This window comes from Xiphophorus couchianus, chromosome 12, assembly GCF_001444195.1.
Source record: "Xiphophorus couchianus chromosome 12, X_couchianus-1.0, whole genome shotgun sequence".
Classification (NCBI taxonomy): domain Eukaryota; kingdom Metazoa; phylum Chordata; class Actinopteri; order Cyprinodontiformes; family Poeciliidae; genus Xiphophorus; species Xiphophorus couchianus.
Window position 1 is genome coordinate 28,323,480 of NC_040239.1, and position 144,179 is coordinate 28,467,658.

A 144,179-nucleotide genomic window follows, 5' to 3' on the forward strand; every position below is an offset into this window, starting at 1 on the left:
CTTCCACCTGCCACCAGATACTGTATCTGATGTCGCGCTGGCAGCTTTAATTAAAGACTCATGAATTATTTTAATATAGGGTGTATTATCTCTGAATATACCTTGATGGACCAGTAGTAGATATTTTGCATAAATTATTTATTTTTCCCATTAAGGGAAAAATAATAAAACAGTGACCAGCAATGGATCAGCAAACTACTCTGCACTGGCAGATAAATAACATGCTCCATCATGTCTACTGTAATAAATACCTGCACACCGCAACATCTGATCAGTCCAGTTAAATAAACATGCTCAGGTTCTACAACACACTGCAGAGAGGAAGTGTGTCTCACTTTGATCTTTAAATACCCTCTAACGTTAACTTTTAAGAGAAAGGCAGACGCTCCCTTGAATCTCTGCTGCATGAGCACCTACCATCTCTCTCTTTTTTTTTCATTCTCCCTCCAACACCACCACCATCTGTCCCTTTCTTCCATTTCATGTGCTCAAACGTTATCCACACCCCTCTCATAGCAACAGCACGTCGCCCCCGCGCCTTGCAGTGGATTTTTCTTCCTCTGGATCTGCGCCTCGCACCATGCAGACGGTCCCTCGGCCCTGCCTGACGGCTCACTGTTCCCCCCTCCCCCAACAGCCGTGCTCCTATTTCACTCAAAGATGGCGTCGGCTCTAGAGCCTCTGGTCCTCTGGCTGCATTTTTAGCCTTGTTGTTGTCTTCGTTCCCCACGGTTCTGGCACCTTCTTCGCAGCGGCTCGACACGAAATTCCGGTGAGTAACAGCGGAAGTCGGATAGGATTTGAGGAGATTTGTGTTTTTTTTTTTTTGTTGTCTTTTTTTTTCTACCACAGTCAGCTTCACCCGGGCTTCCCTCGGAAACCAGAACCGGACCAGCTTTGGCTTTCAGGGGGAACCGCGAGAGGTAGCGGGAGAGAGGGGCACGGAGGGATGGTGCTCGCGGTGGTGGGTGGGTGGCTGAGTGGAGGGGGGCTAAGAGAGGAGGGGAAACCAAAGGCCTAGGCGCTCCGCTGTGGCGGCCTTGTCTCTCCCCCTCACCGCAGGCTTGGAGCGACACAAGACAGCGGCTGGTGAAGGGAGGAAGTCAGCTTAGGTGGAGACCCGCTTTGCAGGGACGGTGTGTTTAGCGGGCAGAGGCTGTTCGCCCGTGCTGTGTGCAGGGAACTAGGCCGCGTAGCAGAATGCTGCAGAGTCCGCCGCTCAGATACCTTCAGTGTTGCACTTGCCCGCTAGCCGAGATGGCCGTCTGCAAGTTGCATTGTGCCTCTTATATAAAGGCCGCAGTCTCACGTTAGTATCATGACATTCAGAAGAGGATTCCTCGTCTTATTTGTGTTGCTGGAAATTGCCACCAAAGCGGGAATGTTGTGTCTTTTTTTGCGCTGGAGTGTTAGCTTTTCTCTTGTTACATGCTGTTTACGTCTCGGGTTAGCGAGTTACGTTAGTAACACCGTGGTAACGCTAGCTCGCGGGCTACAGCGTTAGCTTCCTAAACAGCAGCGGTTAACGGGGGACTCTTGTTTGTAAATGCGTGTCGGACTGGAAGTATGTAATTAAAATTGAATAACACAACGTAATAATAACCCTTTAACAATGCAACAAACTCTGGTTGCTCTTTTACCTAGCCTGTGAGCTAATGTTTGCTAGCTGTGTGCGCGTTTGACTACATGGTGTTTACATTTAGCAACCCAGCTGACCAGGTGGCTGGACCTGGTTGTCCAGGTTTCAGGAGTGTTTCGTTTGTTTTATTTGTCCCTGTCATTCAGCACCTTTTATATAAAGCGACGTTTAGCGTTAGCCACATTAAAACTCAATTATATACTTTGTATTGTCCCGTAATGACGATGTTTTGAGTAATTAGCATGTTCACACGTATCACAGCTCCGCTAGCAGCTTTGAATTGTTTATGTGAAAAGGAAAGCATGGCTTTGTTTACACCGATCTGGCATTACACCTTGACCACTCTCACAGGGGAAGTGAACGGTACTATCTTTCCATCAGGACAACCATTAGTGGATAGGATAGGATATATTAAGCCTATTAGAAGCAGGAAGCTTAGGGATTTGAGTAAGTTTGATGTGGCCAGTGTGGTTTGATCCAACAGACTGTGTTATAGTAGCTCAGACTGCTTAAGAACTTTATTTATTGTTTTTTCTTTTAACCATCTTTAATCATATACTTCGAACACCATTCAGGATATGCATGCTTGTTGTAAAAACATACCTGACAGAAGGTGAATCTTTGCATTTTTGAAAGAAATAGCTAGCAGGTAACAAAATCAGGAGAAGTTGCATGTAGGTCTGTTGCTATATATATAATTATTTATTTTTACCCGTTTCCTGTCTGTTTTCTGACAATTTGTTTCTCTTCAATGTTTTCTACAGTTTTTATCAGCTGTTGAGGCACAGTGGACGTGAAGGTGATCAAAGCTGACTTCTCCCCAGTGGAGAGAAATTTCCTCCACTCCATAGATGAGAATCCCACATCAGTGAAAGAAGAACAAGTGGAGACAAGAGAAGAAGAAAAAGAAAACGTGGATTTGGAGCTATCTATTCTGCTTCCTTCCTCTCTTTACATTGTAACACTAATCTCATGTTCTGGAGACCTGGATCGAATCTGTCAACTCGCACTACGACGTATTTACTTCACCGCTGGCAGAAAACAGACTTTTTTTAACACTTTAACAGAAGAAGGACTTTATTTTTGTGACTGTGAGCGCTACCCCCTAAATTAAGAAATCAGCCTGTTTTTTGTATGTTTTTTTGCTCTGTTGGAGTTTCATTTCTAAAGATCTGTTGCTTTTTCCACTTCCTCCTGCTTCCTGCCAGGCACGCTCACCTGGTTAGCAGCGGGCGGCAGGTGGACCGTATTTTACCAGGCGGCAGGTTGGCTCAGGGGAGATTGTGCTATGATCAACAGCTCCTTTCCGCGTTGCTCATACTCAGCTTCTGAGGGACTCTCTGTGCGGCCCCAGGACAAGGGATAGTAAGCTGGTTGACGACGAAGAAGAGGCGGCGGCGCTACGGCGCAGGCCAGGCATTTACTTGGCTTACGGTTATCAATTTTTTTATTTGTATTTTTGTTATTGTTGTTTTTTGTTTGTGGTCCGTGCAGTAAGGCCTCTGGGCCACTGCATCTGCCCAGGCCGCAGCTATGGTGAAGCTGGCCAACCCGGTTTACACCCAATGGATCCTAGAGGCCATCAAGAAGGTCAAGAAGCAGAAGCAGCGACCGTCGGAGGAGCGCATTTGCAATGCGGTGTCGATGTCCCACAGTTTGGACCGCAAGACAGTTCTGGAGCAGCTGGAGCTCAGCGTCAAGGACGGCACCATCCTTAAGGTCACCAACAAGGGCCTCAACTCCTACAAAGACCCAGACAACCCTGGGCGCTTGTCTCTGCCGAAGCCAAAAGGCAGCGGCAGCGCAGGAGGTGGTGTAGCTGCATCAGCGGGAGGCGGCAGCAATAATGGCGCCGGAGGCACATCTCATTCGCACTCCGGCAAGAAACCCGGACTCGACTGGAACAAGCTGATCAAGCGGGCACTGGAGGGCCTCCATGAACCCGGCGGCTCCAGCTTGAAAAACGTGGAGCGCTTCCTGAAGTGCCAGGCGGACGTGGCGGCCTACCTGTCGAGCAGCGGCTCCATAGGAGCCGGCCTCTTCCACCAGCAGCTGAGGGTGGCTCTGAAGAGAGCCGTGGCGCACGGCCGCGTGGTCAAGCAGGGGCAGACCTTCCAGCTGGTGAGCCGCGGCGGCTGCCAGAACGACGGGACTGGGACGGTGTCTCTGGAAACGTTGCCGCCCGTTCGACTGCTTCCTCATGAGAAGGACAAGGTAATGGCACCAAAGGCATCTCAGTCCAGACGTAAACACCACTGCTTTCAGATTTACACCAGTTAGCATCAGGCCGGCCACCACAACAAATTTTGCTGGACGATAAATTGTTCCAGAAGTTATTGCAATAGACAATAATAATATTGTTTTTTTGAGACCATTATGTAGTAACACAATGGCATAATAATATAAAAACACATTCTCAAAGCTCAACAAACTTTAAATTCGAATGAATATTTAACACTGGAACAGGAAGACATTTGAAATATCCAAAATGAATAAAGAAAACAACAGAAACGACAAATTAAATGAATTATGAAGTCTCTGTAAACCAAATCATCTTTCAAAAAAAGGGATAGTTGAGACCAAATCACCAGACTGAAGACCTTTATCATTCAGATTTTGTTAGAAAGTGAGAGAAAAGAGAAAAAATAAATCATTCAAATGAAATTTATTGAGCTTGTTTTAATTTATCACGCGATTTATTGCTTATTGCGACGTCTATTTAGTGCCTCATATTGTTGCATTTTACAATTTTATCTGTTGAGTCTCTTGAACTTTTTGGGCTTTAAAGGACAGATAAGTATTTCTAATAACTGAAGCAAAGTTTAGTGAAACAAGCTAATTGTAAAGCAATTTTTATTCCTGGTGTCAAACTATCATGATATAAGCATTGAAAACAGTTGGTTTAAACCACTATTTTAGCTCTTAATAATTTTGCTAAAACAGTACAGGACCAACAAATTTAAAAGAAAATAAAAGAAAAAAAAGAAAAATGTAGATTTTGGCAGTTTTATGTATGGAATACAACTTGCATTAAATTTTGACAGCAGCATGACATGACTATTAGTAATATTTAAGTATTTGTTTTATTTTTAGGCATGCACCAATTTGAAAATTTGGGCCAATATTCCCCAATATTGTTGGGGTTATGGCTGATAACTGTTATTTACCGATATATACAGTACAGACCAAAAGTTTGGACACACCTTTCTAATTCAATGGGTTTTCTTTATTTTCATGACTATTTATAAGGCAAGAAATCCCACTTATTAACCTGACAGGGCAGGTTGACCTATGAAGTGAAAACCATTTCAGGTGACGACCTCTTGAAGCTCATCAAGAAAATGCAGAGTGTGTGCAAAGCAGTAATCACAGCAAAAGGTTGCTACTTTGAAGAAACTAGAATATAAGGGCTATTTTCAGTTGTTTTACACTTTTTTGTTTAGTGCATATTTCCACATGTGTTATTCATAGTTTTGATGCCTTCAGTGTGAATCTACAATGTCAATAGTCATGAAAATAAAGGAAACTCATTGAATTAAAAGGTGTGTCCAAACTTTTGGTCGGTACATGTATATATTGTATATATTTCACTACTGCTACTACGACAGCTGGGGAAAAAAACAACTTCACCACTGCTTCACTGCTTCTTTGCTTCAGTAAAATTCCCCACAATCCTTTGCTGCGTCACTATTATGTGACCTCATCCCCTTCCTCACAAAAACAAATGATGGCATGATGGAAGTATGTATCGGTTAATATGTTAATATCGGTTTTATAGCAGTTTTATCTATCAGACCAATACGATATCTTAAAATCCTTGCTAATACCTGCCGATACCAATGCTAATACCGATATATCGGGCATACCATTTTTTTTCTCATCAAAATTAAGAGTTTTTTTTCCCTTTTGTTTCAATCATTTTCCACTAACATCAGCATCTGATAGAAGACAATGTTTCCATCTTTTTTATGAAAGGTTATTTAACATTTGTGGCTCCACACAGGTTTGGTTTAGCCGGACCGAGGGCAAAAACGGCTCGTGTGGTAAAGGTTTCTGGTTTAAACCAAACAGGATGACTCGGTTTGGATACAACTGGGTCAAAAACATGAGCTTGATCTGCAAAACCAACTTTAAAGAGGTCAGGCTTTTAAAACGTATTTGTCGTTTGAAGTCAGGGGATATCGACTTTTAAAAAAAAATTTTTTTTTTGCCAAAAAGTCAACTCCAGTTTCCACATAATAATTTTGAGTAATTTAAAAATCAAGCAGTTTAACTGGGACGTGAATCATCAACACCAAATCGTTTGGTATCAAATCTGTATTTTTAAAGGTTTTATTCCACTGCCATATTGTTGGCTTTTTTTTTACTTTTTCTTTTTTAGACAGGCGCGTGAGTAATGTCTTCACAGGTATGCCTTGTTTGTTTTTCGTCCGCGGCCGGCAGACTTGTTTTCACCCGTTAAAAGAGGAAGATGAGGTCAGGCTTAGAAAGTCATGTGGCTCCCAGCCTCCTGCAGCGAGCGCAGACCAGCTGCAGGGCTGCTCCCTGTCAGCATCTGTCAGGAGATGCGAAGAAGAAAGAAGGGAAGCGAGGGAAAAGGGAAGCAACGCGGACCAGAAAGAGAAAAGAGGAGGTGGCGTGTAGCAGAGCCACAGGGCGAGGCCTGGATGATGCAAGCTTCTGGCCTCTGAAAGGAGAAGGAGGGAGAGGAAAGTGAGGGAGACAGAACAAGAGGGGGGGAGGCAGACATGCAGGCGACAGAGGAGAGAGGGAACACACCCACCTCTGTAACCTGATCAGAGAGAGCAGCCGTCTGCTAACCTCAGCACACCCGTTACCCCGAGATACCGCGTCTTAAATCTACCTGAGCGCTTTCCGCTATCTGCCCGTTACCCAGACGTCGTCGACCTTACCAGTGCTCGCTGCGAGCTTTGTCTAAGATCCGGGGTGCCAAACACGGTTAAGACAGCCGCACGCGCAAACCCAGACGAGAGGATTAGCCCAGAGAGCAGGCCGCGGGTCACGCGGGGTCAGCCCAACATGGTGACTCTCTTAGGGGAAAAACGGAGAGCGACCCGTTTCTCTGGAGCCGGACAGGCAAACATTAGTTTAAGTAATGCGTTTGTACTTTTAATATGCTGGTTTGCAGTTATAAAAAAATAAACTCAACGAATCAACAAGTTGTTACAGGATTTTGCTTTTGGGTGTGAAACTGTGCTGAAAGTGAGCAGATTGGCTCAAAAGTTGTTATGTACACAAGCTGTACGCTTTGGTTCTCACAGAACATACACACTGATATGAGGGGTGCACCGATCAACCGGTTGATTGGTCCCAATTTTCTAAATGTTGGCCTATTGGCCGAGATTTGCATGCAAAACCAATCTCTGCGACAGTAAAGTCTGGGCTGGGAGATAAATCGATTTTTATTGGTTAATTCAGTGAGTCTAAGGCCTGTTGTCTTCTTTGACCAATGTGTTTTAAAGTTTCTATTTATTTCAACTTTATGACTGAATATTAGGAAGAAGCTAATATATACATCTTTAATTACAAGATTAAACTCATATTAAGAGAGCAAAACAGTAACTCCAACACAAAACAACAGTTAAAGTGAAGAATGTCGAGCATGTTGTGAAATTATATTTTGGTGATACTTAATAGAAATACTTCATCTTTTCACACATCAACATCAAATTATCATTAGTAGAAGGACTTTGAAACGATTGTACAAAGCTGTGTATTTCAAAGAAAAAAAAATACTCAAACTGAGCTGGTTTTATTTATTTTTTTAAGTCTACCTGACAGCACAAGTTATAAAAAAACAAAAAAAAATCGGTATCAACCAAACTTAGAATCAGCTGGTCAGGCTTTTTAAAAATCGGCGATCGACCAGAAAATTCCAATCGGTGCGCCTTTAACCAACACTCTTTTTATAAATGGCTCTGAAAGATATTACCCACTAAAATAAAGTTTAAATATCTTCAGGTCCCTGTTAGGATTCATTTACTTATTCACTATCAAACATCCCCAAAATACCAGATACACTCCAGAAGGAAACAAAAGTCAGTCATTCCTCCAGCGCCCTTCAGCCTTCAGAGAAAATCACAAAATTGCCGCAGCGTTCCGGACGTTGGCATTCGAGTCAATCTGGTCGTTTTTCTTGTCGCCGCTCCGTTGTGTTTTCCCAGCATCGCCGTCGACTCGGCGTGGGTTAGCGCCCGCGCCGCCGGCGTGAGCGGCATATGTGTCAAAAAGATTAAACTGTGCACCACAAATAAAGGCAGAGATTGCTGTTGCGTAATCACTCCCTCCTCCCTCCCCCCAACCCGTACACTCTGCTTCGCTGGGCGCTCCACTGGCGCATCATCGCCTCGCATGATCGCTGGCAGATATGATTTCCAGGGGAAAGAAATGAGAGAGGGCGAGTGGAGGGAAATCAAAACAAATGGCTGAGCACTAGCTTTGACCCCATTTGCGGGGAGATTTGTGCCTTCGGTTGCAGCTGATGGTTGCATCGGGGGCGTGCTATTCAAACGGGATCCCAGAGCCTATTTCTGGCTCCCCTAATAGGGTGCCATTGCCAGGTCATGAAGGGGGAGAGAAATGGGTGAGGGAAGTCAACTAGGGGTCATGGATGTATAGGTGGCAAAGCTCATTGCTTCCCTGAGCAGCCATTAGGTGGGACGGGCTTAACGTTCAGCGGTGTGTGTGTGTATGGTTATGTACTTTAGCGTGTGTGTTGTTATTGTTCATCCAATCACAGTAGGTGAAGGCAGCCTTCCTGCCCACCGGTTGCCCTCTCCCTAACAGCTGGAGCGGGGTGAACCAGAGTTCTCCCTGTAGCCAGGCCGTGTCACGGCGAGGACGTGTGAAAAACCCGACGCGTTCGCTGCGCACACCTCCCAAACCGTCCCACTAACCTTCCCCCGATGTAATATTTCTTTCCTTCTCGGTGGCTACCGTATCTCCAGCTCCAGGAGCTGTCGCATCCTCACGGCGAATGCTGATTGGCCGGTACATTTTTACTACTGTGATGTGTTTTCTTTCCCGTCTTCTGCTGCAGTTGCAGCATGTCGTTGGGATTTTGTTCGCATTTGTAAATCCAGTCGTAATGTCTAGAGATTCCTTTCTGAAATGTTTGTTTTTTTAAATTCAGAAACGAGGGGTGCACCGATTGCAGATTTTTGGCTGATCACCGATTTCCCAAAATTAAGGAAATCGGCACTGATAAGTAGACTGGCCTGTAAATCGGTGCTCCCCTGTCAGAGGCTAATTTTCTGCCCGGAGCCTACAGTCGTGTTTTATAGAGGATATTTCTTAGAACTTTTGATTCCATGTCATTTCCCATAAGAGGTGATTGAAATGAAAGCAAGTTTTTCTGATATTTTCTGTCATTTGTAATTTCTTTACTTTTCTTTTTTAAAGAAAGGAAAACATTTATTTTCTTGTTAACATCTCATTGCAGAAGTATCAGAACCTCTCTGCTATTTTCCCCTCGTTCTATTAGCTCGCAACTGCAGACATTAATATTTAGATTTTTATGTGCTAAATACAAAGTATTTAAAAATGAAGCAAAGGATTTTTTATTTAATTTTTTTTGCTTCTTTTATTTAAAAAATACACTCCACCACTAAATGAAAACCTGCAAAAGACTTGGACTAGACCAGAGACTCATCTTCCAGCAGGAAACGGACCCTAAGCATACATCCGGAGCTACGCCGGGGTGGCTTGGAAGAAAACGGTGGCCTAGTCAAAGAAAATCCCATGCGGTGCAGAGACAAATGGAGGTCCTCTAGCATGATCACCCAGCGGGGAGCGTTTACCTTGAGCTCACCAGTCGGTGAGCGGCATCTGGCATTGGCAGCGTGTGTCTGCAGCAGAGCCGCTGTCCAGCTAGCCAATGTGTGGAGCAGCTGTGGAAGTAACGGCTGGAGGCCGGCCAGCCATTTGATGCTGTCGTTAAGATTTCTGCTCCCTGGCTAACCTCTACATAGATATTTATGTATATAGAGTTAATGTTTTTATGGAGAGCTGATGGAAGACAGGGGAGTTTGATATTTCATGAAGTTACACAGTGCCTGGAAGCTGGTTGCCGTAGAGGAATTTGAGATTGTCAATGATTAGGTTTACTCTGCTGTGTGTCCATCTTGACTTTTGTTTTTCTTCTATTATTTCTTTTCCTCATTGTTCTCTCTTTCTTTTCTTGTCTTTTTCTAAGCTTCTGTTTTAGCAGGGAATACTGGAGCTCAGCTTGGTGTTTTCTGTAACTTCTCATCCCAGTTTGTAACATCTATAATAGCGCAACATTTAGCTGCAAATACTCCCAAAATGAAAAACCTTTTAAAACATCATCGCTCATGCAGAGATCATGATGAATCAATTTAGGATGTTTTCTAAATGTAATATGATTTTGTTTTGAACAATTTAACAGAAAACTGGATTCTGGACTCGAAGAAACAACATTTTCTGCTCATCTTGTCATTATTTTGCTAATTTGGATTAAAAAAAAAAGAGAATTCATTACACCTGAAGGTTTTTGGGGCCAAAGTCATTCACCTCAATAAAAATATCTACTTCTATCTGCTCTGCAAAAGCGCAAAATCTTAATTTTGGTTTAATTTCTAGTGCAGATATCTGAAATGAGGCAAAACTAACTTAAAGGTAACTTTTCAACATATGTAATCTTGTTTCAAGTAAATAATTCTAGAATATAGATAAAAAAAATTACACATTTTTTCATGCATTAGAAGTCATTTTCCTCATTTTAAGTTAAAGAAATCTGCCTGTGAACTGGTGCTTTATCTTTTTTTAAAATCTATACTCAAGAATTATTTATTTAAAATAAGTCTCGACTTTTTGCTGAAAAGCTACCTTTGAGATAGTTTGTTTTTTTTTCTTCCAAGTGTAAAACGATTGCTATTAGAAACTACACAATTTTGTGATCTGTGCATTGTGAAGAAAAGTACGGTGGCCCAGGAGGGTCAACAAAGTGACAAAATAAAAAAAATCAAAGTGGAAGTAATGGTAAAACTGAAGTTATGATAAACTTACTAACATAACTTCTATTGTTGTTGCATTGTAACTGACATTGTGTTGACCCTCCTTTTTTCCTTTATTTTCCTGTTGAATTCTAAAATATTAACATCAGATTACCGATGGAAAACATTTGAAAATTACATTTATTTTTTAAAATCCCAAACACCAGACATGCGCACAGGGGCGTAAGCGCTTTCGAGGCACACCGTGGGCGGTTGAGTCAGGCGGGGTCGGACCGGGTCACGCTCACCTGGCGCTTCCACCTGGGCGTGTGTTTCTGAAGAAAAACCAGTTACCTGCCAGACGGGTTTTGAAGTCAGTTAAGGCGCTATTTTTGAAGAACTAGCTAGCTGCTAGCCGTCACCACGAGGCGTGAATTCAGGAGGAATTCGGTTCCTGAAAATCCTTACCTCTGCTTTCACAGTCCTTCATAGAAATGTCGGCCATGAGAAACGGTGACAGTGAGAAATCTGCGGAGTGTCGTCGTGTTGCTAACGGGCGTCTTGGCAGCCAGGGTAGAAAAAGTCTGAAACGAGGAGGAGTAGTTCTCAGGAGGAATGTGTTTTTGTAGCTCCTGTATCCCTGCCACTGAAGCAGGATTAGCTTTTTTTTAATTATTATTGTAAGTATCTGCTGGGGATTAATTTCCAGTAGCAGCCTGTAATCTGAACCCAGTTGTAGCCGAGGTGACGCTCACTTTTGCGACGTTTAAGGGGTTAAATGTCAGGAAGGATCGAGGTGTTGGTCATACCCAGGCTGCCACTGCTGCAGATTTTCTCTGTTTTTTCCCCCTTTTGTGCCCTCTGGATTGTTATTTTTGTCTCCTCTCCGTGTCTCTCTTTATTTTCTCGCTTTTTTTTGCGTTCCCTCTTTCTTTTTTTTCCCATCTTGTGGCTTTGTGTTGCTCCACAGCTTTGTTCTGTTGAGCTCTATAATTATTTTCAGAATGTTTTAAGATCATATGGAGAGTTTTCAGTCTAATTGCGCCCCAGTGCAGGATTGTAGTTTAATATTCTTCACTATTGGGGCTGGAAATTTTTTTTAAAAATACCCGAAACCTTTCACTGTTAAGCTGCTGCTTATCCTCCTCCTTCCTCCTCCGCTGTGTGTTTACCTCTTCCTCCTTTCACCACATCCCTGTCTGTGTTTCTCAGGTGCTGTGCTGCATTAGGTGTAACGGACTGTGTGTGTGTGTGTGTGTTGCAGGCAGCCTGAGTCAGAAGGAAATGAACCTAATAAATCAAGTTCTTGTCCCTGTCTCTTCCCAGCCAAAACAATGTGCCTACCTGCTTCTTTGCTGCTGCACTGTTTGGACAAAGACTATCTTATGACTTAATGAGTTTCTCAGGTATTAATCCACTGTTTGTTTTTTTCCAACAGAATCTATGCGTTGTATGGAATTATGCGCTTTTGGTTACTTTGATTTCTTCATATTTTGACATTTTGAGGTTTTCTGGAAAACTTTGCTTCCGTTTAAATCACCTTTGACTCTAAAGCCTGCTACCTTGCGACGACATCGGAACCCATGTACAGTAGGGCTGAGCGATGTCAGGGGGAACGTGGGTAATAATACTGGTGACTGTGATAATTTTTCCTCTTTATTCTTGCAATAAAAAGTAAACAATGTTGATGTCTTTCTGCTTTGGGTTTATAGCAAACATAGACCACAGATAGGGCTGGACAGTAAATCAATAATATTTATCGCAATAGGCACTTGATCAATATCAATAGATAATGCATCTGATAGAATTTTCAATAACTCCGAGGTAGAACCGCACAGCATTCTGGGGGGTGTAGCCTCTCAACTTGTCACGGCTAGGTGGTACCAACTAACTCGCTCATTAGTTACCTAGCAACAACTTGTTCAGAATCTTCCAGCACAGTGCCTCATAGCTGCTTAAAAATAAAAACAACTATGTTGAGTGAAAACTGGATAAAACGGGAATGTTAAAAATTGGAAGAATTTCCAATATTTAACACAAAAAGCGAATCAATAATTATCCAACGATTTGAAATGAAATGCTTATATTGTGATATGATTTTCAGGCATGTTATCCAGCCCTTGCCCCAGATAACAAGTTGTCTGTCAAACTCACATTTAGTACAGGCCACGCAAGTTTTCTTATATTGTGTACAACGATGTTGCAGTTCTGGTAAATGTGCAGCAGTAATATCTCTTAGTTTTGCAACTGTAAAATTCACAGTAGTTAGATGGACTGACAGAAAATGGAAGTTGAAGTAAACTGGAAGAAAGGAAAGACATTGCCATCAAGAGAAGCTGGATCAGATAATTTAGGGATGGTTGTGAATATGTTTACAGTAGTGGTGCACCGATGGCAATTTTCTGGACGATCACTAAACTTTATAAAGCCCGACCTGCTGATTTCAGTTACAACCGATACCAATTTATTTATTTTTCTGTCTGCAGAGTTGCTAAGGCTATGTTCACACGGCAGGCAAATGTTGATCAAATCTGATTTTTTATTTTTATTTTGAGGTTAGTTACCAGGACAGACGTGTTAGAATGAATGTGTACTCCCAAAACTGATTCTTATTTTTTTTTTTTTTTGAGTCACGTCCATGTGTCCAATCTCTTTTTTTGTTTTGTTACCCCTCCATGGGGTCTTTTGTGGGCTCTAGTGTCCCTTATATGAAAGTAGGCTGACAGGAAAGGGGGAAGGAGAGGATGGAAGACATGCGGCAAAATATTGTCGGGTCCGGGAGTTGAACCCGCGACGGCCGCGTCGAGGACTCAAGGCCTCCAAACATGGGTCGCGCTAACCACTACGCCACCACGGCACGCCCATGTCCAATCTTTTTGAATGCGATTCCAACGGGAACAGCCAAAACGAATTTGATGTGACATTGTCGGCACGTTCCGCCGTCGTTTGCCAAAGTTGTGCCAAAATCTGCCCCCGATGCAGTCCAATGCAACCCAGCACTCCCGCACTTCTGGGTTGCCAATTTTTCTAATTCAATTAATCAGTTAGATTACTACATCATCAGATTAATCAGTGATTAATTGAGTTAATTGATTAATTTAAGTGATCAGATTAATTCATTAATTAATCGCATTAAAAAAAGTTGCCATAGAATAATCTATTACAAAAATAATTGTTAGATGCAGCCCCAAAACTTTCTACCTCACAGTTATCAACACTGATTAGCTCTTATCGCACAAAATGATGCATTAAAAATTGCTTTCAACACGGCAACTACTAGAATTCGGCGAGACATTTCCGTCTTGTCTCAGGCCGTTGCCAACGCTGCTGTCTGCTAGTCGGGCGTTGGGATCGATTGACCGCAGGTTGCTGACGTCTTAACAAACCCATGATAATCTTTTACAGAGTTCAATTTAAAATAAACTTTCTCTTTTATGTAAATCCAGCCGAGCTTTTACTGCCGTCTCCGTTTCCTGTTGCAGATGACAACTGAAACTGTGTGAGATAACAACACGCTTGGTGTCTTGGTTTCATAAGCCTCATAAAGGAGTCTGAGCAAAGGCATTAGCAGCTATTTGTCACAGTCTCAGAAGGATTTTGTTTAAGAGCAAATATGGGAAATGTTTTTGATTTTTGAATAGTTCTATGCAATTTAGGCTTTGTGTTAAATAACTTTAAATGTGTTAAAAGTGGCTAAAGAAGGCTGATTACAAAAATACTTACTAAAAACAGCTCCATTTTATAATTTCTACCGTAACTGTAGCGGTTTTTGAAGCTGCAGGAGTTTTGGGACTCTTGTCGTGTTTTTTTTAATTATTATTTTTTTTAGCTTCTCATAGTCTGAATCCTTTTGCTTTTGTTGGAACAGAAGTGCCTTCCTCCCCTCCAGCGTGAGATGTTTGCAGTCAAACTGTGGGAATCGGACCAACATAAAAGCAAAGCGATCAAAAAGCTTCACTCCACCCTTGCCAGATTGTTGAAGACGTTTCCTTCCCTTTGTTTCTAGCTTTTCCCCCACACGGCTGTTAGCAAGCACTGGCCCAGATGTCATGCAACTTGTTTTCGCCCGGGCCTTTTCTCTCTCTGCTGCTCGGCTACAAAGCTGAGCCTTAGAAAACCAGCTGGTCTCAGACTTGCTTATTTTCTTCTATTTTTTTTTTTTTTTTTTAAACAGTGTTCCCCTTCTTACAAGTAAAGCTGTGTCTCTTTTCCAAGTCTCCATCTTTATTGCTTCTCTTACACGGATGCTCACTGTCTGGCAAGCTGGACAGGAATTTATCAACTCTCTTTTTTTCTTCTTTTTTTTATGATTATTTTTCTACTGGGGTTAATTTTAAACTTTGAAAATAGTTTTTTTTCCCCTTTCCATGACACTTTCAGCTCATAAAGAGTCTTTGTTTTTGAGGTCTGCACACATGGAGCGTATTGGATTAAATGCAGATCTTCACTTGCAGTTTACTGAAAACAGCAAGTAATTGTGTTACATTGCAGGGTATTATGCTTGTGTTTGAAGTTCGGCTCAACAATCTGCTCACATTTAGTCTCTCCGAATATGCAAAAATCTGAATATTATATCTAATTTCCAGGTCTTGTAAAGCGGTAACCTGCCAGTTCTGATTTTTCTTTAGAAGCTGCAAGAACTGTTTGTGTGAACCCTTATATCTGTTATGCCTGAATTTCTTTGCGGGTAGACACCGGGTTATATCAGAGGATGCTAGCATCCATACATCTCCAGCATGGGGCCCCTGAGTCTGATGCCCCACTGATAGTTCCTCATTCTAGACGGAGGCGTTCTTAAGAGGCTCCAAGACTCTGGAACTTTCTTCCATTGTGTTACTATTTTAAAATCAGGACTAAACTAAGGCTGTTGTAAAAGAATATTTTAGTAATCGAATACTCTATAGAATATTTTAACGATTATCCGAGGAATATCTCTCTCTCTTTCTCAGCGCCATTCCTACTGTTCGCTCCAAAACCGTGACAACGTGATTCCGACGCCACAAAAGCTGTCGTAGTCCAACCATCGCGCCGTAAAATTCAACAATCCTTATTTCTCCCCCAAACTCTTGACAACGTGCCGCACAGTTCAACACCATGCTGCTAGTACTTCACAACAACTCATAGGCAGAAGTATGAGTGCTGCCCTCCACAGATAATGATCCGGCAGAACACGGTGCGCTACATAATAAAACGGAATTTAACGACACTTCGAGGCAGATATATTTTCCTCGAGGAATTTTAATAATCGAGGTACTCGAATCATTTGAGGAATCGTTTCAGCCCTAGACTAAACCACTGCAAAGTTGACGAGTCTGCTGTCCCAACTAGCCTGTTCCCTTTCTGTTCTTCCCCTGACTCGATTTGAACATTGCTAACTTCTAGTCGTCGTTCAACAGCTACTCTGCACACGACTCGTTGTTTGCATCAGGTTTCAGATTTTCAGTCGAGCTGAAAAATCAACTGATTCCAATCGCCACACAGTTTCATCCAGACTTCTTCCTTTCTACTTACTACGTGATTAGCGATCATTTGTTTCATTATGATCACTAAAATTATTGCCTTTTTTATTACTGCTGATATGTTTAATCTGATTAATCATGATGCATCAATTATAGAAATAATTGTCAACTAATTTGGTAATCAATTAATCGATTCTACATATGGCCATTTTGCTGAAAGAACAACACACTCTGTGCAGTAATTAAGCCAAAACTGTACAAAAATAGATGCATTTTGCATTTAAGACTAAAAACAAGTCTTTGTCTGTAAATATGTTCTACCCAAAACCTCCTCGAGTGGCATAATTCAAGCCTCACCCGGTTCAAATTATGTAAAACTATCCAGTTATTAATTGGTTAAACCATAATATAGTCAATTGATCAGCCCTGCACTGTATTGATAAGCATTTCACAGGTTGAAGTATTTTTTTTTAGCTACACTCTTTGCTACAAATGCTCAAGCGTGCACTAAAAGAATGCAGTCATTGCACTTTAGGCAATAAAATGTTCATTTTCTTATTCAAAAAAAGAATGCAATAGTTTACTTTAATTTTTAATGCATTTCTAATATTGTATAAAACAGACTTAAATGAAAAATCTGTGCCAACCGTTTTGTACAATTAATCGCCAGAATAATCGATTAATCAATAACTAAAACAATCACTAGTTGCAGTTCTAAAAATGATTATGCAGCGCTAAAATACGTTGAAATAAAACTGGATGAGAAACATAATAAACAGGGTTTTCCCCCAGTGTGTTACAAGCCTGGCGGACCACCAGGCTGAGCATTGCTTATTTACTTAAGTCTGTTTAAAATGTTTGCATTTTTTAAGACTTTATAGTTGGTGTTCAGGTATTAATCTTCCAATCTTTCAGTAAAACATAATATCAAGTGATATTTTCAAATTTCCTGTCAACTTTAAACATTTTAAAGTTTTGCAAGTTTTCTGAGGGAACCTTGCTAAACATAGGCCAGGGCCAATAAAACATGACTATCACCACTGTCAAAGCTGAACAACATGTTAGTAGATCAGTGTGGATTCTCTTTTTATAACATATATAACCCTAAAGTTCAGTTGATTGCACCAAACTGGTTACATTCCTGTATCACATTAAGCTGAACACACACCAGCCTTACCAACTCTCTTTTGATGGTCCTCTATTCTGAGGAAAAAGTACACCTGCAGTTCCTTCCACCATCACTGGTCATACATCATTCTGTTTTTTTCCCCATTGTTTTGTGCTTGCTTGTACATTTTAAAGTTTCGTCATTGTGCCTCCCCAGCTGCGGACGTTCTGCGGTCAGAAACACCCACCTAAACCACTTCAGCTAACAGCGTCGGTCAAGGGCGCGTAACCACCGTCCTGTGATCAGCAGAGACTCCGACACATGGTGGCGCCACATAAATAATACAATCTCTGCCGTCACGGCAGCTCTCACGCTCCTCATCACCCTGAACTAGCTGCTCAAACACAGACACACGCTCTGCGGCGTCTGTGTGATTTTCAGCCCGCCGTTAGCTCGCTAATATATGCGGCGACGCTCGTTGACCGTGGCGGGACGCGAGGCCTCGGTGTTGTTTTCGTTTGAAGCCGTTAATTTGACAGACGGTTGTGTCCTTCCTGCAGCCCGTGGCGGAGCCCATCCCCATCTGCAGCTTCTGTCTGGGGACCAAGGAGCAGAACCGCGACAAGAAGCCGGAGGAGCTCATCTCCTGCGCCGACTGCGGCAACAGCGGTGAGTGCAGGTTCAAACTCCTGATTTTAACGTTGGAAGTAAAGGGTGTCAAATATTTTATTCAGATAAAAGTTTTTAAAACCATCATGGGCTGAAGTATGTATGGACTCTGGGTTGCTTTCTGAAGCTGGACTACACGGCAAAACTCAAGACAGATCCGTTGGGATCTCTGGCTAAGACGTGCATAATGTCACACGGAAACAGTTATTCAGTGGGGGGAACAAACTTTCAACTATGTTTAAAAGTTATCAGGTCATCAGTGAAATAAATGTTGGTCTCAGCAACAGACTTCCCAGGTGGATTTGATGTAGGACTGAAACGATTAATCTGATTAATCGATTAGTGAAACGATTGTCAACTAATTTAGTAATCGATTAATTGTTAACTGACTCAAAAAAAGGCTATTTGCTGAAAGAACAGCATACTCATAGCAGTAATTGCAACAGAACTGTACAAAATACACACGCATTTTGCATTTACGATAAAACGCCTTTGTCTGTAAATATGTTTCAACCAAAATTCCTCAAGTGTAATGTTTTATACTCACCTAATTCAAATTCAATAAATGCTATGTCATTGCATTTTAGGGAATAAAATGTTTATTTTCTTATTTTAAAAAAATCAGTTAAAGTGTTTCTTTATTTGCAAGTATTTCTAATATTTCATAAAAAAAGGCTTACATGGTTAAATAAAAAAATCTAGAGGACATTCAATTTTTATTTTTGATCTGATTATTATAATTGATTGCTAAAATAACCTTTATTTATAGCTCAAGTTTGAAACGAAGGGAAAATGTTTGTAGAAAAGCACCACCTGTTTAGCCAGGTGCAGGAGGTATGATGCTGTGGGACTGTTTCTCTTCCTAAGATCAATAAGCCTCAGAAAAAGCAGTAAAGCAAAAAATCTGATGGAATCTGCAGCTGAAAAAGGTTCATCATTCAACAGAGTAATGATGCAAAACATGGTGAATATGGCTGGCAGGACTCGAAATCTGTCTGCTTCCATAAAACCTTTGAGGTTTTAAACAGCTCTATCCTAACAGTGAAGTTTATTCCCGCCAGTTAAAGAATGTAGAGACATAAAAGCTGCTTTTTCTTTTCCAGTGAGGTGATGCGGATTAATTGACTTTAACACACACCTTCTATCAGGAGTGTAAATGAATCTTTCCATATATTTTTATATTTGGCTTCTCAGCTGTCAGTGGAGCAGTTCTCAGCTTTTCCCTCTGAACTGACGGCGTCAGTAATCTCCACCTCTAGTCGCAGTCGGCCAATCGCAAGCCTCCGAGGGCTTTAATATTTTAATGTGTCGCTAACAGTACTGTTAATTGCACGAACTTCGGCTACCTTTCCATCAGTTTTCTAGTTGAACAATCCGTTTCCCGCAGCAGGAATACGAGTTTCCCGTTTATCTGAAGCGAATCAATCTAGTTTCACTCTTACAGTCCTCACATGATGTAAAAAAAGATTCTCCGCTTCCCTCGGCTCTGACAGATTGTCGTTCAGGTCTGATCACTAACTTTGCAGCTAAGTTTGATCCGCCGACGGCTTTCAAATCCCAGAATTGTCCCACCCCTCTTCATCTTATATGTTTTTACAATCATGCATCTGTGTCGAGAGCTGTCAGTCACAGCAACCAGAAATCAGTGTGTGATGTTGATGCAGTTGTTTCTGTGTCTGTGTGTTTTCCTACAGGCCACCCGTCCTGCCTCAAGTTTTCCCCAGAGCTCACGGCACGAGTCAAAGCTCTGTGGTGGCAGTGCATCGAATGCAAGACCTGCAGCAGCTGTCAGGATCAGGGGAAGAATGCGGTGAGTGGAGGAACAAACATGGCCGACTGGCAGCCAGACAGGCGGCATCCCCTCAGCGCGCTCCTCTTCGCTTTCAGCGTCAGATGGGCTGATCTGCGGCACCGAGCGATTCCTCTCGTTTCTCTCCTCCGTCGTGCGAAGAGGGGCGGCGTTTGATGAAATAATTTATTTTGGATGTCTCAAAGCGTGCGACCAAATTCACAAGTTTTTTTTACATATCAGGGTAGCAGTTTTAATGGGCTCCTCTGTATGAATATTCAGGTATTTTTTTCTGTTATCACATGCACTATTGTGTAGAGTTTAGCTCTAAAGGTGGAACCAGACTGACTTTATGAGCAAAGATTTAGTAGTGAAAGGAGAACTGTATAGCTAATTCTGGGCGATCTGGCTCCAAAACTCCAGGGGCCTCATGCATAAAGCGTGCGGCATGTATAAAAATTAACTTTGCGTCAAAGTTTGTGTAAATATACGCACAATTTTTCGTTGCCATGAAAATGTGCAGCAACCATGTAAACTTTTTCTGTGGACAATATCAAACTGCAAAGCGTCAAAACTCACCTACATGCACTGAAATCTGACCACATTCTGTGATATCTAGACCAAGAAGCATCAAACCTGATGCTTTCATGATTTTAATATTTTATTGTTTAAACGTAAACAATAAAACTGTACCGCATTTATCCTCAGACAATAAGCCAACGCACACAAAATAAAGAAAATAAAAATAAAAGTATGTGAAAACCTCGCTTGAATGTAAATAGTACTTTTCCTCAGTTCTTGTCTCATAAAGATGTAACGCATTGGTCCGTGTGCCGCAGCGCATGGAATGCATCTGTGGGATCATTTCATTCTCACTGAAATTGGATCAGCAGATTAACTCAAAGCTGCTGATTAAAATAATCAACAGGTTTGATTATTTTTAAGGTGACCAAGGTGTGTATGCAATCACACGTATATAAGTAACTGTGTTAAGGTGAGCCACGTAATTGTGGAGCTTTGGCTCTGATGGACAACATCGCCAATGGAAGGATTCAGAGAGAGCGATTGATCATATCGATCAGCAGGGAAATGTTGATAATGGTTTATGAGTGTTTAGATTACTCAGACTGATCATCCTGGAGCTCTGAGCAAAAGAGCCGTGCGGTACCGTTACCGGGTCCAGCTGCTGTCGTCCTTCAGTCGAGTTTGTGAATGCGCCTTATGGACATGAAGCATTATAGTATTTAGAATAAACGTCCACATTCCCCACTCAAAGGATCTTTAAATCCCGGCTGAACGCGCTACGTTCAAACAGGCATTTGCACGATCTCTTTATTTATTTATTTTTTTTATTTTATTTTTCTGTATTTTTATTGTTGTGAGGTGACATTATGTGTCCTCAAAGCACCTTTTAAATAAAATATATAATTATTATTATTATAAATACTTATACTGCGTCGAACAAGGATGTTGTCATGGTTACTGCTTCACGTGGTGGCAGACTTGCGGGTATTTATACTAATTTACATATGTATTTATAAGACAGGGCGGACCAGCAGCTGCGTTCTATTTCCCGCAAATTAGGATTCATAAAGGAGAAAGGTGCGTGCGCACGGCTTTATGCATCCAATTTTTTTGTGCGCCGCACTTTTAGTGTGAAAATTGCGCACTCCTTTATGCATGAGGCCGCAGATCATACCAGAATGATTTCAATTGATTTTATTTATTTATTTGGTTTTTTTTTTGTCCTGGCTTTATTTTCTAAAACAAGAAATGACAGAAAATAAAAATATTTTAATTCCTGTCAGCCCTTCTATGAGTTGTATGGATTATTAGTTCAAGGCTTCGAGAATTTTTGTTTATTTACAAGATTACAGTCATAGTGTCAGGAAAAAAAGAGGCAATTTTACAAAAAAAAAAAAAAACACCTTAAAATGACCAGAAAAAAAGCTGAGTTTGTGCAGATTCATTTCAACCTCCTGCTACTGATAATAATTTGATGCTGATGTGTTAAAAGATTCAGTAACTGTATCAACTATTATCTGTAAAACTTTTACTGAAGTATAACTTCACAAGATGCTCAACGTTAATCATTTACATTTTTTTGTTACTTTTCATATTGGGGTCCCTGTAAAATTACTACTTTCTTCTTTTATTATTCTAACTTTATCCGTGCGATATTATAACTTTATTCTCATAATTAAAAAAATAGTAGTCACAGCCTGGCCCTAATACTCCATCATAGTAGACCTGAAAATTTCAAACACACTTGGCAACGAAGACCGTAGGCCTAATGTGCGGCAAAAAGGGCATTGGTTCAAAAAAAAAAAAAAAATTATAATTTAAAATCCAGATTTTTCAAAAATGTAAACTTGAAAAACCAAAAATTTGATCAAATCAATTTATCAGCCAGTCCTACGTCAAGCGCATCTAACGTGTTAATATTTGTGTTTTTGTCTCTGCAGGATAACATGTTGTTCTGTGATTCTTGTGACCGGGGCTTCCACATGGAGTGCTGCGATCCGCCTCTCACACGGATGCCCAAAGGTAAATCATAAGGATGCAGCAATCGGGCGCTGCAGTTTGACCTCCATGACAGAGAGGGTCGCTTTGAATTCAACAGAAAATTAACAATTATTAGATTATTTCCATTCAGGCATCAAACCTTTGTCTGATCTTTGTCCATGCTGCTGGAGGATGAGATTTGAACATCTCATCCAATGGAGGGATTTTAGTTTTGAGATATTTAATAAGGAGGGGACAAAATGTTGTTCTAATTTTTCTGTATTTGTTTTAGTAGTTGGGTGGCTGATCAACAAAAAAATTGGCTTCTTTGTCCGATTTTAGACCCAGAATCAGACGCATACATGGCTTCGTCACACTGCCAAAGTAACATTTTTAACATTGATTAATCCCGTAATTCATATAATAGTGTCAAATTCATAATTGCTGTGTAAAGTGTTTAAGGTGGTGACCCAAACTGGCTGGAAACGTCACCTTTCAGCATTTTTATGTTTAGCTCTCATGTTTGCAATTAACTCAAATGCAGCTTTGTCATCCTGTGGTGAGCTTGAGAAAATTGAGGAACTAACAAGAATTATAAATTCTTGTTGTAAAGAGAGAGAAAAACAGCCGTAAAAGCTCTGAGGAGTCATTTCCAGTTGACTCTGTTTCTATTTTAATTGGCTATAAACATTCAGTGCCCTAAATTACTAGTTAGTCTCTTTTCCCTTTAAAGAGCGAAACAAGGCTGACCGGAATATGAGCATGAAAAGAGAAAATGAAATTAGACAGGGAGAAGAGAAATGGGGAAGGTTAATGGAGGTTAAAACCATCTCCTGAGTTCCAGCTGCAATCAGTCGTTTCTTTTTGCTTTTCTCTTTCTCAGGCATGTGGATTTGTCAAATCTGCCAACCCAGGAATAAGGGAAAGACGCTTCTGCACGAAAAGGCGGCGCAGATCAAACGGCGATACAACGCGCCGCTGGGGCGGCCCAAGAACAGGTACTGAGGGGAGACTGGCTGCAAAATATGGTGGACAAATCCACAGGGCGGGAAATCACATCTTTTCCACGTTTAATTATATTAAAACTGTTTGATTTAATCAGTTTGTTTCAGGAATTTAACACAACAGAAGCCCGTTCCTGTAAAATAGAAGGAAAATGATTCAACGTAATTCAAAAATATTGATAAATAAAACTTATTGGTTATGAAGCCAACTTTAATTTAATAACACTGAATGAAATCAAGTTGATCCTGGAAGGAAACGATGCGAGCCAGTAACCATAGACCAACATCAAGCGGTGCAAAGAAATAGGTTAGAGCATGTATGTATGTTTGAAAGGCCTAGTCAAAGTCCATATCAGAATCCTATTAAGAATCCTGATATTCACAGAAACACTCCATCAAGTCGGATCTGTTTTTGCAAAGAATAGGCGTAAATTTCAGCTTCTAAGTATGTATATGTGTTCAAACCGCACCAGAGTTCACTTCAACCGAACCGAGACAGAGGCCTGCTTTTGACCAGGCCTAAAATTAAAGCTTAGTATTAAAGCTTAGTCCGCTTTAATACTCGATTAAAGCGGACTAAGCAGTAATGTAGCAAGTCTCAATAAGTTAGTTTAAAGTTTATGGATACAATTAAAGGTTCCCCAGATGCTTTTCCAAAATACCGTATATGCTACCGAAAGCTAACAGCTACGACACATGCTAAGCCAGTGGTTCCCAAAGTGTGGGGTGCGCCCTTAGGGGGGGGGGCCGTGCCATTGCAGGGGGCCGTGCCATACCGCGGGAAGCGGTATGGATGAATGACAACAAAAAAAAAACTGTTAGACAAAAGTATTTCACTGTAAAGATGGTTTGTAGTTTTGTTGCAACCTGAAGTGTGAAATAAACTTCAATGGAGTTTGAAAACAAAATATGTATATAGGGTTATGTCTGGTTGAACGATCTGTGTTCCCAGTTGATTTTTTTTTTCTTTTTTGGGGGGGGGAGTTATTATAATCCATAGAGGGCCCAGAAAATCTTTGGGAACCACTGTGCTAAGCAGAGTGATTATTCTCCTTCAGTCAGACTAACCTCAGCCCCCTCCCATCTTCTCTCCCCACAGACCAGGGCGACCCTTCAAGAAGCTGGGAGGCCGAGGTCGGAGGAAGCGCTCCACCTCGGCCAACTCTTCCTCCAGCTCCTCTTGCGAAGGTTACCCCGGCGATGACCGGCTACTTTTTTCGATGCGCGGGGACGACGAGCAGTCCAACAGCAGCCTGCACTTCAACAGCAAGACCAAGGGCCTCATCGACGCCCTCACCAAGTTCTTCACACCGTCGCCAGCGGGGCGCAAGGCGCGGCAGGAGGTGGTGGACTACTCGCAGCAGTGCCGCATTCGGAAGAAGGCGGGGCGGAAAGGAGAAGGAGATGACGGGGGTGGTGAGGATGAGTTTGTTGTTACCGACGGAGACATCAATGCAATACTCTGAATTAAATGCGTAAACCTTTATATCCCTCTTTTTGAGACGTTGAACCGTTCTGTATTTGTTACTGATTTCGAATCTGTCTCGATCGTTTCAGGGCAATGATTTAAAAGAAAACATCTCCAGTTTTTGTGAAGTTATTTCTAATGATTTAAAGTAAATTTGAAGTTTGAAGTGTAAAACTGCAGAGTAGAAGAAATGCTAAGATTTTAATCAAGAACATTAACCACTTTATTCGTTGTATCCTCAAGAGCTTCAACTATTTGTTTGCCTTTGTGGAGAATGTTGGTAGCTCTCTAGTGTTGTCGGATTTGCATTCATGTCAGCTCATTGTTTCGGTTTGCAGACAATCAGGACGGCAGCGACTGGCGGGAGGACGAAGACAAACTGCCCGGACACGAGAACCTGACAGAAAAAGACATTGAACTGTTCAAACATATCCAGGAGCTGGCGCTTCAGGTACGCATCCCTTAGTATCTCAGAGGGGAATACGCGAATGCACAACATGCAGAAAGTCAAACTAGGACAACACGCTGTGCTACAAACTGATTACACTAGGTTGTTGTCCTCCTTTCTTCTTTCTCCTTGTACACATCCACTCCCACTTGTCAGTTAGGCTCATAAACTTTACTGTCAGTGCCCTGACAGGTTAGACAGTAGATACAGAGACAAAGCATAAATTCTGCTCCTTTATATCCCGGGTTTATGTGTCACAGTAAACCTATGAGACGGTGGGTGTTTGGCCGGCATAGCAGAGGCCTTAATAGAAACCTGGATTCTGACTGGAATAGCCACGCTGAAGTGTTCGGTGCTGACAGAGCAGTTATTTGACTGTAAAAAGTGTGATTAATCTGGATGAGTAGCAGTGGAAAAGACTTCATGATTGCCATAAAGTGCGGGCAGGGCTCATCACACTGGTCTGTAAAGATTTAATGGATTAAAGCTACAGGGTAGTGTTAGGACAAGGCCTGTTCCCCCTGGGTATCTTAAACCTGCATGTGTGTGTTTCTGCATGTCTTAATATGTGTCCTTTTAGGAATATCCCAGTGAAATACATCTGTTAGACAGCCGTAGACACAGCTAGCTGAAAACTTAATTCAGCTGACACCACAGTGCCAATCTTAAACATTAGTTCTGAAAAAGAGCTAATTTTAATCAAAATCCCATTCCTTTTTAAACATCTGTCTGAAGTTGGAAGTATCTAACTTAATTCTCTTTATTTGGTAACCGCTGTTAATCATGACCAGTCACTTCATGGTCTACCTCTAATGCCTATCTTGCCAATAATGAGCTATTTGTGACCCATTTCCTCGTCTGTCGTTGATCCAAACAGAAAGTCGGCGTGACTGGTCCACCAGACCCACAGATGCGCTGTCCGTCAGTCATTGAATTTGGCAAGTTTGAAATCCAGACCTGGTACTCGTCTCCTTACCCCCAGGAGTACAGCAGGTAAGCTAACACAACAAAAAATATTAGCACAAAATGTACATGACTTACAGTCGGCGCTCATAGGTGTAGCAGTTACCTTCAATAACCAAAGCACCACAAGTTGTCACTTGCTGTCGTCTGTAGTCTGAATGGACTTGTTCCACGTTTAACCATCTTCTCGTCCGTCTTCATAGGCTCCCCAAACTGTACCTGTGTGAGTTCTGCCTGCGCTACATGAAGAGCCGCAGTATCCTCTACCAGCACATGAAGAAGTGCAGCTGGTTCCACCCTCCGGCCAACGAGATCTACAGGAAGGACAAGGTTTCTGTTTTTGAGGTGAGCAATGTGTTCAGGGAACACGACCGGGTGTCAAAAGACGAGACCAAAAGTCCTAATCATTGGCGTCTTACCCTTTCGTCTCGCCACAGGTCGATGGAAATGTTAGCACAATCTACTGTCAGAACCTGTGTCTGCTGGCCAAGCTGTTCCTGGACCACAAGACCCTTTACTATGACGTCGAGCCCTTCCTTTTCTACGTCCTCACGCTGAACGACAACAAAGGTTGCCATCTGGTCGGCTACTTCTCCAAGGTACGCAGGACTCGGAACGTGCCGAAGCTCTGTTTTCATGAGATAAATACATTTACACCATTAAAAAGGAACCAGTGCGCAGACAACCTTTTCATATTTTCTTATAGCCACAAACTTCCGTTTTTATTCTAAAAGTTGTTGCAGAAGCTTAGCCACAAGTGGCTCTTTGGGCCTTAAACAATGTCTCTTAATAACTTTAGGTAAAGGAATTAAAGAAGCAGCTAATGTTTCAAATGTAGATATAACAACAAATTACGGTTTTAAACCGTTTTTAATATTGTTCTTATATTTGCACTGAAATGCCACAAAGAAAGTTGCAGTAATATTCTTTTAGATCTGTTTTTCTTTTCATTATGTTGGAATTTATGTGCTTTTTTTATAGCACATAATTTTCCATCTTACAGGGAAAAAAACTACCCATCCTCCTTTTGCTAAATTTTGTTTATCTTTATTTTGAATCGTAAAGAGAGGTTACTTTTGTTTTCGTTTTTTATATGACAGATATTCATCTAAATTTACACAATTTTTTCCCCCAAAATGTTATGGGACATTATGAAACATGGCAGCATCATGATTATTAGAGAAAGGTAATCTTATCAAAGCGAATGAATTAGAGAAATCAGTGAAGCTAAATACGGAGAAATAGTTAAAAATTTGAGACTGCAGAAGATTTGAGTTGTACCTGCAGGATAGCAGTCCTGTTGCTGATTTAGAATGGACCAGTCAGACGCTAGCCATACTTCTCAAATATTCTTTGGGGGAAAAAAATCGTTTCTTACAATTATGCATTACCTTATCTATCCCATAAAATGGCATTAAAATAAACGGAAGTGTGTGGTTGGGACATGAGTTCAAAGGGACTGAATACTTCTGCAAGTGCAGTAAAAATCTAATCGGATTAAATGAAATAAAAAAACGCTGCAGGCACACCCTACAATCCTATATTGAAGAATCATTCATCAACTTTTTTCCCTCTGCAAGAATGAAAACAGAATAAAAAACCCTATGTCCATTCACTCAAAGAAAAAAAATTGCTAATATTTTTTATTCTGTTCTTCTGCAGGAGAAGCACTGTCAACAGAAATACAATGTATCATGCATCATGATTCTTCCACAATACCAGCGCAAGGGCTACGGACGCTTTCTCATCGACTTTAGTAAGGACTCCCGCCCACCCAAAACGCCTGAAAACGTCGCCCGTCGTCTTACAACGCATAAAACCGTTTTTGTTTCTTTCTAGGCTACCTGCTGTCAAAACGGGAAGGGCAACCCGGCTCCCCGGAAAAGCCTCTGTCGGACCTGGGCCGGCTGTCCTACATGGCGTACTGGCGCAGCGTGGTGCTGGAGTGTCTCCACGAGGTCCGCGACCGGCAGCTCACCATACGGCAGCTCAGCAAGAAGACGGGCATCTGCCCGCAGGACATCACCACCACCCTGCACAGCCTCAACATGCTGGAGCAGCGAGGAGACAGGTCAGGAGCGACAGCTTAAAGCCGCACGGCTTCACACGTCCAGAGCGGTTCCGGGCTCCGCTCAGGTTTCCTAAAGTTGTCGCACGTCGTGATGAAGCATAGAAGTAAAGCAGGGATGCACGATATATTGCCGCTAACGTTGGCTGATATTAGTCACTTTTTAAGATGTCAGTATCGGTTCCGATAAATAAAACCGAGCCGATACGAACAACCGATATTTATAATTATGTCGTTGCAGTCTGTTTCTGATCATTTTATTTTTCCCCAAACGTGTTGAAACGGTATTACAATATATATCTCGTCAGCCATAACAGCAGCATTAATTGTGAATACTTATATCGACCCAAATTTTCATATTGGTGTATCTCTGAAGTAAAGTGTAGAAATCCGATAATAATATCTGTATCGGTCCTGATGCTGCAAGAAATTCTAGATCGCATTAGATTCTAGATCCCACTTTCTGAACCATTAGAAAGAAGGTTTGTTGCAGTTTATTTTTTACGTTTGACCAAGTTAGTCAACCTATTGTTTTTGTCAGTTCCAGTTTCATTATTTATTTTACATTGGCTATTCTGTTAATTATTGCACTGACCGAACAAATTAACGTTGTTTTTCGATGTTTACCAAACTTGTGAAGCTACTGGAGCAGATAAATGTTGTACCGGTGCAGAGTTATCAAACAAATTTGTGATTTGGTACATTTTAGTCTCTGTTTAAAAAAAAGAAACATTTCATGTCAGTCTAATACTGTTTAAGTTGAAACAACTGTAACGATCCTTTTTTCTTTTTTTTTTTACCCCTCCAGGGGGTCTTTTGTGGGCTCTAGTGTCCCTTAAATGATAGTAGGCTGACAGGAAACAGGGAAGGAGAGGGGGGAAGACATGCGGCAAATGAGTCCTCGACGGCCGCGTCGAGGACTCAAGGCCTCCAAATACGGGTCGCGCTAACCCCTACGCCACCACGGCACGCCCCAGTCTAGTACTGTTTAAGTTGAAACAACTGTAACGATCCTTTTTTTTTTTTTTGCAGGCTTGTGTTGGTGCGAAGGGAAAAAGTGGTGGCCAATCACATGGCTCGCCTCAAGGCTCGGCCGCGGCAGCTGGATGTTGACCCCGAGTGTCTCCGCTGGACACCGGTCATTGTCACAAACACAGTCGTCTCAGAAACGGATGGAGAGGAGGAAGAGGAGGACGACGAAGGACCAGACGATGGCATTCATAAGGAGGTAGGCACCACGAAATTGGGGGGTTTATTTGACTTAAATTGATACATTTTTTGAGATATTTCTATGATCTGAGCAGATGAAACCAAGCCACAAGGTTCCAACAACACCCTGGCAGATGCAGCAGAGAGTGGAGGATGAAGAAACGAAGGGCTTCCTGGGGTTTCCCATCAACCAAAGCACCCCAGCTTCCCCATCCGCCCATGGCCCGCCGTCTGTCCCAGACCCGGCGCACCCTCCTCTGCCGACGAACGGCGAGCGTCGGCCGCGGGGTCGTCCACCCAAAAACTGCCCCTGGGGCAAGATAAAGAACAGCACGCGCGTCGGACGGCCACCCAAGATCCGCCCCATGGAAGACGAGGACGATGAAGACGATGAGATTCTGGAGGAGGGCCGGACGGCTGGCTCTTCGAGCAGCCCACCGTCCCTTTTCTCCATGGATAGACAAGGAGACTCCTCAGCTTTTCACTCTCTGGACTTGGCGAGGCACCCTTCCATAACCCCTACGACGCGAAGAGGGCGACCGCCGAGAAAGAAGAGGGGCCCGAAGCCTAGGCTTCCAGACGGGACCGGGGAGGGGCTGACACAGTCGGTCCTGTTCAGGTTAAACGAAGCGGCGTCCGTCAACAAGAGCTGCTTCAGCGAGAGCAGCGATGACGAGGAGGAGGATGATGACGAAGATGACGAGGAGGAGAGGGGATGCTCCCCGCCCATCCTCACCAAGCCAGCAATAGGGCTCAAATGCAAGGTAAGCTGAAGCTGTCCAAATTATACATACACCAAGAAGGCCACTCAGAAAGTCAAAAATCCAATCTCACCAGCTTCGCTGTAGATGGTGTTACGGAGGGAAGTATACTCTGAAGATAACTTTTTTCAATGTCGTTGAGGTGTAAAAAATTTAATTCAGAGGAAAACAATGAAAGAAGCTATTCAAAAGAAATGTATGTGATTCGTTGAGCATCTAGGAGAGAGAAATGCTTTGACTAGATAACAGGAAGGCAAATGGAGTCTGTTGAGATTTCAAAGAGAGTGTTAACATTTTCAAATCAAGCATACTTCCACGCTTTGAGGGGATGACGTCGTCACATAGCGCTACATTGTTCAGTAGCACTATGTGCACTAACCGAAGTGTTCGTCAATGTAATGTGCTAAAGCCAACTTAATCTGCTTTCTTACCAGACCTGTTTGGTCTAGTCTAAATGGACCAGAGTTCATTTGGGCCGGTTTTATCGCCTCACAGTGCAGCGATTCAAAGAGACAGAAGTGACGTCCCTAAACGTATAGTTTTCCATCGCATATGTGATCTGTGTGAACACAACAAAACTTTGTACTGTCTTACACACCATCTGTTTTCAGTACTGCTGCATAAAGCAAATATGGTATTTTAACATTTAATAACCAGAAAGGATTTTTAAACTATAAATCAATTCTTGATATAAAAAAATGTATGTTTCGGATATCTGGAATCTGCTTAAGCAGAAGGCAGCTGGGCTTCTGAAGTGAAAAGAACTCCAGTTCTAGATTGTCTGGGTGTAAAAGCATCCTAAAATGTGCACTTTTCAATAATTCTTAACGCTTCATAAAATAGTAAATTCTGATCTTAAACCAACGGCTCTCTTTCACACATGGCACTAAGTTGCCTATAATTAGTTACTTTCTGGCAGGAAAGCAAGAAAAAAAATAGTCTGAATTTTTTTGGCATGTTGGCTTATTAAATCATAGATCTTAAAGAAAATTCTGAATCAGCCACTAGCTGTATTGGCAAAAAAAAACAACAACAAAAAACTGAAGATCAGAACTCCAAAAATTCTGACTGGTGCATCTCCAGTGTGAATCCTCTACAAATTGCAGCTCCAACTTTAGACAGAGATTGTGATGTCTAAATAAATTGCATTGTTCCTTCCTAGAAGCCCCTAAAGAGGCCTCGTTTTCGTCGGAGCAGTCACCCACAGAGCAGCGTGGTGACAGAGACCATTTCCGAGACGACGGAGGTGTTGGATGAGCCCTTTGTAGACTCAGACTCCGAGAGGCCTATGCCCAGACTTGTAGAGGAAACGTCCCTGGGCCACCCACTGCGTCGCTACCCCCCAGCGAGATCTGCTCTGAGATTGTCTGAGCCAACACCCAAGAGAGCTCGCCACTCCAACCTCTCTGATTCAGAGGAAGATGGTAACCAAATTGTTTTTGTTTTTTGTGAAAGACATGAAGAGTTTAGTGTAGATATCTCTACATACACTGGTGTATGTTTTTCATAATTCTTGCTTTTCTTCTTGCTTTTCCAGATCTAACATCTGTGCTGAGTGTATCCGCTCTGGCAGCGAGGCCATCAGAGTTACCTATGGTCAACCCCGAGGTCCCTGTCAAGAAGAAGAAGGGTTGGCCAAAAGGAAAGAGCCGCAAACCGCAGTGGGCGAAATGCGATCCCGGGAAACCCCCCGGTGGTGGGCCTAACCAAGAAGGCGGCCAGATCCAAAGCAGAGATTTGCACACCCCTAAAATCAAAATGAAGCCTGGCCGCAAGCCGCGGGGCTGGTACCTTCAACGGGAGGAGGCTGAGAAGCAGGAGAAGGAAAGACAGCGGCTGGACAAAGACTCCCAGCTGCTCCAGGGAGAGGATCACACTACCGCAAGTCTGCGACTCGGCGAAACTGACAAACAAAAAGACTCGGATGATGACGACTACTTCCCTAAGCCTACCGAACAAAAAGTGCCCAAAAGGCGAGGGAGGCCGCCAAAGAACCGTTCCATCCACCAGCCACCGCAGCCTGCCCCCAAGCCTCCTCCCACCTCCGAGCCGGACGAAGAGGATGAAGAAGACGACGATGAGGACACTGAAACCGCATGGGTGGACGACAAGCCCAGCCGTCCACCATCCCGTCCCTTACTGTCCCCCTCGTCTTCCTCGTCTGCGTCAGGGCCACGGGCCCAACATTCCCAACCCCACGACACAGAGGTAGCTGACGGGCAGGACGATGACGACAACGAAGACAGGGAAGAAGAGGAAAGTGGCAGCATGGGCAGCGGAGGCAGCAGCGTCACCAGGCGAATGGCCGTCACACCGGGTTCCGGCAGCAGGCGGAGCGAAGAGCACGACGCGGATGACGAAGGTGACGGGCATTTAGAAGACAAGACCAACAGCTGCAAGCCGAGAAAAAGACAAGATTCGGACGACGAAGAAGACGAAGAGGATGAGGAGGACGAGGACGAGCCCACTTCTCGGCCAAACTCTCCTCCGGTCAAAGAAGAACCCCAAGGTGGCGAGGCTTTTTTAGACATGGACAACAGCGTGGTGCCAAGCTATGTCAGCAAGCAGGAGGAAGACGAGGAGGAGGAGGAGGCTGAGAAGGAGGTGCAGGAAGCCAAGTCTCCGCCTCCTTCCGCCGACCCCGTGCAGGAGGAGAGGCGGCGCAGGGAGCAAGAGGAGTCGGCCGCAGCGGCTGCAGCCGTGGAAACAGTCACCGCTATGGCCGTCCCTTCTGAGAACATGCAGCTGGAGTCGCTACACCCGGACGACAAAGACGTCACGCTGTTGATGGAACCCCAACACGCACACTCCCACCCACACCAGCACGCCGAGTATAAGGAGGAGCTGGGCCAACACCATCCGCACCACCAGCATCAGCATTCCAACGAGCTGGACCTGGAGACGATGCAGGCCGTGCAGTCGCTGACGCAAGGAGAGGTCCAGGAGGAAGAGGCAGAGCCGCAGCCCCACCATGGCGCTTACCAAGACTGCGAGGAGACACTAGCTGCCTGCCGGACTCTGCAGAGTTACAGCCACACGGGGGAGAACGAAGAGGAGGGTCTGCCTTTAGTGGAGGAGTGTGGAGCTTCACAACATAGCAGCCCACTCCCAAACCCTCCAGTGCCTCCTTTGCCCAACCAGTCTGTTCGCTCGGTCAACAGCCCAGGGATGTCTTCAGGTGTCGTGGAGAGCACACCAGCCGGACAGAGGGGCGGTACGCCGGGCCCCGCCGGATCCACAGGCAGCAGCACCGGCAGCGGCTACACCCAAATCACTCCAGAACACCCGAGCTCACTGTCTGCTCCATCCCAGCAGAACATGGAGACTTCTCCGATGATGGACGTGCCGTCGGTGTCGGACCACTCGCAGCAGGTTGTGGACAGTGGCTTCAGCGACCTGGGCAGCATCGAGAGCACGACAGAGAATTATGACAACCCCAGCAGCTACGACTCCACTATGGGCGGCGGAGGGGGCAACGGAACAGGAAATGGGGGTAATGGAGGGGCGATGTCGGGCGCCGTTGTGGCAGGACCCTCCGCCACAACGTCATCTTCCTCCTCCTCCACCTCTGCCACTCCATCGTCCTCGTCTACGCAATCCAACAGTTGCTCCTTTGTGCAGACTCCCAGCCTCACACCCTCCACAGCCAATGGGGGGTCCCAGTTGGGAATGGGCAGCTGTAGCCTCATCCAGCAAACTGGACCAGGAGCTAGTAACACCGTGCCGCAGCCTCCGCCACCCCCACCTCCTTCCAACACCCCCAGCTGCGGTATCAAGTCCCCTCAAAGCTGCGGAGTAATCGAGAGGCCCCCCAGCACCAACCAGCAGCAACAGCAACCTCAGTCGCAGAAAAAGGTTCCCCAGCAACCGCCGCAGCAAACCCCCAATCCTCAATCCCAACCTTCAGCGCCGCCACCACCACAGCAACAGGCATTGTCCCAGTGCAGCATGGGCAACGGTTTCGCCTCCACACCCATGATCATGGAGATCCCAGAAAGCGGAGGGGGCGGAGGAGGAGGCCGTGCCATATACGAGCGGATGAGCCAGGACTTCGGCACAGGGAGCTACCCTCAGTCCACGGCCACTTTCAGCCTGGCGAAGCTCCAACAGCTCACCAACACTATCATGGACCCACACGCCATGCCCTACTCGCACTCTGCCTCCGTCACGTCGTATGCCACCAGCGTCTCCCTGTCCAACCCAGGCCTGGCCCCCTCGCCCCACGCCCTTCCTCAAGGCCAGCCCACCATGACCTCACCGGCCAACCTCAGCTCCGGCTCCATGAACCTGGGCTCGCTGCAGCTGCAGTGCAACATGCCGGCCACCAACATCAGCCTGGGTCCTCCGCAGTCGCACAGGTTGCAGGGGCAGATGGCCACGGTCAAAGGCCACATCTCCATCCGCTCCAAAGCCACGCAGCAGCTGGCGCCAGCCTCGCATCAGCAGCAGCTCTACGGCCGCAGTTCGGCCATGCAGGGCACCACCCGGACGCTGACGGTGCAGCGCGGCATGATGCCCAACCTCATGCCCACTCCGGCGCCGTACAACTCCATGAACATGACGCCCCTGAACGCCATGTCGGCCGGTTACAGAATGCCGCAGAGTATGATGAACAGCGGTTACCACAGCAACCCCCCCTACATGAACCAGCCAGCGCAGTACCCCATGCAGATGCAGATGGGCATGATGGGAGGGCAGGGTTACCCCCAGCAGCCTATGCAGCCCAATCACCATAGCAACATGATGTACACGGGCCCTTCCCACCACAGCTATGCTGGCGTCCCGAAACAGTCGCCGTACATGAGCAGATGAGCAGGGCGACGGAGATGCGGGACCAGAGTTGACGCTCATAATGATTTTAAAATGCCCCTCGCTCCCCTCCGCCTGGTCCGGCGCCTCTGCTGGCAGCGAGGGGGGCGGGGTTAGGTTGATCGGAGGCGGAGTGTGCTTGGATTTCCTGTTCCTCTGCGCAGTCATTTTTGTCCAGGTTTTTTAATCTTTTGGGGGGCTTGGTTCTCCCTTCAGCTGGCTGTGTTCGGGGATTCGGGACGCGTACCGCAGGGCTCTCTGACGTTCAAAGAGCCAAAATGGGGTACAGCGTTTGAAGGGGCCCTGGAGCGGGAGGTCAAGAACGACCAAAAAAACTAAAACAAAAAAAACAACCATGAATGACCCAGAGAGACAATACAGGAATTCCTTCCTCCAACAGACTTCGAATGAGATTTAAAAATGGTTAACTGAGTATATCCAACCATGCACACAATCTTTTAATTGATATAGCAAGCCTTATCTAAAAAAAAAAAGACCATGAAAGCTTGTAGGTGGACTGTTTTGTTAAACATAATGTTAAATATTATTTTTCTTGTCGTTTTTTTTCTGTTTGTTTTTATTTTTTTGGAATGCTCGTGTGCAGTCCGACCTCTTATTTGCTTTTGTCTTTATATGTGTGGCATTCCGAAACGGTGACACACACACACACACACACACACCCGCTAGGCCTCTCTGAAAAGGTCGAGCGTCTCTCCGAGGCAGCTCGGGTCAGACGACGGTTCCTCTGAAACAATTAAAAAATAAAATAAAAAGCGGAAGGCTCGGGCACCTGAGGCGGCGTCCGGGCCGTTTTCCGGAGTCTCCGTCTTCCCAGATGGACAGTGTTGTACCAAAAAACACGGCAAAGACAGAGGAGCTGAGCGTGTTACTGTCTTATTAATGATATATCCATAAAAAGAAACAAGTAGCATTATTTTCCAGTTTGCTGCCACTTGGAAACAATTTTAGATGTAAATATTCTGGTACTTCCCTTACACACGTATATATGTAACATCCACACACGCTGACTAGCCGTCGCCAATCGGCGGCTAGCTCAGGAACGTCCAACATTCAGCTCCTTCTTTTTGTCCACACTCCACTGACCGACGGTGTACAGCGTCAGTTCTTGTTGTTTTTAGCAGCTTGGGGGGGGGGGAAGCAGAGTTGACCTGCTCAAAGTCAAGGGTTCTTTATTTTTATTTTTTTAAATTTTTAGTTAAAACTGTAGTGTTTCTTTCTGCACTCCCACTGACTAGACGTTTGGCAGCAGACATCCAGCCTTTCTGAAAGGTGTGCCTAAAACGCCCGATCTAGTGCTCGGGTCGGAACCTCGGACGGAGGCGCACTTAAGCTAAAGCAGGGTGAGAGACGGGTGAGCGCTCCTACTTTCCCCGTGGGGGACGGCGTTCAGATGACAGGTGTAAACAGGTCGCTCCATGTACCAGTATTTAAAGTCAAAAGAGGAGGGGATTTTTTTATTTTTTTGTTCTCGTTTGTGTTTTTTTTTTTTTTTTCTACATGCATACTTTCTTTTGAGTGTATCGCTCTGTTCTGTCCTCGTTTCTTTCGTCATTTGGTTTCTGAATTTTATCAGACTGGGCAGCTTTCTTTTATGACACAAAAGCTGACTCTTTTTGTCTTTAGAAAACGATTGTAGAGATTTTTTTTTTCTATAATATAAAAAGGAAATTCTGACATTGATATTGGTACTGTCATTCTTTTTGTCCCGCCACCCCCACCAACCCCCCCGTAACTTCTCTCTTCTGTTTCAGGAAACGACGACAAAAACAAACTTTTTTTTTTAGCTCGCCTCGTGGATAATTACTAAGAAATTCAAAATGTAAAAAAAAAAAATGACCACTCACTTTTAGTGACTTTAAGATGCCTTTAACCTCCCCATTCCATCTCATCTCTAGAGTTTTTCTATCTTTGTGTAGTATATTAATGCTATTTTAAACAAAAAGACTACAAATATCTAAAGGTCACTTGGCATTCTTTTCGTTTTGTTTATTGCTTTTCTTTTTTACTCGTGTGCGTGTGTGTGTGGGCGTGTATGTGTGTGTGTATAGGATGACTTCCTTACATTTAAGAGGCATGTACAAATGAGCTCGGTATATTTGTCTGTTTATATTGCTTCCCTTTTTGTATCCTTTGTAATTGTACATGTCACGTTGTATGCTAAGAGAGAGCGCAAAATAAAGAGACGCGGCTGACAGCGGAGCACACAGTGAAGGTTGAGTCCTGCTCAGCCGCCTCAGCTCTCTACTCTGTCCCTGTATGTATTTCAATTTATTCATTTTGTTTTTATTATTATTTTTTTTTCCTTTCTTAGCAAGAACTCTGTACATTTTAACATAAAATGGAAATAAATTATGTTGAGCCACTCACGTTTCTTTCCTGATGAAGGCGCTCGTCGCCTGGGAGGATTTTTAGGCTCGGTTTGTTCCACGTAAAGTGAACTCACAACGAGCTTTCTTATGCTTTAGGTCGGTTCGAATAACCAAAATGATTTCTTTTTGCTAAATACCTCTGTTGTGATGTCAGAGATGAATTCATTAATGTCTTCATAATCGGAAGTGTCCGTACAGATTGATTACCGTCTCTTTAAGCAATGAGGGGAAATCCCAGACGATGGTGATATGGCTTTGGAAACCTGATAAACGACATATTTGAGTTAATTGGAGGAACACTAAATAAATAACTTTTCTTTGTTGAAAATTCGGCCAAGATATCAGAGAGTTGTGCAGCAGCACAAGCTTGATTCACCCTTTTGATCAATTTACCAATGCTTGAAGGTGCCTTGCTCATCTTCTCAATTTTATGCCAGTACAGACATGACGTAAATGTCCAGTCATCGTACCGCTCTGGAAGGAGACGGATGTCCCAAAGATAAACGTGTTTTGGTCAGAATTTTGCAAATTGACCCCAGAACAAAAAAAACCCAAAGACCTTGTGAAGACGCCGGCTGAAGCTGGTAAGACCGAATCATTGTCCACAGTGAAATGTGTCCAGATTGCAGTTTGCCAGTGTACACGAGGACAAAGACCTTCACCAGTGGTCCGATGAAACTAAACTGTTACGACCATCATTACATTTGGGAGGAAGTGGCAGAAAAACCATCCCAAAGTGAAGCATGGTGGTAGCGTCATCTTTGTGGGGCTGTTTTGCTGCAGGAGGAGCTGGTGCACTTTGTAAAATAGACGGCGTCATTCCTAATGATGTTATGAAGCAACATCTACAGACATAAGCCAGGAAGTCAAAGTCCAGGTGCAAGTGGCTTCCAGACAACAAAGTCAATTTTTGGTTTGTCCAACCAAGTCCCTGATTTCAGTCCTGTAGAGAATTTGTGGGTAGAATGTGTGGGCAGGGCAGCCTACAAATCTGACTGATCCACTGGTTCTGTTAGGAGTAATGGACCAGAACTCCTGCAAACTATTGTGACAAGGCTGTGGCCCAAAACATTTGACCCAAGTCACACAGTTCAAATTCTGAGGAAATGCATGTAGACCTCTGCTTTTGGAACTGCAGCCAGAAAAGACCTAACTACTTAACACAAGTATAAAAAGAACTAACTACTTAACAAGTTTAAAATGACCTAACTACTTAACAAGTTTTAAATGACCTAACTACTTAACAAGTTTAAAATGACCTAACTACTAACTAAGTATAAAAAGAACTAACTACTTAACACAAGTTTAAAATGAACTAACTACTAACTAAGTATAAAAGACCTAATTATTAAGTATAAAAAGACCTAATTATTTAACACAAACAAGTTTAAAAAGACCTATCTAGTAACTAAGTATGAAAAGACCTAACTATTAAGTTTAAATTGAACTAAGTATAAAAAGAACTACCTTTACTAATTTTTTCTCGGTTTTTGGCTTTTCAAAAGGCTGCCATTCATTTAGATCCAAATATAAAGCCTGTGCTGGTTTTCTCTCAGGTTTTCTGTTGCTTCTTTAAAAGCCTCTTTAATCAAACTCAGCGAATTCCACCGAGTCTGAAGACGGTTTCTGATAGTCGAGACGATATTTTTCTCAAATATCAGCGTCTGTGACTCCAGGAGGAGCAGGATGTTCTCTGCTTTGCTGCACTCCCTTATCAGGTCCTTGAAAATGGCCTTGCCCTGTCTTGCGATCCTTTCTGGGCTCATGCTGAGGACTTTGGCTTCAGTCTCAATCCAGAGTTTCTCAAACAGACAATCAACGATGGTATTACGTTTTTCTGGAGGGTAACCGCTCCGTCCCGATTTCTCGATAATCCTCTGGATCAGATCGCTGACTAAGCTTCTCATGGCCATTTTTCTGATGCTTACCTCCTCGGTCTCGCTCTGGTTTTCCTCCGGTTCGCTGATGGCCTCTGGTTCCAATTCCTGCACCTGAGAATCTTCAGTTATCTGGATCTGTGGGTCAAAGTTGTCCAGATCTGCGTTGTCTGACGGATCTTCAAGAGGAACAAAGGCCTCAACAGGCGACGCTTCGTCAACCTGGACGCTCAGCGTCGGCTTACCTTCATCTGGAGAGGTTTCCGGTAGGTTCGCTGGAGTAACCTTAGAGGAATGTTTGCGAGCAAACTTGCTGAAAAACCTCTTCATCTTCCCTGTCAACAGATCTGGGCTCTGCGGACAAGTGCAAAGTGACGACAGAGAAAAAGAAGGAGCAAATAAAGACCCTGCCTATGACGTCCGTCCACACGTCATAGGCATCAAACAGTCTGATGTCAGTCTGACGTCCTCACGTTGCGTCAGCAGCCACTCTACTGCGCATGTCGCCTTCAGACTATCTACCTATTTCTATGTACAGTTGGGCTGCGGCGTCTGCAGCCATCAGGTTTCAGCTCAAACCTGCTGCTTGTTCATTTCTGACGGCTTATAGTTTGTCTTCATGGATGCAGCTGCATCTTCATTTTCCCCTGGTTGTGACCAAAACAGGAAGAAATTATTTTTATTTGTCCTTTGCACAACAAACTACGAGTTGCGGTTTATTGATTTTCGTGAAAACGGACATTTTAGGAAAATCCCGTTCTGGTGTCCTTATTGTTCACCATGTTCGTCTCAGAGAGCTGATGATTTTACCGGGAATAAAATCGCCTTATTGTTGCTAGTTAGTAATATCGATGTTTCGGGGATTTTTCTCTCACCTGCATTTAATCCTTTCGGCTCATCAAGGCGGTGAGAGACGCGAGTTAGAATCACTTATTTTATCAGGCTGTAAACTGATTGACGTCATGCTAGCTAATGCTAACCTGGTTCGTTTTTTTTTGTTTTGTTTTTTTTTAAAACTTTATTTACAGATAAAGAATATACAATTACAGACAGCAGTATGCTCGAGGTGCTGGGGTAACAAATCCATAGGATTCCATGAGGAAAAAAGGAAAAAAAAAAAAAAAAAAAAAACATTTTACAAATCAAATTCATCGCTTAAGGTTATAAGTTTTGTAGCTTTAGAGTTGGTGCACAATCTTAAAGAGTCCAAAAAACCAATCTTACATGAGCTCTAGAAACAGTGAGGTTGGGTTTGTTTTTAGCAAATTTACAGGCATGTATGTGGAACTGAGCCAACAGAATAAGAAAGTTCAGAATATATTGTTTCCCAGACATACTGTTATTGGGAATACCAAGGAAAACATGTTTGACATTCAAAGGAATAAGTATATCACATTTCTGACTGAAGAAAATATTGAAGTCACACCAAAACATTTTGCTGAAAGAGCATTCCCAAAAAAGGTGGGTTAATGTTTCCTGTTTGATGTGACAAAAGGAACAAAGAGGATCAATATTTGGAATATATTTAGTCAGAGCTGAATTTACAGGGTAACACCTGTGTAGAATTTTAAGAGACGCCTCTCGTACTTTATTTGAGACAAAAGACTTTCTTGGCAATAACCATGTTTGTTCCCAATCAATATCTGTATAGATCTATAGAGATTGTTCCAAAAAAAGATTGAAGCAGGTTTGCTAATAGTATTCTTCTGGATTATTTCTCTAATATGTTTATTTCCAGTTTTAATACTACGGAAAGGATCTGAATTACCAATAAATAACTCTGGAAATCTGGGATATTGGACATGGGCTGTACCTGAGGTTGATGTGAGAAATTTCAAACCTGCTGGAATAGCATCGAAAACAACAGCAAATTCTTTAGGGGTCACAGGGAATTTATATTTACAAAGAAATTCACCATAATTAAATAACCAATTGTTCGTTCAACATTGACCCCATTAATACAAACCTGTGTGTGTGTGTGTGTTTTGGCTTGGCAAGGCAAGGCAACTTTATTTATGTAGCACCTTTCAGAAAAAGACAATTCAAAGTGCTTGTACAAGAAAATTAAAAACAGAAGAAAAAAAAAAATCAAGCAGATTAGAAATAAAATAAACATTACAATTTTGAATATAAGGAATGAATAGAATAAAAAAAATTAAACAAAATTTAAGAGTAGGCAATGTCTAATAAGAAGGTTTTTAACCTTGTTTTAAATAAACTCACGGTGGGGGCAGCCTTACAGAGAGCAGGAAGATTATTTCAGAGTGTTGGAGCATAAAAACTAAAAGCTGTTTAGTTCTGATTCTCGGAATAGTTAGTAGGTTTGATTCTGATGATCTTAAAGGTCTGAGTGGTATACAGGGTTGAAGAAGATCCGAAATGTAGTCTGGGTTTCTATTATGAAGTGCTCTGTAAACCATTAAGGAGATTTTAAATTCTAGGCAGCCAGTGCAGGGATCTTAGAACTGGACTGATGTGCTGATCTCTTTTTGTTTTAGTTAGGACTCTTGCAGCAGCATTCTGGAGAAGCTGGAGCTGTCTTATTGCTTTTTTTGGATAATCCAGTAAAAATGCCATTGCAGTAATCGAGCCTACTAAAAACAAAGGCATGAACTAATTTTTCAGAATCTTGTGGAGACACGAGTCGTGTAATTTTAGCAATATTTTTTAGATGGTATTATGATGTTTTTATGATAAATTTGATGTGGTTATTAAAGTTCAGCATCCATGATCACCCCCAGATTCTTGGCTTCATCAGAGCATTTTAAACCAACAGACTGAATGTGGGTGATTATATTTAATCTATGCTCTGTTGGTCCAAACACTAATATTTCAGTTTTGTTTTTATTTAGTTGGAGAAAATTTTGGCCCATCCAGACATTAATCTGCTCAATACATTTAGTGAGTATTTGAACCTGACTGTAATCTCCTGGTGAAAGACTGATGTGTAGCTGTGTGTCATCGCCATAATTGTGGTATTCTATCGTATTATTTCGTACAATTTGAATTAATGGAAGCATATAGATATTGAAAAGAAGCGGGCCCAGGATGGAACCTTGGGGAACTCCATAGGTAATTTTGTTCAGTTTGGATTTAATCATGTTGACTCTAATCAGGATTTGCCTATGGCCTCTGAAAAGCTTAATACCAAGTAAATGCTTAATATATAAAGCATATTAAGCATTTACTTGGTGAGAACTGATTAGAAAATTCTAGATTCAAAGTCGCCTTAGCAACGTCTCTGTTGCAGAGAGACGGCATATTCATGCATATTCATTTTGTGCTTCAGCATTAAGAGGTGCTACATTTCAGAGGAGCTTTTTAAATCAGCAAAGTGATGACATTTGGAATATGGACCATACTGGAAACTCAAAACCAATAATTAAAACTACTGTACACTACCATCCCTCCCGTGTGTTATTTTTCTGGGTGACAGGCAGCACTTTAATAGACTCCAGATGACCTTGTTGGCGTGAACGATGTCCTAAGTTGGTCCACGGAGTGTTTTCTCACTTGTAGCCCAGTCCTCTTCGCCTGAAGTGGCAGAACAGAGGGATGGTGACGCTCAGGCACACGAACTGGAAACAAAGACGACGAGGACGCTGATGAAGCTGCACCCAATCACGGCTCGCATCATTTCAAAGCATGAGGTGAAAAATAGACAGCAATTTCTAGAAATTCATTTAGCTAAACCGTATAATTAATACAAGGTGCGCTTTCTTTCTAGCAACAGCAAAAGACGACAACCAAGGTCAGCGAACAGGATCTTCTAACTCAACACCTGGGTGTGTCTTTGTGATGTTCATCACAACTTTGGTGCCATAAACAAGGACTTCTCTGACCTCATGGTTACTTTAGACACCTGGTGACTGAAGTTAGCTAGGATCGAGTGGAGGCTGAGAAATAGAAAGTTGCATTTCCTCATAGATATGGTAAGGGCTGTTGTAGAGTTTCTGCACATTGCAGGTTGCATGTGGACAGTTGGGATTGATTGTTTGCTTTTCCCTTGATTAAACTGAGAAAAACACACCCTGCACATATTGGGTTAGCATAACAACCCCCTTCAAACAAACTATAATTGCTACATTCAAGGCATCCGACAGGGATGCGTATATTTTGATTAGTCCATGTGGTTTTCACGGTTACAAACAGGACCAGTGACCTGGACACTGGCATCAATACGCTTCTATGTGCATTCATAAAGCCAAAGCACGATTATGGAAACGGGAACGCTGAATGAACCGTACCTGAATCATGAACATGGCGACCACTCCTGACGCAGTGCTGAGGTAGTTTGTAGCAAACCAGTTCCTGAGTTTCACCAGGCAGCCCTGCAGGTCCAAGCACACAGGAGGCTTTATTCCTGCAGACCTGCAGCTTTACCAGTGAAACGGAGGGAGCTGCCTCTGAAAGCTACACAAAGTCACTAGATACACCAAACAAAGTTAGTTGTGTTTTTTTTTTTTCCTATATGATCTTAGGATCAGGTTTTAAGCTCCTACAAGTTTCAAGGTTTCTCTTTTTTTTTTTTTTTCCCTCCAGTTTTGTCTGCAGGGATACTTTAGTGAACACAGTTCCTGATTCGAACACTGCAGCTCACTTTGCTTTTATTTACTTCTGCTGTGACTTTCATCCCGCTACGTTCACATCCAAATACAGAACTGAAAGGTTTCAGGCTTTTGTGTTTTTGATTTGAGTTAAAATGCTACAGAGCTTTAGATGATAAACACATTTTTCACATCATAGATAGAGAAAAAAAAAAAATTGGACCAAATACAAAAAGCAGCTTTAAACTAATTATCCATTCCCTCCTGCCTGGCAGCTCTTTATTGAGCACATCTGGACCAAAATACCCCAACCCTTCCTCTGTCAATCAGAACTACCCTCACCCATAGACATACGCCTGTTGTCTGCAATAAATCTGCTTAGTGACAACCTACGCTGCTTTACAAAAAGCATAAAGACCTCCTGAACTTTTCCCTTCGTCTCATTTCATCCACAAACGTCAGAGGAGTTTATTGTGGTCTGTGTGGAAAAACCAACACAGAGCAAAACCTGATGATGAAGCGGGAAAAAAAAAAAAAAGACAAAAATGTTTGGCAAATAAACATTTGAAAATGATTTTGTGCATTTGTATTTTCTTCTTCTCTTTTTGCTCGCCACAGTGACTCATCCGTCTCTGTTTGTAAAAAAAAAATAATTAAACAGTATGTACACTTTTTTAGCCGTTGTGCATTATGCATAATAGCAGTGTGGTTTCTTCTTTTTTTTGACTACTCTCATGTTTTTCCTACCCTGCTTGGTTTCTCCAATTGCTTTGTTAAATAACAATCTTTAAAATGTTTTTTTTTAAAAACCAAACAGTGGTGAACTGGAGCTGGGCCTCGCTAGCATTGTCCTCGTCTCAAATGTATGTTCAGCAAAACTCTCTGCAGAATGTCTTCATGGGACGTAATGAAGACATTTCAGATTGATCTCCTGACCCACGTCCCGCTCATGTTAGTGAGTTCATGCCGTGAATCACCTCCTGCCAGTTGGGCTGGTCAGCAATGTTGCAGGGATCCTTGGTGCAGCAGGACAGCGGCGCTTTCCCCTTCCAGTCATCTGGGCCGTGAACTCCACAGCACTTAAACTGGAGAGAGGAGGAGTTAATGTCGCCACGGGAACTACAGTAGAAGCTGCTGCCTTTAAGCTGCAAAACACGACTGACATTCAGTCAAAGTTTTAAAAAAAAAAGAAAGAAAGAAAAACAGAAAGTTGGCCCCCCTCAATACCTCTGGGCTCTTTCTGGTTTTCATACATCAAGTCATGAGATAAGGTTGAAAACACTTTTAGAAGTCGGCGAAGGCCAGAAAACGTATCAATTAATCTCTAAAATTGACAGAAGGTGGATTTTCACCATGACTGCGGCCATGCAATTTCTTTGGTGATAAGTTTCAGGAAAGCGTTGCTAGAGTTTACCAGAATTTAACTTTAGCCGGAGACAGATTTCTGATTTCTCCTGTTTTTATATAAAGACGTAGAATATTTAAAAGAAAATTTCAATTGATCTAAAATATCTATACGATGAGTGAATTATTGGCGTTCATTCTATATTACGTACCAAAGCACCCGACGACTACATTACTGCTATCACATTTTAGCATCACACAAAAATCACATTTATTTCATCATAACCCACCAAAGTCCATTTTCTGGATTGAATATTTTATTTTATTTTATTAACAATTTCATTAATAAACTGAACTTGACTGCATTGTTTTCTCATTAGGATCAGGTTGGAATGGAGGAGAGTTCGACTGAATTGACTTTGGGGTTTTTTTTCTTTTTTTTTTGTAAAATGCTTTGAGGCAACCTGTTGTTAACTGGCTCTATATTAATAAGATTGAATTAAACTGAACCGGGTGTTATTACAGGGATAAAGAAACCTTTTTAGTACAGCTTTTTAATCAATGTGCTAAAAAGGTGCACTCCATAAAATGGTTGTTAAGGGTCTATTACTGTCACTTAGCCAAAATTTGTGACAACCGATGCAGCGTCAAGGAACGCCGTTGCAGTCGGACCTTTCAGATATGTATTTTTATAAACAGAGACATTAAAATGAGTGGTTTATCATTTACCAGGTACTGGACGGCATCAAAATCCTTCTTAATGGTTTTGTTCCCCTCTGGGCCGGACTCCATGTAGACCTCCAAGCTGCGGGTCAGGTCCTTCTCAAAGTATGTGTCGATCTGTTCAAGACAAAGGCCAACATGCTGCATGTAGGAAAGGTGAAGGGAGCCTTCACTTGCGTCTGTGGTCACAGTGATGGACAACCATTTTTTGGGGGGGGGATGTGCATGCAGTGGTGGTTTTGATATGGGCAGTTGCCCAGGGCACCTTCCGAAAGGGTTGAGGCACAAAGTCACAATTTCTTGAGTGATTTCCAAAAGTTTCTGCAATAATAAACAAAATGTGTCTCAAGTTCCCATCACTTTCCTTAGCAACTAAATTCAATGTATGCAGTAAGACTAGCCGGGTGTTACTAGTGCTGACCATTGTCTTTGTAGCGTGTAACCCTGACCGGTTCTGGTCGCTAGTCTTTGTACAATTGTTGTAATTCAGCTGCACTGGAGGGCTTTCCAGCATCAACAGCCTTCTTTAAAGGTCGTATCACTGCATTTAAATAGTATTCAGGTCAGGACTTTGACTAGGCCACTTCAAAGTCTTCATCTTGTTTTTCTTTAGGTGCACTTGCTACTGTGTTTTGGATCATGGTCCTGCTGAAGAACCCAAGCTGGTTTCATCTCCAGGTCAACCACAGATAGCCGGCTGCAATATTCTTCACCTTGGTTTTCTGCACATTTTGATGAGATTAGGTTTTTTGGTTTTTTTAAAAAAAATAAAAACATTGATTTTGAACAAATGCAAACCTCTTATTGCAACCAGTCTGCTAATGAGATTGACAGAGATGGAGTGACATCAGCTGGAGTCTGTCACGCCGTCTGATCTTATGACTGAAGTCCGGTCAGTGCTGCTCGTTTTCAGGGAGCAGTACTTAAATTCCTTCCTATCTTGTCGGCCTCTTCACAGCCAGGTACGGAGCTGCTAGTGAGACTGGATCCAATTCAACCATTTATTGCATCGTCTCCATAGAACTTCATGGAGATCGGCTCAACTCCTCAGGTTGTTGCGTTGAGGGGTAAAAAAAAAAATTTTTTTATTCCTGTTGCTATGAATACGTATGTGGAAGATTCTACAGGTCAGGACAGGATGACTGGGTCAGCCTCTGATGTGGTAATCACTGTCTGAGCCGGCACCGATAACACACTCAGCTGGAGCACAAACAACCCCTGGACACACACACACACTAAATACATGGAGAGCAGAATTCTCTCCAGGCATTTCTCAGTCAATCTCAATGATAATGATAACGAAGTGTGTCAAAGGAGTGTCTATTACAGAAAACCCACTATGGACTGACCCGCCGTTGTAATGTCAATGACACATTATTTGTCTTGTATGAAACCGAGTCTGATTGTTTTAGTTTTTTTTAAGGAGGAAAATGGTGGATTTCTCAAACATGCATGAAAGAATCAGAGCAACACTCCCAAGTTTCTGACGAGGGAATAAAATGACGTCATGCGAAGCTCAAACAAGTCAATCTTACATGACATTAGAGCTGTAAAATTGGCAAAAACTATATTCCCATCAGTCTCAAAACTGTCCACAATGGCAATGGGTTTTTGGCAGTCAATGAATATTTTGATGCGACTCCAGCCTTTTCGTTAAATCCATGCACATCTGATCTGTGCACCAACCTAAAGGAGATGGGGATGATCATAAAAGCAAAAGTATTCAAGTTTACAAATCATAACATTTGTTTTAGATCACAAGAAATGTATAGTTTTGGTCGCGACAGTAATCTTAAGGCTGTTTCAGCACACTTGATCAGAAAAGACATCAGAGCAGATTCCCTACCAGACATATGAATACCAGCAGTCTCCCACCTCTCTGTTGTAGACGAAGAACACACAGGCCATGGCCAGCTCCACCAGCATCAGGACGAACAGTAGAACATAAAACTGGGACACAGAAAGTCAGGTCGTTTTTTGAAGCGTCTCATTTGGCCATTCAGTGAATTCAGCCCACTCAGACAGTAAACGCCACGTCTCCTCCCACTCACAGTGACGAGCATGCAGCGGTTCTCCCTCATGCCTCCCAGCACTCCCAGGTAACAGACGCAGGTGACGATGGCACCAGTCACCACGAGCGCGTTGGCCGGGTAGATGGGCCAGAAGGTGGTGACCAGAGAGGCGAACTTGGAGTGCGTCGTCTGGAATTCCCCGAACGCCACCACCAAGGCTCCACACAGCTCCAGGGGAGGCAAGAGAGACGAGGCAAAGCTCACATTATGAGAGTCGGACGTTCAGCTGCGTGAGACTGGGCCTCAATCTGTCTAACAACCTTTATGGACACCAGCAAAGACAACCTCTCCACTTAATAGAAGATGCACAAAACAAGCATGCAGAGTCCTGGACAGGCTACACAACACAGACCTGGATTTTCATCTCCAACCTTAATTCCAATGAAGTTGGGACGTTGGGGAAAAAAGAACATAAATAAACAGAGAATATAATGGTTTGCAAATCCCTGCTCAGTGGAATTCACTACAAAGAGAAGATGTTCAGTGTTCAAAGGGATGAGCTTCATATTATCCATTTAATGATGCCTGCAACACGTTGTAATGTCGCTCCGGGTCGCCAGGTGGAGCTGCCGATGAAAATTCAGATTTGGTCGATAACGTAATCTACGCTAACTATTAACAACAAAACAAGTTGGTAATAATTGGAACTGGGATACGTTCCAAAACTTGCACATGTTCATACATTCATTTTTGTAGTAGATGATAAACATTCCTTAATGTTTCATATGAACTATTTAAAAAAAAAAAAAAAATGATGTGGGTTAGCTGGAGATGGGCACCAGCACCTCCTGACCCCACTAGGGACAAGGGTGTAAGAAGATGGATGGATGGATAAATGATGTGGTTGAGAAGTAAACTGGTCCCTCTGGTGACATAATTATGAGATATTTTTATTTAATTAATTTCAGGCTTGTAGGCATTTATTTAATGAATAACTCAGAAGTTGGTGCCCAAGATAAGAAAAATAACTAAACTAATTAAGTATGCATAGAAAAAGAAAACTAGAAATCTGCATTATTAAACGCTAAGAAACATGAGAAGAAAATACTTTAATACTGATTTGGAGTTCAGTGAGTTAGACTTTAATGGATTCATGACACAATGATGGAAAGTTTGCTACTTACATTTCAAAACGTGTATAAAATATATTAAAGCTGCGCCCAGCCACAGTCTAGTTCACTTCCTTAGTTTGCCAGTTTGTATTTAATTTCTTTTTCCTTAATATTTTGTACATAACTATTTCCTAAAGCCGCTGATATCAGTTTATCGTTTCATGAATTACTTTAAGTCTGAAAAACACTAACATCTTACTTTTATTTCATAGCACTTGTCTTTTTGACAACAGGATCACACAGCACAGCAACCCATGTTAGGACTACAAAGTCATAATCTTTGAAGCAAAAAAAGACACGACAATCCTAATATAGTCAGAAATACAAATTTACGTGCATGTGTATCTGTGTCACTCTGTGACAGAGAGGATGACCGGATCTAACCAGCCGGCGTGTGTGTGTGTGCGGGTGTGTGTGTGTGTGGTGCCCTCACCACCTTACCCAGCAGAGGAAGTGGAGAGACACCACCAGACTTTTCAGACAGCCGACGCAGGAGCTATTCATCCTTCTTCTTCTAGCTGTGAGGAGGAAAAAAATACAACACACACACACATTTGTCTTTAAGATCTGTATAGGTGAAGCTGTGGCCCCATTCAGCCGAGTGTTTACAGGACTCTGCTGTTTGATATGGCAACACTGAGCCATGAGCCACAATGGACCCCCTTGTTGGCCGTGTTAATCATTATTATCTGCTCTTATCGCCAGATGAACTTTTTGTCACAAGTTTCAGACTCAGTTAGCTGGAAGCAGCTTCAGCTTCCTGATTCTCAGCAGCCTGAAAATGTAATCAAGATTTTTCCCACAGGGATTATTTGAAACGTGCCCGTCAGTTCTTAAGTTTTCATAATAACTGAAAATATAGTAAATCAGAAGTCATAGGAAAACTTATGTAAAAAGCTTACCTTAATTACAGGGAAATATCCAGTAATGTCCAAGCGACTGGGAAGTTAATTTGACGTTCCCAGCATTCCAAAGGATAACTGAGATCAGGCAGGAACGGCAGGAGTTAAAGCAGGAGGAGCGGAGGGGAGGGGGGGCATGGCTGAGTTTTATCAACTAATATTTACAGAAGCAACAATAAAGAGGAGGTGGAAGGAGGGTGGGAGGGCAGCACATAGTTACACTGCTAACCTCCAGCAGGGCTGAATGAAGGCTTCTGCTGGATGTGTTCAGAGATGCTGAGTTAAGCTGGGGGTCAGGGGTCACTGATCAGTCTGAAGTAAACAGAATGAATGATCTGCAACTAGACCAGATCATTGCTCTAGAATCTGATTCTAGAGCAACAAGAGTTTTCCTGATCTGGACTCCTCCAGCTTCATCAGACACATGGTTCTCAGGAACAGCGTGGATATTTGGAGATACATGTACATGCATAACAACGGATAAACACTGGACTTAAAGGGACAGTAAAATCAAAGTTTTTGAACTTTCCATCATGTTCCCTCATTCCTTCATCATAAACATTCCTACAGGTTGTCTTGTATGTTGCATTCTCCCACTCCTCTCCCTTTTGCATTATCTGCTGTCATTTCAACTATTAACCGTTTTGTACTTTGGTTCACACACCAAATATAAACAGTGCAAGTTTCGCCAATATCCATACTGATACCAATACTTTTTATAATTCCGGTTTGATATATCAAACTTCTGACATTTAGACATGATGTTAATATTTTGTTAAAACCTAAGCAAGAAATTGAACAAAGTTTGGTGTCTAGAAAATACGTTTACGCTCAGCACAATAGAAAATCAAAACAAATGTGCGGACATTCTTCCTAAATAAATAAAGTAATACAAATTTTATTTCACATCAGATCAAGACATCTCATTTTAGTTAAGGTTGAGAAACTACAAAACCAAAATGAAATCTTAAACTAACGCATGGATCCGATGCTGACCTGGTATAGAAATTTTCAATATTTTTGGATCAATCTGCCCACATTTACTCTGTGGTGTGGAGTTGAGGCACAAATGGTCCTGGGGCCTCACTTTGGCCCCCCTGACCTAAGCAGTAAGGACAGCAGGTCTTCAGCCAATTCCAAAAAGCCAGTTAAAGCCCAGCACTCTACCGCTGATGTACCGCAGTCATCCTGCTGCTTCCTCTCCGACGATGGAGGCTCATCAGGATCCGGAGGCTGCAGGTCGGTTTGCCCCCGGACCAATACGTCCCGTTCTTACTTCCTGCTCATCTCCGGTTTGGTTCAGTTTGATTCTCTTTGTGCTTAAGAATGAGCTAATAATAAACGAACGATTTCAATGGAAACATGAAGCAAACAAAAAGGGGGACCAGATTAAGGGAAGAGTAGAAACTTTAATGGAAAGATCAGTGTCGGCATTGATTTCTTCACCGACATTTAAAACTACAGAAATAATTGGTTCACACTGAAATGAATGATTGAGGTAAATGGCTCAAAGATGCAAAAAATTTGTATCTGCATTAAAAAATGAAAACACGAAGATCTGACGGACGGAGAGTCACTGGATCTCCAGGTCCTCCTAAGAAGGTTTCGTGGACAGAACTGTAGTCATGTTGGGTGATAAATGGCATTGCTTGAATCCTCAGAAAAAAAATGGTTTCAAAATGATACAGTAGAGAGGAAGGTCTCTGTCGAATCGCATAAACCAGGGGCGTCCAAACATTTTGTAACATAGGGCAAAAAAATTAAATAAAAATGTAAAATCAAGTTTGGAGATTTTTTTCAAGAATAAATTAAGCACTAAATATTTAAATTAAATAAGAGTCAGATTTGTTGTATGACACCAATGTGATCGTCATTTAAAAGGGTTTCTCGAGTTTTCTTTGTTGAAGGAAACTGAAAGAAAGATTTAGCCAATTCTCAGCAATAAAAACATGATAGAGGTCCCTGTTGATTTTTTAAAACACTTGATAAATTTGGCCAAGTTTTAATAGTGTAATTAAAAGCAGCTTTTGGTTCATCAAACTCTGCTTTAGTGTACCAGTCAGTGGGTAGATGTGGTCCAGAAAGTTTGGTTAGGCAAAGATGAATACTTTGTGGGGTAATTTATTTTTTTAATTTGTGGGTCAATAAAAAATGAAAAAAAAATGAAAAAACTAATTGATTTTTTTAATTTCAATTAGTTTTTTTTTTCTAATTTGTATCATTTGTATCATTTAGAAACTGCAAATGGTCCCCAGGCCACAGTTTGGACGCCCCTGTGTCTAGAAACAACGGCTTAAAGCTACAGACGGACAGGACCGTCTTTACTGGTCCTAATGAGGCACTTCAACGAGACTCCAGCAACAATCCACAGCTTGGCTGTTTGGTCATAGCAGCTACATTTCAGATTGAAGTGGAGGTCAAAGTTAAACGGGCGGCAGGTTGAAATGAAGACTGCTGGTTTGGTTGGATTAGCAAAACAAGGACTGGAGGACAGGAGAGTGGATAATCTCAAACAAACAGTTACCTGATGGGACCTGTTCCCGTCTGTGGATGTGTCTGCTTCAGTGCGTCACAGGGAACCAGTGAAAAATATGCTTTTTTTTTTTATGGGTCTCATTACTTAGCAGCAATAAGGTCACTAGCTTGTACATCAATTTTTTCATAGGCAGCAGCTGGAAAGTCAGCCGGTTTCCTGAATGTGATACCAGTGTGGAAAAGAGTTGAGATCTGCAATGACAAAAAATATCTGAACTAAAGAGAAAACTACGGAACCCGCTAGGGGACATTTTGTTCTGTGCGTTAAGTCACATAGATATTGCATTCCCTCGCAATAAATGAGCAAATACACCCTGGTCTAATTTGTATGCAGTCATAATTACCGTATTTTTCGGACTATAAGCCGCTACTTTTCCCCCACGTTTTGAACCATGCGGCTTGTCGCCTGGTGCGGCTTTTCTGTGAAAGGTTTTTCAACCGCCACAGGCTCTTTAGCAGGAAATGAATCATTGGAAAGAGAGGAAGAAAGAGCAAATTTTCAATTAGAACAAGCACATGCTAGCAGCAGGCACGATGGAGAAATTTCTTCAAACTCATACCCCCTCATCATGGAAACCACACAAAGAGAAAGATGCCTCTTTTAAGTTGAGGGCTATCGATCTGGCAGTACGGGAGGGAAACAGAGCGGCTGCACGTAAGCTCGACGTGAACGAATCCATGGTTCGGTGTTGGAGGCGCAGGGCTGCGTCCTTGTGAAAAACCGAGAGCGGCGGAGATACCAGCGGCTTATAGCCCGGTGCGGCTTATATGTGTACGCTTCCAGTGTGTCAAAAAATTTGTAGGTGTGGCGTATAGTAAGGTGCACTCTATAGTCTGGAAAATATGGTATAACAAATGTCAATTTAAAATTTTAACATGCAATACGCATGTTAAAAGAGCGTCAGTGAAAACCTGTTTCTACATCCTTAACTCATTGGTGCAGAAACTGGTTGTTTGTGTTTGAGATGGGACTGCACATGAAAACGGCCCTATATTAACCACACTGCCACCACTAACAAGACATAATGTAGGCTGACTTCATTACCCCATGAAAATAACTCAAAAATAGTTCAAATACTTTGGATGTAGTTTTTCTTTCTTAAAGAAAGTTTCTGTTTTGAATGAAAGCCCATTTTCATTTGTATCTTAAAGAAAAAGGTTTAAAAGTTGAGATATCTCAGAAGTGAGATATTAACATACATGGAAGAACCTTACAAAACCCTTATATTGTAGTAGAAAAACTTTCAGTATTCAAGATTCAACATGAACTGATTCGTGCATTATTGCGAGAGAACGCAAAAATTTGTGAGGGAACCTAATACTTTTGCTAGGTATCGTTAAAAAAAAAGAAAAGAAATCCCTTCATGTCCCTGGGGAGTTTCAGAGGAACTAAAACTCAAGTTTTAGTGAAACTCGAGAAAACTTTTTTTTTTTTCCCCCCCAGGAATCACATTGTCTGGAACTCCTGCGCTCTGAATACTTCTGATGTTTTCACACCTCAAACTGATTGGACAGCCTGGACTTAATGCCAAAGCTAGTTGTCCAATCAAAGGACAGCCATTGCTTACAGAATTATTTAGATCACTGAGGCAGAGTCATTCTGTCCACTGATTGGATAATTAGATTTGTGATGTCACCGATATAAAAACTGGAGCTAAATTTACACTCAGAACAGAACAAAGGAACTTAAAGAGATAGTTCAGATTTTTTTCGTGACTTTGCTTCACCAATGATTTTCCTGTTGAGACTGGCAGTGAGAACAGAGGATGTAAAGATACTGTCTGATTAAAAACACAGGCAGTAAGTAAACATTTGTTGGCATGCCCATTTAGATACCCCCAGATGAGTTGTTCCAGGAGGCTGAAGATGGTGGCTGGAACCATCTCATTATTACAACCCTTTCACTTTCAGAGCTACTGACTGAGAAACCAATGGCTAGACAGGAAGTAGAGGTGGTGCATCTCCAATAAATGTCCTGCTGAGAACGGAACTTGTTTAAAGTCAAACTTCCTGCCTGGTGTAACAGCAAAGCAGTGCTTATATTTACACCGCTTTACTTTCCTACCAGACATTTGTCCGTGTTTCCCACAGGAAGATGATTGGTGGTGCGCTGCCTTAAACTTTAGCATTAGCTCCCGTATCATGATGTCAGTGAAGTCCACACAGCAATTTGATTCTGGACACTTGATTCTTTTGTTGCCTCCTGTTGGTGAGGACAGAGTCTCACTCAGCAGATAACCTGCTGAGACCTTCACATCCTCCAGAGAACTTAAAGAAGAAAAAAAGATATTAAAACACTATCCACCTGACTTATCTGTCCATCCCGCTCGTGTTCTCTCCACGTTCGACCCAGAAGGTCGTCAGTCTCAGTTCCAGTGACAGCATGGCGGTCTCTAGTTGATCCAATGTGCACTGAGGACCTGTGTTCTGAGAAGCAGCGCCTCTCAGTAGAAGCGTTTGCGCTTGTTTTCCTTCCAGCGGCCGTAAAGCACCAGTCCCACCACGGCCAGCACAGCCAGGCCCAGGACAGAGAACAGCAGGGTGAAGAACAGCTGCAGCCCACTCATCCCCTCCTCCTCCACGTCCACTGGGAAGCCCAACATTAAACCACCATGAAGCCTCAGCTTTGAAGGATCACTTTCAGCCACTTGATAGAAATGTTTCTACCTTGAAACTGGTACATGTCGTCCACCCGCGGGATGGTGACCACCTCTTCCTCCTCTTCCTCTGGAGTCCTCTCTACCGTCAGCTGGTACACTTTCATTGAGATGACGTCGTGGTTATCTGTCGGACAAGCCGGTGGGCAACATTAGAACATGAGACTTAGCAAGATTTCTATACTTCATCAACTTTGAACAAAAAAAAAACACACAACATAATCTTATGTTTTACAACATAAGATTTATTTACCGTACTTGTCTGAAAAGGAGTGAGAAGTTTACAGTTTTTTAATCCCCACCTAATTATGCTATTCTTCAATATACACGTATGTTACATGTGACAGTATAGGACATAGCAATGTCTTCTATAGATTTTTAAATAAGATAAAAAATCTTAGAAGTTCTGTTCTCAGTGTGTGTTTCTACATCTCCATGTCTCGATATCAATAGTTATACTTTCCTCCAAGCGATAACATTTGGAAATATGTCATAATTGAACTAAAATAATCTGCCAGTAGAACTACTGCTTTTACGTAATCAATATTAAAGATTTGTTGACCTAAAACAAGCTCCTATGTCTTGCTGGAAAGTGACTTGCTTGCATACTTACTTATTTCAAAGTATGCCAAGATATTTGCACTAGAAGCCAGATCAAAAATACTTAAGATTTTGTGTGTCAATAATTTTACATAAATTTGTATCATTCTTAAACTGCAGCTGGACGCCACACAAAATCAGCACAAAATCACTTAGGACAACCTGCTATAGGCTGTTTGAATGCTGGATACCTGACAAGTCTCCAGTAACAGAAGAGGCACCCAGGTAGTATCCGGTGGGAAGCCTCAGCCCACTGACTTCAGCACAGTCTCTCCATTCCTGTTTCCCGTCCACATCCACCATGAGCTGCAGACACACAGAGGAACACACCAGCAGTTTGATACACTCAGCGTTTATTAATGGATTTACAGCAGAGGAAAGTCAAAGTCATTTTGTTTCACATCGGTGGCGTCCAAACCTTTTAAGTTAAAGTAAGTCACGGGCGACAAGACTCTTGGAACACTGAATTAATTTTATGCTTTACCTGCTCAACCATCTACTAAGTTTTAATTTTTTCAAGCTAGTTTCTCAGAAACTGCAGTGGAAGGAAACTTAAAATCATTTCACGGGCCAAAAATGGCCCCTGAGCTGCACGCTGAACTGAAATGTAAGATTTCATACGACTTAAAGTTAGTAGCTGAATCCCCCCGTCTACAGAACAGCTCTAAACATTTATCAACTCTTTCATGGTGTTCAGATGAGCAGTTTCACCCCCATCCCACTAGATAAAAAACCGTTGCCATACCGTTAACTTGTTCTTTGAGTATCTGACCAGCAGGAAGGTGTCATAAATGGAATTGCGCGTCATGGCCGTGCATCCTCCGAGCTCGGTGGTCCGCCCGTCACGGTCGTGGTCGTACGTCAGGGTTCCGTTTCCCAGCATTACCGAGACGTATGGAAAGGTCCTCTGCAACAGAGGAGCCAACCGGAGTTAAACTCTACCTCAGAGTGGAGCTCGTCTCACCCACGGCCGGCCGCGGGACCCCGGAGCGAAGGCGGCCATGTTGCTGGGTCGTGTCTGAGCAGCAGGTACGTTTCCTGTCCTGTGGAGCCGCCTCACTCAGAGAGAGCGCCGCTGAGCCCTAGCAGAGACGGGGAGACGTTGCTCTGCGGCAGGTTAGCATGCTAAGCTCCGCCTACACCTGTCTGCATGTTCAGCAAAACACATCTGAAACAGAGCGTCTTAAAAAGAATGAGAAGCAGAGCGGAAATAAGACACGTGAGCTTTTATATTTTTTTAACAAATCTAAAAAAGTGTGGAGTGCTCTGGTATTCAGCTCCTTGAATCAAAACGCTGCAGAAACACCTTTAACTGTAGCTACAGTTGTTTCTTCAGGTGTTTTTACAGATTCTAAACTGGACTTTGACTAGGCCATTCTAACATGAGTGCGTTTTCCTGGTGGAAAGTGAAGTCAACACTTCAGCAGCTTCTGGTTTGCTGTCAGAGTTCTGTTGTATTCCCTAGATCCATTTTCTGACCAAATGAGCAGATTTGTTGTCTTGTCTGAGAAAAAGCATCCCCACAGAATGATACTGCCACCACTATGTTTTTCACTGAGTTGATGTGCAGCATTAGTTTTACAACACAGAAGCTACAGCAATACAAACAAAAAGGTTACATTTTGGTTTGTTAAAGAGATTTTAAAAAAACAAAAAAAAAACTTGATGGCTGCTGTTGCCACAGTTACCAGCTGATACAACTTAAACTAATTAAGATGAGTAATAAACCATTAATAATAATTAACAAAACACTGAATCCCAGAACCACAAGAAATCATCCATAACAACAATTATTCTGACTTGATCATTTAAACTGAAAACATCAGGCTGAGAACAGGATAGAGAGAGATGTCAGAGGTTTTACTCACATCGTGGGTCTTATCTGCGTTTGGGTAAGTGTCCACAAATAGTCCAAGTCCAACAAACTGGTTCATGTTGCCGAAAACGGGACCTGGAGACGTCGAGGCGGAGCAGAGCGTGGTGAGGGAGGGACACACAGGAACACAGAAATTCCAATTCAGTTCAGTTTATTTCTATAGAGCCAATTCAGAATAAATGTCCTCTTGAGGCGATTTGCAAAAAAACCATTTCAATTCAATCAGACATGCACTCTAAATGACCCCAGCTACAGCAGGCTCAGTTTATTAGTCAAAGTAGTTTCAAACGTTTCTGACTAAGGCAGTGGTTCCCAAAGATTTTCTGGGCCCCCTATGAAATACAATTAAATCCCCCCCCCCAAAATATCAAATAGGCACACACATTGTTCAACCAGACAAAACCCAAACACATATTTTGTTTTCAAACTCCACTGAAGTTTATTTCACCACTTCAAAACACACTACAAACCATCTTTACAGTGAAACACTTTTGTGTAATTGGTTTTATTTTTTTCATGCCCCCCCCCCTCCCCTCCCCCTTCCCTCCAACTGCAATGGCACGGCGACCCCCTAGGGGACACGCCCCACATTTTGGGAACCACTGGTCTAAGGAAACCCATCAGATCGCATGAAGTTATTGACCTGCAGCGTACGCCGCTCCTGGACCAGCAGGGGGCGACAGTGGAGAGGAAAAAAACTCTCCTTTAACAGGAAGAAATATCCAGCAGAGGTGGACAGACGTAAGACAGATGTAGCATTCAGGAGGACTGATGAGCTCCTCTGCCTTCGTCCATTTAATTTCCTTTAATTTAATTTTCTTTTGGGATCAATAAATAATTTTTGAATTAGAATTACATTTTCTTCATCCAGTCAGTTGTTTATGCCTTACAGCTTTGACTGTGTCTGCAAAGTACTGAGCATAGAAACAAAAGAGTGTCTTCAGTACTCATCTGTGTCATTGTTGCCAACTTACCATTCTGCATGCGATCTCTGGTAAGCCAGATGGCAAGTCCATCTCCGTTTAGGTTTTTCTTTCCGATGCCATGGATTTTAAAGTGAACTCTAAGTTCCCAATCCCTCAAGACGAACGGCTGCACCACAAAAAAATGAAGAGCAACAGAGGAGAACATGACCCTACCATACACATCAAAACCAATACTGGGGAAGGTTTTCTGCAGTGAAACTACATGTGTAGCAGCATATTGTGGTGGCACGGTTTGTCAGCTGCTGTGACAGAATGAAGCAGGAAGTGGTTGGGTAACGTGGAAGCATGTGATGCAGCTGCACACTTACGATCCGGCTCCACACCGCTCCCTGTCTGCTCTGCTGGTCTGGGGTCAGCCTCACATAGTCAGGTGTCACCATGGCCGTTCCCATCAGATCCCACTGGGAGGAGCTGGAGAAGCCCAGTCCTGCAGAAACAGGAAAGGTCGCTTTTCAACTGGAGCTGCACCCTTAATTCTCGCTCTTTTTTTTTTTTTTTTTAAAGGGTTATATCAAATATTTTTTAGAAGTTTGTACAGTAGGATATTTGAACGACAACGGCAGTTCCAAGGTCATCGCCTTTCATGCATCACATCCCTACCAAATAGAACAAATATCTGATTTTTACTAAACCTACAGGAGTTCATCCTTCACTTTACCACAGTAAAATTCAAGCACTTTTGAAGGTTACTTTAGAGATAAAAAACTATTAAAATGAACTAAAAGAAACGTTATGCAATATAATTTATGTCTGTTATTAATTGTGTGATAACATTCGATATTCTATGGCAGGAAAAATAGAACAAAATTGTGTGTTTTCAAAATGTCTCTCACACACACCTTATACACCTGACTGGTAAGGGAACAAAACACCAATAACATGTCTAAAAAATAAAACATAAGTTAACCTTAATTTCAGCTACACAGGTCAATAGGGAACTGAGCCATTAGGAATAATTAATATTTGCTACATTTTACCAAGCCAAACAAATCATGTTAACCTTCCTGTTGAAATTTATGCTAAACACAAAAAATAACAATCTCTAAAAGAAAAACATTTTCAAGTTTTCTGTTGTTTACAAATAGAAATAATTGTTGGTCATCCTATCTGAGCTAAAACAACAGAAGTTGGTTCTGATTTCACTTCAAACAGAGTACATTGAATTGTACAATGTTCATTTCTTTTGGAGAATATATTAAAAAATAAACCTCAGTATTTTGACGATCAGAACCAATCAACGTGAAATGATCTGACTCCGACATGGAGTCACTTGATTGGTCTTCAGCTTGAATGTTGAATGTTAACACCCTCTTAGTGAAACATCCACTGATCAGTGAGACCAAATCAACCTACATCCGCCTGTGGAGGCTGTGAAACCTGCACTGACTTTACTGGTTTCCGCCTGCTGAGATTTAATACCAGCTCTGCCGTTTAGTTAGGAGAGCAAAGTTCCTCCTAGTTAATTATTATCCGCTGCAGCCAATATGGCGAGCCGACCGACCGGCTAGTTAACAAAGCAGCTCAGCGCTGAGTTTGTTGCTATTGTTGGTTGATATTAATAAGTTTGAAGCGGCTCCAAGCTGTCAGCCACCGTGTTCGCTAGCGCTGCCAGTAAACTTACCTCGATACGGTTTCACCAGAGAATACTCCCGCTTCAGAAAGTCCTCGAGAAACTCCTGCTGCTCTGCCAGCGCCTGCTGCGTCAGGACGCAGAAAGCCACCAGGACGCAGAGCGACTGACGGAGGAGGTCCAACCGGAGCACTGAAAACACCGAACTTCTTAGTCGAGCCATGTTTAATTCGCTGACATTGGCTGCCATCTTTACGCTCCCACTTTAAATGGGTCACGTGGTTCTATTCGCGCCTGCGCGCTGGTTGCTGGGACTCATTTTAAATGACAGGTCAATGCCGCCGCCATGTTGGTCAGGGTCTTTTAAAACATAACTCTGTTTCGCAAATATTATCATGCCCATGGGTTATGGATGTATCCCAGACGTGTGTTTATAAAGTATTTTTTGTATTAAGTCCTGCAGCAGATTTATGTTTCTGAAATACAGAAAACAGATAGTTTAGTGCCAGTGGCGCCCCCAAGAGGGGAAAAAAATCCTGATTATCCAGAGTCACTCTTTAATAAAAAAGTTTTTTTTTCATTATATGGTGGCCAGGATGAAGTCTACAAACACAAGTCTCCGGATGTTTGTGTATTGTCAGCGCCTCTCACTGATCAATATGCAAGCAGAAGGGGTTTTTTTTCATTATGAACTATATGTAACAATGGTGTCCTGATCATCAGTGGATTAATTTGGAGTCAGCTCCTTCCTGAATGGGGTTCGTGGCCCAGACTATCCTGAAGGGTCTTGTAAAGTAGTTGGTTCAATTAATGGACCAGTCCTGCTATCGACATATGATAGGAAGTGCCAGATTTCTGTCAGGATCATTACAGTAATGGAGCCCATAGTAGCTCCTTGGAGACATACAAAAAGACAAAAGCTGGAATAAGAGAACAAACATGAGGTGTTTATGATCAATCTGGGGCCCGGGGTCCTTAGTGCTTCCTGTCCATCTGTGTCTCCAGGGAATATATAACTCTCTTGCACCAGGAATGCTGGAGAATTCCAGCTGAACCTTGAAACCCGAAACATCACTGTCTATCACTTCTCCGGACACCCACACAGCACCGTGTGTGTGGTACAATCCGCGGCAGAGACGGACACATGCCGCTCTGGGTTGAGTGGGGGCGGCAGAAACTGTGGCCCGGCTTACTGGGCAGATAGACGTGCAGGGCATTCTGGGCACAGTCGCCTCCTGCTGTGACAGACATCAACTGTAATCCATGTTTGCAAGGTCAAGAGATATTTTGATATCCGTTGGTCACCATGAGGTTTAGCATTCATCTTTATTAAAACTGTCTACACCTGTTACAATGTAAACAATTGGGCGCGAATGTTTCTCAGGGCATTGGGGGGCGGGTATCATTTCTTACCACCATGCACACCACACACTCCATGGTGTCAGCAGGGCAGCCATGTGTCCCAAACAGGAAGGCAGTTTTAAAGGGGGCCTATGATGTATTTTCCAGGCACAAAGTGCCATTTTTTTTTAGCACAGTCAGGTAACTATGTTACCTTCAGTTGACATAATAATGCTGTTTATTTCAAAGATGACTTACAATAAATGTGACTTTGCAGTTTGATTTTGTGAAATTGGGCCTCTGTCTCTTTAAGAAGCTTCTGTTTTTTTCTGACACTTTGGCCTCAGCAAGTCATCACAACAACGTTATTCTGTTATGCCGTTTACCACCCTTCATAGGAGCTGTGGACTGAGGTGTAGGTACTATGATGAGCTTGTTTTCTAATTGCTGCTGCCGCCATAAGGAGCTGAGTGGGGAAGGAATAAAAAGCTGATATAAAGGCCGCAGCTGCGAGGAGAAGCTTTGTGGAACGAGAAAGAACACGCGTTAACAAATGGATTGCACGGGAGATTCAAGGATTACTTGAACATACATGAAAGAATCAAAACAACCAGGTTTTGTTGAGGGAACTATATCATGAAATAAAGCTACGTCATGTTAGCTTTACCCCCATTTACAAATCTTATCAGGGTAAATGTTCCATATGATATTGTGATTTTTATCTTACCTGGATTTGAATAAATGCCCTGCGTTGTGACCTGTCCAGGATGACCCTGCCTCTCACCTGTTGACCCTAGGAGATAGGCACCAGCAGCCCTCACAACCCCACCTTGGATAAGGGTCTAAGATAATGGATGGATGGATTTTAATAAATGCAAACTTTTGAATGTGATTGTAATTTTAAACATTCTTTCATTACTTTGACATTTTCAAATAGAAACACAGTTGATCCAGGTGTTCGCTGTGTTCTCTGGTCCTGGGGATACAGCCAGTCAGCACAAAGGAAAATGAATGGCACTCCTGGATTCGATGCTTAGCAGCCAATAGCGTGTCAAGTAGCAATGCACTTTGGTATTTCAGCTCCCCCAGCTGCATTTTCTTTGAAATATTTTACATATGGTCTACAAAAACCCCCCCAAAAAACTCCAACTGTGAATAGGCAATTTTTTTGCTAACAATGAGGAATCGCGTTCTTCAGAAAAATTCACAAATAGGTAGTGGTCCACTCCGTGCTAACACCCCTAAATCAGTTAAGGTTAACCTTATTTTAATGACAGACAGTGATTAAAGAAAGGCTTCCTTTCAGCACAGCATGTGGAAATATCTGACTTATACTTCTTAAAATGCTCTCTAAGCTAATTCATTTGTATGAAATGCTGAGGATATCCAATGTCAAACTTTTAGTTTTGTTTTATGTTGTGTTCAGCTTTTCAAAACGTGAGCCGACAGCTTTAAATCATCTGAAAAGTGGAGGCTGTCAGAAGCAGGCATATCACCGTTTATGAGGTAAACCTGACACAGTGTGGAATGACGAGCTAAATCCAACATGGCGCTGACTGCCCCTACCCTCCATCACCACACACACACGCACACACGCACACACACACACACGCACACACACACACATACACGCACACACACCCACACACACGCACACACACCCACACACACACACACACACACACACACACACACACGCACACACACACACACCCACAGCCCTGCTGGGTGAGACAGTGAACGATTAAATAATGAGGAGACCTTAATGCTTCCTCTGGCAGGATCGGCTGCTGTTAATGAACAACCACTTCTAGCCGACGATAAGTGTCTCCTTAAGCAGTGCGGACATTAGCAGCAGGAAAACACCTTTGGACATAAATATTCACACTATTCAAATCTACTGACCTGAGGGAATATCGTCACATCAGTCAGTGGAGCTGAAATACAGTCGCAGCTCGTTTCAGACGCACTTAGGGTCTCTTTATCCCCCACCTCCTTACAGTTTGTGCTGACATAAAAGAAAACAGATCCTCCCTAGTGAAACTCTTCTTCTTGCCTGGTGTTAACTGGACACATTTCCTGATAATATACCTACCAATATGAGTGGCTGGCTGGCTAGCTGGATTTAGGAGGTGATATTTCTGGGACATACTTTGTGAAAAATACAAGAAAAACTCCTAATTTTTTTATATACAGTCAGTTAGTGTCTTGTTTGTGGCAGTTTCAGTTTTTTGGGGGGTTTTTTTTGCTAAACTTCCTGTTTCTGAAAAGTTTTATCAGAGAGGATGGGTCATTCCTGGATGTTTTCTTCAGACATGCCGGCATCATGTCACAGACGCAGAGCGCTGCAACCTGAATGAACGCTGAGCAAAACTTGCAAATGCAGAGTTTGCTTCTCCTTAAAAAAATCGACTTTGTTGCTACTCCAGAAAATTAGCAACAGTATGCCAACATCTTTTAATTATCTTGAAAGTGTTGAGTTTACAACGTTGAGCCTCTGAACGCTCGGACAAAAGACGGGTGGATGAGTTGTTAGGAGGGCTAAGAGCTCTCCATCACTTCAAGTATCTTCTTTTAAAGGCATTCAGTAAAATCTGCTGAAACATGGAGTAGATTGTCTGCAGAAATATCTCCCGCCCCATCTTTAACTGTTATTTTTATTAGCTGAGCAAACAGTCTGTTAGTCCAACATGGTACGTATTTCATCCCTCCGCAGGTTAAATAGTAAGCAAAATAACCTTTTACTGCAAAACTTTCAGAAGTAGCAAGAGATATCCAGATATCGTATCACCGATTGATTATTTCTCCAGTAAGATTAAAAAAAAAAAAAAAATCCACCAAGGATCCACCTGAGAGATCCAAGAATGTGTGAGCTTACGTTGCAGTAATCTAAAAATCCTAACAAGCATAATGGAAATAAAAATGCAAATACTTGCAACGGCATAGAATCCAAACACAACCTGTCACGTTCCAATAGGATTTAATACAAGGGCGTCCATCCATCCATCCATCCATCCATCCATCTTCTTCCGCTTATCCGAGGTCGGGTCGCGGGGGTAGCAGCTTCAGAAGGGAGGCCCAGACTTCCCTCTCCCCGGCCACTTCTTCCAGCTCTTCCGGGGGAATCCCGAGGCGTTCCCAGGCCAGCCGAGAGACATAGTCTCTCCAGCGTGTCCTGGGTCTTCCCCGGGGCCTCCTCCCGGTGGGACGTGCCCGGAACACCTCACCAGGGAGGCGTCCAGGAGGCATCCTGACCAGATGCCCAAGCCACCTCAACTGGCTCCTCTCGATGTGAAGGAGCAGCGGCTCTACTCTGAGTCCCTCCCGGATGACTGAGCTTCTCACCCTATCTCTAAGGGAGAGCCCAGCCACCCTACGGAGAAAACCCATTTCGGCCGCTTGTATCCGCGATCTCGTTCTTTCGGTCATGACCCAAAGCTCATGACCATAGATGAGGGTGGGAACGTAGATCGACCGGTAAATCGAGAGCCTCGCTTTTTGGCTCAGCTCTCTCTTCACCACGACGGACCGGTACAGCGCCCGCTTGACGGCAGACGCTGCGCCAATCCGCCTGTCGATCTCCCGCTCCCTTCTTCCCCCATTCGTGAACAAGATCCCGAGATACTTAAACTCCTCCACTTGGGGCAGGACACCCCCCCTGACCCGGAGAAGGCACTCTACCCTTTTCCGGCTCAAGACCATGGCCTCGGATTTGGAGGCACTGATCCCCATCCCGGCCGCTTCACACTCGGCTGCGAACCGCTCCAGCGAGAGCTGCAGATCACGATCTGATGAAGCCAAAAGGACCACATCGTCTGCGAAAAGCAGAGATGAGATCCTAAGGCCACCAAATCGGATCCCCTCAACACCTTGGCTGCGCCTAGAAATTCTGTCCATAAAAGTGATGAACAGAATCGGTGACAAAGGGCAGCCCTGGCGGAGTCCAACTCTCACCGGAAACGAGCCCGACTTACTGCCGGCAATGCGGACCAGACTCTGACACCGGTCATACAGGGACCTGACAGCCCGTATCAAAGGGCCCGGTACCCCATACTCCCGGAGAACCCCCCACAGGGCTCCCCGAGGGACACGGTCGAACGCCTTCTCCAAGTCCACAAAACACATGTAGACTGGTTGGGCGAACTCCCATGCACCCTCCAGGACCCTGCCGAGGGTGTAGAGCTGGTCCAGTGTTCCACGACCAGGACGAAAACCACACTGCTCTTCCTGAATCCGAGGTTCGACTATCCGACGGACCCTCCTCTCCAGGACCCCTGAATAGACCTTGCCAGGGAGGCTTAAGAGTGTGACCCCTCTATAATTGGAGCACACCCTCCGGTCCCCCTTTTTGAACAGGGGGACCACCACCCCAGTCTGCCAATCCAGGGGAACTGCCCCCGATGTCCATGCGATATTGCAGAGTCGCGTCAACCAACACAACCCTACAACATCCAGAGCCTTAAGGAACTCCGGGCGGATCTCATCCACCCCCGGGGCCTTGCCACCGAGGAGCTTTTTAACCACCTCGGCGACCTCGCCCCCAGAGATTGGAGAGCCCAACCCAGAGTCCCCAGGCTCCGCTTCCTCAGTGGAAGGCATGTTGGTGGGATTGAGGAGGTCTTCGAAGTACTCTGCCCACCGGCCCACAACGTCCCGAGTAGAGGTCAGCAGCACACCATCCCCACTATAAACAGTGTTTGTGCTGCACCGCTTCCCCCCCCTGAGACGCCGGATGGTGGACCAGAATCGCCTCGAAGCCGTGCGGAAGTCTTTCTCCATGGCCTCTCCAAACTCCTCCCACGTCCGAGTTTTTGCCTCAGCAACCGCCCGAGCCGCATGTCGCTTCGCCCGCCGGTACCCATCAGCTGCTTCCGGAGTCCCACAGGCCAAAAAGGCCCGATAGGACTCCTTCTTCAGCCTGACGGCATCCCTCACCGAAGGTGTCCACCAACGGGTTCGAGGGTTGCCGCCGCGACAGGCACCGACAACCTTGCGGCCACAGCTCCGATCGGCCGCCTCGACAATGGAGGCACGGAACACGGTCCACTCAGACTCCATGTTCCCCACCTCCCCCGGGACGTGTTCGAAGTTTTGCCGGAGATGGGAGTTAAAGCTCCGTCTCACAGGGGATTCCGCCAGACGTTCCCAGCAGACCCTCACAACACGTTTGGGCCTGCCAGGTCTGACCGGCTTTCGCCCCCACCACCGGAGCCAACTCACCACCAGGTAGTGGTCAGTGGACAGCTCCGCACCTCTCTTCACCCGAGTGTCCAAGACATACGGCCGCAGATCCGATGAAACGATGACAAAGTCGATCATCGAAGGGCGATGATCAAGGGCGTCCATTTGCCATTTGCGGTACCAGATTTAGTGCGGCCCCTGAAAGAGACAAATTTCTCTCGCCAATTCAATTTGGACAAAACTCTTGAAAAGGTTTTCAAATAAAGAGCGACCGAAATCATGATTTTATTGCTCAGAGAAAAATGGTCAGTTTCAGTCAAGCCCAAAACCATTTAGTGGTGGTTGCCTTTCTTTCAGTATAGAAATGTTTTTGAAGTTTTGAATGATTCACATATTCCTTTCCTACAAAAAATATAAGACTATTTTCCTTGTGGAATTAAAATAGTTTATGCTTAGTTGTTGTTGTTGTTGAGCAGAGAAAAAAATTCTCAGTAAAACATTTGGTGTTTTAGTTAAAAGAAAAAAAAAAAAACATTGGGCATCCTTGAGTTGTTGCTGAGTTTTGCCCATGTAACAAAAAGTTTGGACTCCCCTGCTTTAACAGATCAGTCTGCATGACTACTTGATTGAGTTTATTCACCAGTGGTGGTGCAGGGGATTAGACCGACTGAATTCAGTCACTTTCAACGTACAGACCCACTTAATAAATTAGAATAATGTTTTGGTTAATATAATCTGACAAAAAAATCTGAACTAATGTACCAATAGATTTAACTATGGATTGGCTAGACTGGGTAATGGTAGGCAGCAATTTCAAACTTACAAACATCTTCTTATGACTCTGATGATGAAAACTTATGTTTTTTGCACTGTCTTATTAGATTTATTTTTCACATTATTGAACAAAAATGTGCAAAGCCAACAGCATTAACAAACAGCACATCAAAAGCCATGAGAAAATACATTTAAATAGTCTGTTGTGAAAAAATCGCAAGATAAATTTAAGCAAGATAAGTAGAAATGCGTATTTCTTTTAGGAAAAATACTAAATAAATGACTCTAGGGAAAAAAATCAAAGAAGGAAAAAAACATAAACACCATAAATGACTAAATAAAAACAAACAAAAAAATAATTTAAAGAGATCTAGCCAAAGGTTTCAGAAAAAATATTTGTTGTAATTAGAAAGAAACGTGTTGCTCTTTTTATTATTAATCATTTGATCAATTCAACATAGATGTTAGTTTTGATAGAATAATATTAGGTATCGAGTTTGCAAACTTTCATTTGTGAATCAAAAATTTTGCATATTTAATGACAAAATGAAGCATGTGTTCAAAATGACAGTTTTCAGAGTCACTGCAATAGCAGATAACATTCCTGAGTCTTAACATCCATACAATATCAATAAAATGGAAAAAGTGAGATTCAAGGTCATTCCTAAATATTCTGTTTTTTGGACACAAACAGCTGCTTTGCGGCACTGCTGGTAATTAATGTAAATTACCATTTTACATTAATGTGTCTTTACCATTGTTTTAGTTATTATATTATTGGCCTTGTTATCACGAGACAAGATTATCCCATTTCATGAGGCATTTTAAGTTAAAAGAAAAAAGTTTTCAAGATGGGTGCGCAGATCTCTTTCAGCAGCAACGACTTGCAGAGAGCCAAATGTTTGGAACGCATAAAACAACAGTGATCCTCCTGTGGGAGCATCACTTTTACAGTTTAACAACCAGCCTTCAATCTGTCTCTCCTCTCAATAAGCTAATAGGTCTAATGTGTCTAAATTGATTTCTGGGAGCCTTCAGCCTCGTCTTTCCTCCCGTCTCTTCCTCTTTCTTTGTTACAGATTAGGGCTGTAAATCTAATCTGATTTACAGCCCAGATTAGACGTTTTTCACCCAAGCTTTGGGTTAGCGTTAGGCTTGCTGTGCAGGCAGACTTCACCCAGACACCTGATCTAAATTAAAAAAAAAAAAAAGTGTAGCTTGGCGTTTTACAGGCATATAAAGTAGCAATCTTTATTTATTGGGAATGTGCAAAAGCATCTGCAAGCTCCTGATGTAATAGACTCCACTCTTTAATTAAGGTTTGTGTCGTCACCAAGTCAGACCTCTACGACCATCAGGGTTATTGTGGAGAAAAGATAAAGACGAGGAGTAAATTAATAAATATCAGAAATTTCTAGATTTCATATATATTCATACATATTTAGAAGAAAAAAAAAGATGTTTAAAAGTCATAAATTTGCACACACAAAAAACAGAAATCCACGATTAAAGGCAGAAAATTACTATTTAAAAAATAAGATATTTTCTGGCATTAAAAAGTTGCAAACTTGTAAAACAAAACAGTTTTTGAGAATATTATTATAAAGTCAAAGTAAAGTTTCATTTTCATGTTAAAACCAAATAAAGAGCTGATATTTAATATTAGGAAAAACATGAACCCGGTCATGTGCTGTGAGCCATTTTTTAATTGTGATGTCATGAATATTTTTACTCATGTATTTTCTTATACCCAGGGTCGTTCTGTCAAATCACTATGTAAACACACTGGCCAGTTTATTAGGTACTCTTTGCTGTCATGACATCAAGTTGCCTTCAGCTGAACTGCCTACAGTCAAATCACCTCAAAACCATTAAATATGTATAGAAGAACATCCTAGATGCTTTCAGACACAAAGCTGTATGGACAGAAATGTCTCAGACATAAAAATGCAAAAAATGTACTTTTAAATAAAATAAACATTTTCAGTTCGCTTTGTTTCAAGTAGTTCTTTCTTTGACCTTTCAACTCACTGTTCCCTTTGCAGTTTGATTGACTGGTTATGAAGCACGCAGCATCAATTATCACCCACTTCTGAATTAATTCATACACATAGTCATATGCTTGTTCTCAGTTTACTGATGAGATGACTTGTGACCACTCTGTGTTTGTCCATCACATAAAGTAAAAAAAAAAAAAAAAAAATCAATAAAATATCAAAGTTTGTGGATGTAATCTGACAAGATTGTAACCTTCCTAAAATAATAGCCAACAGATGGCTAAAAAGACTTAGTCATTATTATAGGGAAGTGACAACATGAGAGTTTGAGTGTCTAATGGGCAGCACAAAAGTCATAACCTGGCCATTGCTGCTTGATTCTCATCTCTCTTCACAGCACAGCACATGTATTTCTCCTATTGACTTGGATTCCGCTAGTATAATTTCTACCAGAACAGGATAAGTTGTAAACGATGAGACTGATTTTCCTCGCTGTAGTTTTAGCGATGGCAGCAGAGGAAGTGAACGAAGCTGTTCTGTCTGTGTTGGTCGCGCTTCCAAATACTGAATCGAAACTAACAGGCATCTGGTTTGGGTCAGCACTGCTCTGTTCACAGTGCCGGGTGGTTGCTTACACCACAGACAATTTCTGTTAAGCTTCATAGCGTCCAACTGATACATTACATACCTTGTGGACAAAGTTTCAGACCTCGGAGGCCACGCCTCCAGGAAGCAATCATTTCTCAGAGGGTTCAGACCCTCTGGATGAAGCACAGAACAGAGGGGTTTGTTTTTACCACACTGCAAAAACTGTATTGATGATAATTAATATTGGTTAACTATCATCAAAAATTTAGAATTAAAAGAGAAGTCTTTGAATCAGAGGATTTTTTTACCAATAATCTGCCTGGGCTTTTAAACCATTGCTGCCTGGTAGAAGTTTTCACCCAGCTCAGGCGCCACCGTTCTGTGAAAGGAATTTCCCTTCCCACCACACCGGCGTCCCTCTGAACGCCCCGCCGTATCAGCCCAGCCGTGTGGAGCTTTGACCAGGGAGTGTGTTACTGGGCGCCGACCCAGAGGAGATGTGCAGGTTGATCCTCGGGGACAGCCTGTGGGCCAAGCCCACAAATAACAGCAAGGCGTCCTGTTTACCAGGACTCTCCAGCCTGCCTCAGATTACCGCCTGGCACTTTGAAGATGGCTGACGGTCAGGCAGGGATTTCCCCTCCGCTTCCCTGCCAGAAAAAGACTGAGTCATCACCCACTTTACCACCCGCTGCATATCTTTAATGACATTTGGAAAAAAAAGAAAAAAATAGGTACGCTGATTTAGAAACCAGATAAAAGAGGCCTCAAAGGTCTGTGACAAAAGTTTCACAGTGAGGCGATTCCTAATTTCACAGTGATGTCAGCAGAGTAACACAAGTTTTAGCTGACTTTAGAAAAAGGGCAGTTTCTCTCCTAGTCTTTGCTTCATCAAAGGCAGGAGGCTCAGTTCTGGGGTTTTGTTACAGCACAGTTAATAAGATGAACAAAACTGATTATTATGTCTAATACCAATGCTTTACAGCCAAGGGGGCAAAAGGAGGACACTTGTAGATGTTGATATAGGAGCTGGTACTGGACTGAAGTATAAAGATTCAAGACGTCCAAGCTATTTAAAACATGGATTCTGAATCGTCTCTGAGCCAAATTCATCCAGCATCTCCTGCTCTGTGTTGCCGTACCAGGAGACCAGTATAATGGAGACCAGTCCATTAGCATAACTTCATTTTCCAGACTTTTTTCTCAGGTTTAAATCAAGTTAGTGAACCAGGGCTGCACAGTAGGTAGCACAGCTGCCTAGCAACAAGAAGGACCTGGATAGGTAGATAGGTAGGCAGGTTGGTTTTATGAGTCCAACTCCTCGCATCAAAGAACAATCAATATTAATAAAAAAAAATAAGAGTATATAAAAAAACATAAAAGGACTCCTAACCTTTTTAATTATTAATCCTAATTCTTCCCAGTCGGACATTTTGAACTCTGACATCCTCATCAGAGGTCACTGAAGTTCCTCCACTGAGTGGAATAAACAGTGAAATGATAAAAAATGATGCTGTGTGAAAATGCATGAGGTTCTCTTAATGACTTTTGTTCATGATTCAGGACCATTTTCCTCTTCTGATAACATTGACCTTTCACCTATAAGGTAGATAGCACATTGACCCTTTGGTTCAATAATGTTCATAAAGTCAACAAAGAGATTATATTTCATAAAGTCTTAAAGTCTGAGTTTTGCTCCTGAGATTTAATTGATTTTCATTAAAAGTGTTGCTTAATATTGCAAAGTTAGTTTGTTTTTCATAAACCCAATTATTTTAATTCATTGATAAATTACAAATAAAAATCTATCACAGCTGTATGAATTTGCGATTAGAACCGCTGCCTCGTACCAAAGAGGTCCTAGGTTTAAATCCTAGCTAGAACATTTCTTTGTGGATCCAAAATATCAATAATATTGATACAAAACTGCAGTCAGTATTGGATCAATACTAACGTGATAAGAAATTTGATCTAGGAGGAGAGCAAAGTACAGTAACCCTCATTTTGTAGAGTATATTTCAGGAAACACCTCCTCTTCACAGAACGTCATCCAAACAGTTTGTTTTTTTTAATCAAATGAAATATTGACTATTTTAAGCTGACTTCTTGCTGCGCGCCATTTCCTCATGGTGACCCCTCCCTACCCACCAAGACCCTGTAGCTTTTATTAAGGGCGGCTGGCCTGGTAGTGACGCGCATCACGGAAAGTTCCCGGAACATTCTTGCGCTGCCGCGGACCACTGAGCAGTTAAAAGCCTGTAACCAAACCCAGAGTCTATCCAGTCGGGACAACCGCTGGCAGAGGGCATTCCCTCTGCGCCGAGCCGAGAAAGTTTCTAACGCAGCACGTTGTGTGGGAGGAAATATCACGAAGCAATTTTCTTTTAATTTGCATTAAGAAGAAACCACACCCACTGCTGGGATTCACTCTGAGGCTGGACACGGGAGGGAGGACAGCATCGCGGCGCACAGACTGATCTGTGAGTAGGAGCGACTGACCAAAGTAGACATTATCAAGTTTTATCTAGTATTATTAGTTTAGGACTTTCTACATTAACTTTTAAAGATTATATATATAAATAAATAAACATTTTTCCGTTTAGGATTCCATGCTGCGTAAAAGTTCCAACCAATCAGAGTCGTGCGTAAAAGTTGCTTTTGGAGAACATGCGCAGCTTTTGCGTCCCAGAGGCCGCTCAAAGTTTTCCATCGGGAGTTGGGACTCTCCTGTCAGAACCGGCTCTGTTGCTCGCTCCCACTCCGACCTCCAGAAGGCTGACCCATCCCGAGCCGCGGCGGGGTTTGGCGTGCTGCGGGCCTGAACTCCTGGACAGCGCTGACACAGCTGAGGAGGAGCCCAGGGTGTCTCTGGAAGCTGCTGACCTTTGGAAGCATTTCCACACACACGGCACGGAGATGGTCATCACTAAATCAGGGAGGTAAATAAATAGTCCAGGCTTACGCATGCCGGGCGGAGCGCGGTGTAATGTCTCGTGGTGAATCTCCTCTTCTGCCCTCGCAGGCGCATGTTCCCGCCGCTCAGAGCCAGGTGTACGGGCATGAACAGGAAGGCCAAGTACATCCTGCTGATGGACATCGTGGCCGCGGATGATTGCAGGTATAAGTTCCACAACTCGCGCTGGACGGTGGCCGGGAAGGCGGACCCGGAGATGCCCAGGCGCATGTACATCCACCCGGACAGTCCTGCCACAGGAGAACAGTGGATGTCCAAAGCGGTGAACTTCCACAAGCTGAAACTGACCAACAACATCTCCGACAACCATGGATTTGTAAGTTTTACTTTCAGCGCTTTTAACAAAAAGTTACAGAAGTCGATATTCCCTTCAGGTTTAGAAGTTCCCGATTTGTAACGTATGCTTATCATACACACACCTGTGGAGAGGGTGTGTGTATACGCTAGCGAGCTCTCGAACGCCACCTAGAAGGAAACCAGAGGAACTGCCGAAGCCGCAGATCCTGACAGTAATTGATTACGCTTCAAATACAAGTCAAAACCGGTGGGTTTTCAGCTGAGATTTAAAGGAAGTCAGCTGTTTTACAGTTTTCTGGAAGTTTGTTCCAGATTTGTGGTGCATAGAAGCTGAATGCTGCTTCTCCTCGACTAGACATACGAATCCTATTAAGACTAGAGTGACTAAGACACAAGAAATAAACATAACTAGAATTATTGAGAAGGAACTGGAGTAAAAGTGGATAAAGGAGGAACTAATAGAAATAAGAAACCGAGGAATGCAAATAATAACAAAACAAACTGATAAAACCAAAGATCCTGACAAAAGGCCCCCAAAAAACTGAACTGATTTGATTTGTTCTTCATCCGTCTTGCACAGACAATTCTGAACTCGATGCACAAATACCAGCCGCGGTTCCACATAGTGAAGGCCAATGACATCCTGAAGCTTCCGTGCAGCACCTTCAGGACCTACGTTTTCGCTGAGACGCAGTTCATCGCCGTGACGGCGTACCAGAACGACAAGGTGAGAGTCTGAACCGTCAGCCGGTTCATTCTGCTGAAATCGGTTCAATTTTTTAGGTGACAGGAGCTGGTCCTGTAATCGGTGGGTTGCCAGTTTGAATCTGAGTTGTTGTTGTTGCAAGACACTTCCCCCAGCTGGCCTGTTGGTGAAGGTCAGAGGCAACGCGTTGCAGGCATCAATTTCCAAATAAATGAACATTAAATATCTCGTCTTTGTAGTGAATTCAATTGAATAATATTCTGTTTCTTATTCATTTTTTTTACACCCCACCTTCATTGGAATTTTGGTTGTACAACTTAATCACCATAATTACATAATTTCTAAAGACGTGTCTGCATTTCACATATGATCAGATCACACAGCTGAAAATTGACAACAACCCTTTTGCGAAAGGATTCCGGGATACGGGGAACGGACGGAGAGAGAAGAGGTGAGATGGAGATGCAGTGCGGCTGCAGCGTTAGATATTTACACGCAGACTGGAGTTGACCTATGAACCTGGGAGGGTTCCTCAGTCCTTCCTTAGTTCCTCAGTCTGAAGACTGATGGATAGAAAAATATTTCTATATTTGCCTAAAATATGGAAGTGAGGTCTTGCTTATATTAAAATTCAGCTTTAGTCTCTGCAGCACGATTTCATTTTAATGGAATAATGTAAATAATGAATTTCCAATACTTAATTGAACATAGTTGATAATAATTTACAGTAAGAAGCAGTCAGCATAGCTTACAAAGCTAATGATAATAAACAGCAGATAGAAAAAAAAATAGAAATGGAAAACATACTTTTAGGAGTAGTTTTACTTCATAATACTTTGTACTTTTACTTGACTAATATTACAAAGCACTGTTACTCTTTTAAAAGATGTATAAATTTTTTCATTCATGGAAATAAAAATGTTCCTTCATGGAAATAAAATATTTTCTTCTTTTGTTTGCTTAATTTAGTTCTTTTTTTTTTTTTGCAAATAAATCCCTCTGGAATTATGTGAACTGAATTACTTAAAGTGCAGATAGTGCTTAGGTAGTAAGCTCCATGTTTAACCTCTGACCAATAGCAGATTTTAAAATACTTTAACTTTTTATATCACGGAAAATATTGTGGGTTCTTTTCTTCATCAGGAAGCTCCAGCAGTCTGGACAAAGGTGCAGAGAGGCGGCGGATGGGCAGCGTGCTCCGGTAGCTCACTGCGGTGACGTCAGGTCTTCAGGTGCGGAAATCTTTCAGTCAGTTTGTGAGACTTTCCCTAACAGGCGCCTTTTGTTCCCACCAGATGCTCACACGAGTGACAGCGACAAAAGCTTTAACAGTGAGGAGTGTCCCGAACCGAAGCTGTTTAGAAGTTACCATGGAGACCAGCCGGGGACTTCCTTCACAGCAGAGACTCTGCAGGCCTCCCACCCAACAGAAAACTCAGTCAGAAGCGACGTAACGCACGGCACGCAGGACTCAGGCAGGAAGCGCTCACTCTGCAGCAGCTTTGCACCCAGCTGTGTTTACTCCCCGGACTTTAACCGACACCTGTTGGATGTGAACGCCTCGGGCCATCTCCTCCATTTGACACAAGTAAACAGCTGGTACAGATGTGCCGCTGATGGAGGCGTGCGGTGTGGTTTCAGACCGGCAGCGCCTGCTGGGACGCCGCTGTCGGTCGTCCTCAAGCAGCACACAGGGCTCCAGATACGAGGCGGCCAACCAAAGGCTTTCACTGGGGGAGACAGGAATCTAGCTAAAACACTATCTGACAGAGCACTGTTGCTAGAGCAAGAAGGTCCTGGGTTCAAATCCCAGCCTGGGGTCTGTCTGCGTAGAATTTGCATGTTCTCCCTGTGCATACATCGGTTCTCTCCGGGTACTCCGGCTTCCTGAAACAAGACTGTTAGGTGAACTGGGTTTGTGTCTCTGTGTGTCTGGTGACCGGCTCAGGAGGGTCAGTCACCTTTATTGGATCCTTTAGAAATGAAAATGTAGTGTAAACATTCAGGCGCCTGGTCAGCGAACACCACGCACCTCAGTCAGGTCAGGGAGAATGTTTGTCTCGCAAAGTAAATTCAGACAGAGAATACTTTTTATCACACTAGTATCCTGATTACTTTTTTGTACTCTTACTAATAAAAAAGTAAATCAAGGCCATTTGTAAAAAATTCTATGGCATGTTTTACAAAACCGTAATTTAAATGGGCAGTATTATGTATTTTTCAGACACATTGTGCTATAAATGTGTCTGAAAAATACACAGACACATATATTATCAAGCAACTATGTTTACTTCAATTGTTATAAAAATTATACACGTACCAAAAAAGACTTAAAAGAAATTTTACTTTGCCTTGAAATTGGGCCTCTGCTTCTTTAAGAAGCTCCTCCTCTTTCCGACACGCTGCCTTCAGAATGTCATCACAACAGTGCTCCTCCATTATGTCCATCACAACTGTTCTTGGACTGAGTAGTAGTTCGTGTGACGAGCTCAACAGATGCGCAGCTCCACCAGGGGTTCCATAATTGCTGCCGCTAGTCTGGAGGAGCTGAGTGGAAAAGTGGTAGGGTTGCGGGTAGGAAGGCGGGGCTTTTTGAGATCAAACGTTTAGGCGCCCATGAATGGTTGCCATGGGAGATTAAAGGATTTCTCAAATATGCAAGAAAGAATCAAAGCAACACTCCAGGTATGTTTTTGATGAGGGATTAACATTATAATGAGGTAAAGATCAAGAAATAGACTTTACATAATGCTCCCCCCTTAAAGCGTTGGAGTTGAATAGTTTTAAGGTTTATTTTTCCTGGGTTCTGAGGAACTAAATAGAAAGGTAACATAAATCTATTTTTGATTCTTGAACTGAAACAATAATTGGTTTATTATCGAGTTATAAAAGCTTAATAACCTTCTGAAATGTGCTCACTGGAGGTGACTGAATCCTTTTCTTTGGTCAGCAGCCCAGTCTGTTCAGCTCAGCAGGCATCTCTACCTTCATTATTAGCGCTGGGGCTAAAATTGGATACAAACAAAAATGATAATGATTAAAAACTGCAGATAATTTATAGTCATTTTTAAGTAAGATTAGCAGCCTAAATCAAGTTAGAATTTATTAATTTGCAAATGAAATGTGTACTTTTTAAAGCTGATGTTTAATTCCCCCCACATTTGCCTTATCCAGTGTTTTAATCTGATCTAACTGTAAATTATGGATTAAAAGCCTTTAAGCCACACTTCACTATGTTTTTTGTTTTTTTACTTCTACCATGCAGGATGTGATGAGCTTCCCACCATACGGAGGCTTTCTCTTCTACCCGTACTCCCCCATGAGTTTGTCAGTCCGGCACCAGATCCTGGTCACGCAGTCCAGACTGGATCCCAGTTCCTCTCCCAGAGGTTCTGCACAGAGTTTATTCTCCTCTCCGGTTTTATCCTCATCTGTTCCCCCATCAAAGGAAAGCAGCGTCACCTCCTACAAGCCAGAGTTACCAGCAGGGGGAGAACTCTGACTCAGATTCCGACTGATCTGCTGGGACTAAACGTGATTTGATGTCCCAGTCCTCCGCGCCACCTGCAGCGTAGACTCAGAGGATGGAAGAACGGCGTTCTCTTAGACGCTGCATGAGCTGAATGACAGTAATCTCCTTCATGTTCACAATTGTTGTTTCCATTGATTGATTTTCAAATGATCTCCGATGCAATAAAAAGAAAAACTAAAGAAGAAACAAAAAAAGTTTGAAATAAAATATCTGGGTTGCTTGCAAACAAAAGCACCACCTACAAAATGCATCAGTGGACATGTTAGCTCTGATCTCCACAAATAGTAACTGTTCAAGAGGGTCCCCTGTTTTTTTAGTAGCATCTGGGTAAATGCAATCTAAGATGACTAACAATACCTCACATGTTATATGTCATAATTTATTAATTATTTAAATCAACTAAGGCAAAATGTGGGAACTGCGTCTGAACATCTAATTTCACTCTGGTTGAAAACAGTAACAACAACTTCATTTCATTGGCTCTGCTGTATTACTATGGAAACAACTCTTGATACCATAATCCTGAACTCAATGTGGTAGAAAATGATACGCTGAATATAACTGCCAGCTCTGGTATGTAGGATGTTTATTTGGAAAACAATTTTAAATTTCTTTCTAATATTTTAATACTTCGTATTGGCCAACCAAATGAACTTGCAGTAAGTAACATTGAATTTTGTAATGTGTGTTATGAAACCAAATGTGAAAACTTTCAAAGGGTATTTAGCTTCTCAAGGCTTTATATGTCCTCTGGTTACTTCACACTCCAGTCCAGTTGGTGGCGGTAACCGCGTCCAAAAGGCAATACACTCAAAACAGGAAGAAGAAGAAGAATCTCTGAAAAACAATCAAGAAGGAGCAGCTATTTGGTACCACTGTGAGGATGCGGAGCCAATTTCTGTGGATTCCCGCTGCTGTCTGAGGGGAGTCATGATTTCAGTCAGCTACATCCTGCTCTGCGGACAGTTCCTGCTGCTGTTTGCTGCGATTTTGTTGCAATGCCTGGAAGGAATTCATTCCCAGAACTCGAGCGCCGCAGCTTCCACCGCTGCTCCGGCTGCTTCTCCCACACAGGGAGCCTCCTCGCTGCCCTCCAGCGAGCTGCCCGAGACGACAAAGTATGAAACCCCGGCGGAGAACAACACGGAGCCGTACGAGTACAGGCCCCCTTCCCCGGTCGTCCTCTGCAGCCATCTGTGAGTAAACCCAGAAGCTAACATAGTTAGCTCTTGCTAGCTACGTTCAGAGCAGAGGGGAAATCTGTCACATTGGGACTATTTCCATGGTAACCAAGCGCCTAAACCAGTTCACGTATTTGTAAAATAATTATAGTCTTTTTTAAAAAATGGAAATGTAGAGAAAATGGCTACGTTCCTTGTTCAAGGTTTTAGCATTTTTTGTCTCTGTGACGTACTTCCTGCTGCCGCTTACCTGATTTGCCAAACTTAAAAGATCAAAGTAACCCACTGAAAAATCTTCTAGAATGACGGCAGCATGTTGGAGCAGCCGTGTCATGTTAGCTCTGATTGGTTCTTTTACAAATTTTTCTTGTTTTTTTTTGTTGATTGAATCATTGCATGTTTGGACCACTAGTCCCTGGTTCTGGAAGGATTTTGCTTTTCTGAAATCCTTTTGGACAGTGTAACTGTGGCAATAAGGGTGATTCTACAACCAGAAGCAGCCGATCAGCATCTCAAAATCTCAAGTAGCGAATGAGAAGATGGCGAACGCTCTCATACTGCATCGTCTTGCTAAAAGAATCACTGCCTCTCCATGTTGTGTAATCTTTCCTCTTTCTTGGTTTTTCTTTAACGTCGCGCCTGTGCTGAAGGCCTGAGGAGTTCATCTACTGCCAGGATCCGGTGGACCATGCAGGAAACTACAGCGCCTACCAGGAGATGGGCCACGGCTGCGTTGGGGTCAGTACCGTCCTCTGAGACGGCCTCGGTCGTTAAACCCTCAGCTCATCTCCACGTTGTGCTCTTGTTCAGTGGGGGGGGCAGACGAAGAAGGAAGTGAACCACACTCAGGTCATCTGCACCGCCCTGGACGACATCGAATGTGCCGGCCCCCGGGAGTTCCTCCGAGGTGACGTGCCTTGCATCAAGTAAGAGGCGACCCAGATGGCTCAGCGCTGGTGTTCCGGTTCACTTCCTCCCAGACAGGGAAGCTCTTGCTTTGTTGGGGAGTTTGGTGTGAAGTGTTGTTATGGAGAAAAATGTATCCAAGCATTGTCGCGATGGTTTGTTGATATCGTTGACAATGTTAACGCCAATAAAACACACGTAGTCGTACGCACGAGGTTGCAACAGAGGTTCGTCTAGTTAACCCCAACTCTGGCTTCCTGCATTGTAAAAATGAGATTTGCTGGAATTGTTTAGAAAAAGCCCGATACCAGCAATCTGGTAGAGAAGCCAGTCAGGGCCTGAAGCCCCTGGTTCACCTGGATTCTGACAACTAGACCACGCCCTGTTCTGTTCGCTGGAGTCCTTCAGGCCTGTCAGTATTTATCCATGGAGTTGAGGCTGACTCTCACCTGGATAAACACATGACGTCAGCGATTTCCTCCAGCTTTCACGCTGTTCCCTCGCTGTCATTGCAGCACCCATCATGAAGCGTGTGTTGGAGGATTCAGAGCTGTTCTTGTCTCTTTTCCTTTGCTTATGTCCTGATTTGTTCTTGTGGTTACCGTGGCGATCATGGCTCAGTTAGGAGGCGAAGTGCAACAAACTGCTGCTGTTGATGGAACGCAGGCTGAACACACTTTTTATACTTCCCCACTAGAGGGCACTGTTTACTCACTTTTGGAACTACCCTAGGTTGTTGCACTGCCACAGCATGTTAACCTGTGAAGCAGACATCATTTCACTGCTGTTAAATCATCTTCTGCTTCCTCCACAGATACACAGGACACTACTTCATCACCACGCTGCTGTACTCCTTCTTCCTGGGCTGCTTTGGCGTCGACCGCTTCTGCCTGGGCCACACGGGCACGGCCGTGGGGAAGCTGCTCACCCTGGGAGGCCTGGGAATCTGGTGGTTCGTGGACCTGATCTTGCTCATCACCGGCGGTCTGATGCCCAGCGACTACAGCAACTGGTGCACCTACTACTGAGGCGGGCGGCGTCAGCCTGCAGGGGGAGAGGAGTGTGTGGGCTCATTTTGAGGCCTCTGGGGGATTCTAGTGACCGAGTCCACAAGATGAGAGACGATATTTTCTCTTGGAGTTGCAGAGGAGCAGCAGTTGCTGTTTTCATGACTATTGGTTAATTATACCCTCGATGAGCCAAAAAAAAATGGTTTGGTCTATTTTCTTTGTATTTAAGCTAATTTATTTACAACAAATATGGACAGAAATGACTCTTATTCTACTTCATAAATGTTCTGTTTGTAAATTTCAACCTGAAATCAGGATGTAGTTTAGAGCCATGTGTCCTGAAGTGTGATGCCTGTAACCAGTTGTAAAAAAAAAAAAAATCTTTTACCACAAACATGTTGCTTTTTATATACTATATTGTTTTGTTTGTTTTCACTCCCCAGAGCTGTATCATTTGAACAGAAAAGCAACAAATATTCCTACTGTTGCCATGACATTGCTTTTACTCATTTTACCCTTTTTTATGTCTTGGACTTAAAATAAGTAAATAAAAAGTAGCAGAAGCACCTGTTAATTAATATAAGATGTATTTTATTGATCCCAGAATTGGGAAACTCCTGGGCAGCAGGGCATACAGAAAACGCACAATAAGCTCGACATAAGTAATGTAGACATATGTAGAATAGAATGTAAATTTCTATACAACAATATACGGCTATCCGAAAATGTATGGTAAAGCTACGTAGACTCTTGGTTGCTTTCACTTAAACTTTACCAGTGAAACAATCAAACAACCTTCGTAGAGTGTTTAGCTCTGCAGACAGCATAAATGTACCTTTACCTTGAATTTAGCAAATAGTGATGCCTGGTGCTTGTGTCGCCTCCTCTGGTTGCTGCTGTCATTAAACACTTTTTGCACATAGAACACCGTTATTCCGCAAAGGTGCCATCTGTCTTCTCACTACAGCCGGAGTATTCCCACATTAATGCCTTCAGACGGGGCGACTGGGAGTCCGGAGTAATCGGCCATCATAGAACGTTCATAGCTAGCGGCTAAACAGAGGAATCTCTGATCAGAAAAAAAATAAATAAATACCGCAGGAATGGTGGGTGGGCTTGAAACGGTGAATTTCTCATGTTGTGGTATACCCGGTAGACTAGAACCTCAACCTCTCTTGGTTTCTAAGGTTACTACAGAAAGTTTGAATTTGTCAAAATGGATCGGGCTGCGGTTCTGCCTGCTCTGACCCAGCCAGTGACCTCATGTTCACCGCATCTGCTTTGTTTGGATTAAGTAAATGTGGACTGTTTCTTTCATGGCGTCACGTCGCATAAATGAAGGTTTCTATGCCAAATCATGGCTTGTTTGTCACCCTTCCTCCACCGACGTGCACACGCAGGTTAAAGGTTCACCGTCAAACAAGCGGAGACGTTTGGTCTGTGCTTGGAATGGGTTTCCGTTTATTTTCACCTGCTCTCATTCGTCAAACCCTGACAAATCAGCTCGTTTTCTCTCTGTCACAAACCGCCACCGACGTGTTGCTGAGCATGTCTGCTTTAGAAACTCCTACTATCCCCCTGATGATGTGTTTCCACTCAGCGGTGATTTTCCAGAAACATTCAGCTGCTTCTCCAGGTCACAGCCTGCATAATTCACATGTTGGTTTTAACAGGCTCATCTCAGCAGTTTGGTATTTTAATGCTTTGTGTTTTGACTGATTACCATCGCTGTCCCCTCACACAAGAAAAAAATGAAAGTGCAAACCCCAAGACACAGTGATGTTTGGGTGTTTTTTAACATACATAGAGGAATATCGGGATTTTCAGAGCAGTGTTGCTGTGTCCAGCTGCTGAGCTCCATCCCATTAAAAACCCAATCTCAAACAAACCTCCATCTTCCCTGACTTCCTACAGTGAGGCTTAGGTGTCAGGGGAGACCATTATTAAATATTTAAAACTTTTTCTTCTCCTGTTTATTCTCTAAATGTTTTCTAAGTCGACCAATCGTTAGCCACAGATCTGAGCAATCTTTCAGTTAGAAATGCGTCAATCCCCCTTTCTGATTTTCTTTTATGTTTGACCAGTTGACTTATTTATTCTCCCCTGAGACTAAAACACATGAAAGGTCAGAGGTCACACTTTAAATATAATAACATCTGCATATCCATTGACAATGTAATTGCGCAATTTGACAGTTTAAAAATAAATTTGCTTAACGGAAACACGTCAGTTTCGAAAAAAAACATATTTTTTGATAAAAACGTCTTGGTGCAAGGATGAGGTGGTTTGTTCCGCAACGAAAAGACCTTTTTTTTGCATCACATGATCAGCAGCTACTGGCATGGCATGTTTTTTTTTTTAATGACTCAAAGCGTGAACAAACTTATTCACGTGAGTTGTTAACTGCATTTTTCATTTAGTGGAAACACCTCAATTGAGAAATTGTGTTTTTTTTTGACATTTACGGAACACTGAGAGAGTTCCGCGTACATCTGTAATGGAAACGCAGCTAGTGAGCTACAGGATTCTTATTGTACGTCAAAACATGTTCTGCAGGTTTTCTCAGTCCAGCCTGAAACCATGCAGAGCTGACCACCATAACCAGAGAAAGTCACGCTTCACTTCGGCTGGGTTTCGTACTCTCGGCTCAATCCATGCCGCGTGTTTATGGATTCGCCCTGTCTGTTTCATGTGCTGATCACTGTTGAGAAAATATACCTACTGTTTTCTTGTCTTGAAAGAAAAGTCTTTCGTCTTCTTCACAAAAGTCCCATGTGAGCCCCCCAGAAAGTCCAGTTGATCTGGTAGCGGTTGAATGGAACCCAAAGTGTCTCACGTTGTTAATCACCGCTCCCGCTCCGCAGGAATCAATGAAAACCTTCTTGTTCTGGGTGTTCTCTGAATTCTCTTGATCTGATTTAATGAGCAGAGGGGTTGATGAAAGAGACTGTCTCTACCCATTACTTGCAACAATATTGACCTGGGTAAGGTTACAAGATTAGGATTGATTAAGCTAATTGTGTTCCTTCATCGATGCAGCGGTCGGTGTGCACAGCGTGGAAAACAAAACCTAATAGAGTTTATTAAAGAGAGAAACATTGTTGTCACGCTGGAGAGCAGGGATGAAGCTGGTCTAGCTTCGTCTAGTCCAGATGAAGCTAGTCATCTGGACAAGATGAACTAGATATTCTTTTTTTTTTAATCTAGAAGCATTAGGAGAGTGGAATAAATGCAACAAATTAGATCTAACCTCTGGTAATTCTTAAATGTCATGCAACTGCCTTCATCATTAAGCACAAATTCATTTTATGCTGCTTAAAATGAATATATTTCTGCCACAAAGTGGGCCCAAAGATATCCGCACCACCGTCTTTCATTTCTGCATAATAAGTGCCTACTGGACTGAAAGATGATGCACTCTAGCATTCAAGCCAAAAATGTTGCTTAGCTGGCAGGTTTTCCTGTGCATATTGTGAATGAACCATATGTTCAGCCTCATATTCTCTTTACAACCGTACATTTTCTGGAATCTCTCCACAGCGCTTCCTCATAACTGTTTAAAACGATGCATAAGGCCCTTTTTAACCTTTAATAAACATGTGTTAGTGTTTCTAACAAAACCTTTCACACAAGTAAGAGAAATAAGAGCAAGATAGTATATATATATATATATATATTGTTTTTGTCAGGTTTTTCTGACAAAGTCATGCTGGCAAAAGTTCCCATAGACCACTGTATTTTCAGACAAGCTTAGGAAAAAACACTGCATTCCATTTAGGTAAGTCAGCCTGAACATTTGGAATTTGGATGTAGAAATGTCATATCAACATGGGACCTCGGCAGATCATCCAAATCTCAGCAGAGCTCATTCAGGACGAAAAACCAGCGGGATTTCAAATTGTGCTGGGCTTCCTTATATGGAAACTTTTTAAACTACTTTGATTAATGAACTGATATTACTGTACCCTTTGATCACCAGGACCAGATGGAATGCGTGTGTGATCGAACTGAAAAGATTTTTCGCAAAGCGGCTCGAGACTACATTTGTTGTAAAGTAACGCCATAGAAACAAACTCAACTGAATTGAGCTCTGATTTAAGTTTCAATCAAGGTGTTGAAGGTCAGACATATATACAGCATACATGTAACTCCATTAACATATACACACATCAAAATAACTATTTTGATTAAATACTGTGTTCAGAATGTATTTCCAAAGTTAATTTTAAAATAATCTAAAACTTTTTTAGATTTATGTAGCCAGCATGGCAGCTGGCTGAATTTTTTGGCCTGTCAGCAAAACACTACCGATGATGATAAGACAATCTTGCATAACACATTATGTCCACAGTGAAACATAGCGATGGCATCCTCATGATGAAGTAACTTCAGGATGACGGTGGAGGTAAACCTCCTTGAGGCAGCAGAAGACTTGAGTCCAGGTTGGAGGTTCACCTTCTATGAGGACAACATCCTAAAAATGCAACCGGTTCTTCTCTGGAATGGTTTAGATCAAATGAAGGCTCTCCAAGAGTCCAGGACGAATCCCACTTGGAAAAAAAAATTGAAGACTGGACAGAATCCACTCCCTATTCATGATAACAGCATCATTTTCTTTCCACTTCACCCGTATGCACCCCTTGTGTAAGTCTTTTACACGACACCTCAATAATGTACATTTAGGTTTTGTGGTTGTTATGTAGTCAAATGTGAAACAAGCTCTGCAGGGTACTCTACACTGATTGTTTGTCCATTACATTTGCTAAATAAATGGCAGAATAGACAGTCCTTGGCTTGTTGTTCATAAGCAGCACCAACAAATTCTCCCTCATTTATTGAAACAACTGCAGCAGAAGAGTTCTAGTTCCCCACTTTAGATAGTTTTGCTAAATTAGATTTAGAACACATTTCAGGGGTTTATGAAAGAAATTGAAAAATGGCCAGTTGGGTAATTATAGTGAGGGAATCTAAAGGAAACCAGCTTTTAAGGTACTTCCGAGAAATGGCAGTGGATTATCAAGAGTAATCGTCACGTATATGTGGAAGTACGGGCTGGTAAAGGAGCATTCGTCCACCTGTAAGCAGCACAAAGAGAATTACAGTCATAAGTGTTGCATTGTGACTACAGTAATACTATATATAGTAAGTACATCAGAGAACTTTTTTTTTTTTTTTGGTTGTGCCGCCAGTACCAGCAGGTGTGGAAATGGTTGGAAAGAGATTGCTGAAAACCATCACAATGTGGTAAATTGAAATATATAACAATGACTTTCTTCTGTCAGTTTCAACTGAACCTGCATAAAAAGTAAGGAAATGTGTGTTTACTACTTAGCGTGTTTTATTCTTATTAAATGGTATCACATTTGAAAGTGTAAAGGAAGAATTATTTATTAAAACTTTGAACAAAACGTTTGGCTCGTATCTTCCTTAAAACAGCCGGATCCTCTCGGCGAGCAGCGGGCAGCTGTAAAGCAAAACTAAACAAGGCGTGTTGACGTCACAGATCTCAGAGTTTAATTCATACAAAGCAACGCATGAATCAGTTAACAAAGCTGCAGAGGTACAGAGATATGCATTTTATCACAAAATAACAACAGACAAAGACAAACACGAAACACAGAGACAGACAAAGGCGCCCACGTGGAGAAAAAATGGAAAAAACTCTCTCTATTTTCCTCCTTACACGTCATCTTATACCAAAGAGGTGTTTCCGTATTTTAATATATGCAAAGAAGGCGTTCCTCCTGTTGACCAACCGAGAGCCACCTTGGAAAAACGTAAACCTTCCCCTAAGTTTTAATGACCAAACTCAAGAGTCATTTTAGTTGTTAAAGTTATAAGTTAATTTCACAAAACCTATTTTACTCCTTTGGACTCAGCATCTCCCAAGATTTGAATCTTTGCCTTATCACGAACAATATTTAAAAGGTGTATCCGAAATTAAACATAGATGTTTCCAAGATTCGAAATCTGTGATCAACTCCAGATGCAGCTCAGAGCCCCTGGGAAACCCCCCAACCTCCGACCTCTAGGCAGGGGAAGATATTATTTATGGCCTACTAATTTAAAGCCTTTCAAGAGAATAGTATTTTATGGCTGCTCTAAGTTACAGCGCTGCCAGGAGAATGTTTATCTCTGCTTAACATTTGTCCAAATAGGAATGTTTATCTCTTAAACGCACATGGCATGAGATTAGCCATATTAAACACTCAACAATATCCATATTTCCTTAACAAAAGCAAAATGCATTTTGTAAGTTAAGCAACTGATTTCTTGCCAAATCTTGTCTTCCAAGGCCAAACAGACAGTTCAGCTCTTAGCTCTTGTTTTGAGCAGTCAGTTATCTGACCCAGCTGACCCTGCTACAGCAGACTGTCTTGTATCATCTTGACATTGAAGGACAAGTACAGCGGACCCTCGCCTGTTACCGGTTCAGTATTCAAGGATTTTTTTTTTTTTGTTGTTGTGGAAAGTATTTCCAAGTTATTTGTGGAAAATTCAAACAAGATTAACAGATTTTTTTTCCCCGTAGAGTATATCTAAAACACTTGAAAAATAAATTTCAGCTTTGGAAGCTGAAATACCTTGACATCAAGCTACTTGACATCCTACTGGCATACGAGGCAGCCAATCCCAGAGCTCCATTCGTTTCCCTTGCTGATGACAAATGTGCGCATACCCATGATAAATCCAAAAAAGCCAGCTAGCTAGCAAGGGAATGCTAGCAGTGTCTGCGTGTGACTCAAACTTTTGCCTGACAAAAATAAAAATAAAAATACAGACTACACAAAATTAAATAGTTCTGCCAAGACAATATATAGCACCTATAATTAAGATATTTAAGGATAGCTTATTTTTGTAAAATGTATTCTAATCGTTTTAAGATCTTAAGTTTAGAATTTACTTTGACTACTCCTGTTTGCTACTGCCATCCTTCTAAAAGTGTGGCTGCACAGCCCTGACCTTGAATGCAGCATGCCAGTGATGGTTTGGCATGCTGCATTCATGTGTGATCAGGCCAGGCTTGTTGCCTCAGAGGCTGTTCAGCCCTCAAGCCAACATTCATCCTGGGTGTTGCGGCTGCCATTAACTTGGGTTACACACATTTTTCCTGAGTGAACTCTTGCGACTGGATTTAGTCTGCATCTGCATCACACAATCAGACCTGAATACATTTCACATTTGGAGTTTGTATTTACAGCAATTTACAAACACACCTTGAGTTCAGATGTTCAACAGACGCAACATGGCATAGGTTTAGTAGAAGAGCAGCACAATATATCAAGTTACAAGAGCTTTAAACTGCATGAATGTAATCTTTGTAACATTTAAATGTGCTACTATGAGTTCCAGCATTTCATAATAATTATTATTTTATTATAACATATTTGTACATGGAGTGGCGACCTGTCCAGGGTGTTCCCGGCCTCTCGCCCGTTGACAGCTGGAGAAAGACACCAGCACCCCTCCTGACCCCAATGGGCTAGGGGTGTAAGAAAATGGATGGATGGATGGATGGATGGATGGATATTTGTACATGTGGATGAACTATATATATCAAGCTAGCTACTATTAACATTTTATACTTTCAAATATTCCAGCAACATTTTCCCTGAAGGAGGCATTATAGTCCTGTGTGTGTATGAAAAAAACTTGGCAAGATACAAGCAGAAATGCAGAGTGCAACAGTTTTTACTCCGATCATCAATCAAAAGCAAATATACATCAAATATATTGATCAATGTTCCAGTTATTGGGAACCAAAGGCAACTATAAACAGGTTGGCCTTTAGCCTTGAATGAAAGGAACTCAGTGTTTCAGTTGTTTTGCAGTTTTCTGAATGTTTGTTTCAGATTAGCGGCGCATATACACCCTGTGCATGCAAAATGACAATAAAGTCAGTCTAAGTCTAAGTCTAAATATACAATACAACTTAAAGGTGACTGGGGAATATTTATAGATTCAGTTTTAAATATGAACATATTGCACAGGTGGGATGGTAATCTACACCTGTTGCCATGTAAGTGACTGGAAATCTCCAATTTAATGATTCAGAAGGACGAACAAATGATTTGGTAATATAGTATAAATGTGGATCCAGTAACTGAAAACCAAAATGCTTAAAACATATCAGTCTACTGCATGATTTTGTTTTTCTAATATACAATGGAACAAACTCAATTATAACAAATACTGAGTTTGAATTAGTCCCACTGTCAATCTGAAGCAGTAGATTGAACAATCATAATACTAAAGATGCTACCAGAATTAAAACCTTTAAATATTTTTAGTTTATGAGCCGTCATTAAAAACATTTCTTGTGTGTGTTAAATCCAGTTTAGATAGAAGGAAGCTGGTTTTGACTACTTGGTTTGTGGAAAAAAACAAAAAAAACAAAAACTTACTTTGCAGCTATTTAAAGACTCTGAGACATGCGGTTACATATACTGCATATATTTACAACTCTGATGAAGATGTTTCCACAATTTGCAGCACAGCTGTCAATTCTCATTTCTTTGCAGGAAATTCAAATGAATATGGAGACAACAGCATTAGAAATACGTGTGGCACCAGGGAAACTGCAACTTTCAACCTATTTTAAACCTACAGTATTTTGAACACATTTTTTCTTTTTGTTTATGCCGTTTTTAAAAAAAAAAAAAAAATTAGAAACAGTTCAATTAGAATAGAGTAGAATACTTTATTGACCCCCAAGGGGTAATTGCCTATTTGCTGACAAGCTGCTGCATTCAAGGTGTAAATGTTATGTAAATGCTAATGTTGACAAACCTGAGTCCTAGAAAAGGAAAGGATATTCTATTCCAGAATTAGCCTCTTGGCCTATGGCGCATTTACAGAAATGTCAATTAATGTGCATTGTCAAAACCAAGTAAATTATATTAAAGTTCCTTGGATTGAAACCCAATGAACTGCAGTGTGTGGATCAGTCCTTCTCCTCAGGAACGACAGTCAGCAGAAAGTCCCCGTCGTTCCTTCTCACCACCACAGAGAGCGCGGCGCCACCCTGACACTTCCTGTCCGGTGTAGACCGGCTTCCCATGGATGCTGATGATGACATCATGATCCACCATCCCAGCACTGCATTAAAAATATGATCAATTGCAGATTAGTCATTACCAGAAAATAACTACAAATGAAGACTTTTCCTGTCTTCACAACATGTGAACAGGTTGTGTTGTGCTTATACAACAGAACCTGATTTGAGAGCAGCGTAGAGCCGTAAATCACTACCGTACATTTATCTGATGCAGCTTGTCTCATTGAGATCCAAGACCTAATTTAGAAGTTACACCATCGTCATGGATTATAGGAATCCACTGGATAAAATGACATGGAGAGTTAAAATAGGCAAAAACTGGAATCAGCGGGTCAAAACTTTACAGGTACTAGAGATATGAAATTGGCCCCAAAAATCGATTGATGAATATCTACTTTTCGCCCATCTGTCGCATGTTCTTGATTAAAAATGTTGCACTTATTGTGAAATCGGAAAAAGAATAGCAAAAATGTTTTTATGTTAATACGAAATTCTTAGGAATTCCAAACATTGATTTCAAAAGAAAGAGCTGCTTTGTTTCGCTGTCGTCTAAATTGTTTTTACAAATTGATCTGTCTGTGCAACCAGGGCAGCCTCCACCTGTCTTCTGTTTGTGAAACGTGGAGACAGTCAGCGGCCTGTTTCTGCGCAGTCGACTTCTGCATGCAGACGAAATGCAGACGATCTGTCAGCGGGGGAACGAGGCTGTGCGGCGCAGTACGGCGGGCCACTCAGCGTCGTCATAGTAGATCAGCAGACTCTACAAAAGTCACTGTAAAAATTACAGTAACTTACTGGCAGCAGGTTTGCTAGTAAGTTACTGTAATTCTTTTTTTTTACGGTAGCCTTACTGTAATTCTATTACAGTTTTACCGTAAATTTTCTTACTTTCTTACTGTAATTTGATTAGTGTTACTGTAATTTCTTTAAACTAGCACAGTAATTATATAACATGGTTACTGTGATTTCATCACATTTTCTAATACAACTACAATAGTCCTGTAGTAGAATTACAAAAAGTTGTCACTTTACAGCAGTTCATGAACCTGCAACACCCAGCAACACTTTGATGATTTCTGGAGAAGTTCAGGACTGAGACCAACTCAGAACCCATCCATGTTGGTTTTGTTTGGCTGTTCACTAAAAAGCTGTATTTTCAAAGCCCAGCCACCTTACTGTGTTTTCACGCTGTAGTTTCTACAGCCATTTGTTACGGTGTACTGTACAGCTCACGCTGCCGCTGCTTGTGCTTCAAAGCTGCAGGCTTCAAAGTGACAGAAAGCAACAGCGGACTATTAAGAATATAGAGCAGAAAGCAGGGCAGCGAGAGACCACGTCTTACCAGGAGAAAGATGTCAGCGCTCAGCCTTTGGGAAGAACAAGTTTAATGAGAACAGCGGACCGCGGCTCAATCTGGAGCCCCAACAACTGCAGAGTTGCTCTTATTCTTTTTTTTCTTGGAAAATACCCAGAGGCCTCCAGATGCCAGGTTCACAGCTCTGTCGTTGCCTTCAGTAAAGTCAACACAAGCTGTGACTCTGCACTTCACTTATTATATCTAGACAGCGCTTCCTAATAAGAAGCGTCCCAGCATTATGCCGGGACGCTTTAAAAACAAGCATATTCCAACTTCTGTCAGCGTAGCCTCTTGGGCTGAACCAATGAAACAGACTTGCAGGCGACATGTGAACAAGTGAAGTTTCTTCAGCGCATGTTTGGGTGTTCTGCTTAATCTGACAAGTCTCAGCGTTGAAAAATTGTGGGGGGTAAAAGCTTCTCACTTCTTCTCTTGCTCAGCAGTAGAAAACCAGCCTCCTGCCTTCAGTGTGCTAATAAGTAACTGCATATTTTCACCGTGAATTCATAATTTTATTTTAAAATCAACTGCTGAAGCTTGATCACTGTGCCAAATATGAGTTGTTTGACTTTACTTTGTCACTGAACGCACCAATCTGGAATGTGTACATACCTCTGATGAGACTTTAAAAAAAAATCGAACCGAAACAAATCATTAATGAACCTTTACACATTTACTTTGGCAGATGTTCCATAAAATTTTGTTCATATAAAAGTATATTTGAGATCACTGGGATGCTAAAAAGAGAAATTCCTAACCGCCTGATGTACTGAAGTGTTTGTAATTTCATTAAGCTTAAAGCCGCAGTATGTAACTTTTATAGAAAGTTACATACTGAAAACTCTGTGAAGCAGAAGCGTGGAAGCAGCAGCTCTGAGGATCGGCTGCGTCTCGAAGGCGGGGCTAGGTCCCCCCAGGCGTTTTGCACCGCTGAATGGTTGCCAAGGAGACTGGAAGATTTCTCAACATGCATGAAAGAATCAAGGTAACACTCCATGTTTTCTATGTGTTTAAAATAGTCAATTTCATATTCATAAGGTGTACCTAAAATGAAAATGACATTTTTGAGTTTGGAGTTCTTTTAAGATGGCAGAGGCCTGTTTTTGTTTTGGCAACTTCGCTGTTACCTTTACCCTCTGTTACTAAATATTTTAAAAGAGCAGCTGGGGTTTTTTGGAAACAGTTTTTTTCTGCTGGAACTAGCTTCAAAAAGTGGTTCCAGTTTTTGCCAACAACACTTCAAGAATAATTTCGGCAGATTTTTGAAAATGGTCGTCAGTTAGTGATCTTACCTACCTGCTCCTGTCCCTCTCAATCAGTTTCTTTGCTATTACATCATCCAGTTTCTGATTGTTTTCACAGTTTACTGCTCGCCTTAACTACTGATTACATTTTAATTGAACTGCCTGTCTGTTTAGTCGGTGGATGAACCGACTTCTTTTTCTCACAATGTTCCTTCCTGAAAGTCAAACTTTTATCAGCAGGACTCAGAAACGACACAGCACAATCAGTCCAGAGCGACATGAAGATTGGCACATTCATTTTTGCTTACATTTCAGAAAGTATCTTTTCCGGCGCTCACTTATGAGGCATGGTTTTTCCACATTACTGCTCAGATGAGACGGCTGGCAATTTCACTGGGATCAGTGGCTAACATTAACAAATAAAAGCCTCACTACACACTGACACTTACCATAACCGCTGATGGAGAAGATGATAGAACATAAAATGAGTCAGAGATTTAAATAGCTCCTAAAGACCATTGAGCCTGCAGAGGTTTGATTTCTATGTAACATGTTTTGGACTCCTGTATAGCCGTCACTGGAGGACAGGGAAACGTTTTCCTCAGCAATATGTTCAAAGTTCCCCTTTTTTTTGCAGTCTAAGCAGTCATCACTGTCCTTAAGGCAACAGAATGATGATGTGTTTACAAAGATGGTCAAAGCAACATGCTTCTGCAGAAGCATCCTTACATGCAAATGATTCCGAGTGCATTGCCGGGAGCTTTTCTTTTTTTTTTTTTGGGAAAAACACCAACTACTTTTTCAACAGCTTGCTCTGCTGGCAGAATAAACTTTTGCTTTTTCTGTCATCCGCTGCTGCTACTACATGCCAACAAGAAAACAGAGCATCAGACGAACCGAACGACGCCTGCTCTGGACGTGTAATCCAATCTGACATCAAGTCTTCAAATAGTAAAATGTGAGAATCCACTAATGGGACAGTATCACACACTGGATTCATTTAACATTTCCCCTCAGATCAACGATTTTAGTCTGGTGTGAAAAAAGCCATCACTGCATAATACCAACACTGGTATTATGACGACAGACGTGTTAATCATTCATTTTCATCCCGTCGTAATGTTTGTTTTCTTGTTGTTTCTCAGAACTGGAACCGTGGTCCTTTAGAGGTTTTTATCTGAGGTTTTGTTGGCTCTAGTAGCCTTTATTTGAAAGTAGTTGAATAGGAAAGAGGGTTATGAGAGAGGGGAAGACATGTGGCAAATGTCGCCAAGCTGGGAATCAAACCTGCAACTACCGGCACGAGGACTAAGGCCTCAATACATGAGTTGTGCTTTGCCGCTGTGCCACCACAGCTGCCCTGGTTCTTTAGAGTGGTGAGGAAAACATGCCTGTTCTCTGAAAGGCACTTCATGAGTGCAATGTCAAAATTTCAAATTCAAAATGCAATAAAAAAAATTCTTTATTGACCCCAAAGAGAAACTGAATGAATTGATTTTGATTGACAAAAATTATACAGGAAATATTTTAACATCATTTACAGCTACGGTTGTATGAGGTTGGTTTGGGTTGACCAATTTCTACACATAAACTGAATAGTATTGTATGCTTTTTTCCCCAGAGCTTTGTCTCTGATCCGTCTAAATAAAACATAAAAACATCTGCTGTTTGTCTTGAAGATTTTAAACAGCCTTGTCCTCCTTATTTTACAGAACCTCTCCACCTCTACAGTCCCTGTCAGACACTCAGGCTCCTTCACTGTCCTTTTTAAAACTTGTTTATAAACTTATTTTTACTCATTGGCTTTCAATCCAATTTTACTTCATTTTTATTGATTTCATCTTTTTAACTGAGCCATTTTCTTGTATTTTAAATTGAGTTTTTAATTCGCTGTGCTTAGCTTTTTCACTGTATTTTTATGCTTTCTTTTCACATGACTGATGTTTAGCACTTTACTTTAGTGGTGGCTGGTGTTGAAACACTATGGCGACGATGATGATGATGATGATGAACTGAGTCAGGTTTGTTGGCCACTTTGCTCTCACACACTTTTAAATTCAACCCACCACTTCTCCACAGGACTGAGATCAGGGCTTTGTGATGGCCGCATATAAACGTTGACTTTGTCGTCTGTCGGCCATTTTGTTTCTCTGGCTGCATGCTAAGGATTGTCTTCGATCTGAAGACCAATCTACGCTCATGCTTCAGCTTCCTGGCTGATGTCTGCATTGCTTTGCTTCAATATTTCTACATAATGTTTTTTCCCCCTCATGATCTGCTTTATGAAATGCACCACTTCCTTCTGGAGCAAAACAGCCCCACAACATGATGCTGCCACCCCCATGCTGCACAGTTAGAATGCTACAAGCATCGCAGTTTCTCCCCCAAATGTAACGATAGACATAAAGGTCAAACAGTTCCATTTTAGTTTCATCAGACTACAGGACATGTCTCCAAAATATGAAGCTCTTTATCTCTGTAGACATTTGCAAACTGTAATCTGGCTTTTATGTTTTTCTTTTTCTTTTTTTGTTTTTGCAGTGATGGCTCTTTATTCTTGCAAAGTGGCCTTCCATCAGTGCAGGAGACGTTTCACAGTGCATAGTGACACTGTCGTACCAGCTTCAGGAGCATCTACACGAGGTCTTTGGCTTTTGTTCTGGAGTCAATCTGTACATTTTGAACCAAAAGACGTTCATCTCTGGGACACAGAACTTGTCTCCTTCTTTAGCATTATGATGGTTGGACATTCCAATCATGTCTATGCTTGGTATAATTGTTTGAACTGCCGAACGCAGAAAGAATCTAGAAATTGTTTCCAAGGACGAATCAGACTTGAATCTCTTTCTGATACCGTGGCTGATTTGTTTTGACCTTCCCATTGTGTCAAACATGAAAGCAGTGAGTTCCAGGTGTGACCTTAAAATACATCCACCGGTGTGCCTCCCACGAAGCCTCCAAAGTCGTCATCTGGGCTTTCCCGCATTGCTTAAAGAGATAGGAAATGTTCTGGATGAAAACTTCTATTTTTGAAGACATTGATGAATACATCTTTGACATAGTTTTTCTCCCCTTCTTTAGGCATTTAGCAAGCACAAATAAGTTTGGTAATTCTAACTGTCCAAAAGAAAGAAAAGTTTGCTCTAATCTGGAGATAGGCTTCAGCCCTTCTTGACCCGAGTATAAGTGTGTTATGACAATGGATGGTTTCACCCAGCTACAAGGTAAAAGCACAGTTTAGCTATTGAATGTCTTTGAGTAAAAACCGTTTTGAAAACAGGACCTTTTCTGAAGGACAATGATTGACTTGAGGCTGCTTTTTACACAGAATGTACTGTCACATTACGACAAGGACAAGCACCAGCAGAGTTGAATATATTTGTTTTCACTGCTTTCACCCAAATTAAATAGTCAGTGCGAACATCGCCGACTTTCACATTCAGCGAACGACCCTCTGAAAGGAACACAGATCCATTATTAAGGACACAAAACATTTAGAAGGACATGTGGTGGGTTTTTCAAGGTTCAGATGGACTTTTTACAACCACAGAAAATACCATTACTCACACACAGGCAAGTTTGTGCTTTTAGCCATATTAGCGCTATGTATTTACTTCCATTCTTTTTAGTTCCTGCATTTATGCCTGACCCTAACCTAAACTTAATTCACACCTTAGTCCAATCACTAACCCACAAACAGGACGTCTTCTTATGAGGTGCACGCTTTGTGTCCTATGAGGAGTCCTCTGTCCCCATTCAACGCCCCCCATACCCAGGTGAGCTATAGTCTGGACGATGTGTTTTGCTCGAAATGCAAACGCTTTTGGGCACGAAGAGGCAAGGGTTGGTATCTATCCTTGTGGCAATGGTATCCATGGAGTATGTTTCTCAGTTCTGTTACTCAGGGATCTCTGCCCTGCAGGTTCTAGGTGCTTCTGTTCTGCCACACAAGGTGATTAACAAGGCTTCTGTAGCACTTTGATGGCTGCAGAGGAGGTCATGCCTCCATTTGCCCAACAGAGACACATGCAAAATATGGAGTGGAATTAAGAAACACCACCATAGAGGATCCGCTTTGAGCCCATTGAAGAAGAAACCTGCTCACTTCTCTGGGTTTGCTCCTTGGTCGCTCAGAGCCAGAGTCCATTACACGGTCTTCTACTGTGTTCAACAATGCAGAGTCGCAAACGTGGGTGAAAAATTGAGTGAGGAGAGTCAGACGCAACGACAAATTTCAATACGGTGCAGGAAAGCTACTCCCAAAAGTAACAGTTTTACTAAAGTCTACTAAACTATATGCAACTGAGTAAAAGTGACGACTCACACTGTAGGGTCATTTGAAAGTACGTGCTTTCACAATAAATTATCAAAATTTAGAGAACATTGTTGATATTTAGGCTATGAATACACTGCTACAGTCCACTTATTCTTTCTAAAATCTAGACCTAATTTGCTTCCTGGTAGCAGACCTGAAGACCCTTATAAACCAGACAAAAGCTGATTGCAGTTAAAGTTTGCGCTGGCACTTTGTTACCTTTCCTGTCAGACTGTATTTCCTGTTTCTGTGCTGTTTGCTTAACAGAGAAGTTATTGGCGACCTTATAAATGAGTCTGCAGCAGTGTTTCCACTGTGTGCCCCATGGACAAATGGGATAAATCTAATTAGCTGAGAATGCGTAACTCTCCAGTACGCCCAATGATTTGTGGCTCTAACATCCTGGCGAGTCGAAAAGCGGGCGGCACCTTGTCAGTGATGAAAGCATTTTGCACAGTGCAAGGCAGCAATCAGTCGTCTGAACCAGGATCTATTTACACTTTATTGCAGCATTCCTTTTCCATTCAGCATGGCTCGGCGTGTGCCGGGGCATTTTGCATAAACCTGCTTGTACTGGAGAGCAGTGGAAAATCAACTGTGCGATGAATTCCCTCGTCTTCGCAGCTGTGGCTGTGATAAGGAAGAACGCATTATCAAAATGGACAGGCCAGGATGGGAAAATAAATAGGACGTATTTACACAGCGAGGCCCTGAGATTCCCTCCGGGAGACTTAAACGCCATCAGCGGAGAATTTGTGACTGGAGAACATAAATGTGCAGAACACCAGAGGCACAGTACATAAATCAGAAACCTTCCACTTGGTTCACCGATCAGCCACGCCGACTGTTGTCAGCCGTGCTGAATAACGCTGATCATCTTGTTACATTGTTGGGCCCCGTTGGGAAAACCTAAAAGCTAAATATGCAACGTGCGAAAACATGCAAACATCCAGCACTCCACAGATTCTTTAAGTATTCTTGAAGAACAGCCCCACTGCCGGCTGAGTTCATAAGGTTGTACATGCCAGCTGGCAGCACATCTATCTGATATATTATGCAAGCCAAGACTAGAGCGATGATGGAAATGCTTCTGCTACCTTATGGCTCCATAAGAGTCATGAAAACATGTAGTCACTTTGGGAAAAGGCTGCAATAATAGCAGCAGCAGCAGATCTGGGGATTCAAAAAAGAATCTGTTCAGCTGAAATAAGGAAGCATAATAGCAAAAGCATTTCCTGCAAAAACACAAAATCTAACCAGGTAATTCTGGTCTAGTTGGGTAAATACCATACAACACTTTAAATAAGGGAAAACTAACTTACATGTAACTTTTCAGCTTGTTTATGAGCTTGTTTTCAATCAATAATTTCTTAATGGAGATGAAAAAAGTACTAGTTCCATTGGCTGATTATTTCATTTATAACAAGACATTTTGTTTCCATGTTACAACAAAGAAAGGAAGAAATAAATGAAATAAATTCTTCCTCACCTATCTCACACGGGCCCCTGTGGATCAGAAGGACCACAGGGTCGGCTCTCCGGTTCTCGGCCCCCAGGCAGCAGATGCTGGGGTAGGTCCTGCCGTCGCTGCTGCACACCGTTCCCAGGGAGACGCACACACAGGAATGGCGGATCCTGCCGGGGCGCCCCGGCACCCGGCTGCACCTCAGTCCATCCCCGCAGGACAGGAACACGTCGCTGCTCTCCCCGCATACCTCCCCTTCTGTGGCCCCGCACCACACGCAGCAGCCGCAGGGTGTCCTTCACTAGACCGTAGTAGCAGGCGTGTGGTGGGACGGGACACTGGGACTGGTCGCAGATCTGGGGGCAGCTGGTGTGTCTTCTTCTCACCAGACCTTCTTGGACCGCAGAGGTCAGGAGGGCGAGGAAGGCTACGAACTTTGTCATAACCCTGGTTCTCTCTTTCTCTGGTTTTGGGACAGCTCAGCCCGGGTATCTGGACCCTTACCAAAGAACATCTTCATGCTACCGCTGTAGTAGCCTGCCGAATGGGTTCAGGCCAGCAATTAGATATCCGTCCAGTAGCAGCATGTTCCTCCTGGTTTCTCCTCCATGTTGCTGTATGCTGTGTTCTCCTGTGCACTAACCGAATGCAGCACTTACAGGTTTATGGTATATCGCAGGATAATGAGGATAGAACCTGGAGGCAGTTCAGTCCAGCCAAGATGAATCATGTCAGTTCATTTATGCGAACTAATTTTCAAAGGGGAAGATTTTGCAGAGAACTGCTCGACGTCTGAGACCGCAGCAAACATTGTGGGAAACAAGCAAAATTCAACAAATTAAGCCTGAACGTCATGAATTCAGAAATTTAAAAGGGTCCAGTCAAAGTCTTTGCATCAAACCAGGGGTTCTGATGCTGTAAATTAGCAACAATGCTAAGGTTAGCTAAAATGTTGTCAGTATCATTGGTGTAACACTAGCAGTTTGACTAACATGGACTTACTCTATTCACTTTGCTATGGTGGCGTCCCTGTAACCATAGTTACCATAATCTAGAATATGGAGGACTGTCATTTTCATCAGGGTGTTTCTTTGTGGCAAAGGTTAAAGGATGATTTGTTACAATACAGGAAACTCAGTCATGTTGTGTTGAATATTTTTTTTTCCATTTCTCACAAGAGTTTCTTAAAGAGATAGAGGCCCAATTTCAAAATGTTTAATTATAAAGTCAAATTTCTTTTAAGTCATATTTGATACGTCATTTTCATAACAAAGGTAACAGAATTACTTGATGGTGTTAGAGTTATTTATGTGTGCCTGGATATTACATAATACTACCCTTTAAGTCTGAGTACCAAATTTAAGTTTAATTGGTATAAACTTTAAGTTCGTCTTTCTCACATTTACTGTTAATCATTTCTGCTTAAAGAGACAGAGGCCCAATTTAGGCATTAATGTGAGGCTTGTTGTTGAATCTAACCTACTGAACATGACTGTGTCTGTTTATCCTACTGATCACTTCCAATCAGAAGACTGTCCTGTAGTTCCAGTTTCAATCGAACAACACTTCTTTAGAAGCTTTTTGTTCCTTGCGGAAGCACAGAAATGAAAAATCCCCCCACATCTTTAGATCAACTTTTCAGCTCTTTCGTAGCACTCTCTTTGTTATTTGCACACAGTCAGCTTTCTTTAAACAGACACAGGTTTCAGTGTAATGTTCTCAGTCCTTAATCTTCTGTGTTTGGTCTTGTAGACACCATAATGAACTGTCTGCTCTTGTTATGTCCAAGAGAATAGGTGTGTATTGATCAGAGGCCTTTAGTTTCCCCTCTCCCATGTTGGTCCTTGTGGGCGTCAGGGCTGTTGTTTGAATCAGAGTTAAAGAAAAGTCAATGCTGCTGATGAAAAGATGATTTATACTCAGTGGGTCCAGAACATTTCATATTTAGGATGTCACCTTAAAAGACTCTATGGACCATTTGATAAGAACTTCTTTTTTTTTTTTTTTTTTTGCCAATAAAGGTTCTTGAAACTGGACTCCATGAGAGCAGAGTTGGACATCCAGAAAGCAGGGTCCAATATGGTCGTTGTTTGGTCCACATGCAGATCAGTGATTGTTATGCACGTGGTTCTGTTTGCAGGGAACTGGAACCAGAGGGCCTAAGTGGTTCATTACCAGTCAGATGACTGTTTAGAGCCAGGTGCAAAATCCTCCAGTCAATGAAGTGAAAGAAGATCACAGGAAAGAAAATGTCTCAGCAACCCGCCGTAGGTGGGTCAAACTCCTACCATTGCCTCCACCAACCTGCCGTAAATCACAAAGATCTTAATCATTTCCATTTGCATGATTTATCATTTTTTCTCTTTTCTCTCTTTCTCCCAAAACCTGGATGTGAAAAGTCTTCAGTCTGGTGCTTTGGCCTCAACTAGCCCTTATGTTGAAGGACTATTTTGTTTACAGAGACTTCATAATTCGTTTTATTTGTTGTTTTTGTTGTTTTGCATATTTATTTGGGATATTTAAAATGTCTTCCAGTTCCAGTGTTAAATGTTCATTAGAATTTAAAGTTTATGGATCTTTCAGAACGTGTTCTTGCATTTTGATGCCATTACCATTATATTGCTTTAAAATATTCTCAAAACAACATTATTGTTTATCACAATAACTTCTGGGACAATTTATCATCCAACAAAATCAGATAGGCCTGGTCACACTGTTTCCATGGTGAACCCATTAGTGACCTTAGAGCGGGGATGTTCAAACATTTTGTCATTCGGAAAAAAAAATATATATATTATCATTTGTGAGCCAAAACATATTTTTTCAAAAACAAAAAGCATAGAAATATATGTTGTAATTTTTCATTTCCCTGCTCAACAACACATTAGGCAAGCAATATTTTAAATAAACAAATCAAGTAGTCTGATTATTTGTAGCAAAGGGACAAAAGGCCTTAGCATTTAGTCTATTTTCAGCAATAAGAAATGGACTTGGATAAAGCGCTCTCTTAAAAAAAACCCCCTCAATATAGTCATCCAAGTCTAATGGCTTAATTAAAAACAGATTTGAGAGCCATAAAATCAGCTTTTTAGTCATTGCGTGTTTTGCTAACCAAGTCCTGGGCTTTCCTCAGTGTATAGATTTTAAAGGACTCTTCTTATTTAGTGTCGATGGAGACAGATTGTCCATCTGTGTATTTCTCTTGTCCACACTATAGTCAGTGACCCTGTCATTCTGTCTACTACAGAGACGTGATAAATGCTCGATAGTCTCTGATCAGCAGCCACACTGCAAGCAGCTGCACCAAGCTCTCCATGCCACACATACACAACACACACACACCGTAAAACACTGTAGTTAGCCGGTGGCTGGTGGATATCACTCCCTCCTGCCGAGGTGGGAAATTGGAAATGATGTGCAGTCAGTTCATTTTACTGCCATGTTTAATTTATTTAATTTCCCTTTGGAATCAACAAAGTAATTTTGAGTCTAAACTTGAATCGAACATGGCTCGACATGGACGTCAGACCGTTTGAATGAACATCTTCTCCAGCATCAGCACTGAAGTGGCTGTTTAAAACATTGTTTAAGTTAAACAAACTTATAATGATGACCTCGTGACCATATGGTGAAGGACAGGAGATTAAGTAAGAAATAAAATCTGCCAGGTTTCATTTGGCCTGTTTGTTGTGGTCTTGAAGACACTCAAATCTAATCACATTTTCTCAAATTGGTCGCTTAATTACATGTAGAAATACCTAATGCATTCTATGCTGGTCAGCTCTGCCTGAAGCTGAACCCTGCAGCCTGTGTTGTCTGAGCCAATCGACAGGAGCACGCTCTGCCATGCGTTCCTCCTCCAGCCGATCCCATAATCACCGAAGTGAGACGCAGTGAAGGCGGACCGGGTGGAATTCAATTTAGCTGATTATTGTGGTATGATTATAATTGCAGTATGACCACAAGATAAATGGATCACATTGAACACGGTGGAGATAAAAAGCCGCACATCAGACACGAAAAAGCAGCCACCCGACATTTCCGTAACGACAGACTGTTGCCAAGCAAATCTTTATTTTTTTTCCATTTGTAGCAGCTGTCCTTTTGCCTGCTTCTGAACCATACAAATCCAGTTATTTCCTCTGGAAAACTCATAATTGTTAAGCGTGTTACAGAGGGTGTGGAATAAAGCTGGCTGTGTGTCCTCTATGGAACTTCCTGATCAGAAATGGCCTAGTTTCCACCTTCTGGAGGTCGTTCCACTGACTTTGACACGATGTGCATCGTCCTCCTGCAACAGAAAGTCCAGATCACACAAACTTCCTGCTGCCCTGGTCTGTAGTGAGCTCTGCTCAGCCAAGACTCTTCACAGCGTTGAAGTGAGCCATGCCTCTGCCTCTCTGCTTTTTTTGGGGTTGATGTCAGTGAAGCTGCTGCAGCTGGCGTGCCCACTACCAGACAGTAGGGGGCAGAAGTAATCTATATTTGATTCTCAGTGTGGTCTGGCCCCCCTATCTAATTTGGGGCAAGACGTACAACGGAGGGGATGTTTTTTTTTTTTTTAGCTCCACTGCCTCTGTAGACCCATATGCAGCAGGGAAGAACTGCTGCTTCCAAGGTCAGCAATCTGAGGACCAAGCACCAATCTCAGCCCGGCTCCACTTCCACTCTCCGCCGCTGGACTAATTGGCTATGAGTCGCCTCTGTGACACAGGAGATGAAACTGAAGAGAAATGAGAGCCCCTCCCTTTCCCATCTCCCCACAGACTCTGTGTGATGCCGCCTCTTTAAAGGTCCCATATGGTGATTGTCAGAGCCAAGCCTGTTTGCTGGAAACTCTACATATCCTGTTTCATTAGCCTCATCTGCTGTTGTGGATGTAATGGCAAAGTGCAGCTCAACGTCCTCCTGTCTGAGGCGAGCTGTCAGATCAGCATCAGGGCAAGTAGGCTTAGTCACGGACATAAAGTCGAGTCCCTCACTGCCTCTGTTTGCTCACTGATGGTCGCTGGTTTGAGTGGGTGGCCAGACGTCCTTCTGATTGGACGCGTCACAGGACTGTCACAGATCTTTGTGTCCAAATTGAAAATATTTCTCTTGGTCACAGCATGCAGGATGGTCTCATGCCCCAGTCTGTACTTCACTTATCTACAGGAGAATTCTGACATAAAACATATTGAAGCAAGAACCAAAGTATTCAATATTGAGAGAGGGGTTTGTATTTGTTCTAATTGGTATTCTCAGAAGGTGAAGCATTAAACTGAAGGCCATTGTGAGGAAATAGGTCAACACAGACATTAATATCAAAGAGAACGGCACACCTGGGGTGTCAGAGGTTTAAATCAAATAATGCTTACAGAGCTTAAGCCCCTATCCTGCTATCCCTGGCTAAATATATGAAGTCTTGTCTTCAGATTATAATGAAGCTAGAAGAAAAAAAATCCACACAAGACAAATTTTCACAGCTCAACATTCAGGTTTTGTGGAACAAAAGGAGTTTGTGTTTAATTTGTCGCGCAGAGAGACTTGTCATATATGATTTTAAGTTGCTGTTTTTAGTTGCTGTGCTTTCCTGTTTTCTTTTTTTGGTAGTCTGCTTCCTTTTGTGCACAGTGCTCTGTTTACTTCCTGTTCCATTTACGTGCTGCTGAGTTTCGTTGTCACCTTTTGGTTCGATATTTTGTATTTGTTTGAGTTTGTACAGTTTTCTAGTTTCTGTTCTCTCTTGGTTGCCTCAGTCACTAGGTTTCTCTCCCTGCTGTTCAATAGTCCCATCTGTGTCCCAGCAATCAGTCTCACAAACTTACAGACTATTCCATCCACTCAGATAAGAAAGAGCTAGGTTTCCTGTTGAATCTTCCAAGCTTCTCCCTACGTGTGACAAAAGATTAAAACTGTGGCCACTGACGGCTGATAACCACACAAAGTGTGTTTTGAAGCCTACAGATAATTGTTTCCAATCCTTTGTTGTCAAACAGGAACTGACAAAAACTCCTATCTGGAATGTCAAATGTTTAAGACTTGCGGTTTCCCATACTAGCTGGTGGATCCCAGCAGGGATGGTGTGATGACGTAATGATGGTGTTGAGGAGGCAGTGCTGGAAGTCCAGCGGTCAGGACATGGCCAGAGAATTGGTGAACTGTGAGAGCCGGCCGAGGTCGAGAGTGTTTGCAACTTTAATGTTTAGATTTCTGTTTTTGCAGGGATTTATTAAACGGGAAGTATTCTGTAAGACTGACATTTTTTGAGATTTACATGATGTTATAATGTTATTCCCTCATCAAAAAATATACCTGGAATGTTGCCTTGATTCTCTCGTGCATGTTTGAGAAATCCTTTAATCTCCTATGGCAACCATTCAACTAAGCAAAATGCCTGGGTGAACCTAGCCCAGCCTTCCAGATGCAGCTGCTCCTCAGAGATGCAGTTTCCAGGCTTCTGCCTCCCCCGCGACTCCACCACTCAGCTCCTTCAGACTAGCCAGCAGCAATTAGCAAAGACCTGGTAGAGCATTGCGTTTGCTGAACTCATTATATCAGTGCAACACTGGTAAAACATTGTTAAAGGGTTAATAGAGGAGCCATGTTGTGATGACTTCCTGAAGAGTGAGTTTCAGAAAGAACTGGAGTTTTTAAAGTGACAGAGACCCAATTACTAGGTCATATTTGATGTCGACAATATTTTATAACAATTGGAGGGAATACAGTTGATTGTGCTAAAAAAATGACACTATGTAATACTGCCCCTTTAAATCAACATCTATTGCCAAACTCCGAAGATTGAATTTTGTTTGTCAGTTTGTATAGATCCTCCATTCAACACAACTTTACTGGTTGTAAGAAGGAACTATAAACTACTTGTGCCAAAAGAACTTGCATTTTCCAAAATATAAAAAAACCCTACGCAAGTTAATTATGCAGATGAGTCCACAGTTTGAAGAGAGCCAGCTGAATGAAACTAAGTTACCGATCTTCATAAGATCTTTTTATTTAGCACAACATAAATCAAATGTGTTGCATGTCCATATTTTGATTTCACATGATGTATATGTGGTACATTTTTTATATCGAAGGCAGCAGTGGTCTGTGAGCTTCTATATTACTGGCCAAGACGCCATCAATAAAATAAAGGCTGTTTAACCTGCAGCTCACTTCCAGAAATTGGAAAGAAATACTGTGAGGTTCTTTCCAGTGAATTTATTTCCCAAATCCTTTCCAACAGACAGGTCTGAGAGAAGATTCATCTTAGTGGTCTGGCTTCTTATTGGATTTCACTTAGTTTCATATGAGATGGTTTTGAACTGTTGGCTTCTAGGACTTTGGTGGCCATCTGATAAGAGAGCACAATAATGATTTGGCTTTACAATTTCCCCTCTGAAGCAGGGCAGCAGTCACAGCTCTGAGAGGACAACAGTGTTTGTTTCAGAGCAGAAATATGTTAGAAAGATGTGGAGGGAAGTGGAAATGAGCTTACTGCTGTTTACGCTTGATGAACAATTCTACGCAAACTTTACAACAGTTCATGTGGCCAAAGTTTGATTTTCATTGCTGCTATTGCATTTATTTTATTTTATTGTATTTTTTTTTTGCCAAATGGGATGAGATCTTTAAATGCTAGAAGAATATAAATTGCAGGATTATGTTTCTCTATTAAAACAAAAGAAATATTGAGTTTTTCTTGCTAAACATACTATTGATAATCAAGGTAGCGTGGCAGATTGCCGCATCATTTATTCTGCCCTAAGTTTAGTTTCAGCCAACAGTCAAAATACAATAAGTAAGTAATAAAAGATCAGCAACAACCAATAAAATCAAATTTTAACACTAATTATTTCCAATTGTTGAGTGAGACATACTTAATTCACCTTTATTTACCAGAAAGAACTATATCACATCCTTACACACAATCTGTTTTTCCACATGAAAGAATCTCAAATTCACAGCATAGTTCAGCATCACCTTTTTTATAAAAACACATTTGAATAACTAGCAGAGACATACACTCAAATGTAGTGGACAGCAGAATCTCCCCCAAAATATTGCCATGTTCCAGCCATTTTTACTACATTATTTGATTTGACCGTTTTTAGAGAGCACAATCTCTGCACAGTCAGTATGATTGCTGCCATCTTTCATCAATTGCCACTGCGTGCTTGAATCAGCCCCACAAATCTGAGGAAGTGCTTGCATCACACTCCAAAACACCTAGCTCTGCTCCCTGAATGACACCCATTTAGACCTCACTTTGGTGCTCCCCATCCATCCATTTTCAACTCCTAATCAAATAGTGGGCTGTGGCGGAAACAGCCCGAGCAGAGAGCCGCACGCCGCTGCCGTGGCGCCGCTGAGGCAAGGCAGCCGTGGAAACGACGCTATCTTTTCCAGGGAGTCCTGGATGCCCAAGTCATCGCAGCTCTTCTCAAATTTGATACGGGGAAGCAGCAGTAATCTCTGAACTTTATAGATTGTATATTCCTGTATATAAATTGAATTTGTGTGCTTAGTACAGTGAACAAGGATTCCCACTTCAATGCATTTTAATGTCCAGTCGCTCACTTTGCTCCCTAACTGACGGCATCTCGAAGATCTCTTGCGTTGCTATTGGATTATGCAGAGATGAGGCTGTATGGGGAGTAGTAGGCTGTTAAGAAAATAATCCATCATACTTGGAACATATTTTAAAATATATAATTAAGATTGAATCGTTCATTTACTGAAGCTGGAATCTCTAAGAAACCATAGGGTTTTTGCAGCAGTTCCTTTTCTTTTTTATGTCTCTGCTCCCTCTTAAAGCGTCTTAGAACACCGAGCCCAGTTCTACTGGAGGTTCCTTTCTGAATGGGTAGGAGGATGGATTTCACATAAGGTTTGACTCTCCATTGTTAATCTGCGGTGGAGGGACAGGCAACAACATGTTAGCTGGTTGGAAGCTAACCAAACTCTACTACAAGTGTGCCTTGCCACGCCACTTCCTGATGAAGGTGTAGTTTGGTGGTGATGAAAATGCAGTCTTACATAACACACAGACTTGGAATCAACTTAATGCACAAACTTAGTTATGTAAAAACTAAAAAAATAAAAATCAACTCACCTCTCAGAAGAAGAGCTCAAGTTGTTGTTGTCAAACAGTTTTATTGAGGAATCAGACACGAGAATTGAAACATCAACAATGCACAATTGTCCTCTTTGTGATGTGAACATAAAACATAAAAACAATACAAAATCAAAACAAAACAAAAGTGACATAAATAAACAAGGACATTCTCAAGACCCACCCTCCTCCCCTTTCCCTGGGACTTACATCTTATCACACCGAGAATCAAATCAAATTCTCTTCAAATAGAGTTATCAATATATTGCTGAAGGGGTCGCCAAGTTCTGTTGAATCGCTTTAAGTTATTTGCTAATGAGAACAGTATTCTTTCCAGATGAGAGAGCCGTACCAGTTCCTCCAGCCACAATTTAACCGATGGAACCTCTGATTTTTTCCAGAACATCAACACTAGCTTTTTCCCTATGACAAAGGAAGAGCTCCAGTTGCAATTCGATCAATTTACTTCAGACTTAGCAAAAGATTCATTTCTGAGATTTAGACCCAGCTGGCTAGAGAAAGGTGAAAAGAAGATGAGAAAAAAGAAATGTTAAAAGAAAATTAGATCTCAGTTGTTTAAATCCTAACTGGTTTGTTTTTAATGAAGAAGAAAAAAATTCACCAGGTATTCTGTAGTTTTGCATTCATTTTCAGACCATATACAAAACCCGTTATTGTATTTGTATAAAGAATGCATCAGTCATGAACAGATGTCTACGACAATGAAAGACATGGCATCAGATCTTTTGTCTGCTAGCCCCATAAAGACGCCTTAATGTGTCCTATGAATCCTATAACTCTCAATTGATTAGAAGATTCTGACCTTAACCTACACTAGCAGACTAAAGAAAAGGCTACATGCTATAATTGCTGAACCCAAAATGCTATTTAAAAAAATCACAATATTAAAAATAACATTCAAATAACTTTGGACTTTCTTGTTTCTAGACTTCTATAAGACCTTTGACATCATTGAGCAGAATGTGCAAAAAGCCCAATGAGAAGTGCAGTGTGTAATCATGTCTTTCTCAGCAAAGCTAAGGCTTCACGTAAAAGATTTTGCTGTGGATATGGCTTCATGAATATTTCATTAGTCAACTATTTACGTGCCCTGCGACAGACTGGCGACCTGTCCAGGGTGTACCCCGCCTCTCGCCCGGAACGTAGCTGGAGATGGGCACCAGCAACCCTCCCGACCCCATTAGGGACAAGGGTGAACAGAAAATGGATGGATGGATGGAACTATTTACGTTTTACAGTTCTCTGCTGGCGAGCCTGCTGGTTATCTTCCACCTGAGGCGAGCAGACACACGAGGGAAAGTTTATTTTTATAGCGACATCAGAGGGACGATCCAGTCCGCCTCAGCATTACAGTAATACGCCGAAAACCGCCATGGCAGCTAAGGAGGTGAATCCAGCAAGCTTACGCAGTTTTTCAGCAAATGTAAGGAAAGCAGACAAAAGCAAACAGAGGAGAGATTCTTGTGTGGCTCAGTGTGCACATTCGCCTTCCGTCGCATGTGCTGGTGTTATGAACACTTGGCTGGATGAAAGCGGATGAGCACTAGTTGATCTTCTGACAAAGTTTGTCTTCAACATATTTTCTTACTAACTAACTACTTTAAATCACTGTTATGAGTGGGCTTGTGTCCAAGATGGTTTATCTCATGTGTCTCTGTGTTGCCTTGAGGATGACAACAAACGATCAGCGAACACTAAAAGACTTCAGCTTCTGCTAGATGGGGAATTATGCAAATCTGCATTATTTCTGAAATCTGGTGACTGATTGGCTCCTAATGTCATCCAGTTTATCGGGTCCAATCTGTGCACAGGGCGCTAACCTTCTGACACAGACAGCATGTAGATCCCATGTGTCAAATTCATAACATACTTTTGGTAGTCATGATCTGGCTTGTTTGTGTAATTTCTCAGCTGTTCCAAAAATTTTGATTCTCCAAAATAAAAGCGTGAAAAAGTCAGACTTTCCTAAACTTTAAACTTTTCTTGTAAATCAAATCAGGACTTCTCTCTGGTGGTCAGCAATCTCTTCTATCTTGTTGCTTTTGGTCTATCCACTGCTTCCACAGATGAGGGGGCATTAATATCTTTCAAGCGTATTTTGCTTGCCTCTAGTTCAAGAAAAAAAGACCCCATTGACCAAAATGTCTTCCTAGGTGAAACTAACTGTTTCTGTTTACTTTGTCCCTTAGAACAAACTTGAAACACATTTCCTCAGAGGACTAGGAAAGCAGAATGGTTAGACTAAGTTAACCTGGAGGTTACCTCCTTAAGGACAAAAGTGTTCTGAACAATGTTTGTTCAAAACTGACCGGTTGGAGACACAACCTGCATAAGGAAACAACCATTTTTGACTTGCGCTAGATGAGAACCACATCCTCCAGACTCTGACAGGAAGGCAAGTAACTGAGCATAAATGTAGTACTAAGTAGATAACCAATTATGACTGCAAGCTATTAGGTTACTGACCTTCTGTACTCATTGGAGATTGTAGTTCATTAGTGCCAGAGCACTACTTTAGGACACAAACAATCCATTTTGATGGACTTCACCATGAATTTTCTACATTTCCTGCTTTGTTCCAAGACCTTATTTACTTCCTTTGTGTCACTTTGAAATGTTCATTCATGCTTTTATCACAGTTTGTTTAGATTACTGTAATGTTCTTTATGTTGGCCTCAGTCACAGGTTGCCTCCTGGACCCCAGTTGCTTTGAATGCTGCTGCTCGGCTTTTAACCGGCATTAGGAGGTGAGAACACGTCACTCCTGTTTGAGCATCTCTTCACGGGCTTTCAGTACATTTTAGGATCAATTTTCAGGTTTTTCTCTTTGTTTTCAAACGTCTGCATGGCCTCGCCCCACAGTATCTGTCTGACCTGCTGCAGCCGCATGTTCCCTCACTCAGTCTCAGGTCAGCAAATCAGTCATCCTGAAAATGAAGAGGAAGCTGAGACATGACCGCTCATTCTCAGTGGCTGCCCCCAAGACTGGAAGGATTTACCATCACAAGTTAGACTTAGAAAAGTCCTTTGACCTTTCTAAGTCAAACAGAAAAGTAGTAGTAAAAAATATATTTTGTTCTTGTTTAGGTATGCACGTGTTTTCTCTGTCCAACTGATTGCTTTTTTTTCTTGTTTTTAAAAAGCTGATTGAAATATATAAATCAAATTAAAAAGCATTCGCTGAAAGCTTAATTTTGTTGATTTTTACAGTTCCTATTATTGTGTTGTGTGTTTTATTTGTATGTTTCCTGGCTATGGTGTGCATAGCCAGGAAACAGGACCAACAAGGCTGTTGGTCAACAGCCTTGTTTTGTAACCTGCTTAATAAGTAAACCTGGACTGCAATGGAATTAATTGAAAATAATTGGGGATTGTGACTGAAACCATGAGCAAAACGGCTGATGTTCAACAGTAGCAGACCTTCGTGTTTTCTGTGTTCCAAAGCGAGGCTGACTGAGCGGGACGCTGATATTTCCCACATTTTGCTCAGCCTCTGAACGTAGCAGTGAGCGACTCTGACATCCTTCTCCAGCTGTACGTCCTTTAGTATGTCCACCTCATTAACATTTAACTAGTGATGGTGAAGGAGGCCGTCATTATGAGAGTGCTAGTGAGAGTAACAGATTGTGATTGATGTCTACTGAGATGGGGGTGGAAGAACCATTAATGTGCCACACAACGCGCCAGCAGATGGCAAGTGGTATAAAGCAGCAGCCTTGTTCCAGATAGGTTAATTAGTCTGAGGAGTAAAAAACGTGTTGAAATTGGCACCTTGTCTGTACCTGGTTGATATGTTCTCTCACACTACTTATCCATCAATATTCAGGAGCCAGCAGCTGAGCCTGCCCATTTACTCTGCTGAGCACCAACCGCACACATAGGCGCGTTTTTAATCACAGACGTTTTTGAGGATAAAGAAAGAAAGAAGGCGATAGTTCACATGTCTCAATAAACAGTGACACTCTGTCCTCTCATATTTTAAAGAGGCAGAATTATGTGTTTGCTAGCCATAGTAGCATTTTACAGCACAATCAAATAACTACGTGACCTTCAGTTGTTATAAAAATACTACATATATCAAATATGTCTTGGAAAAAATTTTACTTTGAAATTGAATCTCCGTGTCTTTAAAAACTCCTGCTTTTTCTGAAGCTCTGCCTTCAGGAAGTCATCACAACGTGGCTCTATTAACCTTTTGACAACATTTTTGCCAGGGTTTTGGTGAGAAGTAGCTAGTATAATGACCTCAGCTGATACCCAGGTCCATGACATGTTTACTAATTGCTACTGGCTAGTCTGAAGTTGCTGAGTGGGGGAGATGGAGTGGAGGGCCTTGTGAGCAGAAGTTTGGAAAATGCAGTTCTGAGAAATATATTCATGTGAATGCATAGTAAACCCTGCATATTGTCACTGGTGTAGTTGATCTTTTTCTAATATAGATATATGTCAAAACTTTTAAATTGAAAGAAATTAATTTGGATAATTTTTTCCTGTCTGGATCGGCTTGTTGTAATTTTGATGTTTAATTGTATTTTTTTCCTCCACTTAACTTTGCTCTGTCAGGGCCCGATCCAAACCAACTAACTACCATCTGAGCCCAAAAGTAAACCCAACATACGGTAATTAAGATTTTACAGAATTTGTTTTTAGATCATAATTTGCGAAAGCAGTGTAAACTTCTCCTCTTTTTAGCTGTTGACCATTTTGTTGCTTATTGTAACTGCAGGGTGAGTCAGGTGCAAATCTTCTGGGATGTGTGATTGACAGGAGCGGGACAGAGCAGCGCGCTGTGCTTGTTATGGTCTAATGAATGTCTGCGCATTTCTTCCCTTCCTCAAGAGCTTAAATTTGACCCTCTTTCATTTAGACTACGATAAAAAGATTAACACAACTTTGTATCACACATTCTCATTTGGCATCCTCTGTGCTGAATCTGTTTCTAGGCTTACTAAATGTGCCGCAGAAACAAACCGACCGTCAGGAAAGTAGATTTTGGTTTGGGTCGGGCTTGGGTGGGTCCAGAAAGAGGAGTGAGGAGAGAACGTTCATTCACAGCAAACAAAGGAGTGATTGTAGCCAGGTGTGGAGACTGCAAGAAGACCAAGCCTTCCAGCAGAGATCTTTTGTTCTGGGAAGAGCTCTCACATTCACACAACCACGCCTACTGAAGCAAACATCCCATTGATATAAGTAGCAGTTTTTTAGAGAAACCATTTCTCCATACAGGTTTTTCCTCCATTCTTCTGTGTGCTGGGTGAAATCCCCCTGCAGCTACACTGGAATCCAACACATGGAAAGCCAGTTTAATTGAGCCACGGAGTTGGCTCATAAACAGAAATTCCTGTTGCAGCTCTCAAACTATTTTTCTTCCAACAAGTCACTTTCTGGAAGCTCCCAGTAAGCTAAGGAGCTATTTGAAAGATGAGGGAATAAACAGCAGAGGGATGTTGTCACTCGCCGGGTTTTATTTTGAGCTCTGTTAGCGTTCGGAGCGCTGTCGGTGCAACATCTCCTCACTCTGAGCAAGATGAAAGAGCTATAACTTCCCATAACAACTGCAGGTTGTCGTTTTTATACGGAGCTCAAAGCATGCAGATCCTGACGGTGTTGAGGAAATGCGGCGTATTTCATCCTTCAGGGCGATCTGATACGCAGGAAAGGCTTCCGAATGCTTCCAATGTTAGAAATGATTGGAGACATCACAGAAAGCTCCAGCTCAGTTCTCGCCTTCCTGTCGTGTTAGTCTGACTCCTCTGTTCTGTTCCGCAAAACTGGTTTTCATTATAAACTGTGTGCAGTAATTGCTCAGCGAGCTACCTGAGGTTATTGGTGTGGTAATTATCACAGAGGTACCTTTCACTTCATTTCACTTTGATTCAAATTTACCTTAAAACCCCAAAAGGAAATGAAATCTTGTCGTACCTCATATTATCCAGGTTTCCTTCAAGGAGTCGCTGTAGATGTTGATGGCTGTAGTCTTTATTTCGGTCCTCTGTTGCTGTATGACAGTCGGATGAAGAAGATGCTCAGGGTTGTCCTTGTGCTTTTTTTTTTTTTTACATTATCATCTCCAGAGGTTCTACAGTAGTCCTCAGAACAGAACCAGCCTTCTTTATCGGGTTGCTTACTTTTCTTAACTCCCTGGTTCTGACGCTGCAGAAGAGACGACGCTCTCTCATTAAAGATCTGCAGCATTTTGAAGCAAACCTTGCAGGATCAAAGCTTCTTTAAGAAGTAAACTCTGCTCTTTTCTTTCTCGTAGACATCCGTACTGTTGTGTCTCCAGTCTGTCATCCAGATGAACCCAGATGCATTCATGCTCCTCGTCCACCTCCACTTCTTCTCCCATGATGGAAATATGATCGAACACGGCTCACGATTTACCTGAAAGTTAAAGAGGCAGATGTGTAAAGCTGCTGCAATGCAGGATTTATCCTCAATAAGACTTTAAACAACCTTGTTTAGTCATTAGTTTCACAATATCTGTTTATAGATACCTGATTGAACAAATCTCTGTGAGATTTTCAAAGTTTGGAATATTGTTTCATAAACTAACTCTTCTTTGAACTTCTTCACATTTTTCTCCCCGACCTGTCATGTTCCTGAAACTCCATGAAGCTGGTTTCTCTAGCCTGATAAAAACCCTCCTGCACTACGCATAGCTTCATACAGAGGGTCTGAACTCTCGGCTATTGCGAAACAATTGCCTCAAAGACTTTGTTGAAGTTTGAAATTTTACTTGGTCGCTAACGTTTGTCCGTGACGTATTGAATGGACCAGCTTAACGCTAAGTAGCTTACTGGAGATTGTCTGCGCTGTAAACAGCCATCCTCCACTCCGAAGAGAGGAACGCTGATCTGAACGAGGCAAATGTTAATGTTGATTCAGTATTTGGAAGTGTGGTCACTATGGACTGAACGGCTTTTTACACTTCCTCCGCTGACATTTCTTAAACTACAAGCAGGCTACAATTCTAAAACAGGGCAGAAAATATACGTCCTCATTCACAACGTTTCCTTTTTTTAGCTGATTGGCCCACCTGAAATTCTACAGGAATCCAAGTGAATAGGAGGAAGCCCAGACAGACTGTGCTGCAAGCGAGATGTGAATCGGGAAGAGAGGCTGGTTGCTCTCTAATGTTCTCTGAGGCCTTCAAAGAACAGCTGAATTTACACTGAGACAGAATTACTCACCCATCCAATAGTAATAAATGTCATTCATTTTATGTCCTTCATGTTCTCAGAACTTAATTTTCTGTTGTTTCATTTAGGTTCTTGACATAATGGATATTGAAAATACAGAAAGCTGTTCCCATTGCAGCTGAAATGGCAGCTGACGTTACCGGCAACCTACAGTTACGAGATCCACCCATCAAAGTCGTTCTCCCCGCGATGCTGCTGAGCCCGGTGTCGTCTAACTGTCGCCTGATGGAGGAAAAGATATTCCTGGGCACAGGCCCGCTTCGCAGATCAATACCAACACCCGGTGAGTCCTTTCCAATGATTCATCATGTGCAGCAGGAACTCGGTGAGATGGATTACTTTGCTCAGCTGGGCACCTGTTGATAAACAGGATGAACAAGCTGCAGATGTATTTCTGGATCGTCAGTTTCCTGCAGGCAGAGAGGCCTGATGAGGCTGCAGGGTTTGATGCCACCAGTTTGATGCCATGTGTTTGTGCGGGTATCAATAGGTGATTTGTCAAGCAGTTGATGAGTGGAGCGGGTTTGTATCCCGGTGGGAACATTCGCGGTGCCACAGAGGGCGGGCAGTGAGCCTGTCACAGTGTCAGCTCAGCTTTTGGAGGCGGTGAGGTTCGTCACAGAGGCCGGGGAGTTCTCTGCAAGGCGGAAAACAGAGGTTTGAAGCTGAATCTGGAGTTCCCCAGAGCTGATGCTGGCCCGAGTTTCAGGGAATACTTTTCTAAGTGAACAAACTGAAGACTCGAACCATGAGTTCAGCAGGGTTGATGCGGGTAGTTAATCAGTTTCATCTCCAGGAGGATTCATCGTTTTAGAGCGACGTCTAAAGCAGGGGTGTCAAACTCAGTTTCATTTTAGGCCATGTCAAAAATCTGAACGATCTTAAAGGACCGGTTGTGCCAGAATGTGTTGATAAAACCCATTAAACTGTTAAAATATTAATAAATAGCTATGATTGGATTTTGTGATTTGTGCTTTTTTTTGTAATCAAAATCACAGATCCTGTGGTGCTGATTTAGAAACATTTGTAAGAAACTTTTATGATATTTGCACTAATGTTTGATGTTAAATGCGACTTTTTATTACTTGACGTATTGATCACGGACTGCGACAGTCAATTAAACTCACTGTTTTTGACCAACTTTGAGAAAAATTTGTAATAAAATCAGAAAAATGTGGGGATCTCTTGATTTTGTGCGAATTTTACGGATTTGTGAAAAAAACAAAGGGACTTATTGATGTAATTTGGAGTCTAGAGGGCCACACAAAAAGCTACGGTGGGCCAGATTTGGCTCCCAGGCAAGACACCCGAGAAGGACAAGACACCCAACAGAACCTGAAGCAAAAAGCACTGAGAAAGTGAGCAGCGTCTGACACTTAGATTCTCTCCTTCCTGTCGCTTTGTAAAACTGCTTTCTTCCTCTGTTGGGACAATCTCATGAAGTCTTTCCTGAGACTCCAGTCAATGAGTTTAGAGCTAATGCTACCCATCTGTAAACTTTAGTAGTGAGGAATTTATACCATAAGTCCAATCTCAATAGAATTAAATAAACGGGGGCGTGCCGTGGTGGCGTAGCGGTTAGCGCGACCCGTATTTGGAGGCCTTCAGTCCTCGACGCGGCCGTCGCGGGTTCGACTCCCAGACCCGACGACATTTGCCGCATGTCTTCCCCCCTCTCCTTCCCTGTTTCCTGTCAGCCCACTGTCATATAAGGGACACTAGAGCCCACAAAAAGACCCCCTGGAGGGATAAAAAAGAATTAAATAAATGCATTGTATTTAAATATTGTCATGTTTCAGGGAAAGAATGATTTCAGCTGCTTCTAAAAGCTGTTGAGTCATTACCTAAGTATAGTTCCTTGCTAAGAGCTTACATAGAGACCACATAACACAAAGGAGCGACTATAATGTCTTACATCTGAGCTCCAAACTGAGCTTGGATGAATTTCACAATGAGCAAAAGTTGGGAGTTTGGACCAGAAACAAACAGAACATTCTGCTGACAGCCTGAAACTGATCTGAACTCTGGACTGGACATATTAAATGATGATGCAATCAGTGTTTATTTATTTATTTTTAAAGAGGGGGATTGGTACGGAGCTTTAGCTTCCACAAAAAAAAATGGTAACAATCAGGAAAGTCAGTCCTAGACTGTTATGAAATTGGAAGAAAATACCAAAAACTAGTAATAAAATTAAATCTGTCTTGGTCTGGACTGCAGCCTCGCCTAGAAATCACTTTCATACATTATTAATAATCCAGCAACTTCTTGAGCATGAACATTTGAACCTATCCAAATGAAATACATTTCCCATGTAAACTGGGACATCAAACCCCAGCAATTTATTTCAATAATCACTGCTAATTATTTTTTCTTAAGTCGGTAGACAGAGTGGAAGAATCTTAGGATTAAAAATGTCTTATATTAGAATTCTGAATTACAACATTCGGTTGTTTACGATTTAACCCTGAATGACTACAAATAGTAATTTTAGATACAAAACTTTTTTGTTTTGTTGGTAAAGAAAAAAAAAAGAGAGAAGCTTGGGCTTTCCGAATTTCTTTGTTTTCCAGGAAAACAGCCAAACTATACAACACTAAAAATGACAAATGCTGACCATAAAAAGCAATAATTTAGCAGTGAGGATAATTCAGAGTGGTTGGTGTGGTTTTCTGTTCAGAGCTTGCCTGTGAAAAGAGGCTATATCTAAGCACCAAAAAGAAAAAAAAGAGCAAACCCAAACTCCATTTAGTTTGATTTAGTTGTGGTGCTGTGTCTACTCTTACACAGTTACTGCTGAAAGGTAAGGTGTAAGGAGGATTATTGTGTGGACTTGCTCAACTGAGACCAAAAGAGACCAATTTATGGACTCTGTATTGTGGCACTTTGATGTCTTCACCAGGTCTGCTTAGCATTTCGACCTAAAGCTTAGGAAAAGTAAGCAAGTTCCATCTTATCCGGCTTCGTCTTTGTCCAATAAGAATAATCTACTCGTCTTTGTTGAGCAGGCATTGAGACACAGGAGGGCTTCGGTATTAAGAGAATAGAAAACATTCCCAATCCATATCCATCACTGTGGAGCCTGAAACCTTTTCTCACAGACCTCTCGCAGCGGGAGTAAAACTGTTCTTGAATTTCACAGAGTCAGGTTCCCATTGATCTTCCCGGGCTTATGAGCTGGATATAGTGCAGAAATCAGGATGTTGTGACCGCCGGGGCAGCTTGGAGAAAGAACACCGTGATGCATTTCTTTTGCCCCAGCTTGCTTTAACTGTTGGAACAATTCAAGACAATGTAAGCGCAGGACAATAACATTAGTGTCTACGTAACAATTGAAATCTAAATCAGTCCCGAAGCACAGGCCTTCTTAAAGGGCCAGCGTAGTCAGATGTTGATGCCAGAAAACCAAATCAAATCTTGGTATTCCTTGTGTAAATGATTCACAGTTGGCATTTCCATCGTTTCTTTCGGGAGTTAACTAATGCTGAAGCCTGTTTTTACTGCAGTGTCTGTGGAATCTGCACCGACACAGTTTGATGATGTGTCATATGGAACAGCAGAGCACGGCGGGCCATTGTTAGAACGAGAAACTGATTGTTCTGTTGAGAACAAAAAGAGCTTTCTCAGTGGTGGTGCAGCGAATAACTGGCTAAAAGCTAAAATGAGAGCTACCACTTTCCTCAAGGCTCAGGCCACACAAGAAAAGTGGTTTAGATAGATAATGGTGAATATCTGAAGAGGGCAGATTACTGCGGTCAACAGCCAGACCTTCAAGGCTGCGAGGGTCCGATTAAGTTTCTTAGATAAGAAAACATGTTTTATTTTGGTGTTCTTAAACACTTCGGAGTCCGTTTTGGGCTTTGCATAATTAAAAACAACAATCACATTTCTACCTATGTTAGCTTTCCGTCATCCTGTTAAATCCAGAATAGAATGTGACTTTCTCCTTCCCACATTGAAAGCCCTTAATAATCAGCTCTGTCATACATCAGAGATCTGATTGTCCCAGATGTTGCTAACAGAACACTTTGCTGTCAGGCTGCAGGTCTACAGCTCATCAGTTTAGCCGTGTCTCTCTCACGGACAAGCAACTAAAGGAGCTACTTCTGCAATTAATGCTCTACTTTAACATAGAAAGTACTCATAGCTCAGACCTTAATATATAACATGCTGAACTTGACTGTGCTGTTTTATAACTAGGATTAATTGGAATAATTGTGTTGGAATCTAGGGGACATGGGGACAAATCTTTCTTTTGCGTTCCCTCGCAATAAGCCCACTGCGATATTTGCTGGTTTATTTTGTATACAGTCACACATGTCTGTTTCAGATATACACTGTATATGTGAGAGCTTCCTATACCCGTCCCATCAGGCCAGTTGGTTGGACTTCATGCCATTTACTGAAATGCGTGGTCAACAAAACACAAACGGAGCAGTGAGTTTCCCTACTGGTCCACTAGTCACTCTTTGTGCTGTAACAAAACTCCACGTTAGCCTTTGAACATAACCTCCAACACTACTCACAAGAGAACCGGATTTGATGGTTTACCACAGCAGATCGCTGAACAGACTGTGTGGAAGTTTTCGGTTTCCCTTCGCATTTATACGCAACCAGTAGGGGGCGCCAAACACCACCCATCACAGGACAATTATGAAACATATTTTAGCAAGAGTTTCATTTGTATATCTAATACCCGTTACGTATGCACATTTAAAGACCAGTGAAAACATGTTTATATATTCTTAACTCTTTGGTGCAAAAAGCTGATTGAAAAGCAATTTATTCACTGCATGCTTATGTCTGTTTGTGTAAGTTTGAGGTGGAACAAAAACGCCCCTTTAATAACCATTCAGAATATCAACACAAAAGAGACACAATCAAAACTGTCAGATATGATTTTAGTACCTCGTGGAAATAACTCAGAAATAGTCCAAGCAGTCTGAAAGCAGGTTTTTATTCTTTCCTTCTTACGGAAACGTTGTTTACATGGAAAGCCCATGTTTGACCTGTTTCACTTTTGCATTTTTGCACATAGGTTTGTGATGCTTTTCTGTCCTAAAGAAAAAGATAACAACACTTCAGATATCTCACAAACAAGATGCTAACATACATGGAAAAACCTTACAAAAACGTTATACTACAGCAGAAAATACGGTGCCCACCGTAAAAAAGATTTTCAGTATTCATTTATGCCACATAGACTGATCAGTACATTATTGCGAGAAAATGCAAAACCTAGGTACCTAGGTAACGCAAAAGTTTTGCGAGGTAAATCAAAAGAAAAATAAATTCCGATGTCACCTTGGGGGCCCCATAAAAATCTCTGTGATTGAGCTAACGTTTTTATTGTAGAGTATCCTGAGATGTGTGATGTGAAATAGCACTACATTATACTTGAGGTAATACGGGCCTGATAATGTTTACTATAACCCAATAGGTTCCCCTTGGAACAAAAAGAGATCTGCTCTTTCTGCCAAAACTGCACGAATGTATGTGAAACATTTGAGCTCCTTCCATCCTTCGTTTTATTGCTTTAAGGAAGTATATGCAGATGCTGTGCAGCTTGGCAATCCAGAATTTCTGTTTGTTGTTGAAAATGTTGAAATCCTTCAGACAAGAGTACGCAGATGGTGGGGTGTTATGTTGAGATAATTCTAGCAGACCCAGAAACACATTTTCATCTGTGAGAAATGTCAGCTGCAATCTTCATGTTTCAAACGGTGTCAGGGAGCAGCTTTCACCAGCGCTGGGCTCTTGAATGAGGTGTTGACAGTTACCCAAACTGACCGCATGGAAATAATTTAACACACTGTGCGTGTGCATGCAGTATATTTACATATTCACTTTCTGATTGAAAAGAAATTGATCCTCTCTTTTAGAAAAACAAAAAAAAGAGATCACCTACTGAAGGAGCAGTCCCTGCACAATGTGAATGGTACTAGAAGTGTTTTGAAGATGTTTGATAATCTACATTAGCCTGCCAACATAACACTTGTTCTAATTTTGTTTGTACTGATGTCTCATGTAACAGAGTTCCACATGGGCACATTAAAATTTGTTGTTTAAACATATGAAAAAGACCAAACTTTGAGCGTTGAGACAGGTGTGGCACATCGGCCATGTTAACATAGTTTATGTAAAATTATATTTTTTTGTGTTTTCTGTGTTCTTTACCAGTTGTGTTTTTGGAGTTAGAGGACAAAGATTAATTAATTTTAGCTAAAAAATATATATATATATATAGTGTGTTGTTATTCATCATCAATCACTGCTTGGCAACGATGTCAATAATTTGCCAGCAGGGGTCAGTATTGCTCCAACAATGACAAAGACGTCGAGGGAGAAACGGAGTTCTCAGGGAAATATCGCGTTATCGGACAGATGGAGAGATGACCTTTTGTTTGTTGTTCTAAATTTGTGTAAAATATTTATTTAGCGTCCACACACCATCCCAGTAGATGGCAGTAATGAGCATCTAACTGCTTGCCAGTTGCCACAAAAAAAAGAAGAAGAAGCGAGACCGTTTCTAAGACAGAAGGTCTTTAATTAAATGTTACGGCATCAACAACCCAATCTCTTTAATAACACAGGCACAACCTAGAGAGAGAAGGTAAGAAACACTCTCAGGACACAACCCAGTGGATATGACATCTTCTTTTGTTACTAATAAGCCAACAAAGGGCTGAAAGTCTGGAATACTTGGTGTTTAAACAACGTTGTTCACAGCCGTAAATACTCTGCATTTTCTCAGTGGTTTTAGTACACGTCTGTTGACTTTTGTTAAAAATTTTCTAACCTACAAATGAGCATATTCAATTCAATTAACATGTAGTTTAGCCTAGCCAAACCTATTTTACAGGGAGGATGACACAAAAATGCGTTACCATTTGTTTTCCATATCATGTATTTCTAGACGACAAGTTAATGGCAGAGAAATCCGAAGAAACTAATGGCAATCAGAGAAAAACTAACTTTTGGTCCATTAAATACTAAATAATTTATTTGATAACTTGTATAAAGGTGTTTCAAACACATTTGTGTGGTGTTGACTCCAGTTCACTTTAGATAAGAAGCTGTTGCTAAAGGAGGCAGGTATTCTAACCTGAATCAGGATAAAAAGAGAGGCTGATAGGACAGAGAAAATAAGCTGCTTGGTTTTGGGATTGATTTCTCAGCTACTGAAACACGGCTCCTTTCCTGCCTCTTCACTCGCTCTTCAAAAGTCAAGTCACTGTTAAAAAAAATCACCCTGAGCTTTCTGCTCACTGACTGTGCGCTGGAACGCACCCGGCTGCTAAGATGATTTAAAATGCAAAACCTGCCACGGTGCTGTTATCTCCTCTCTGCTGGTGAGGAGGCTGCACCAGATCAGACATGAACTCCGTTCCATGACTACATCTCATCTGAGGCGTTGGGCGCCATGAGACGAGGTCGCCTACGGCTGCCGCTCCTGTCCTGTTTTGTATATTGTGTCTTAGAAACTTGTTATCCATCTTGGTCAACCAGGTCCATCTCCTCCACCTCACACTGGACAGGCAGCGAAGCGCCTCGTCCAACAGACAGGTTCAGCTCCGCCGTCCAACAGATACAGAAAATCTTCCTTGCCACATCGTCACCTATACAATACTTGACTCTGATTGTTGCTGGTTACTGTTCTGCATTATTTCTTTGAACACTTTCCTGTTGTTCCCAGAAATTAACTTCATGGACCTGATGTAAGACCATTTTCTTCTTCTTCTTTGCCTTACTAGGGTAGTATGATGGTTTTCTGGTCAGATAGTGCCATTTTGTAGCACAGTCAAATAGTAATTGTTGTCAGAAATGTTAATATAAATGTTATATCAAATATGACTTTAAAATAGTTTTACCTTGGCTCCAAATTAAGCCGGAGTGTCTTTAAAAACACCTGGTCGCTATACAAGTGGTTTTTCAAAATTAGTGTTTTTCACAAAAGTGCAATGGCAACAGGTTTTCTTATCACAAGAGTCATGTGACCAACAACTGGATGTTAATACTGGCGGAAAAGACGACAGGAAGTCTCACGGCATGTTTTTTTTTTAATGACCTATTGTATAAACAAACTTATTCACATGTGATTTTAATTATTTAATGGAATTATTTAACCGCAATTGTGAAATTGTGTTTTTTTTTCTACACTGCTGACAAAATGTTGTGCATATTTGTAGTGTAAATGCTGCTAATGTGAGAGTCATGTCAATTCCAGGTTATCCAAAAGTGTTATGTTGTCCTCTTCCCTTTTAAACCTTTCCATAATCATTGTTATGACAGTTAAACTAGTAGTGTCAGAGTATGTTCCTTGTATTAATCCACTAACTCATTACTAATGCACAACTACCCCTCAGGCACAACCAGGTGTCTTCTATTAGCTGTTTAATTTATACTCACGTAACCATCAGCTCCTTCCGTTTAGATGCTCCCTCATTATTGTTGCATTGATTGTTGCTGTAGCAACTAAAACACAGACTCCACGCTGCCTTACTTTGTGTTCAACAAAGTATTTCTCCTGCGACACCAATCACATTTAATTAACCTTCTCAACCCGGACATAAATCGATATGGAGATCAGGAAATCCATCAGTAAGCAACATTAGATAAACAGATGGCTATGCAAATCAGGCTGGTTCAGAGTCAAACGGAAACCCTTGCTAGAATGAAACCTCACCCCACGTTTGACATACATGGTTATTGCTTTAAGCTGAAGCCGTCAAAAAGTGTTTGTCATGGTTGGATTGTAATGATTGAGGAGAAAATGAGTTGGCACCTTTCTGTCGTACAGACCTTTTATCAATCGCCAGAAGTTGTTTTTCTAAGACTTACGGGAATGAAGACGGTTACTGACATGGGATATAAGCTCAAAAGTGAAGGAGAGCGACTGCTTGACAGTTGCATTTTTTAAGGGTTTTGTTGACTGTAGTGGCAGACAGTCACAGTTGTCAGATAGGAAAGTGGGTTATGAGAGAGGGGGAAAACATGAGCAAAGGTCGTTGGACCGGGGCTCGAATGGCTGCGTCGAGGACTAAGGCCTCCATACATGGGTCGTGTTTTCCCCCTGCGCCACTGCAGCTCTCCAACACACAGTTGGTTTCTGTCATTAATCTGTAACTCTTCTTGTGAGTTCAGAAATAATTGGCCACAATCAGCAACAACACTGATGACAAGTCATGCTCAATTGGTTCCAAAGAATCCAAGAAAATATCACACCATTATACTACCATCATTATACTACCAGCAGCAGCAGCAGCCTGAGCTGTTGATATGAAGCTTGAAGAATCCATGAATTGATGTCGTTGAAGACAGACTGACCCTACTGTGTAACCCACCAAGGATCGTATTCCCAACATGACAATAACAACTATGTCCAAACCTTTCTTCTTTGCGTCCATCCACCCAATAAACATTGTTCCAGAATTCTTGTGTAATTTTGCAACAGAAATATGGTCTGTACTGCATATTGGGAGGATCAAGAAGGTTTTACTGTGAACTTAAGGCCATGATTGTTCTATTTGTCCTGCTTTCCATTGCTCTGTGTCTCTTGCATGATGGCAACAGCTGGACAAGGCAATGTCCAGGAGGTGATGAGTCCTGTGACATATCTACTGCTGTTTTCCACCATTGGGAGGTGTACATTTGCTCCATGCCAATTATATTTTCTGCCGACCTGACAACCCCGTGGAGCCAGTTCCTTTCTGAAGAAGTGCAGCTGCTGTACCACACCCTGGTGAAAAATTAATTTACTAAGTTTGTTAAATTTGAACAAACTTAAAATTAGTATTTTAACATACTTGAGCATACTTTTAGTCAGACTAATCATGAGTATATTTCAAGTTCAATGAGGATTAGTTAACTTACAGTGTGACATTTAAAAAAAACTAATTTTGACTAAAAGCTGTACTTTAATAGTATTTAAATTCTATTAAAGTACAATTTAAAGTGTACTAAGTGTACTTCAACGTACTTTTTTTGGACAACTTAAGTTACACTTAGTATACTTTCAGTATATTGCTTTTCATGTAATATAAACGTGCTTGTTTAGTATATTTTGAGTGTACTATTTTTGTGATTGAATTACATTTAAAATATACTTAGAATGTATTTTAAGCATATTGGCATTACATATTTTATATATCAGTAGTGTGATTACTGTATGCTACAATTACACTTTTGGTTTATTATAATTGCTAACGATGTACACGTTTTAGTTACTTAATGTCTTTTATCATTCTGCTTTGCCACTTTGTACGTTACATGCTTCATAAACACTACAGTACAGCAAACACATCAGGCCACCAGAACACAGAAGGATCAATTACAACACACTTTCCAGGTGAAACAAATTACATTGTGCTTACAATATATTACCATTTTGTTAACACTTTATTTGATGGGGTCTTCATAAGACTGACATGACACTGTCATGAACCCGTCTGACTGGGCCTGCCGGCGCTTCATGTCCCGGGAGCTAATCATCGTAGTTCCCCGCTCGGAGGTCAGCCCGCTCCCTCTTCAACTACAAGGCTTACCTGCTCGCTCTCCAACGGTAATCCATCTCTCCAGCCGCCGCCACCGACAAGACTTAGCTCCGCCTTCAAGTAAGCACGCTCTGAAAGATTCTCGGAATTATTTCCTTAGATCTGTCCCGTGTCTCACCTCACCTTTCTCCTACAGTCCGACGACCAGTTTTCCTCCATTCCCAGGTTCCAGGACTGTTTCCCCTAACCCCCCACTACCCCTCCCCAAATAAATATAATTGTGGTCATACCGCCTCTCTTAGTGTGTTCTTGCATGTGGGTAACCCGGCTAGCACCCATCATGACAGTTTTGTCTTATTTCAAGTGTACTAAGATGTTTGCACTAGAAACTTGGTAGGATCGTGTGTTTAAGAAGAACTGCAGTAATAAGGAATTATAATTTAGTGAAAGTTTACGTTACCCTGGTGTGATTAACTGATAATCATTATATAACTCATTTTATATTTTTCTCTTCCTATTCCTTGTCTGTCAGCCATGCAGCAATGTGGAACTTTAACCATCAACACACCAAACTCTCTCCCTCTATTATTTCTACTCTTTTTATGTTCAGCTCTGTAAATCAAACAGTTACAGAATAATAACTACAGCAGACATTGTAATTGTAGCATGGGCAATTAAATAGTGCAAAAGCTGCACAGAGCAGAATCCTATTAAATGTGAAATACTTAAAATTACATCGGTGGCCTGCGGAAATATCTCATTCTGTCTATTAACACGTTGGGCTTCTCGTGGAAAATTGCTTTAATGAATATGGCTATGTGCAAGTCAAAGATTGAGGTTTAGAGGGAAGTGGAGAAAAAAAGGCAATAATTGCAACATTAACAGCATTGGACATGTCTGCAGATGCTCAGCTTCACTGTGTGTATTTAAAGAAACAGTAACTGGTTCGTCTTTTCAGTCTTCATACAGCCAAAAAGAATAAGAAACAAGTTATGTGGCTCTTATTATTAATGATGTAAAGTAATATGCATAAGAAAGCAACATGGATATCCTTAATGGGCTGTCTGGCTATTTTCAGAGATTTGACTCTTTGGACTTCCGAATGATTCTTCAGCTAGAATCATCTCATTTACAATGGTTTGGGTTGGAAAGCTATATTTTGTTCAGTTTTAGTTTTTCATTTTCATTTTTAAAATATTTTTACTAACAAAACCTCTTTATTGCTTTTACTGTTGTTGAATAGTTTCATCAAAACATTCATTGAACAACTGAAATTGTACAGAAATGAACCACAACAAACAAATCAATTCAATAAAATACATGTTTTAAACATTCTATTCTATTCTATTCTATTCTAAAGCAGTGGGACACATTTGCATTTAAATCTGTCCACTGGTTTTATTTGGTATATCTTTACTTAAACACATGCAAGCAGCAAGAAGTGAACATCTGTGCACCCACCAGACATTCCTCTTTGCTGTTCACATTGGATACATTAGATTAGTATAACAAATCATCTATGCCTGTTCCTTTCCACCTGGTGATTATTTCTCACAATCCATGAGCAAGGGTTGAGGTTTTGGAACCTGTCCAGGATCTCCATCACATGGTCAACACAGACTTACACTGCAAACAGACCTGCACTCACTTTAAGGGTCGATATAAAATGATGCCTTGATGCCACATCTGCCACCAAAATTGGAATCATTGACAAATGAATAAAGATATCAACAAACTACAGTTGGACGAGGAAACATATGTCTAAATGCATTTAAAGCTGCAGTATATAACGTTTATTTAAAAAAAAAATTGTTTTTACTTATTTGTTAAAATAATGATTATGTCATTATTTTCATTAAGCCACAGCTGGTTCACCACAATATAGCCTGTCACAAATGCTAAGGCTAGTTAGTGTAGCCACTTTCTGTAATGATGGGTTGTTTTTCCACCATGAGCACATTGAGCAGCATACAGGAGGATGATTGACAGCGACCCTTAAGACCCTTGATTTTTTTCACAGATTATGTGTCTCATAGCATATTGTCACAACATGATGGCGTTTGTAATAAATATAAAAAAAAAATATATATTTTTTTTGTAAAACTTACATACTTCAGGCTTCAAGTGCAGTCAGGCATAATATTATCCAAATGCAGTAAGTTGATATAATATTATTTTCTCATCCAAATGCAGTAAGTTGATATCTCTCTTAATTATTCTGATATTCATATGGATGCCAACAAATTCATTTTTCTATTAAGAACTCAACATAATTAGAAAAGTACAAAACTAATGACGCAGAGAGGCTGATTTTGTGACAGTATAAATGTAATGAGTAATGCTGCATGAGTAATGCTGCATCAAAGAGCAGACTGAAAGCATAACTGAATGTTTTCAACTTGCTGGAATTTTTTTTCTGTCCTCAATCTAAGCTCAAGGGTTTGTAGCAGGTTATAATCGCTCTCATATTGATAAAAGATGATTTTATGCCGTATCAGGGGTAGGTTGGATGGATAATGTTTGCCGATGAGCCTCGTTAAAAAAAAAATAAAATGGGGGAGACGATTCGATTGCATCAGGAGAAAAAAAAACAACAAATTAACGAGGTTTTTTAAAGAAAATTTAACTAGGATCATTCGAACATGGGAAGAGAATAAACTGAATATTTTTCAATGCCAGGTTAAGATGGAATGAAAAAATTCAAAGAAGCTGCTCTCAAAATGTCTCCTGTATCTGCTTTTTTTTTTTTGAGCTGACGTGAGCAAGTAAAATCCTGCTCCGTTTTTCATGCAAACAGCTCATAATAAGCTACAGGCCAAATCTCAATTGACACTCCAGAGACTGACATCCCACCAAAGTACTCCTAGCCTGCTGGGAGCAGCATGAAAGTACGCAGACAAAACCCTGCAGTGCTGCTGCCGCTGCTAGCATCCGACTCAACGAGTTCCTCTATTATTTGGTTAGTGAAAAAAGATGTGAGAGCTTTGGATTATCAAAATCATATCCAACATTTGTCCTGGCTTACAGTGCGCGGCAGACATGTTTGTTTGAACACAGCAGCAGTCAGCTGGTAAAACAAACATCACGGTGTTGATTTTTGTCTGGCATGCAGTCTTATGAAAGAAAGGTGGATTCTGTCTTCACTCTGGTCCAGACATTCAGGGCTCAACCAGAGAACTGACCACAGTGAGAAACACTACAGACATTATGAGAAACCTCAGATAATTATATGCTGTATCTATGTTGGCATTTACTCCAATTGGAAAAAAATGCTATTATTTTGCAGCAAAATCTTAATTTACAAAATATATACACATATATCGTAGTTTTTTGGAAATTGATAACAACCTCTTTTAAAAGATTGATCTTTTTTCATTAATATTTTATTTACCTATTTACTGGTCATAAGGTTGGGTTTCTTGTTTCAAACTAACAGCAGCAATTGGCATTCAGAGCTCCTAAGAACAGCGGTAAACTGTATAAAAGAGAAGCATTTTTCTGATAATGTGCTGAAGGTGGAGTTTTGGGGAGAGCAGCAGCCGCTTCTTAAAGAGACAGAGACTCAAATTCAAGTAAATTTTCTATTGATAGATGAGCTGAAGATGACATATTAATTGATTGTGCTATAAAATGGCACTTTCCATACTCCCCATTAGCGTCCTTCCACCACAATGCTCCACCGTTGGATCATGTCCATCCATAAAGTTCCACCTCATGATGGGGGAGGCAACACACAGCTCTGAGCAATACAGCACTCCTTAAAGACGTTGGACCCAAATGTAAATCTGCTGTAGTTCCTGTGAAACAGCTAGCTGGGGGATGAATAAGCCTGTGCACTCTGTTCAGAACGTCAGAGTGTAGAAACAGGATGGGAAATTAAGCCCATCGGTCTTTCCATGAAAAAAATCATATGCAGAGATTCATCACCTCCAGTCTGGCAATTTGTCAGATGATTGAGCTCTTTTCGTCATTTGCAAGTGGGGATAATATTAGAATTGGAGATGACTTGTCTGCAACTCAGCACAGTTTGGTGGTTCGGCGCTGCTGAGATGGAGCGCATGAAAATGTCGGAAATGACAGGTGACTCAGACGCAGCAGCTTTCAAACTCATACTGAACTAATTGAAAGCACCAATCACTGCAGGATACTTTTACTCATCTACATCAATGGTAGTAAACTGACTCGTGCATTTAGTATGCACGTTGTCTTTCTTCAAACTTTTCCAAACCAATCCACTTGTATAACTCTCGACTGGATGTGTTCATATATAAAGTGAGAAAAATGAGCAGCCCTCTGCATAAAGGCTGTTGAAGGCGTCCATTTTTCCTGCACCTCGGCGGCTGCCAGGTAAATGAGCCCTTGGGGGAACTTTGCATTTTGTCATGTTCATTCTTTGCTCCGTCATATTTCCCTGTTTGCAAGTCAATGCCAGCAATGTTTTCCTCTGACAAGATAACGAGAGCTGCAGCTTAAAGGTGAAAAATGAGCCTGTTTTTTTTTTTTTCATTTACTTCATATAATTACTGTTGATAAAATCTCAGAATCATCTCTCCTCATGAAATTGCTGCATGTGTAATTTAATCAACTGTAAATGTAGAGAAAATGATTAAGGCTCTTTAGAGGGAAGTAATATTTTACTCATCTTCTAATTATGTAAGCAGTAATCTTGTCTGTGTGCACCATTGCCCGGTTTTCTATATCTACTGCTTATGTGTAATGTGAGACGTCTGTTTATTAACTCTCTGGGTTTAGTATTCAACATAGGCACGTTTACATGGACATAAACGATTATACTTCATAGTCTGTTACATTTTTTCAACCATCAGACGTCTGTGCTTAACAATCTAACCCACCATGGATGGTGATATCTTTATTCAGCTCCATCCCTCTGATTCAAACGACGACCTACTGAACAATCCACCTTCCACTTTTCCTCCTGCATTGATGAGACAAGATTCTCGTCATAATCATCTGTGTTTCTGATCTTTGATATTTGTCACGCACCGTTATACCTTCAGTTCAGCCTCAAGCAATAGCTAGGTTTTCATTAACCATAGATTTGCGTAAATTGAAATTACGAAGATGAATTTGCTTAATGGAAACACGGCAATTTTTCAAAAACCCGTTTTTCGCTAAAACGTTTTTGCGTAAGGATGAGGGCTTTTTTTTCTCTAGCTGTATGTGTTTTGCAAAACTGCAATGGAAACACTTCATTCAAATCACACGAGTCACATGATCCTCAGCCGGATGTTACTACTGGCAAAAAACAATGAAGAAGACCACAGGAAGCAGTAGAAGAATAATGGTTTATTTTTGTTTTGTTTTTTTTCTAACAATGTGCAGCTGTCTCCACCAGAGCTTTCACAGAATCACACAGTTCATTAAAAATTGCGTGTCACTCCAACATGTCACGTTGGTAAGAGATTTCAGTAAAATCTCTGACCAGAACGCTGCATACGTAGCCCTGCATCTCAAGTAGGCGTGGCTTGTTGCTCCAATGCCTGAATAAGATGCCGATGTCTCCTTGGGCTGATAGATGACGAGTGCTAGCGCTTTGGCTGAACTATAAATATATCTCATTTAACTGTTTACATCTGTCATTGGAATGATTTTTATTGGCTTGTCATGTGAACAAGTCAATAAAATAAAATCACACGTGAAATTAAATTCACATCTGATTTCAATTTAATTTCTTATTTAATGGAAACACCACAATTGCAAAGTTGTCATATCGTTAGTAGAATAGCAACAAATATTTGCCCATCCCATTTGGATGAGTCATACCCAGCTTGGTGCCAATTGACCTTTTTGTGTGAAAGTTATAGCGTTTCGTTGGCGAGTACGCCAGGTTCGCTACTTGGCCACGCCCCCTTAACATCCAACAAACTAAAGGTGGCAAACTAAAGGTGGGGTGTTTAGGCAGTAGAATAACAGACACAGTCCCATTCCATCAGTCCCTGTCTTTTTAACTTCTTGCTGATAAGAACCAGAATTATCAGTGGTAATTAATAAAAAAAAAAAGAAGCAAAAGCTGATTTAAATACAGTGTCAGTTTAGTGTTTTCTCCCCTGGAGGCTCTGTGTTATTGGTGGTAGGAGCAGCGAGACGTGCAATGACTACCTCTCAACAAATTTCATTGACACGTTGGGTCGATGGAAGATGTCGGCGAGTGAGGATAAATATTCTATGACCCCTGTCATGTATCAAACATGAGGTGAATGTAAACACAAGAGGAGTCGATACAGGGAAGAAATTCCTCCTGTCTTGCAGACGTAGTCTTCGACCCATGAAAAGATGGGGGACACTTGTGCTGCAGCACTTCTGACATGGCACTTGTTTCATCCCACTCTTGTCTTTTTTTATGGTAGAATCGAAACATCTGTCTGCTAAAATGCACACAGGACACATCTGCTCCGACATAGATTATTTTTTGTCTTATTATTTTTAAATAGTCTCCCTCTGGGTAAGTGTGTGTTTTGGTGTCAGGTTCAAATCCTGACATGTCAAATCCTGACAAATCCTGAAACCCAGTCAGAAAAGTCTTTCACTCTGAACAAATTGGACTATGTCAGAAATACACCTTTCAAAAAATGTGCAGTATTTGTGCAGTATATGTCTTCTCCTTTTACAACACACACAACACACCTTGTTGCCTTCACCTGCGTTGGTTAGGCACAGTTTGATTCTTGGATGTGAGTATAGTTTGGATGTTGTTCTTGGCCCTACCTGCTTCATATTGCCACACTGCTTGGTAAAATGTAACAGGGTTGCGAGCAATACTGGCTTCCAATTTTAGGAGTGCGACAAGGTAGTTGAAGTTGGAAATATTCTATGCTCCAGTAGATACTCCGCGGCCTTTCTGTTCCATCTGGGATGGAACCCCTCAGGAAGTGTGGCAGGTTTTGGTCCTCCAGTCCATCATTAGCTGAGTTCCATTAACCATGGATTTGTACAAATTGAAATGACAAAAATTAATTTACTTAATGGAAACATGCCACTTTAGAAAAAAACTAAAAAAAAGAGAGGGATTTTTTTTTTCTCATCACATGAGTCACATGATCAACATCCGGATGTTAGTACTGGCAAAAACAATGAAGAAGGCAACAAGAAGGATGGTGGCTTCTTTTTTGTTTTTTCTTTTTTTGTAGCATCACGCAGTTCATAAAACGTTTTGTGTAATTCCAACGTGTTGTAACGTTTTCTGTCAAATCACCTACTGCAATTTACCCAAAGCGCCGCATCTGTAGCCTCTCACCAGTATAATGCCTCAATAAGATGCTGACGTTTCCTCTGACAGCTGAGCCATGGCTGAATTATAAACATGCAATTTGCAATAGCAAAAATAATATTTTTTTAAGGGCCCATACTGCAACATAGGAATCTTCAGACTCAATCAGAAAAGGACCTTCTACAACACAGGTGTCAAACTCCAGTCCTGGAGCTCCACTGTCCTGCAACTTTTAGATGAGCCTCTGCTGCACCACCTGAATAGAATAATTAGATCATTAGCAAGGTTCTGGAGAACTGATCTACACCAGGAGGAGGTAATTAAGCCATTTCATTCCAGTGTTTTCTACCTGTGGCACATCTAAAAACTGCAGGACAGTGGCCCATGAGGACTGGAGTTTGAGACACCTGTTCTTTTGTTGGTCCTCCAACATATTTCTGAAGGAAGACTTTTTTCTGCAGTAAGAATATTCATTCTCCCGATTAATGTTTGAAAAGACAGTTTCCAATGATTCTATTTTAATGGATCCTCACTAAAGATTGTAGGCTCGGTAAAGGAGAGCCTATTAGCTGATATTGTTTCAGCCAGTGCTTTCACTGGATCCCTTGTGCCACCTTAAGTCACTTCTTTTGGATCTGCAACTATTTCTGGTTGTGTTGACTGACATGGATGATAAACCTGATTAGGTGTTTGATTAACTGAAGGCAAACAGCTTTGCAAACCAGAAATTGGAAGGAACACCAAGGGCACTTCAGATTGGTGTGGTTTACATTCCCAGACTGGATGAATCTCGACTTCATCATGTTGAGCTTCATCAATGCAGCTCAATGCTTGCTTTGGCTGCATTGAGCCTTTTCAGCTCAGCCATATGCTGAATCTCTCATTCCAAGTCCTCAACAGAACTCCTTCTTGCTGCATTACGTTCTTATTGTTTCCTTAGAAGAGCTGCCTCTTGACATTCACTGGATCCTATCTAATAATTGATTTTTTTCAGTGACTTTAGCTGGAGCCTTCCAGCGTTCATAAAGACTGTTGAAGCGAAGCAATTATCTATTCATGCTTTTTTCTCCTTATACATTCTTTCCCCTTTTCTGTGGACTCTTGTGGCTGCTCAGACTGGCCTGATGCTGTGCCTGGCTAGATTCAATGTCCACTACTATCTCTGCAGGAATCACACACTGTTTTTACTTGTTTGTGATATTCAGATTTATTTGAAGATTACCTGCATGCAACTTTTCTCTACTCATTTATTCAAGAAAACCTTTAAGGCATCTATTAACTGACATAACAGAGGCCAATTACAATAGCAGCACCTTTCAGTATCACTTATCGTTGCAGTTGCACGTACTAAACCCCTTTTAATGCCTGATGGAGTAGTGAATAAATTACTTTACCAGTAAAACAGTTCTTAAGTAAAACAATAAATCGGCCAAAAAACCAGGATACCAATAAATCTGTTAACTTCTTGCCATATATGTGTAGGACAAGAGACACATTTAAAAGTTGCAGGACTCTGGCGGCCCTTGGGGACCGCAGTTGAGACCACTGCTATAGACACACATAGCACCACGACACAAACAAGCATAGACACATTTATTGCTAAGATCTATATTTGTGTGTGTGTTTTTTTTAATTATTTGTAAGTAAGTTGGCGTATATGATGACGACTCCCATGTAAAACAGACAAAAGGGGAAAACAAAAAAAACTTAGGTCCTTCCTCCTTTGAGGTCAGAACAACTTCGTTGAGTTATTTTTAATTAACCATATTTACCATGTCATACACTACACTTCACTTAGAATCTTTTCGTAAAAGTTTGATTTGAATGTCAAAATTTCTGTGTATGATGAAACGTAGCCTTTTTACAGGATTATTACATTTCTTTTTTTAAATCCTTCCTGCTGCCAGAGAAGAGCTCCCGGCCTCTGGACTGTCACGTTGGCAGTGAGGAATTGTTGGAGTGGAACAGCCGTAGATCTGTGAGGGTTTTAGTGCCTCGGCTCTCTTGTGCCTTGAGACCAGCTATTCAGATGTTAGCATTACTCAAAGGAAATTGTGCTATTTGCATTGATGAAGTCTGTTAGAAATGGAAGACATTATTCTAAAGAGGAATTTGGCTTTCTGAGGGAGGAGGAGAAAGAGGGGGGGGGCGGTATATAAACCCGTTTATAGAGCCACTGGTGTGATGATGCATGTCTGTGTGGTATTAGTGTTTTTGAGGAGTGAACTGCATAGCAAGAAAAAGAGGCACTGTTCTGAGATTAACATTTTTATTTCCAGACAGTAGAGATGTATTTGCCATGAGCCTCAGCGTGCATCCTTGGAACAAATGCATAAACCATTCAAACAGTTTATCTGTCTGTTGACGGCCAAGGGGTAATGTCTACATTCAAAACATCACCGTTTCAAAATTTAGCCCTCTCAACTTGCGCCGCTCAGGTCAACCCAAAGCATGGAATAAAACCTCAGACGGTGATTCACAAAGTGAGAAGGGTCAAGGAGCAGAGGTTCCATTTCACTGGTTCAGGAAGGAGGAATCAGGTGCCGTATTGTGTGCGGGCGTGTGTGTGTGTGTGTGTGTGTGTGCGTGCGTGTTTTCAAAGGGCGTATGCAGGAGCACACACTGTACATGTGTCCTTTGTAAAGGCTCATAAATGCAATCCAGTTTTTTTTTAGTCCCCAGAGTACTTCACTGGGAATGCGATCCAGCTCATAGCAGAGCGTGCGGCACAAAACAAAGATGCAGAGGTCAGGGCTGCGGAGAAACAACAGCATCTATGAATGTGAATAGCCTTTCTGCCACAGAGCTGTCACGCTAAGCCTGCCCACACCATGCTAACAATACTGCTCATCACCACTCCTCTCCCTCTGCTTGAAGGTTCATCTCTACAGAGAATAGAGGGTTGTTTTTTTTACACAAATTTGGAATCCTTTGCAGATATTTAAAACTGCAGTATGTAATTTTTGTAAAACAAACAACAACTATGTTTTTGATATAATTATTATAGCTGTCACCATGTCGTGGCAGTATGTTATGAGGCAATCTGTGAACAGATCGATCTCATCCACCTCTTCTCTGAGCTACCATTGGCGTCTGAAAGAATGCAAAACAACCAATCAGAGGGGCCAGGAGGAGGGGCTTAGCGCTGTCAGTCACATTCGTGTACCTGCTGCTATATGTGCTCATGGTGGAGAAGCAACTTACCGTTACAGGAAAACTGTTTATCTGCCATCATCGGTGGCTATGCTAACTAGCCTGAGCATTCATGGCAGGTTATGCCACTGGGGTCCAAAGTTGGTCCTCGAGGGCCGACAACCTGCATGTTTTAGTTCTCTTTCTGGATTAACACATCTGGATCAAATGATGGCTCATTGGAAGAACATTGAAATGCATAGGAAGTTTTCACTACCACCAGGGAGAGAGAACTGAAACATGCAGGATGACGGCCCTCGATGACCGACTTTGGACACCACTGGGTTATGCTGTTGGGAAGACAATGTAGCACAGCAGAGAGGTAGATGGGAGAATGACTGCGCAAGACCCGCCTCCTGGCTCTGATTGGTTGTTTCTAGTTAGCACTGGGAGATGACGGAGGAGCTTGGTTTTTCTCACAGATTATCTGTCTCATATCATACCGTCACGGCATAGTGGCCATCTCAGCAAATATGAATTTGTAATCCCTTTGAGTTTTTAGTTCATGTTTATTACAAATAAGTGATTATTTCCCTTAATGCCATTTAGTAAACAAATGATTTTATTATACTTAGATAACTACTTGCCTAAGTATCATGAAATATCTGGAAAATATGCTTGATGCAATTGCTTGGAACACTTTAATTTGCAGTTATGAGATCATGACAAAGAACACAGAGCTGTATTGTTATCGTCTTCTCGGGTCCAGGTGAACATTGCTGTACTTCTGCTGGTTGGTGGACAACATTGCTGGTAGAACACCATGCTCTCTGCTATCAGTTTAATCCATTTACACTGCAACCTTATCAAGTGGATCCCTCCCTCCCCCCCTCTGCTACATAACATCATAAATATTTGTCATGAGGGGCTGTGACCGGTGAGGCTTGCCTTCACCACTAATCCCCTGTATTTGACAGCTGAGCTGTTGTGGAGGAAGAGCAGATGCTGCCCATCAGCTGGAAGCAGGACGGCTGGATGTCCAACGCTGTCAGTTCACAAACAACTTCATTCTATTTTCTGTCCTCTTCACATCACAGAAACAACTGTGGTCAAGATTATGTATGATTTTCATCCTTTTATAAGTGCACTCTAGGTTGTGTTTTTAGGAAACTAAATATTATGTTGTACGGAGTGCCGTAACTTACTGACAGCCGACGTAAACTGCTTGTGTGTGGGGGGGAAATACTATCAAATTGAAAGTCCAATAAATACATTCATAAACCCGAAAACAAAGGATATCATACGTATAATTTTAGTGTGTTTTAGTTACTTTTATAAATGTGCAGTATAGTTCCAGTTAGTTATAGTCTTTCCCAATTAATTACAATTTTTATTTATTTCAGTTGACAAAAATGTTTTCCCAATGTCAGTTTTTGTCATTCCATTAGTTTTAATTGACTTTGATAACCCTGATGAGAAATGGGAATCACAAAGATAAAAATAATTTATTAGCTGACCGTAACATAGATCTGCTGAACCTGTTTATTTTTATTAGGTTGGTTTCATAGCAGCCTGCTGCCTGCCTGCATTGTTGGCTCCAGTGTCTCTCATGACAATACTCCATAGATTCTCTGTGGGGTTAGGTAGGCCAGGTCAGTCTGCTGGCCAGTCAAGCACAGTGATGCCATGGTTATTAAAGTAAGGATTGGTTATTTTTAGAAGTGCAGGGAGCAACAAAGTTCAGCATCTCCATAAAACGTATCACCAGGAAGAATAAAGTGCGCTGAAACTTTCTGTTTCTGTATATTTACATACTTCCGTTTGGGCCTCTACTGCTGTTAGACACAGTCCAAGCGGCAAAAAGAATAAAATCCATCCAGCTGTTTTTTGGCAATAAGTTCGTATTTTTTGGTGTCTGGAAAACGAGCTGTTTCAAAAACCTCCCGATTATTATGACACAAGGTGCTGGACCGTTATCTGGCAACCCCATCAGAGCCCAGCCCCTCGCCAAGCGGAGCTCTGCTCGTTTCATTTTTCCAAGACGAGCATGTTTGGTCAGCTGATTTTATCGCTTTGGGCGCTGTACAGTGGCTGCTGGAAAACACAAGCGTTTTCTTGTGCAATGAGCATCACATGTCCATGCATTCTCCCAGTCATAAAAAACAGGGATATGTGGCCTTAATTTTATTTTTAAACCATGTTTCTACGAATTATTTTTGCCTGATCGTGACACCCCGAAACAGCTCATTCTTAAAGGAGCTCAAAATAGTTAGAACTGAGCAGGTGAAATCTATTTGTCTGGAAATGATTGTGTCATGAACATGTTGTGTATAACACGTAGAACTTTTAAATTCGGTTCAAGGAAGCATAATAGGTCCAATTTAATTCGTTTTGATTTGAAACTTTTTCACTGTTGCCTCTGGCCTGTGTCAGGGCCAGATGATGTGGCATTAGGATGGGAGCAGAATGACAAGTTTATGTATTTTTGATGATTTTCGAAAGATCAGCGATCATCCATCTGATTGTGTCTGCCCTTGCAGTGTACCTGTTGGGCCAAATGCCCTAAAATCTAGTGGCTGATCAGTAATGAGATGATGATAAAATATGATAGAATATGGCGATAATATATAATATGATGATATATATATACATATTTTTTGGTTATTTTTGGCACGGCTGAGTCCACTTTACCTACGTTTATATAAATAAATAAATAAATAAATAAATAAATAAATAAAGTGCTGCCTCTCCATCAGTAGGTTCAGTTAATTACACGCTACGTTCGTGATGGCTGAAAATCCGGGCCTTCACGTTTCACAACAGGACTTCACCAGACACATTTTGCAGCGCTTACTGCTGGGACATTAGTGCTGCAGTGAAATGATTATGCTTATTATATTCTAATGGAATGATAATTGCCGCCTCTTGCCAGTTTGTTGAATGCTCTACAAAGTGTTAGCCAGCAGACAGAACGGTGAGGCGGACGACTCAAAGCCACATGCGTCCTTTCCCTCAGGGAACTAAAACGGCTTTATTAGCTTTATTTATTTAAATGTTCTCTTATCATGTTAAGTGCAGTGAAGACCCTCGCAGTACGTTATTATTCACAATTTTTCCCGAGAGGTCTGAGAATCTAAATGTTCCCTTTCATTTGAAACACAGAAATTGGTTCGAATCTCAGACAAAATGTTGTCTGAGGGATTTTCTTTCACCTCTTCATGCTGAATCCCTTAAAGTGCATTTTTAAAATTACATTTGAAACCTGACTCTAATATGAACATTTTTTCGGAACATAAAAATCCTTAGTGTTTGGTAGAATTACCTTTTAGCCGCTTCCGGTCATTTTGACCCGTTTCTCCAGACAGAACTGATGGGAGTCGGATCCAAACCGAGATAAAAGTATTGGATTCTGTCGCATTTTAAACTGATAGAATGCAATTTAAAAAAGTGAACTAAATAAACTTTTCAGTGATATTCCAACAAAGAAACTGAGCCACCGCTCCTTTGGGTTCCTCCTTGGCTCAAAAGTTTACCTTCATTTATCTCCATGTCAGTCATCCATTGTAACTCTGAGAAATCATCTGACAGACAAAGCCGCTAAGTGCCTGCTTCTGCATTGTTTCTGTGATGCAAACACACACACACACACACACACACACACACACACACAATATGAATACATTACCTGTTAGAAATCCTCTACAATATGTAAATAATAACAGGAAACAGGCATTGGTTGATTTCTAGCAAAAAACAAAAACGAACTCCCAGACAGCGTAAAAAGCTGTCTGCTTTATAAACATCCTCTGAATGAAATAGTCATTATTGGTACTGTGCTACAATAATAAGGGCTCCATTAGTATTGTATATGGAAACGTTAATGCTTCTCAGCGGTTGACTGGCATAGGTTGAGAATGTGAGAGCTTCGCTGTGAATCACTGTTAAGAGAGGCGAGTGGATGCATTTTATTTAACATTAATATCTCCAGGGGAGTCACATAAATTGTTCTGGTTGGTCAACAAGACTAAAAAAAAAAAACCAAGGTATACTGAGTCTACTCACTCTGCAGAAATGCATTGTACCTTTGGACTATCTTGGGAAAACGAGTTGCTGGATTTCTTGCAAATTTTTGTCAATTGAAAAAATGTATAAAATTTACAATTGAAAAAGGACCTAAATAAACAAAGGCCATTAAGAAATATGTTTTTTAGCCTGAATGTATTAATCCACATTGTCAGCTGAGTTAGCAGAAAAGGTGATGGTGATGATAGGGAGAATTTAACCACTTGGGTCATTTTTACACATTTATAAGGCCTGGAAAGTATCAGAACATCACATCTTCAATGATGCTGCACAACCAACACTACATCCAAAGATTTGCTCCACTCTTGAGGGAGCTGAGTTTGACTGACAAGATGGATCGATCTGATGGATTGACATGACTGGGAAACTCGACCAACATAATGGCACGTAGAAACACAAACGCTGCTCAGCTGGACAACACAGCAAGAAATGCAGCAATGGTCTCTCCTCATCTCTGCTCTGGGTGCAGCCAATCAGAACCATTCGCCTACCAAATGAATGGTGCTCCTGGATCGGCTGCTTTGCAAACGTCAGCCTGTAGCGTTTAAAGTAGCACAGAGCCTTGCTTTGCCACCTTTCCAGGCTGCATTTTTTTTCAAACCTATCAGAGATGAAAACAATTTGGATTTTACCCAAATCATTTGCCAACATGGGGCTGCACAGTGGCGCAGTTGGTAGCACTGTTGCCTTGCAGCAAGAAGGTCCTGGGTTCACTTCCCGGCCCGGGGTCTTTCTGCACGGAGTTGGCGTGTTCTCCCTGTGCATGCTTGGGTTCTCTCCGGGTACTCCAGCTTCCTCCCACAGTCCAAAAACATGACTGTCAGGTTAAATGGTCTCTCTAAATTCTCCCTAGGTGTGAGTATGTAATTTTCCAATGAACTAAAAAAATAATAACTGTTTGTGACATGCAAAAACTCTGAATTACTTCAAAAATGTTTAATCTTTTGTTGTATTTTTCACCCGTGGAGGTCTCCATTTTTTCCACCAGCGCAATGCATGCTGGGTAGATGATGCAGTTTGGTCCATTATGTACTGGAACGTGCAGCGTAAATGTTAGCCAAGTTGTTGCTGATCACTTTGAGTTTGACCGGTGTAAATTTAGACAATGCCACACTGCGCCACCTGGTGTTGTAGGCAGCTGAATGGTTGCCACTGGAGATTCAAGGATTTGTCAAAGATGCATGAAAGAATCAAGGCAACACTCTTGGTATGTTTTTGATGAGGGGGTACCATCATGACATGATGTAAAGCTCAATTTCACATAATACTTCCCCTTTAAGACCCGTTTCTCACCTGCACACCTTTGGAGTTGCATTTGTTCCAAATGATCCACACCAGAAACAGGCCTTTCTCTGTGAAGTTAGAAATGATTAAAGTCATCTTTGAAGCTGTTGCATTCAGATCGATGTTATAGCAAGAGGACGGCGATGGATGTTGACAGAGGAAACACAGATGACACATCGGCAGGGAGCCCCGCTCTGTGGGAGCAGGCGGGTTATGAACTTCAAAAGTGGCCAGCGGAGGGGATGAGAAACACGGCGAGTCGGAAACGGGAAACAAAAAAATCCCCGTGCACCTCTGTTCCTCCGTGAGACTGACAGTTGCTGCAGTGAAATACTGGGCTGCAGGCGCTGCCAGGAGGAATAAAGCCTCCCCCGATTCCCATCCAATTTGTGGCAGCCGGGCTACAGACTCGTGCATTTACTGAAAAAGACAAGAGGTTTGGAATTGGCATTCTGCAGGATGCTCATGAGGGTTCAGTGTTGTATTTGGGAGATTGATCGTGTTTTCTGGCATGGCGCAGCGTTCAAAACACACACTCATCAGCAAGCAGCTCTCGAGTTGTGCCCCGACAGCGGACCTGCGCTGAAGATGAAACCCACCATGCTAACCCACTGAAGCTCGCTCGCTCGCTCACTCACTCACTCACTCACTCACGTGTTGCTGCCACCTCATGCTCCGGCAGTAATTGGGCTGGAACGAGACCTCTGGATGGCTGGTGGTTTGTGCTTTTTTTTTTTTTTTTTTTTACTTTGAACGGTAGAAGGAATGATGCAATTCTGGTCCAATTCCTCAATTGTTTTAATCCATGCGATTCCGCCAGCTTCCCAACGCTCTCTATTTTTGTTTTTACTGCAATGATGTAACTTACACACAAGAGTGGCTGAACAATGTGACATGCAGGTCACCAATTAGACATATTTTCCTTTTAGTTTATGACCAATTTTCAATCGTTTAAAGTTCTGATGTTTTTGTTTTGTTCCAGCCAGATTGTTCTTTGGCAGCCAGGAAGAAGAACCACATTTCTGCTTCTCTTCATACATAAATTCAACATTTTTAGTCTTTAAAATTCTCAAATACAAATTAGTTTTGCAGAGTTGTCTCTCTATGCCTCTCTGAAAATGTGCAAATGCAATTAAATTACACCTTATAAATAAAACCTAACACAATAAAAACTACACCATGTCTCAGCTATAGTCCCTATAAATTAGATCTCACTAACATTTTGAGAATAATTTTTATACACACTAATGTGGAACTGTATCATATTCAAATAAATTCCGTTGCATTTTGCTGTGCCACTATACGTCTTACCAGAGTTTCTGCAGGACAGCCTCAACACGCTGCATCATCACAGAGTTAACTTTGTGAATTTGCCATAATAATTCCTAAAAATGAGCCACATAAAGCATGCTGTGTTTTTCATTTGATTTGAAACATATTTCTGCATACAGCTACTTTCTTCAGTGAAATTGTTCCTGCTGGGATATTTCTATGTTGGGCATATTTTGCTAAGTTGTCAGGTAAACATTAGCATGTGCACTCTGTTTGGTATAACTCATTCATATTTTTGTGTGGTTTCAGTATATTGCCCAGAATCAAGCTGGAAGAAAAAAGTTGTCTTGCTCTGAACGTTGAAAATGTTATATTTATTTTATTCATGTTGTAGCTGCTTCCTGCACATCTCTCCCTGGTCAGTTAGCTTTATGACGTGACTTTTCCACAGTCAACATCTTTCCAAATGGAGGTAAAAGCAGATAGTTTGACTAGAATTCTGAGCTGAACGACATATCCTGCTTCTCCTTCAAAGTTTCCCAGAGCCTCTTTATCCCTTTGAGTCCTAAGTTTCAAATCTCCGCCTGGACATTTTTGCTTATTTTAATTGTACGAAGTTCTTTGAATGTCCTGTGAGTAAATAAATATTGCCCGTTTATTCATAACAACTGGAACTTTCAATATCTAGCAAGTTATTTTCTCAATTTATCGTCTATTACGAGTAACCCTCAGATTAATTTAAATTACCGTAATAACCTGACATTGGCTGAAAAGAGCAACGTCTCCTCTTGCAGAAACTGTTGGAATTTGTTTTAGATAGCGCAAAGTGTGGTGGAATTACGGTACTGGAAATTTGGCTAAATATAAATCAGGGGTCCCCAAACTCGGTACTGGAGGGCCAGCATCCTGCATGTTTTAGTTCTCTCCCTGGCGGTACCAACAACCTTTTCAGCATGTTAGCGTTCTACTTAGGCCTATAATGAGCCATCATTGGATCCAGGTGCGTTAAACCAGGGAGAGAACTAAAACGCGCAGGACGCCGGCCCTCCAGTACCCAGTTTTGGGAGGCCTGATATAAATGAACCAAAAAAAATTTCAAATGTGTTTTGCTGAATACATTTTGAATCAATGTTCTGTACTTTTCGCAACTGCCTACTGCTTTCTGTTGGTCTGTCACATCAAATCCCAATAAACGAGATTGACATTTAAAGTGGAAAGCTTTGAGAGGTAACATGACCTCTTCAAGCGTCTCTATTTCTTAAGCATCACATTCATTTGCACAAGAGATTGTGATCCTTTAAGAACACATTTGAGCTTCAGCAGTGATGCACATTCACATACATGACTACTTGTCAGATAAATTGCGCTCGGCCGTGGAATAATATTGTTGTTCCCCAGAGATCGTGGTCTTGTCATTGCCGAGGACTGTGGAGGAACTTGAGTTTCTCAGTCTGGAGGTGACACAGGACGGTCATCTGATCTGTAACCGCCGTCTCCTCTCCCAGGCCTAAACCTGACTGATGGAAGCTATCATCGGCTAAACTCAACCTTTTTCCGTTGCTGCTGTGTGTTCAGGTTAGACTGCATGCAAACATGGTGTTGAATTATCGTTTAGCAGTTTTTCCCTCAGAAAGTGCTGCTATAGGAGACCTATCACGCTACATAAAATATTTATAATGCATTTTTTGATCAAAATAATTTGCATGTAATGAGATTTTAATCTAACATTTTGTCTAATATTCCCGACATGTATGGAATGTTAGGCCTCTTGTCGCTTTAAATCCAAATAAGCTGCTGCTGGCCAGGCCACGCCCCTCCTCCTCAACATTTACACTCACATGTGAAAATTGCAGTAAACATATGCGCAATTATACAACTGTACATCTTTGAAAAGCATAAAGGGAAGCTCCTGCACAACCAACAAGAGTGCAGAATGTGGTTTTTGGATGGTAGGTCAACAACAAAACACTTGTGTTTTCCTGTGGCGGGAAAACCGGCTGACCAAACATGGCGGAGCTCCACTTGGGTTGCTAGGTGACGGTCGACGCACCGCTGGAGTTCGCCAGGTAATGGGCTGGACTATGCTGGGGGTGCTAGGTGAGGAGCAGTGCCTGCTGATTGGTGATATTAACTTATTGCTAAAAACCGACTGGATGGTTTCCTTGAGCTCTAGGGCTGTTTTTCAGAAGCAGTCGAAACACAGATAGAAGTACAAAAAGGTGCAAATTGTGTTTTCCATGATATGTCCCCTTTAAATCTGCAGCATGTAAAAGTAGAAACTTTTACTTGCTTGCTAAAACGATCACAGACTTTCTGTGAAGAAGATTGATCTCCTCCACCTCCTGCCTGTAGTCCTACAGCCATCTGCAGAGATGCACCGCT

The 144,179-nt window shown here is 41.8% G+C and overlaps 5 protein-coding genes across 10 annotated transcripts; 3 read left to right on the forward strand and 2 right to left on the reverse strand.

Moving 5' to 3' along the window:
• Positions 1–578: 578 nt before the first annotated feature.
• kat6a (K(lysine) acetyltransferase 6A) lies at positions 579–37,257 on the forward strand. 4 transcript variants are annotated; one of them, XM_028033103.1, is made up of 17 exons: positions 579–772; positions 2,404–3,853; positions 17,742–17,850; positions 19,545–19,660; positions 22,105–22,186; positions 23,028–23,142; positions 24,248–24,564; positions 24,955–25,067; positions 25,942–26,057; positions 26,231–26,372; positions 26,465–26,626; positions 27,690–27,783; positions 27,867–28,098; positions 29,128–29,323; positions 29,400–30,068; positions 31,231–31,489; positions 31,603–37,257. In XM_028033103.1, the coding sequence occupies exons 2-17, from the start codon at positions 3,173–3,175 to the stop codon at positions 34,875–34,877; spliced, it is 6,678 nt and encodes a 2,225-aa protein (XP_027888904.1). In that variant the 5' UTR covers positions 579–772; positions 2,404–3,172; the 3' UTR covers positions 34,878–37,257. The 4 variants fall into 4 exon arrangements, with proteins under 4 accessions (XP_027888904.1, XP_027888901.1, XP_027888902.1 ...); XM_028033100.1 differs by having other exon boundaries at positions 581–772; positions 31,228–31,489; XM_028033101.1 differs by lacking the exon at positions 579–772 and adding an exon at positions 814–964 and having other exon boundaries at positions 31,228–31,489.
• A 3,146-nt stretch (positions 37,258–40,403) lies between these two features.
• On the reverse strand, positions 40,404–51,111 carry LOC114154752 (leukocyte surface antigen CD53-like). Of its 2 annotated transcripts, XM_028034116.1 has the most exons (8): positions 49,842–51,111; positions 49,381–49,457; positions 47,807–47,995; positions 47,631–47,705; positions 45,762–45,872; positions 44,666–44,773; positions 43,389–43,472; positions 40,404–42,719 (listed from the first exon to the last, which is right to left on the reverse strand). In XM_028034116.1, the coding sequence occupies exons 2-8, from the start codon at positions 49,441–49,443 to the stop codon at positions 42,651–42,653; spliced, it is 699 nt and encodes a 232-aa protein (XP_027889917.1). In that variant the 5' UTR covers positions 49,444–49,457; positions 49,842–51,111; the 3' UTR covers positions 40,404–42,650. The 2 variants fall into 2 exon arrangements, with proteins under 2 accessions (XP_027889917.1, XP_027889916.1); XM_028034115.1 differs by lacking the exon at positions 49,842–51,111 and having other exon boundaries at positions 49,381–49,826.
• Positions 51,112–51,230: 119 nt separating this feature from the next.
• LOC114154751 (VIP36-like protein) lies at positions 51,231–60,346 on the reverse strand. Its single transcript, XM_028034114.1, has 8 exons — positions 60,117–60,346; positions 58,804–58,922; positions 58,484–58,601; positions 57,502–57,584; positions 56,379–56,540; positions 55,825–55,939; positions 55,044–55,160; positions 51,231–54,963 (listed from the first exon to the last, which is right to left on the reverse strand). Exons 1-8 carry the CDS (start codon positions 60,313–60,315, stop codon positions 54,821–54,823), a joined length of 1,056 nt encoding a protein of 351 aa, XP_027889915.1. The 5' UTR covers positions 60,316–60,346; the 3' UTR covers positions 51,231–54,820.
• An 11,640-nt stretch (positions 60,347–71,986) lies between these two features.
• On the forward strand, positions 71,987–78,129 carry LOC114155012 (T-box transcription factor TBX2-like). 2 transcript variants are annotated; one of them, XM_028034600.1, is made up of 8 exons: positions 71,990–72,426; positions 72,550–72,885; positions 72,969–73,236; positions 73,798–73,944; positions 74,298–74,374; positions 75,067–75,155; positions 75,219–75,625; positions 77,189–78,129. In XM_028034600.1, exons 2-8 carry the CDS (start codon positions 72,614–72,616, stop codon positions 77,423–77,425), a joined length of 1,497 nt encoding a protein of 498 aa, XP_027890401.1. In that variant the 5' UTR covers positions 71,990–72,426; positions 72,550–72,613; the 3' UTR covers positions 77,426–78,129. The 2 variants fall into 2 exon arrangements, with proteins under 2 accessions (XP_027890400.1, XP_027890401.1); XM_028034599.1 differs by having other exon boundaries at positions 71,987–72,426; positions 75,067–75,625.
• Positions 78,127–81,126, forward strand: tm2d2 (TM2 domain containing 2). The gene is made up of 4 exons (XM_028034601.1): positions 78,127–78,651; positions 79,287–79,374; positions 79,447–79,562; positions 80,357–81,126. Exons 1-4 carry the CDS (start codon positions 78,137–78,139, stop codon positions 80,568–80,570), a joined length of 933 nt encoding a protein of 310 aa, XP_027890402.1. The 5' UTR covers positions 78,127–78,136; the 3' UTR covers positions 80,571–81,126.
• The last annotated feature ends 63,053 nt before the right edge of the window (positions 81,127–144,179 follow it).

Bases quoted from the DNA above. Each gene is read 5' to 3' on its own strand.
- LOC114155012 (XM_028034599.1), top strand. From the start codon at position 72,614: ATGCGCAGCTTTTGCGTCCCAGAGGCCGCTCAAAGTTTTCCATCGGGA. The intron at 73,237-73,797 runs GTAAGTTTTACT...CGTCTTGCACAG, and splicing joins TCTCCGACAACCATGGATTT to ACAATTCTGAACTCGATGCA. The intron at 74,375-75,066 runs GTGAGATGGAGA...TTTCTTCATCAG, and splicing joins AACGGACGGAGAGAGAAGAG to GAAGCTCCAGCAGTCTGGAC.
- LOC114154752 (XM_028034115.1), bottom strand. From the start codon at position 49,584: ATGGCTCAGTGTTGCCATATCAAACAGCAGAGTCCTGTAAACACTCGG. The intron at 44,774-45,761 runs GTAAATGATAAA...TCCTCTCTCCAG, and splicing joins TTGATGCCGTCCAGTACCTG to TTTAAGTGCTGTGGAGTTCA. The intron at 43,473-44,665 runs GTGATTCACGGC...TTGGACCTGCAG, and splicing joins ACCAGCCCAACTGGCAGGAG to GGCTGCCTGGTGAAACTCAG.
- tm2d2 (XM_028034601.1), top strand. From the start codon at position 78,137: ATGTGTGTTATGAAACCAAATGTGAAAACTTTCAAAGGGTATTTAGCT. The intron at 78,652-79,286 runs GTGAGTAAACCC...CCTGTGCTGAAG, and splicing joins GTCGTCCTCTGCAGCCATCT to GCCTGAGGAGTTCATCTACT. The intron at 79,563-80,356 runs GTAAGAGGCGAC...CTTCCTCCACAG, and splicing joins GGTGACGTGCCTTGCATCAA to ATACACAGGACACTACTTCA.
- kat6a (XM_028033100.1), top strand. From the start codon at position 3,173: ATGGTGAAGCTGGCCAACCCGGTTTACACCCAATGGATCCTAGAGGCC. The intron at 28,099-29,127 runs GTCAGGAGCGAC...TTTTTTTTGCAG, and splicing joins CTGGAGCAGCGAGGAGACAG to GCTTGTGTTGGTGCGAAGGG. The intron at 29,324-29,399 runs GTAGGCACCACG...TGATCTGAGCAG, and splicing joins ACGATGGCATTCATAAGGAG to ATGAAACCAAGCCACAAGGT.
- LOC114154751 (XM_028034114.1), bottom strand. From the start codon at position 60,315: ATGGCAGCCAATGTCAGCGAATTAAACATGGCTCGACTAAGAAGTTCG. The intron at 57,585-58,483 runs GTAAGTTGGCAA...CGACGTCTCCAG, and splicing joins CAGAGATCGCATGCAGAATG to GTCCCGTTTTCGGCAACATG. The intron at 54,964-55,043 runs GTAGAAACATTT...TGGGCTTCCCAG, and splicing joins CGACATGTACCAGTTTCAAG to TGGACGTGGAGGAGGAGGGG.